The 144179-nt window shown below is 41.5% G+C and overlaps 1 long non-coding RNA gene across 1 annotated transcript; it reads left to right on the top strand.

The window, feature by feature from the left end:
- The first annotated feature begins 52513 nt into the window (after positions 1-52513).
- LOC128647170 (uncharacterized) lies at positions 52514-135058 on the top strand. The gene is made up of 3 exons (XR_008400361.1): positions 52514-52560; positions 101250-101372; positions 135019-135058. It is a non-coding gene; the product is annotated as an uncharacterized LOC128647170 (long non-coding RNA).
- Positions 135059-144179: the final 9121 nt, after the last annotated feature.

The raw sequence follows: 144179 nt of genomic DNA, 5'->3' as shown, positions 1-144179 counted from the left end.
CTAGTAACCTTCCCATTAGAAAACTGAAGATTGAGATCCAAGAAAACAATTGTTTCATTATTAACAGAGCTAGTAAATGTCAGGCCCCTATCATTGTTATTAAGATGCTCAACAAATGTATTGACAGATGACACGTCACCTCTCCACACGAAGATCAGATCATCGATATATATCGTCCATAGAATACCAGGTTCGCCCCGTGTCTGGAGTCATAAATGTATTGTTGTTCAAATGACCCCATATATAAGTTGGCATAACTCGGGGCGAACCTGGTACTCATGTCGGTCCCTCTAGTCTGAAGATACAATTATTTTGTTTTTCAGGACAAATTCTGTCTCAGGATAAATGATATCAACTGCAAGATAAATTGACTTTGGGTCTTGGGTAAATAAAAATCTTGCTCAAGATACCCAGACACTGCTGAAATCCCTAAATTATGGGGACATCGCAGGTGATCCATATCATATCTTGCGTGATCATCACCAAAGATTCCAGTTTTTTAAATTAAATCTGATGAATCACGAATATAAGATTCCAGGCCCAATACATATTTCTGTAAGAAATAGTCGACATAGGAAGACACATTGTCTGTTAACCTTCCTATGCCTGCTATTATGGGACGGCCTGGGGGACAGATGGAATTTTTATGCATCTTAGGTAGATGGTAATAGAAGGCATGATTAGGCTCATTGGGACCCGAAAATTCTTTCTATTTTTTAGATAACATGCCTTCCTTAAAAGCAAAGTCTACAAGGCATTTTATCTAAAAAAGAGAGAGAATTTTTGGTTCCCAATGAGCCTAATCATGCCTTCTAATACCATCTTCTGAAGATGCATACAAATTCCACCTGTCCCCCAGGCTGTCCCATAATAGCAGGCATAGGAAGTTTAACAGACAATGTGTCTTCCTATGTCGACTACTTGTTACAGAAATATGTATTGGGTCTGGAATCTTATATTCGTGATTTATCAGATTTAATTAAAAAACTGGAATCTTTGTTGATCACGCAAGATATGATATGGATCACCTGTGATGTCCAGGCATTGTATTAGAATAGTCCCCATAATTTAGGGATATCAGCAGTGTCTGGGTATCTTGAGGAAGATTTTTATTTACCCGAGACCCAAAGTTAATTTATCTTGCAGTTGATATAATTTATCCTGAGTCAGAATTTGTCCTGAAAAACAAAATAATTGTATCTTCAGACTAGAGGGACCGCCATGGGTACTAGGCTCGCCCCGAGTTATGCCAACTTATATGGGGTCACTTGAACAACAATACATTTATGACTCCAGACACGGGGCGAACCTGGTATTCTATGGACGCTGTATCGATGACCTGATCTTCGTGTGGAGAGGTGACGTGTCATCTGCCAATACATTTGCATCTTAATAACAAGGATAGGGGCCTGACATTTACTAGCTCTATTAATAATGAGACAATTCTTTTCTTGGATCTCAATCTTCGGTTTACTAATGGGAAGGTTACTAGTACAACCTATTTCAAGACAGTAGACTGTAATAGTTATCTGGATTTCACTAGTAATCATTACTATCCGTGGAAAAACGAATGTCCCTTATGGACAGTTTAAACGTGTACGCCGCATATGCAGTACTTTATCAGATTATAAGGCGCAAAGCATGATTTTCAAAACGATTTATGGAGAAAAAATATCCGTCCCATATTATAGATAATGACTATAGAAGAGCCAAATTGGATGATAGGGACAAATATTTTTCAAATCCTAAAAATGTGGAGTTAAAAGAAAATAAGGTTGGGAATTGTACAATGTTTATTACACAATACAACTGCAATCATAATCTGATTAAACAAATTATAACTAAACATTGGAATATCTTAACTAAGGATCCGATTTTAGAGAATCTAAACCCCGGATTGTTTTTATAAAGGCTCCTAATTTGAAGACCATTCTGGCACCGAGTAAAATAGTGAAACATAAGAGAAACACTATATCCAAAATTCCTACGACTGGGAAAAGGGTAACACATCAGGGAGGGACGACTTGCTGGATCCACAGATTGAGAAGTCTGCATCCATCTGGCCTCAATATGAATGTGGATCTGGCAGCCTTCCACTGACTGCTGTGGAGTCTCTTGTGGATCTGTTTTTGTTGCTTCTAATCTGATAGATTTGATTTTTTGTCTTTGATGTAATTTAGAGGTATCTAGACCTTATTATTCACTAATGCCCCTCTAGAAGTACTATCTAGAAGAGAGGTCTTTTTATTGGTGTTTCCTTCCACTCGTTTATCTCTGTGGGCCACAAGGTATAGAGGATTTCGACTGGTACCTAGTTTTGGATTTCTACCTTTAATAGGTGGATTTTCTATATGTGGGGCTTATCTTGCCCTCTGTGTTTGTGGGACACAGATGATATCTGCTGGGCTTTTGTTGGTATTTTTATCCATAATAATTTAATAGCAGACATTTTTATTGTTGCTTGCGATATTTTGTGACATGTGGAAACCTACACTCCATTTACCTTATGAACTCATTCTTTTTGTTTACACTTCTACATGTTTTGATGGTTGCATATGTATGGTATATGATTTATGTATTGAATGTTCACTTTTATTTTTTGACATCACTACATATTATTTCTTTCTAATGACACGTTGAGTCCACGGATCATCTAATTACTATTGGGAATATCACTCCTGCCCAGCAGGAGGCGGCAAAGAGCACCACAGCAAAGCTGTTAAATATCACCTCCCTTCCCTCCAACCCCAGCCATTCTCTTTGCCTACGTTAGAGCAAGAAAGTGGTAAATCTAGGTGTTTGGAAAGATTCTTCAATCAAGAGTTTATTTTAACATCGCAAGCTTGTGTTATTTGTTCTGCTAGGGTGTAACCATAGTCCACATCAGTCTCTTCAGTAGAGCAGTGGTGGCTTTCAAGCAATGGGAACTTGTGGGACATAATTCTCACTGCGCCTCCCATATATCTAATGCTGCCCTAATACTGAAAGTCTGAGTAAGATTACTCAGACTTTATCTTTGTTTCCACAGGTCCATGTGAGGGAGAGGACCTCTCAAACCTGGTGAGCTGTCTTACTGCCGGGCAGATTTCTAAGGTATGTGATAAGTTTATTTTCTGGGGTATGTACACAGGAAAATTTGGCACTTTAATATACAGTATATAAGGACACTTAAGATTACAATATCTTTAAGAGTGAGGATACGTTATAGGGCAGTTACGGCAGGCACTGGGGACGTAGAGATATGGCTCATGTTAGGTGCGATTTCACAACTCCCGACGGCTTCATTTTTACATTTCATTTGCCGACCGGGAGGTTTGCCTTTGATACGCCCACGATGGGCTTAGCTACACTACGCGGCAATGTTTGCGCGCCCTTTTGTTTGTATATCCTCATTTCCGGTGTTACGGAGAAGCGGTTAAGAAGTTTTCTTTGCTTCGTTATGGTGACGCAGCAGAATAGACTCTGATATGATATTAAAGTGTTTTAGATGAGTCCGGACGTCTAATAACTGTGAAATATACGATCTGGTGGCAGGTAGGCACCTCAGCAAAGCTTAGCTGAGGTGTGGAGATTGTCTTCTGTGGAGCCAATTTTTTGTTGTAAAGCAAAATAAAGATGTTAAATTTAACATTTAAAGACACAGTAACCTTCTTTTTGTGAGGTAATTTCTAGTTAAGATAAACAATTTTAATTGTTCAAATTGTGAATAAAGATGGACCAAGAGGCCCTACAAGATGTTACATGTACTTTATGTTTTGATGCTAATGTGGAACCACCAATCCCTTTCTGTTCCTCATGTATTGAGAGAACTTTACAGTTTAGGGATAGACATTTTTCTGAGCCAACATTGTCTGGGGCGGATGCTGTTCAGGAGCCTTCGGACAATGTGCAATATATGCCGTAGCTTTCTCCTCAAGTGTCCCAAAACTTATCATCCATTCAACCAGTGCCCTGCGCTTCCTCCACAACTCCACCTAGAGTTACCTTGCAAGACATCGCTTCCCTCATGTCCTCTGCGGTTTCGGATGCGTTGTCTGCTTTTCCCATGCTGCAGGGAAAGTGCAAGAGGAAAAGTAAACAATCAGTGAGCGAGGTTACTGACACAGTTGTTGCTATCTCAAAGGTCCCCTCCCAGAAGCCTGAGGAGGAGGATACTTCGGTAGCATCTGCTGATACTGAAGTAGTCTCTTTCAGGTTTAAGCTAGAACACCTCCGTCTGTTTTTTTGGTTTTAGCTACTCTGGATGACAGCGACACCACGGTCGTAGTTAAGCCTAAGAAATCCAGCAAGCTAAACAAATATTTTGATGTACCTTCCATGGTGGAGGTTTGTCCTGTACCAGATCGAGCTACTGAGATCATTGCTAAGGAATGGGAGAGACTGGGTATTCCTTTTTCTCCATCCCCTATATTTAAAAAGATGTTTCCCATAGCGGACTCTATCAATGAGTCTTGGCAAACAGTACCCAAGGTGGAAGGGGCAATTTCCACTCTGGCTAAGATGACTACTATCCCCATAGAGGATAGCTGTGCTTTTAAGGATCATATGGATAAAAAATTAGAGGGGTTACTCAAGAAGATGTATGTACACCAGGGTTTACAATGGCATTGCTACCGTCTCTAGTGCCGCGGCATACTGGTTTGATGCGTTGTCTGATTCTATTAGGACAGACACTCCGCTTGAAGAGATCCAGGATAGAATAAAGCCCCTTAAGTTGGCCAATTTCTTTATTACGGATGCTTCCCTACAGGTTATTAAACTGGGAGCAAAAATTTTGTGGGTTTTCTGTGCTAGCCCGCAGTGCTTTATGGTTAAAGTCTTGGTCTGCGGATGTGTCATCTAAGTCTAAACTTTTTGCGATTCCTTACAAGGGAAAGACCTTGTTTGGACCAGATTTGTCGGAAATAGTTTCTGACATTACGGGAGGAAAGGGTCATTTTCTTCCTCAGGATAAGAGAAACAAACAAAAGGGACGTCAGAGTAATTTTCGTTCCTTTCAAAATTTCAAGGGAAATCCTTCCACTTCCTCTTCCAAGCAGGAGCAGACCAAACCTTCCTGGAGACCCAATCAGTCTTGGAAAAAAGGGAAAACAATCCAAAAAGCCTGCTATTGAATCAAAAACAGCATGAAAGGCCTGCCCCCGATCCGGGACCTGATCTTGAAGGGGGCAGACTTTCCTTCTTCAGTCAAGCTTGGGTTCGAGATGTTCAGGATTCCTGGGCGGTGGACATCGTGTCCCAGGGATACAAACTAGAATTCAAGAACTTTCCTCCCATAGGCAGGTTTCTGCTTTGAAGATTATCTGTAGACCTGACAAAAAGAGAGGCGTTCTTACACTGTGTACGGGACCTCTCTGACCTGGAAGTGATAGTTCCTGTTCCAATCCAGGAATAGGGTCTAGGGTTCTATTCCAATCTGTTTGTGGTTCCCAAAAAGGAGGGAACCTTCAGATCAATTTTAGACCTCAAGAGTCTAAACCAATTTCTCAGAGTACCGTCCTTCAAGATGGAAACTATTTGTTCCATTCTTCCTTTGGTCCAAGAGGGTCAATTTATGACAACCGGGGATTTAAAGGATGCGTACCTGCATGTTCCCATCCACAGGGACCATCACAAGTTTCTAAGGTTTGTATTTCTAGACAAACGCTTCCAGTTCGTGGCTCTTCCATTCGGCCTTGCCACAGCTCCCAGAATTTGCTCAAAGGTTCTGGGATCCCTATTGGCGGTGCTCTGTTTGCGGGGCATTGCAGTGGCGCCTTATTTGGACGACATTCTGGTCCAGGCGCCATCCTTTCATCAAGCAAGATCCCACAAGGAAATGTTGTTGTCTTTCCTGCGATCTCACGGATGGAAGGTAAATTTGGAAAAGAGCTCCTTAGTTCCAAATACAAGGGTAATCTTCTTGGGAACCATAATAGATTCCTTATCAATGAAGATTTTGCTGACAGAAGTCAGAAAATCAAAGATTTTAAATTCTTGCCTAGCGCTTCAGTCCTCTCCTCGACCATCAGTGGTTCAGTGCATTGAAGTAATCGGGCTGATGGTGATCGCTTGTTTCCACCTCAGACCTCTGCAGTTAAACATGCTCAGTCAGTGGAACGGAAGTTATGTGGATTTGTCTCCACAAATACAGATGGAGCAGGAGACAAGGGATTATCATCTTTGGTGGTTGTCTCAGGATCATCTCTCCCAGGGAACCTGCTTTCGCAGATCCTCTTGGGTGATTGTGACAACAGACGTCATCCTTCTAGGATGGGGAGCAGTCTGGGAACTTGGACTCTGAGTCTGTTCTGCCCATAAACATTTTGGAGCTGAGAGCAATCTTCAATGCTCTTCTGGCCTGGCCCCAGTTAGCCTCGGCCCAGTTCATCAGGTTCCAGTCGGACAACATAACGTCAGTGACTTACATTCAACCATCAGGGAGTAACGTGGAGTTCCTTAGCCATGACAGAGGTAGCCAAGATAATTCGGTGGGCGGAGACCCACAATTGCTGTCTGTCGGCGATCCACATCCCAGGGGTGGACAACTGGGAGGCGGACTTCCTGAGCAGGCAGACCTTTCACCCGGGGGAGTGGGAACTTCATCCGGAAGTGTTTTCCAGCCTGATTCTTAAATAGGGTCAGCCGGAATTGGATCTCATGGCATCTCGGCAGAATGCCAAGCTTCCGAGGTACGGGTCGAGGTTCAGGGACTCCAAAGCGGAACTGATAGGCTGTACTGAGACGCCCTGGCGGTACCTTGGACCTTCAGTCTTGCATACCTATTTCATCTGTTTGCTCTTCTTCCTTGGGTCATTGCTCAAATCAAGCAGGAGAGGGCGTCTGTGATCCTGATTGCACCGGCGTGGCTTCGCAGGATTTGGTATGCAGACCTGGTGGACATGTCATCTCTTCCACCTTGGAGACTTCCGTTGAGGAAGGACCTTCTACTTCAAGGGCCCTTCCTTCATCCAAATCTAGTTTCTCTGAAGCGGACAGCTTGGAGATTGAATGCTTAATTTTATCCAAGCGGGGATTTTTTAAGAATCAGTCATAGAGACCATGATTCAGGCTCGTAAACCTGTGACTAGAAAGATTTACCACAAGATATGGCGTAAATATCTATATTGGTGTGAATACAAGTGTTACTTTTGGAGTAGAGTTAGGATTCCTAGAATTCTGTCCTTTCTCCAAAAGGTTTGGAGAAGGGATTGTCGGCAAGTACCCTAAAGGGTCAAATATCTGCCTTGTTTATTTTGTTGCATAAACGTCTGGCGGACATACCAGACGTGCAATACTTTTGTCAGGCCTTGGTAAGGATCAGGCCTGTGTTCAAACCAGTTACTCCTCCCTCGAGTCTTAAAGGGACACTGAACCCAAATTGTTGCAATTTTAAGCAACTTTCTAATTTACTCCTATTAACAATTTTTCTTCGTTCTCTTGTTATCTTTATTTGAAAAAGAAGGCATCTAAGCTTTTTTTTGGATTCAGGACACTGGACAGCACTTTTTTATTGGTGGATGAATATATCCACCAATCAGCAAGGACAACCCAGGTTGTTCACCTAAAATGGGCCGGCATCTAAACTTACATTCTTGCATTTCAAATAAAGATACCAAGAGAATGAAGGAAATTTGATAATAAGAGTAAATTAGAAAGTTGTTTAAAATTTCATGCTCTATCTGAATCACAAAAGAAAAAAATTTGAGTTCAGTGTCCCTTTAATTTAGTTCTTAAGGTTCTTCAAGGTGCTCCGTTTGAGCCTATGCATTCCTTAGATATTAAGTTGTTATCTTGGAAAGTTGTATTTCTTGTTGCTATTTCATCTGCTCGTAGAGTGTCAGAGCTCTCAGAATTACAGTATGAGTCTCCTTACCTTATTTTTCATTCGGATAAGGTAGATTTACGTACCAAATTAGGGTTTCTCCCTAAAGTAGTTTCTGACAGGAACATTAATCATGAGATTGTTGTTCCTTCCTTGTGTCCTAATCCATCTTCTCAGAAGGAACGACTTTTACACAATCTGGACGTGGTACATGCTCTAAAATTCTATTTACAGGCGACTAAGGATTTTCGTCAATCTTCTGCTTTGTTTGTGGTATTCTCTGGAAAACGTGAGGGACAGAAAGCTACAGCTACTTCTTTCTTTGTGGTTGAAGAATATTAATCGATTTGCTTATGAAACTGCTGGACAGCAACCTCCTGAGAGAGTTACGGCTCATTCTACAAGGGCTGTTTCCTGTTCCTGGGCATTCAATAATGAAGCTTCTGTGGAACAGATTTGCAAGGCTGCAACTTGGTCCTCTCTTCACCATTTTTCAAAATTCTACAAGTTTGCCACTTTTGCCTCGGCTGAGGCCGCTTTTGGGGGAAAGGTTCTTCAAGCAGTGGTGCCTTCCATTTAGGTTCCCTGTCTTGTCCCTCCCTTATCTGTGTACTCTAGCTTGGGTATTGATTCCCAATAGTAATTAGATGATCCGTGGACTCATCGTGTCATTAGAAAGAAAACAAAATTTAAGCTTACCTGATAAATTTATTTATTTCTTGACACGATGAGTCCACGGCCCGCCCTGTTTTTTAGACAGGTTGTTGGTATGTTATAAACTTCAGACACCTCTGCACCTTGTTGCTTCCTTTCTCTCCTTTACTTTGGTCAAATGACTGGGGTTGGAGGGAAGTGAGGTGATATTTAACAGCTTTGCTGTGGTGGTCTTTGCCACCTCCTGCTGGGCAGGAGTGATATTCCCAATAGTAATTAGATGATCCGTGGACTCATCGTGTCAAGAAATAAATAAATTTATCAGGTAAGCATTAATTTGTTGTTTTTATCTGTACCCCTTTCTATAAGGAATATGTATAAGGCCTGTAATACTATTATGGCATTATTGTTTAAGGTTTGTATTTGCGGCATCAATGTATGTATGTTCACTATTTTTCACATTGTATATATGATTTCTTATTTCCCAGTACACCTTGTATAATTTATATGTTAGTTATTAAGGGGGACTATTGTATATCTAATTGCCCTTATATAGGTATATATATATTTTATCATTTCATTGTTGTATCACTGTATATCCACTATTACACACGTAATGCCATAAGGTTTATTAGGTGTCTACACCCGCTCTAAATGCTGATTTTATGAGGGGTGGGAACATTTACTGCCCACTGATTGGCTGGAGTATCCTTTATGTAGAGCAAGGAGTTTTAAGTTCATTACAGCTTGATGAAACGGCACTATACGGTCGTGAAACGCGTTGCTGTTTTTATGTGTTTTTAATACAATAGACACTTTTTAATTACACTTGCTCTATGAAGTATTTCTTCTATCACTTTTGGGGATCGCCATTGGTACACGGAAGGAGAGCCTCCAGTCTCATACACCTCCTGCCACTTTTGTGGACTGCGGATTGGTGCTGGTACTAAGGACGTCTTGAGGCTTCTATCTCCGGATTGGCGAGACACCACCACATGACCTGTCCCGTGTTCTGGAAGTTAGTCTGTCGGGCGACTTTTGAGGTCCCGGCCTGTTGTGTTTGGCACCGCTCTGTGCCTTTTCCTATGCGAATAGCCACCCGCTTGGGTTTCTCTCGTGATCTGTGTTTTTGTGCAGACGATACCGCTCTATGTACCGCCTCTCCTTCTGTTTCCACAGGACTTCTTCTTTTGGGAGAAAGGTTCTTCAAGCGGTGGTGCCTTCTGTTTCGGTCCTCCTGCCTTGTTCTCCCTCCATGTTCATTCTGTGTTCTCTAGTTTGAGTATTGGTTCCCACTAGTAATTGGAGTGACGTTGTGGACTCTCCATGTCATAGGAAAGAAAACAAAATGTATGCTTACCTGATGAATTTCTTTCTTTCTGGACATGGAGAGTCCATGACCCCGCCCTCTCTTTAATCATAATTCAGCAGTTTTTTTTTAGTTAATCTCAGGCACCTTTTCACCCTTGTCTTTTTCTTCCTTTCCATTTCCTTCGGCTGAATGACTGGGGGTTGTGGTTAAGGTAGTTACATTTAACAGCTTTGCTGGGGTGCTCTTTGCCGCCTCCTGCTGGCCAGGAGTTGAATATCTTATTAGTACTTGGAATGATGTTGAGGACTCTCAATGTCCGGAAAGAAATTTATCAGGTAAGCATAAATTTTGTTTTTGGAATAATGCCAGGGTTTTGAGTTTCAGGACTATTCTGGATTTGAAAAATTTATAAAAAAACTTTATAAAAAAGATTTCAAGGCTCCTACTTTCAAAATGGAAACAAGCTTTGAATGGAAGTGTTAGGTCTGATGATTGCAGCATCAGATCCCATTCCATTTGCTTGGTTTCACATGAGATCTCTTCAACTTTGGGAAACCTGAACGTAGTCCTTGGATTATTGACTTAGCATGGAAAGGATCCGTTTAGATTCCACAATGAAGCAATCTCTGTCCTGGTGGATATATCTCAGCCCAGTTCTCTGGGGGCATACCCTGCCCGCCCAACATGGGCAGTAATCAAAACAGACGCCAGTCTCTCGAGTTGGTGTGCAGTATTGGGACCAGGAGAGCACAAGGAGTTTGAAACTGTGCTATCTTTTAGGGCCCTTCAGAGCTGGTGTCAATCATCAAGGGGGAACTCTGTACAAATGATCTGTTGTCAGTCCCTTCATCCAGGGTAATGGTATCTACATCTGGAAGTTTTCAACCAGATTATAGAACGATGAAGTCTTCCAGAAATAGACCTGATGGCTTCGTGTTTAAAGTGCCATAAAACACGTTGAGATCAGTGCATACCCTAAAAGAGCTAATTAAGTAAAAGTAGTCTGCATACTTTTTTTTTTTTTTTTTTTTTTTTTAATTGCTGGCAAGTATTTTAAAATTTTAAAAAATAAGCAAAATTAGTTACATAGCTAAGCTGTCATAAAAGGAATTGTGTGGGGGGAGTTAGAGCTGTACAATTCGGAAACTTAAAAGAAAGGGTTAATGCGAGGCACTGCAGTATAAATTTGCAGGTAAAGTAATTAAAGTACATATTATATTTTGTCTCTATCCCAACTTGTTTTCTGTCCCTTTAAACAAGCTTCCCAGATTGTTCGCAAGATCCAGGTATCCTCAGGCGAAGTTTGTAGATGCTCTAGCAGCTCCTTTATCATTTTGTCATGCTTACATCTTTCCCCCAACCATTCTGCTTCCTAGAGTGATAGCTTGGGTCAAGCAGGAGCTCTGTAATTCTGATTGCTCTAACTTGGCCATGCAGAACTTGGTTTACGAATCTAGTGCAGATGTCCAGCTTGCCTCCATGATCTCTTCAACTACGTTACAACCTACTGTCTCAAGGTCTTTTTTGTAATCAAGATCTTAAGTCTCTCAAAATAAAGGCTTGGAGATTGAACGCTTAAGTTTAAAACAAAAAAAAGCTTTTCAGATGCTGTAGTGTATACTTTAAAATTCAGGTCAGAAAACCTGTTATGGGAAAAATCTACCAGAAGATTTGGAAAGTTTTTCTTTCCTGGTGCGAAAAAAACATGGTTTCCATCTTAATATGAGGAGAGTCCACGGCCTCATTCCTTATTGTATTAACAGCTCCTAAGCAATCAGTGTTGACGAGTTTCACTGCTTGCTTCTTTCACTCAAGTCCATGTCAGGTGCGATGCTAGAAGACTGTCAAACTTGAGAGGCTGTGTGTCTGTTCCACAGTGATGATTCCGGTAAGATCGTTTTATTTTATCTTATGTGATAACGTAAGAAGACAGGGTCACAGTGTAACTCCTTTATCTGTATAAAGGGGGAATTTATACATGATTTATACATGATTTACTTTATTATGTTTTATGCTGCGACATGTGAGATCTGGCAGATGTGAGAACATTCAGCTTTTACTTTCATTTTGGATAACTGCGTAGCCTGTTAGTTTGGCGCGCTTTTCTTCCTGCAGCAGGGGCGGTCCTGCTTGGCACTCCATGTGACCGGGTGTGGCCTCATTAACTTCCTCTTTCCTGACCGTGCAGTTTACAGGAGATAAAGCGGTTTCTCTGTGGGGCCTGGGTCATAGGAGATGGTGAGTGCCCCGGTCATTAGGGGTATAAAGGTGCCATTTTATTTCCTGTAGTCCATCGTAAAAGCGCAGGCTATGGAGGACTCTGATTCGTTAGAGGGTACTCCCTATTTAACCAAATCTAATACAGGTATACCTCACTTTACAGCACTTCACTTTACAGCGCTTCGCTAATACAGCGCTTTGTGGTGCTGAAGTTCAACCTCCAAGGATTTTGAAACAGTGCTGTAATCTTCATGAGATTGCTAGAAAAGTAACTGGCAACATTTTGTTATGCACAGTTCACTCTGTTTACAGCATTACAGTGCAATCTGTGTCTCAGTTTTATAGTCTGGCACATTGTACTACAGTAATTGTCACTATTTTACAGGTACAGTATTTATTGAATACTGTGCTGTGCTAGTGTTAAACTAAATGTAGCACTATTGCACCCCTAATATATGTTAGTTCAAACATGTTTTCAAGTTTTTAAACACACTGGCAAGTGAAAAGAAAGCTAAAACTGCCTTGTTTCACTTTTTAAGGCGGTTTTCACTTTACAGCGGGGCTCTGGTCCCTAACCCGCTGTATGAGCGGGGTATACCTGCCTATTTTTATTGTGAGGAGGCTACAGTATAGCCGCCTGCTCAATTATGTTCCACATGCCTTGATAAAGTAGTTATATCTAAAAAGAACAAGATGTTTAGTACCACTGAGCCATCCACCTCTAAGGGGTCTCCGTGTGCGAGGTGCATTCCCTGCAATCATCTCCTATTACACATGCAGCTCCACATTGCACTACTAATCCTCCTTCGGGAGGGGCCCTGTTACCGCCAGACTTTACTGAACAGTTGCAAACGGCAGTGTCTGCAGCCTTTAGTGCTTTACCTCGCTCTGCTAAGTGAAAGGTTAAATACTGCTATCCTTCCCAGGGGTCATCTACCAACTTGTTTGATTTATCTGATACTAGATTATGCGCTGATGAAGACGCCTCTGATACTTCAGAGGAGGCTCTTTCTGGGTCGGAATCGGCTGCCTCTAGACCTCCGGCTGCAGAGTTTAGATTTAGGATAGAGCACTTACACTTTCTGTTAAAGGAAGTGTTGGCTACATTAGAGTTTCCGGAACCTAAGTTACCAGAGGAACCTTCTATTCCTAAGCTTGATAAGGTTTATGAGGACAGGGTGGTGCCACAAACTTTTCTCGTTCCCGTAAAGATGGTAAATATCATTAAGAATAAATGGAAAAGGCTTGGATCCTCTTTTTTCCCCTACTTCCTTTAAGAAATTGTTCCCGGTTCTTGACTCCCAATTAGACTTGTGGGGATCTGTCCCTAAGGTTGATGGAGCTATCTTCACGCTAGATAAGTGCACCACTTTCCCGCTTGAGGATATTTCGTTGTTTATGGAGCCCATGGATAAGAAGCTAGAAACTCTGTTAAGAAAGATGTTTCAACACACAGGATTTTTATTTCAGCCCTCAGCGGCGATTGCTGTGGTGGCTGGATCCTCTACCTATTGGTGTGATTCTCTGTTGGAGATGATCGAGGTGGAAACTCCCCTCGATGAAATCCAGGAAAGAGTTAAGGCTCTGAGGGTAACTAATTTGTTTATTTGTGATGCAAATATGCAGATTATCCGCTTGAATGCCAAGACATCAGACTTTTCTGTTCTAGCCCGTAGGGGACTATGGTTGGAATCTTTGTCTGCTGACATGACTTCGAAATCTAGATTACTTTCCCTTCCATTTAAGGGGAAGGTTCTTTTCAGTTCAGGACTGGACTCTATCATATCCACGGTTACTGGGGGCAAGGGCGCCTTTTTACAGCAGGATAAGAAGAATAAAGTTAAAGGACAGGGTCTTAATTTTCGTTCGGATAAGTCCCAACGCCAACAGCCTTCCGCGAAACCTGGTCAGTCCAAGGGATCTTGGAAACATCTCAATCTTGGACCAAATCCAAGCAGAACAAGAAGGCCCGCCGAGACAAAATCGGCATGAAGGGGTGGCCCCCAATCCATCACTGAATCGTGTTGGGGGCAGACTATCTCTCTTTGTGGAGGCTTGGCTGGGAGACGTGCAAGACCCTTGGGTTTTGGAGGTCATTGCCCATGGTTACAGGATAGGTTTTAAATCTCATCCACCCTGGGGCAGATTCCTCTTATCAAACCTGTCTTCAAGACCAGAAAAACTAGACACCTTTCTAGGGTGCATGAGGGATCTCTCCTCAGTAGGAGTCATTGTACCAGTACCTCTAGCAGAGAGAGGTCTGGGATACTACTCAAACTTTTTTGTGGTCCCAAAGAAGGAGGATACGTTTCGCACGATTCTGGACCTAAAGTGCTTAAACAAGTTTCTGTCGGTGCCATCGTTCCAGATGGAGACGATAAGGTCTATTCTGTTCAAGAGGGACAGTTCATGACCACAATAGACTTGAAGGATGCTCACTTTCATGTGCCAATACACAAGGATCACTTAAAGTTCTTAAGATTCGCTTTTCTGGATCAGCACTTCCAGTTTGTAGCTCTTCCCTTTGGTCTAGCTACTGCTCCAAGAGTCTGTACGAAGGTTCTAGGGGCTCTGCTCGTGGTGTTGAGATCCAGAGGTACTGCAGTAGCACCCTATTTGGACGACATTCTGGTCCAAGGTCCGTCCTGCCGGCTGGCAGAAGACCAATCGAGAGATCATCTTCTTCAATCGCATGAATGGAAGATAAACTTAGGAAAGAGTTCTCTGGTTCCCAGTACCAGAGTGGAATTCCTGGGCACGATAATAGATTCCGTATCCATGAAGAGATTACTTACAGACCAGAGACCTTGCAAAATTTCTTCCAGTTGTCTTGTCCTCCAGACCTCCTTAAGGCCATCTGTGGCCCAGTGTATGGAGGTGATTCGGCTCATGGTGTCCAGCATAGATATAATCCTATTTGCCAGGTTTGATCTTAGACCTCTGTAGTTGTGCATGCTGAGGCAATGGAACAGCGATCACTCGGATCTATACCAACAGATTTCTCTGGACAAAAGATTGAGAGAATTGCTCTCTTGGTGGCTCTGTCCAGATCGCCTGTCCCAGGGAACATCCTTCTTGAGACCATCCTGGAAGATTGTGACTACGGACACAAGTCTATCAGGATGGGGAGCTGTTTGGGGTGCCAGGAAGGCAGAGGGCCGGTGAACTTGAGAGTAATCTCTTCTCCCAATCAACATTCTGGAACTTCGAGCAATCTTCAACGCTCTGAAGGCTTGACCTCTTCTGGTTTCGTCCCAGTTTATCATATTCCATTCGAACAACATTACCTCGGTCGCTTACATCAACCATCAGGGGGGAACGAGAAGCTCCCTAGCCGTGAGGGAAGTATCTTGGATTCTGGATTGGGCAGAGGCCCACAACTGCTCGCTGTCAGCAAGGTAGAGGACTTTCTCAGCAGACAATTGTTTCATCCGGGGGAATGGTCTCTCCATTCCGAGGTATTTGCGGAGATTTGCAACAGATGGGGGATGCCGGAGATAGATCTTATGGCGTCTAGACTCAATACCAGGCTACCCAGATACGGGTCGCAGTCCAAAGATCCCCAGGCAGAGCTGATAGATGCCTTAGCAGTGCCCTAGGGGTTCAACCTAGTTTACATTTTTCCTCCGTTGCCACTTCTACCTTAGGTAGTGGCCCGCATCAAGCAGGAGCAAGCTTAGACTATTCTAATTTCTCCATTGTGGCCGCGAAGGATGTGGTTTGTGGACCTGGTGGGGATGTCGTCATCTCCTCGATGGAGGTTACCTTGTCGCAGGGATCTGCTGGTACAGGGTCCCTTTGTTAATCAACATCTAGATTCTCTGAGGCTGATTGCATGGAGATTGAACGCTTAGTCCTAGCCAAGAAAGGTTTTTCTGAGAGAGTGATTGATACTCTCATTCAAGCTAGAAAGCCAGTCACCCGTCGCATCTCTCATAAGGAGTGGAGGACCTACTTATTTTGGTGTGAAGAGCGTGGATTCCCCTGGCATAAGGTTAGGGTATCCAGGATTCTTGCCTTTCTCCAAGACGGTTTGGAGAAGGGACTTGCTGCTAGTTCCTTAAAGGGACAGATATCGGCTCTATCAGTGTTATTACACAAGAGGCTCGCTGAGCTTCCTGATATCCAGTCTTTTGTTTAGGCTCTGTCTGGAATCAGACCTGTGTTTAGACATTCCGCTCCTGCTTGGAGTTTGAATTTGGTTCTTAAGGTTTTGCAGAGGACTTTGTTTGAGCCCATGCATTCGGTTCTTTTTCTATTGGCTATTGCTTTGGCACGCAGAGTCTCTGAGTTGGCGGCCTTGCAATGTGAGCCTCCTTATTTAGTTTTTCATGCTGAAAAGTCTGTTCTTCGCACTGGGTTGAGTTTTCTCCCTAAGGTTATGTCTGATCGCAACATCAATCAGTAGATCCTGGTTCCTTCCTTGAGTCATAATCCTCCTCCTTTGAAGGAGTGATTACTTCATAATTTGGATGTGGTTCGGGCTTTGAAGTTCTATCTTCAGGCTACGAAAGATTTTAGACAGACCTCAGCATAGTTTGTGGTCTCTTCTGGAAAGCACAGAGGGCAGAAGGCTTCTTCCACTTCCCTATCTTTTTGGTTGAGGAGCATCATCCGCTTAGCATATGAAACAGCGGGTCATAAGCCTCCTCAGAGGATTACGGCTCATTCAACTAGAGCTGTGGTTCTTATTGTGCCTTCAAAAATTAGGCCTCTATGGAGCAGATTTGTAGGGCGGCTACCTGGTCCTCCTTACATACTTTTTCAAAGTTTTACAAATTTGACGTTTTTGCTGCGGCTGAAGCAGCTTTTGGGAGAAAAGTTTTGCAGGCTGTGGTGCCCTCAGAATAGGGTCCGCCTCTTTTTTACCCTCCCGTTTTCATTCAGTGTCCTCTAGAGCTTGGGTATATGTTTCTCATAAGTAAGGAATGAGGCCATGGACTCTGCTCATATTAAGATGGAAAACATAAATTATGCTTACCAGATAATTTCCTTTCCATCTGTATGAGGAGAGTCCACGTCCCCCGCCCGTTTTCTCCGTTGGGCGGACCTAAATTTTTGTTATTCTTGTGGCACATTTTTATACCCTGATATTTCTCCTACTGCTCCTTGCTCCCTTGGCAGAATGACTGGGGGATGAGGGGAGTGGGGAAGGTATTTAAGCCTTTGGCTGGGGTTTCTTTGCCTCCTCCTGGTGGCCAGGTTCTGTATTCCCACAAGTAACGAATGAGGCCGTGGACTCTTCTCATACAGATGGAAAGGAAATTATCTGGTAAGCATAATTTAAGCTTTTAGAAGTCTAAGAATTCTTCTAGGTCTGCAAGAAGATTTAGATAAGGGTTTCTGCTAGCTTTTTAAAAGGTCAGATTTCAGCTCTTTCGGTGTTATATAACATTAAAATTGCAAACCTTCTTGACGCTTTGTTCACATTTTATTTTTTAATGGAACCTTAAAGGGACAGTCTTCACCAGAATTGTTGTTGTTTTAAAAGATAGATAATCCCTTAATTACCCATTCCCCAGTTTTGCACAACCAACATAGTTATAATAATACACATTTTACCTCTGTAATTACCTTGTATCTAAGCCTCTGCAGACTGCCCCCTTATTTCAATTTTTTTGACAGAATTGCATTTTTGCCAATCAATACTCACTTCTCGGTAAATTCACGTGCATGAGCTCAATGTTATCTATATGAAACACATGAACTAAGCCCTCTAGTGGTGAAAAACTGTCAAAATGCATTTCTCCTCCTAGGTTTAGCTTTCAAGTAAGAATACCAAGAGAACAAAGCAAAATTGGTTATAAAAGTAAGTTGGAAAGTTGTTTAAATTTAGATGCCCTATCTGAATAATGAAAGTATATTTTGGACTAGACCTGTCCCTTTAAGATATTTTCCCCCATAGAAGTGAATGGAGTACCCTATTCATGCGCGCAAACCCAGTCGCATATTCTAAAGCACTTTAACAAGAAAATATTAATATTTCAGATTCCATTGTTCTTCACATAGCAGAAGATGTTCTATTTATTAATAAAGAGAGAGAAATACAGTAAACTCCCAGTGAACCAGCACCCATGGGGATTGGTTTAAAATGACATGCCCTATTTAAATCATGAACATTTTATTTGGACTTGACTGTCCCTTTAGTTTGGTTTTAAGAGTTTTGCAGGTTTCTCTTTTTGAGCCCATGTGTAGTTTAGACATTCAGCTTCTGTTCTGGAAGGCCTGTTTTTTTTTTTTATCAATTTGTTCTGCCAGAAGAGTTTCTGAATTATCTGCTCTTTATTGTGAACCTGCTTATCTTGTTTTTCACCAGCATAAGATGTTTTTTTTTTTTTTTTTTTTTTTTTTTTTTAAAAAAAGTTTTTTGTTCGGATAACATCAATCAAGAGATTGTGGATTTGGACAGAAAAGGAACTACAAACTTCAAAAGAGAGAATACTACCTAATTTAAATGTAGTGAGATCATTAAAATTGTAGCTTACAGAGGATTTTAGACAATCCTCACATTTTGATTATTTCTCGGGTCCACAGAAGGCCACAAATGTTTCTTTAGCTTCTTGTCTAAAAATCTTGATTCAACTTGGAGGCGGCACAGTCTTCCCCAAAACGTATTACAGCCCCATTATATTAGATCAGTTTCCATTTTATGGGCTTTCAAAAATGTTGTGTTTGAACAAATTTGCAAGGCAGCAACATGGTCAGCCTTACTTTTACAAAACGCTGCCACTTTGATGTGTTTTGCTTTTACTAAGGTAGGAAAGTCCTCTAAGCACCAGTGTTTGGGAATTCGGTGCCTCATTTTTTTTTGTCCCACTTAATTACTCGTGGACTCAACAACTTGGATTTTAGTTTCTAGGTGTAATGACTTGTGGACTCTCACCACCTTATGAGAGTCAACACAATTTATGCTTACTTGATAAACTAATTTCATTCATGGTAATGAGTCTGCAAGACCTGCTCATTTTCATAATATTTACTTTTTTTTTTTCTGGTAGCAGTTAGTTTGCACCTCCTTTTTCCTGCTTTGTCCTTCCTACCTTTCTACTGGAATACCAGACTGGTGGGAGGGATTAAGTGCTCTTGAAGTTTAGGGAATATTTACCACCTCCTAGTGGCATGGAGTTGAATACCAGAAGTAATGGCTCGTGGACTCTCACCACCATGAAATAATTGAATTGATCAGGTAAGCATAAATTTTGTTTTTATTGTGTGCATACTTTTTACCTGGTGTATATTTTTTAGTTACCAATGAAGTGCTATAATTTGTGCACTCTTTATGGTGCTTATCAGCATTATTGGCTATTTATATTCATTATAGTAGTGTGTTACAGATAGCTACAGCACAGCTCTGGGATTACATTTCTTCCTGCCTTTCATGTTTCCTGTCCTTTCTACATATAAATGAACTTTAGCCATTTTTACATTGCCTTTTTGTTTATAAAGAAAGGAATTGTCCTTGAATATTTAACAAGAAGCAGAGAGGCCTGGCATGCCTGCTACCTTTGTTTGTGATAGTTAAAGGGGCACTAACGTCAAAATAAACTTTTATGATTCAGAAAGACCATGCAGTTTTAAGACACTTTCCATTTTACTTTCATTATCAAGTTTTGCACAGTCTTTTTAAATACATACTGTCTAGGTACCAATATCCTACCGAGCATGTGCACAAGCTCACAGGATATATGTATACTAGTCTGATTGGCTGATGTCTGTCACATGATATAGGGGTCAAAAAATGGGAGAGAGAAAAATTTGTCAGGAAAAAAAAACTCCTGCTTACTGGAAATTCAGAGTAAGTTCTATAGCCTTATCTTTTCATTGTGCACTTGTTAGTTATGCAATTCTACTGCATTGAGTGGTCCTTTAAAGGGACATTGAATTCATAATGAAACTTTCAGCATGTAATAAACGTTTTTTTAATTAACATCTATAATCCACAAAAGTGTGTCTAGATAGCTTCCAGTAGTGCATTGCTGCTACTGAAATATACCTGGTGATTGGTGCTACGCAGATACTGTATGCCTCTTCTCATTGCATGCGTGCATTAAAGTTATGCAGATTATTTTAACTACTCTGAGTTTAAATGTGTAGTTAAATGCAAGCAATAACGCAATAATAAAAAGCTCTTACACATTAGAGCATTTCTTTTTGAGCTTTATTTGCCTTTTATGTACTATACGATAAAGGACTCTTAAAACAGTCTTAAGCAACTTCAAGAGATGGAGTTTTAAACCCTTGTTTGTTGGATAAATTCTAGCTCTGTGGTTGAATGACTGATTCCAGGAATGGTCTGGGCCTGTTCAGCAATCTCTAGGAAATTTTACACTGGTTCTACACAATTAAAACTGTACCTTGCTTAATTATGTATGAAATCACCAATATGTTTTGCAATGTGTTTCTTTTGTTCTGGCTTTGACTGTTACAACTGTACTGTTTGCTTGCAGGTCTTTAGTTGTATGGTCTAGTAATATCTCTACTCTTGACATACCTTTATACGGGTTATGTCCTATTGCCTTTATTTGGAGTCTTTCTGATAGTAAAAGCTCTCATCTTCCCAGGACTTATAAGAGCAAACCTAAGGCTCTGATAGATTCAGTAGAAATGAAGATTTATCTGACAGAGGTCAGGTTGTCAAAATTTCTAACTTCCTGCCTTGCTCTTTATTCCATTTCTCGTCCGTCTGTGGCTCAGTGTATGGAGGTAATCGGATTAATGGTAGCGGCAATGGACATAGTTCCTTTTGCCCGCCTACATCTCAGACCACTGCAACTTTGCATGCTCAATCAGTGGAATGGGGATTGCACAGATTTGTCCCCTCTACTAAATCTGGATCAAGAGACCAGGGATTCTCTTCTCTGGTGGCTATCTCGGGTCCATCTGTCCAAGGGAATGAGTTTCCGCAGGCCAGAATGGACTATAGTAACGACAGATGCCAGCCTTCTGGGCTGGGGTGCAGTCTGGAACTCCCTGAAGGCTCAGGGTTTGTGGACTCAGGAGGAGGCCCTCCTTCCGATAAACATTCTGGAACTAAGAGCGATATTCAATGCTCTTCAGGCTTGGCCTCAGCTAGCTGCGGTCAGGTTCATCAGATTTCAGTCGGACAACATCACGACTGTAGCCTATATCAACCATCAGGGGGGAACAAGGAGCCCCCTGGCAATGTTGGCGGTTTCAAAGATAATTCTATGGGCAGAGGTTCACTCTTGCCATCTCTCAGCTATCCATATCCCAGGAGTAGAGAACTGGGAGGCGGATTTTCTAAGTCGGCAGAGTTTTCATCCGGGGGAGTGGGAGCTCCATACGGAGGTATTTGCCCAGTTGATCCAACTTTGGGGCAAACCAGAACTGGATCTCATAGCGTCTCGTCAGAACGCCAAGCTTCCTTGTTACGGGTCCAGGGATCCCAAGGCAGCGCTGATAGATGCTCTAGCAGCGCCCTGGTCCTTCAGCCTGGCTTATGTGTTTCCACTGTTTCCTCTGCTCCCTCGTCTGATTGCCAAGATCAAGCAGGAGAGAGCTTCGGTGATCTTGATAGCCACTGCGTGGCCACGCAGCACTTGGTATGCAGATCTGGTGGACATGTCATCCTTTCCACCATGGACTCTGCCGCTAAGGCAGGACCTTCTACTTCAAGGTTCCTTTAAACATCCAAATCTAATTTCTCTATGTCTGACTGCTTGGAGATTGAACGCTTGATTCTATCAAAGCGTGGTTTTTCCGAATAAGTCATTGATACCTTAATTCAGGCTCGAAAGCCTGTCACCAGGAAAATCTATCATACGATATGGTGTAAATATCTTCATTGGTGTGAATCCAAGGGTTACTCATGGAGTAAGGTCAGGATTCCTAGGATATTATCTTTTCTCCAAGAAGGATTGGAGAAGGGATTGTCAGCTAGTTCCTTAAAGGGACAGATTTCTGCTCTGTCTATTCTTTTGCACAAACGTCTGGCTGAGGTTCCAGACGTTCAGGCGTTTTGTCAGGCTTTAGTTAGAATCAAGCCTGTGTTTAAACCTGTTGCTCCGCCATGGAGTTTAAATTTAGTTCTTAAAGTTCTTCAAGGGGTTCCGTTTGAACCTTTGCATTCCATAGATATTAAAGGGACACTGAACCCAATTTTTTTTTCATGATTCAGAAAGAGCATGCAATTTTAAGGAACTTTCTAATTTACTTCTATTATCAATTTTAATTCGTTCTGTTATCTTTATTTGAAAAAGAAGGCATCTCAGTTAAGGAGCCAGCAAATTTTTGCTTCAGTACCATGGACAGCACTTGTTTATTGGTGCTGACCAATCAGCAAGGACAACCCAGGTTGTTCACCAAAAATGGGCCGGCATCTAAACTTACATTCTTGCTTTTCAAATAAACATACCAAGAGAATGAAGAAAATTTGTGTAATAGGAGTAAATTATAAAGTTGCTTAAAAGTGCATGCTCTATGTGAATCACGAAAGAAAATTTGAGTACAGTGTCCCTTTAAGCTTTTATCTTGGAAAGTTCTATTTTCTCTTGTTAAGTGTATCCAGTCCACGGATCATCCATTACTTATGGAATATATTCTCCTTCCCAACAGGAAGTTGCAAGAGTCCACCCACAGCAAAGCTGCTATATAGCTCCTCCCCTAACTGCCATTATCAGTCATTCTCTTGCAAGTCTCAACATAGATAGGAGGTCGTGAGAGTCTGTGGTTTTTTATACTTAGTTTATTTCTTCAATCAAAAGTTTGTTATTTTTAAATGGCACCGGAGTGTGCTGTTTATCTCAGGCAGTATTTGGAAGAAGAATCTGCCTGCGTTTTTTCTATGATCTTAGCAGACGTAACTAAGATCCAGTTGCTGTTCTCACACATTCTGAGGAGTAAGGTACTTCAGAGGGGGAATGGCGTGCAGGTTTTCCTGCAAATAAGGTATGTGCAGTAAAATATTTTTCTAAGGAATGGAATTGACTAAGAAAATACTGCTGATACCGAAGTAATGTAAGTACAGCCTTTAAATGCAGTGAAAGCGACTGGTACCAGGCTGATTGATAGATATATGCTAAGGTATGTGCAGTAATATATTTTTCTAAGGAATGGAATTGACTAAGAAAATACTGCTGATACCGAAGTAATGTAAGTAAAGCCTTAAATGCAGTGATAGCGACTGGATCAGGCTTATTAATAGACATACATACTCTTATAAGAATGTGTTTTAAAACGTTTGCTGGCATGTTTAATCGTTTTTTAACATATGTTTGGTGATAAAACTTATTGGGGCCTAATTTTTCCACATAGCTGGCTTAAATTTTGCATAGAAACAGTTATAGGGAAGGTAATCCACAGCTCAGCTGTGGCAGTTTTGTTGTGTCTGTTTAAAAAAATGTCGTTTTTTTTTTTTTTTATCTGTTTTTTGCATTAAGGTGGTTAATCATCCATTTGCAAGTGGGTGCAATGCTCTGTTAACTTATTACATGTACTGTAAAAATTTCGTTTGATTTACTGCCTTTTTTTCACTGTTTTTCAAATTTTGACAAAATTTGTTTCTCTTAAAGGCACAGTAAAGTTAACTTGATTTAAAGTGTTTTCCAAGCTTACTAGTCTCTTTATTAGTTCTAACATGTCTAACATAGAGGAGGCTCTGTGTTTATTATGTTTAAAGCCATGGTGGAACCCCATTTTAGAATGTGTACCAGATGTACTGATTTCATGTTAAACAATAAAGATCATTTTTTGTATTTAAAAACATTATCACCAGAGGATTCTGTCGAGGGGGAAGTTATGCCGACTAACTCTCTCCACGTGTCAGACCCTTTGACTCCCGCTTTAGGGACTCACGCTCAAATGGCGCCAAGTACATCAAGGGCACCCATAGCGTTTATTTTACCAGAGGATTCTGTCGAGGGGGAAGTTATGCCGACTAACTCTCCCCACGTGTCAGACCCTTTGACTCCCGCTCCAGGGACTCACGCTCAAATGGCGCCAAGTATATCAATGGCGCCCATAGCGTTTATTTTACAAGACATGGCAAAGGTTGTGTATAATACACTGGCAGCAGTATTAGTCAGACTACCTGAAATTAAAGGAAAGCAAAACAGCTCTGGGGGTAGATACAGAGCATACAGACGCTTTAAGAACCATGTCTGATACTACCTCACAATATGCTTAGTCTGTGGGTGATATTTGTGACTCAGGGAAGATGATTTAACCTGATTCTGATATTTCTACATTTAAAATTTATGCTTGAGAACCTCCACTTGTTGCTCAGGGAGGCTTTAGCTGCTCTGAATGAATGTGTACAATCGCAGTGCCAGAGAAATTGTGTAGACTGGATAAATAATATGCAGTGCCGGTGTGTACTTATGTTTTTCCAATACCTAAAGAGGTTTACTAAAATTTTTCATAAGGAATGGGATAGACCAGGTGTGCCGTTCTCTTCCCCTCCTATTTTTTAGAAGAATGTTTTCTAATAGTTGCCACCACACGGGACTTATGGCAGACAGTTCCTAAGGTGGAGAGAAGAGTTTCTACTCTAGCTAAGCGTACCACTACCTCTGGCGAGGACTGTTGTGCTTTTTTAGATCCAATGGATAAAAAATGTTTATTCAACAAGGTTTTATCCTGCAGCCCCTTGCACGCATTGCTCCTGTCACTGCTGCTGCGGCGTTCTGGTTTGAGTCTCTTGATGAGGCTTTACAGGCTCCATTGGATGAATATATTTGACAAGCTTAGAGCACTTAAGCTAGCCAATTCCTTTGTTTTCTGATGCCTTTGTTCCTTTGACTAGACTAACGGCTAAGAATTCTGTTTTTTACTATACTGGCGCGCAGAGCGCTATGGCTTATATCATGGTCAGCTGTCGTGACTTTAATAAATAAGCTACTTAACTTCCCTTCAAGGGGCAGACCCTATTCAGGCCTAGTTTGAAGGAGATTATTACTTATATCACTGGAGGAAAAGATCATGCCCTTCTTCAGGACAGGTCCAAATCAAGGGACAAAAAAGGCCTAATTTTCGTGCCTTTCGAAAATTCAAGGCAGGTGTGGCATCAACTTCCTCTAAGGCAAAATAAGAGGGAACTTTTGCTCAGTCCAAGGCGGTCTGGAGACAACCGGACCTGGAACAAAGATAAGCAGGTCAAGGAGCCTGCTGCTGCCTCTAAAACAGCATGAGGAACGGACCCCTATCTGGTAACGGATCCTATAGGGGGCAGACTTCATTCTTCGCCCAGGCGTGGGCAAGAGATGCCCAGGATCCCTGGGCATTGGAAATTATACCCCAGAGATATCTTCTGGATTTCAAAGCTTTCCCCCCCAAAAAAGGGGAGTTTTTGCCTTTCACATTTATCTGCAAACCAGATAAAGAAAGAGACATTCTTGCATTGTGTACGTGACCCATTCAGTTCCAATAGAGGAACAGGGACACAGTTTTCCTCAAATCGGTTTGTGGTTCCCAAGGAAAGGAAACCTTCAGACCTATTTTGGATCTAAAAGATCTTAAACAAATTCTTTAGAATTCTATCATTTAAGATGGAAACTATTCGTACCATCTTAACTATGATCCAGGAGAGTCAATAGAGGACTACAATGGATTTGAAGGATGCTTATCCTCACATTACGATGCATAAAGATCACCATCGGTTTTTCAGGTTTGCCTTTCTAGACAGGCATTACCAGTTTGTAGCTCTTTCCTTTGGGTTAACTACAGCCCCTAGAATCTTTATGGAGGTTCTGGGGTCACTTTGGCGGTCCTTAGGCCGCGGGGCATAGAAGTGGCCCCTTATTTAGACGACATCCTGATACAGGCGTCAAACATCCAAGTTGCCAAGTCTCATACGGACGTAGTACTGGCATTTCTGAGATCGCATGGGTGGAAAGTGAACAAGGAAAGAGTTCTCTATCCCCAATATCAAGGGTTTCCCTCCTAGGGATTCTGATAGATTTTGTAGAAATTAAAATTTACCTGACGGAGTCCAGGTTGTCAAAGTTTCTAAATTTCTGCCGTGTTCTTCATTCCATCCGCGCCCTTTGGTGGCTCAGTACATGAATGTAATCGGCTTAATAGTAGCGGCAAGGGACATAGTACCGTTTGCACGCCTACATTTCAGACCACTGCAACTATGCATGCTCAGCCAGAGGAACGGGGATTACACAGATTTGTTCTCCTGTTAAATCCGGACCAAGAAACCAGAGATTCTCTTCTCTGGTGACTATCTCGGGTCCATCTGTCCAAGGGTATGACCTTCCGCAGGTCAGATGGGACAATTGTTACAATAGATGCCAGCCTTTTAGGTTGGGATACAGTCTGGAACTCCCTGAAGGCTCAGGGATAGTGGACTCAGGAGGAGACCCTCCTTCTAATGAATATTCTGGAACTGGGAGCGATATTCCATGCTCTTCAGACTTGGCCTCAGTTAGCAACTCTGAGGTATATCATATTTCAGTCGGACAATATCACGACTGTGGCTTACATCAACCATCAAGGGGGAACAGAAGTTCCCTAGCAATGTTAGAAGTCTTAAAATAATTCACTGGACAGAGACTCACTCTTGTCTAAAAGCTATCCCTATCCCAGGTGTTGAGAACTGGGAGGCAGATTTTCTAAGTCGTCAGACTTTTCATCCGGGGGAGTGGGAATTCCCTCCGGAGGGGTTTGCACAAGATCAAGCAGGAGAGTGCTTTGGTGCTTTTGACAGCGCCTGCGTGGCCACGCAGGACCTGGTATGCAGATCTGGTGGACATGTCATCCTTTCCACCACGGTCTCTGCTTCTGAGACAGGACCCTCTACCTCAGGGTCTTTTCAACCATCTAAATATAACTAATCTGAGATGGACTGCCTGGAGACAGAACGCTTGATGTTATCAAAGCATGGCTTCTCCGAGTCAGTAATTGATACCTTAATACAGGCATAAAAGCCTGTCTCTAGGAAAATTTAACATAAGATATGGTGTAAATATCTTATTGTTATGAATCCAAGGGTTACTCATGGAGTAAAGTCTGGATTCCCAGGATATTATCTTTTCTCCAAGATGATTTTGAGAAAAGGGTTGTCAGCTAGTTCTTTAAAAGGACAGATTTCTACTCTGTCTATTCTTTTGCACAAGCGTCTGGCAGGTATTCTAGACGTTCAGGCATTTGGTCAGGCTTTGGTTAGAACCAAGCCTGTGGTTAAAAATGTTGCTCCGCCATGGAGCTTAAAGCTGGTTCTTAAGGTTCTTCAAGGAGTTCCATTTGAACCTTTTCATTCCATAGATATCAAACTTCTATCTTGGAAAGTTCCTTTTTGGTAGCTATTTCCTCGGCTCATAGAGTCTCCGAGTTATCTGCGTTGCAATGTGATTCTCCTTATCTGGTTCTCCGTACGGATAAGGTAGTCCTGTGTACCAACCTGGGTTTTTACCTAAGGTGGTATCTAACAAGAATATCACTCAAGAGATTGTTGTTCCATTCTTGTATCCTAATCCTTCTTCAAAGAAGGAACGTCTATTACACAATTTGGACGTGGTTCGTGTTTTAAAGTTTTACTTACAAGCTACTACAGATTTTCATCAAACATTCACCTTGTTTGTTGTCTATTCTGGACAGAGGAGAGGTCAAAGGACTTCAGCAACCTCTCTGTCTTTTTGGTTAAAAAGCATAATTCATTTAGCTTATGAGACTGCTGGACAGCAGCCTCCTGAAGGGATTACAGCTCATTCTACTAGAGCTGTGGTTTTCACTTGGGCCTTTTTTAAATGTGGCTTCTGTTGAACAGATTACAAGACGGAGTCTTGGTCTGCGTTTCATACTTTTTCAAATTTAACAAATTTGATACCTTGCTTCTTCGGAGGCTATTTTTGGGAGAAAGGGTTTTTTACAGGCAGTGGTAACTTCCATTTAAGTACCTGCCTTGTCCCTCCCATCATCCGTGTACTTTAGCTTTGGTATTGGTATCCCATAAGTAATGGATGATCCGTGGACTGGATACACTTAACAAGAGAAAACATAATTTATGCTTACCTGATAAATTTATTTCTCTTGTAGTGTATCCAGTCCACGGCCCGCCCTGTCACTTTAAGGCAGGTAATTTTTCCATTAAACTACAGTCACCACTGCACCCTATGGTTTTCCTTTCTCTGCATGTTTTCGGTCGAATGACTGGTAATGGCAGTTAGGGGAGGAGCTATATAGCAGCTTTGATGTGGGTGAACTCTTGCAACTTCCTGTTGGGAAGGAGAATATATTCCATAAGTAATGGATGATCCGTGGACTGGATACACTACAAGAGAAATAAATTTATCAGGTAAGCATAAATTATGTTTTTAGTAGCTATCTCCTCGGCTCGAAGAGTTTCGGAGTTATCTGCTTTACAGTGTGATTCCCCTTATCTGATTTTCCATGCAGATAAGGTAGTGTTACGTACCAAACCTGGGTTTCTGCCTAAGGTGGTATCTAATAAGAATTTCAATCAGGAGATTGTTGTTCCTTCCCTATGTCTTAATCCTTTTTCAAAGAAGGAACGTCTATTACACAATCTTGATGTGGTTCGTGCTTTAAAGTTTTATTTACAAGCTACGAAAGATTTTCGTCAAACATCTGCTTTGTTTGTTGTCTACTCTGGACAGAGGAGAGGCCAAAAGGCTTCGGCAACTTCTCTTTCCTTTTGGCTAAGAAGCATAATTCGCTTAGCTTATGAGACTGCTGGCCAGCAGCCTCCTGAAAGAATTACAGCTCATTCTACTAGAGCAGTAGCTTCCACATGGGCTTTTAAACATGAGGCCTCTGTTGAACAGATTTGTAAGGCGGCGACTTGGTCTTCGCTTCATACCTTTTCTAAATTCTATAAATTTGATACTTTTGCTTCTTCGGAGGCTATTTTTGGGAGAAAGGTCTTACAGGCAGTGGTGCCTTCCGTTTAAGTTTCCTGCCTTGTCCCTCCCTTCATCCGTGCCCTTAAGCTTTGGTATTGGTATCCCACAAGTAATGGATGAACCTGTGGACTGGATACACCTTTACAAGAGAAAACAAAATTTATGCTTACCTGATAAATTTATTTCTCTTGTGGTGTATCCAGTCCACGGCCCGCCCTGTCATTTTAAGGCAGGTGTTTTTTATTTTTAAACTACAGTCACCACTGCACCCTATAGTTTCTCCTTTTTTTCTTGCTGGTCTTCGGTCGAATGACTGGGAGTGGCAGTTAGGGGAGGAGCTATATAGACAGCTCTGCTGTGGGTGTCCTCTTGCAGCTTCCTGTTGGGAAGGAGAATATCCCACAAGTAATGGATGAACCCGTGGACTGGATACACCACAAGAGAAATACATTTATCAGGTAAGCATAAATTTTGTTTTTAAAGATCCTTTAGATAGGAAACTTGAATCTTATCTAAGGAAAGCCTATTTATATTCGGGTCATCTTCTCAGGCCTGCAATTTCTTTGGCTGATGTTGCAGCTGCATCAACTTTTTGGTTGGAAAATTTAGCGCAACAAGAATTGGATTCTGATTTGTCTAGCATTGTTCGCTTGCTTCAACATGCTAATCATTTTATTTGTGATGCCATTTTTGATATCATCAAAACTGATGTTAATGCTATGTCTTTAGCTATTTTAGCTAGAAGAGCTTTGTGGCTTAAATCTTGGAATGCTGACATGACTTCTAAATCCAGATTGCTATCTCTTTCTTTCCAAGGTAATAAGTTATTTGGTTCTCAGTTGGATTCGATTATTTCAACTGTCACTGGGGGGAAGGGAGTTTTTTTGCCTCAGGATAAAAGACCTAAGGGTAAATCTAAAGCTTCTAACTGTTTTCATTCCTTTCGACAAAATAAGGAACAGAAACCTAATCCTTCCCCCAAGGAATCTGTTTCCAATTGGAAACCTTCAAATTGGAATAAATCCAAGCCATTTAAGAAACCAAAGCCAGCCCCCAAGTCCGCATGAAGGTGCAACCCTCATTCCAGCTCAGCTGGTAGGGGGCAGATTAAGATTTTTCAAGGATGTTTGGATAAATTCTGTCCAAAATCAATGGATTCTGAGTATTGTCTCTCAGGGGTACCGAATAGGATTCAGAGTAAGACCTCCTGTGAGAAGATATTTCTTTCATGTAATTAGCAAGAGTCCATGAGCTAGTGACGTATGGGATATACATTCCTACCAGGAGGGGCAAAGTTTCCCAAACCTCAAAATGCCTATAAATACACCCCTCACCACACCCACAAATAAGTTTTACAAACTTTGCCTCCCGTGGAGGTGGTAAAGTAAGTTTGTGCTAGATTCTACGTTGATATGCGCTCCGCAGCAGGTTGGAGCCCGGTTTTCCTCTCAGCGTGCAGTGAATGTCAGAGGGATGTGAAGAGAGTATTGCCTATTTGAATTCAATGATCTCCTTCTACGGGGTCTATTTCATAGGTTCTCTGTTATCGGTCGTAGAGATTCATCTCTTACCTCCCTTTTCAGATCGACGATATACTCTTATATACCATTACCTCTACTGATTCTCGTTTCAGTACTGGTTTGGCTTTCTACTACATGTAGATGAGTGTCCTGGGGTAAGTAAGTCTTATTTTTGTGACACTCTAAGCTATGGTTGGGCGCTTTTATATAAAGTTCTAAATATTTGTGTTTAAACATTTATTTGCCTTGATTCAGGATGTTCAATATTCCTAATTTCAGACAGTCAGTTTCATTATTTGGGATAATGCATTTGAATAATCAATTTTTTTCTTACCTTAAAATTTGACTTTTTTCTCTGTGGGCTGTTAGGCTCGCGGGGGCTGAAAATGTTTCATTTTATTGCGTAATTCTTGGCGCAGACTTTTTTGGCGCAAAAAAATTTCTAAGTTATTTCCGGCGTCGTACTTGTCACCGGAAGTTGCGTCATTTTTGACGTTTTTGCGCCAAAGGTGTCGGTGTTACCGGATGTGGCGTCATTTTTGGCGCTAAAAGATATGGGCGTCATTATTGTCTCCACATTATTTAAGTCTCATTGTTTATTGCTTCTGGTTGCTAGAAGCTTGTTCATTGGCATTTTTTTCCCATTCCTGAAACTGTCATTTAAGGAATTTGATCAATTTTGCTTTATATGTTGTTTTTTCTATTACATATTGCAAGATGTCTCAGATTGACCCTGGATCAAAAGCTACTTCTGGAAAAACGCTTAACTGAGTTCAGTTCTACCAAAGCTAAGTTCATTTATTTTAAATGTTATAAATGTTTATCTTTAGCTATGGTTTGTAATAAGTTATTATGATATACTTTTACATGCAGAATCCATTTAGTATTTATGCTTTATTGCCATTCTTACATCTTATGTACAAGAAATATTTAGAAGATTTATGAGAAATATTTCTCCAACATTGGTGTGTCCGGTCCACGGCGTCATCCTTACTTGTGGGAATATCTCTTCCCCAACAGGAAATGGCAAAGAGTCCCAGCAAAACTGGCCATATAGTCCCTCCTAGGCTCCGCCCACCCCAGTCATTCTCTTTGCCGTTGCACAGGCAACATCTCCACGGAGATGGTTAAGAGTTTTTTGGTGTTTAAATGTAGTTTTTTATTCTTCTATCAAGTGTTTGTTATTTTAAAATAGTGCTGGTATGTACTATTTACTCTGAAACAGAAAAGGATGAAGATTTCTGTTTGTGAGAGGAAGATGATTTTAGCAGACGGTAACTAAAATCGATTGCTGTTTCCACATGGGACTGTTGAGATGAAGTAACTTCAGTTGGGGGAAAAAATTGGCAGACTTTTCTACTTAAGGTATGACTAGCCATATTTCTAACAAGACTGTGTAATGCTGGAAGGCTGTCATTTCCCCTCATGGGGACCGGTAAGCCATTTTCTTAGTCTCAAACAGAATAAAGGGCTTTATATGGGCTATAAAACTGGTAGACACTTTTATGGGCTAAATCGATTGCTTTATTTGGACATTTTATACATGTTTATGCTGATATTTCACATTTATAAACTTGGGGAACGTTTTTTAACGGCAGGCACTATGTTAGACACCTTTTCCAGTCAGTGAGGGCCTTCCCAGTTGTGGGCTGAGCCTCATTTTCGCGCCATTACTGCGCAGTTTTTTTTGAGAGCAAGACATGCAGATGCATGTGTGAGGATCTGAAAGTGGCTGGAAAAGTTTCTAGAAGGCGTCATTTGGTATCGTATTCCCCTCTGGGTTTGACAAAGTCACTGCAAAGGCTGTAGCTGGGACTGTATAGGGGTTAAAATTGTAAACGGCTCCGGTTCCGTTATTTTAAGGGTTAAAGCTCTGAAAATTGGTGTGCAATACTTTTAATGCTTTAAGACACTGTGGTGAAAATTTGGTAAAATTTGAACAATTCCTTCATATTTTTTCGCATATTCAGTAATAAAGTGTGTTCTGTTTAAAATTTAAAGAGACAGTAACGGTTTTGATTTAAAACGGTTTTTGTGCTTTATTGACAAGTTTAAGCCTGTTTAACATGTCTGTGCCTTTGGATAAGCTATGTTCTATATGTATGAAAGCCAATGTGTCTCCCCATTCAAAATTGTGTGATAATTGTGTCATAGCGTCCAAACAAAGTAAGGACAGTACTGCCACAGATAATGAAATTGCCCAAGATGATTCCTCAGATGAGGGGAGTAGACATGATACTACATCATCCCCTACTGTGTCTACACCAGTTTTGCCCACGCAGGAGGCCCCTAGTACTTCTAGCGCGCCAATGCTTATTACCATGCAACAATTGACGGCTGTAATGGATAACTCCATAGCAAATATTTTATCCAAAATGCCGGCATATCAGAGAAAGCGCGATTGCTCTGTTTTAAACACTGAAGAGCAAGAGGGCGCTGATGATAATTGTTTTGTCATACCCTCATACCAATCTGAAGTGGCCATGAGGGAGGTTTTGTCAGATGGGGAAATTTCAGATTCAGGAAAAATTTCTCAACAAGCTGAACCTGATGTTGTGACGTTTAAATTTAAATTAGAACATCTCCGCGCACTGCTTAAGGAGGTGTTATCTACTCTGGATGATTGTGACAACTTGGTCATTCCAGAGAAATTATGCAAAATGGACAAGTTTCTAAAGGTTCCAGTGCACCCCGACGCTTTTCCTATACCCAAGCGGGTGGCGGACATAGGGAATAAGGAGTGGGAGAAGCCCGGCATTCCTTTTGTTCCCCCCCCCTATATTTAAGAAATTATTTCCTATGGTCGACCCCAGAAAGGACTTATGGCAGACAGTCCCTAAGGTCGAGGGGGCAGTTTCTACTCTAAACAAGCGCACTACTATTCCTATCAAGGATAGTTGTGCTTTTAAAGATCCTATGGATAAAAAATTGGAAGGTTTGCTTAAAGATTTTTGTACAGCAAGGTTACCTTCTACAACCCATTTCGTGCATTATCCCTGTCACTACAGCAGCGTGTTTCTGGTTCGAGGAACTGGAAAAGTCGCTCAGTAGAGAGACTCCATATGAGGAGGTTATGGACAGAGTTCACGCACTTAAGTTGGCTAACTCTTTTATTTTAGATGCCGCTTTGCAATTTGCCAGGTTAGCGGCGAAAAATTCAGGGTTTGCAATTGTGGCGCGCAGAGCGCTTTGGCTAAGGTCTTGGTCAGCGGATGTATCATCCAAGACAAAATTGCTTAATATCCCCTTCAAGGGTAAAACTATCTTTGGGCCAGAATTAAAAGAGATCATTTCAGACATCACTGGTGGGAAGGGCCACGCCCTTCCACAAGATAGGCCTTTCAAGGCCAAGAATAAGTCTAATTTTCGTTCCTTTCGCAATTTCAGGAACGGAACGACCTCTAATCCTGCATCCTCTAAGCAAGAGGGTAATGCCTCACAGACCAAACCAGCCTGGAAACCTATGCAAGGCTGGAACAAGGGTAAGCAGGCCAAGAAGCCTGCTGCTGCTAACAAAACAGCATGAAGGAGTAGCCCCCGATCCGGGACCGGATCTAGTGGGGGGCAGACTCTCTCTCTTCGCTCAGGCCTGGGCAAGAGATGCTCAGGATCCCTGGACGCTAGAAATAGTTTCTCAGGGTTATCTTCTGGAATTCAAGGAACTACCCCCAAGGGGAAGGTTCCACATGTCTCACTTATCCTCAAACCAAATAAAGAGACAGGCGTTTTTACATTGTGTAGAAGACCTGTTAAAAATGGGAGTGATACACCCAGTTCCAATGACGGAACAAGGAATGGGATTTTACTCAAATCTGTTCATAGTTCCCAAAAAAGAGGGAACTTTCAGACCAATTCTGGATTTAAAGATCCTAAACAAATTTCTCAGGGTACCATCGTTCAAAATGGAAACCATTCGAACGATTCTACCCACTATCCAGGAAGGTCAATTTATGACTACCGTGGATCTAAAGGATGCGTACCTACATATTCCTATCCACAAAGAACATCATCAGTTCCTAAGGTTCGCCTTTCTGGACAAACATTACCAGTTTGTGGCCCTCCCATTCGGGTTAGCCACTGCTCCAAGGATTTTCACAAAGGTACTCGGGTCCCTTCTAGCGGTTCTAAGACCGAGGGGCATTGCAGTAGTACCATACTTGGACGACATTCTAATACAAGCGTCGTCTCTGTCAAAAGCAAAGGCTCATACAGACATAGTTCTGGCCTTTCTCAGATCGCACGGATGGAAGGTGAACATAGAAAAAAGTTCTGTCTCCGTCAACAAGAGTTCCCGTCTTGGGAACAATAATAGATTCCTTAGAAATGAGGATTTTTCTGACAGAGGTCAGAAAGTCAAAACTTCTAAGCACTTGTCAAGTTCTTCATTCTGTTCCACGTCCTTCCATAGCTCAGTGCATGGAAGTAGTTGGGTTGATGGTTGCAGCAATGGACATAGTTCCTTTTGCACGGATTCATCTAAGACCATTACAACTGTGCATGCTCAAACAGTGGAATGGGGACTGTACAGACTTGTCTCCAGTGATTCAAGTAGATCAGAAGACCAGAGATTCACTCCGTTGGTGGCTGACCCTGGACCATCTATCCAAGGGAATAAGCTTCCGCAGACCAGAGTGGGTCATTGTTACGACCGACGCCAGTCTAGTGGGCTGGGGCGCGGTCTGGGAATCCCTGAAAGCTCAGGGACTATGGTCTCGGGAAGAGTCTCTTCTCCCGATAAACATTCTGGAACTAAGAGCGATATTCAATGCTCTCAGGGCTTGGCCTCAGCTTGCAAAGGCCAGATTCATAAGATTCCAATCAGACAACATGACGACCGTTGCGTATATCAATCATCAGGGGGAAACAAGGATTTCCCTGGCTATGAAAGAAGTGACCAAGATAATTCAATGGGCGGAGGATCACTCCTGCCATCTATCTGCGATCCACATCCCAGGTGTGGAAAACTGGGAAGCGGATTATCTGAGTCGTCAGACATTCCATCCGGGGGAGTGGGAACTCCACCCGGAGATCTTTGCCCAGTTGACTCAATTATGGGGCATTCCAGACATGGATCTGATGGCGTCTCGTCAGAACTTCAAGGTTCCTTGCTACGGGTCCAGATCCAGGGATCCCAAGGCGACTCTAGTAGATGCACTAGTAGCACCTTGGACCTTCAACCTAGCTTATGTGTTTCCACCGTTTCCTCTCATTCCCAGGCTGGTAGCCAGGATCAAACAGGAGAGGGCTCCGGTGATCTTGATAGCTCCTGCGTGGCCACGCAGGACTTGGTATGCAGACCTGGTGAATATGTCATCGGTTCCACCATAGAAGCTACCTTTGAGACAGGACCTTCTTGTTCAGGGTCCATTCGAACATCCAAATCTGGTCTCCCTCCAGCTGACGGCTTGGAGATTGAACGCTTGATTCTATCAAAGCGTGGGTTTTCAGATTCTGTGATAGATACTCTGGTTCAGGCCAGAAAACCGGTAACTAGAAAGATTTACCATAAAATATGGAAAAGATATATCTGTTGGTGTGAATCCAAGGGATTCCCATGGAATAAGATAAAAATTCCTAAGATTCTTTCCTTTCTGCAAGAAGGTTTGGAGAAAGGATTATCTGCGAGTTCTCTAAAGGGACAGATTTCTGCTTTATCTGTCTTACTACACAAACGACTGGCAGCTGTGCCAGATGTTCAAGCATTTGTTCAGGCTCTGGTTAGGATCAAGCCTGTTTACAGACCTTTGACTCCTCCCTGGAGTCTAAATCTAGTTCTTTCAGTTCTTCAAGGGGTTCCGTTTGAACCTCTACATTCCATAGATATTAAGTTATTATCTTGGAAAGTTTTGTTTTTGGTTGCTATTTCTTCTGCTAGAAGAGTTTCAGAGTTATCTGCTCTGCAGTGTTCTCCGCCCTATCTAGTGTTCCATGCAGATAAGGTGGTTTTGCGTACTAAGCCTGGTTTTCTTCCAAAGGTTGTTTCTAACAAAAATATTAACCAGGAGATAGTTGTACCTTCTTTGTGTCCGAACCCAGTTTCAAAGAAGGAACGTTTGTTACACAATTTGGACGTAGTCCGTGCTCTAAAATTCTATTTAGAGGCTACAAAAGATTTCAGACAAACATCTTCTCTGTTTGTCGTCTATTCTGGTAAAAGGAGAGGTCAAAAAGCGACTTCTACCTCTCTTTCCTTTTGGCTGAAAAGCATCATCCGATTGGTTTACGAGACTGCCTGACGGCAGCCTCCTGAAAGAATCACAGCTCACTCTACTAGGGCTGTGGCTTCCACATGGGCCTTCAAGAACGAGGCTTCTGTTGATCAGATATGTAAGGCAGCGACTTGGTCTTCACTGCACACTTTTGCCAAATTTTACAAATTTGATACTTTTGCTTCTTCGGAGGCTATTTTTGGGAGAAAGGTTTTGCAAGCCGTGGTGCCTTCCGTTTAGGTAACCTGATTTGCTCCCTCCCTTCATCCGTGTCCTAAAGCTTTGGTATTGGTTCCCACAAGTAAGGATGACGCCGTGGACCGGACACACCAATGTTGGAGAAAACAGAATTTATGCTTACCTGATAAATTACTTTCTCCAACGGTGTGTCCGGTCCACGGCCCGCCCTGGTTTTTTTAATCGGGTCTGATGAATTATTTTCTCTAACTACAGTCACCACGGTACCATATGGTTTCTCCTAATTTTTTCCTCCTGTCCGTCCGTCGGTCGAATGACTGGGGTGGGCGGAGCCTAGGAGGGACTATATGGCCAGCTTTGCTGGGACTCTTTGCCATTTCCTGTTGGGGAAGAGATATTCCCACAAGTAAGGATGACGCCGTGGACCGGACACATCGTTGGAGAAAGTAATTTATCAGGTAAGCATAAATTCTGTTTTTTCTGATTCTATTTTTAAGGCTTTGTCTGACTTCGTGCCTTCTAATAAATTTTTTAGGTCTCTTTCACTTCTTTTTTTATTATTGAAGTTTCAAATGACCAACAACATACTGTTTTATCCTTCTCTGATGATGTTTTTTCTCTTTCAGAATTTTCTTCATCAGATATTGACACTAACAAATCTACTTTTTTATTATTTTTTTATTAAAGTACATTTGTTCTTTGTTGAAAAGGTGTTGATTATTTTGGATATTAAGGTAACTAGTTCTTTAAGACTAGCTGACACTATTTCTGCTTATTTATTCTTCTGTGTTTTCAGAAGTTTTCTTTCCAATTCCTCATACTAGGGAATGGAATAGGCTGAGAATTTTCTTATTCCTTCTTCAAAGGTTTTAAACTATATTCTTTGCCAGCAGTTAAATTCAATTTGGAGGGTTCTCCAATTTATTGGGGCTATCTCTACTCCTACTAATTATGCTATTGTTTCTATAGCAAAATAGTATTTATTTTCCTTTAGATGGTTGTATCTTATTTATGGAAAATTATTTAGTTTCAGGTACTTTTCTTGGTCCTGTGATTTATTTGGATGTTGCAATTGCTTCATTTTTGTTCTGTTTACTTTAAGATCAAGTATCAGATTATGATTTATTTTAGCATTCTTAAGGGACATTTACTAGACTAGGTGCTGTTGCATTTGTCTTGTTGTTTTGCATTTATTGATTATGCAAGTCCACTGTATTGACTGTTCCTTTAACTGGTCTATCATGCTAATAATTTCATTTGTGTCTTCATTTTATTGAATTTTTTCGCAAATGAGGGTTAATCTATGTCTTTAGCTATTTTAGCTAGAAGAATTTTGTGATTTTTAAAAAAAAAATAAAAAAAAAATCCATATTTCTTTTGTTCTAAGATAATCAATTATTTGTATTATAATTGGATTCAATTCTTAACTGTTACTCTGGGCTTCAAGATTGAGTTCTAAGACTAAAACTTTAAGCTTATACTAGTTTGGTTGTTCTTATTAAGGAACGAGTTCCTGAATTCTTTCCCAAGTAACATGTTTATAATTGGAAATTTTTCAGTTAAAAATCAGCTCCCTATTATTGCGATGTACGTGCCGTATTCCATCTTGGCTGGCAAGGGGCAGGTTAAGACTTCTTTGAAATGTATTTGGTTCTATTCAGTCCAAATTTCTTTGATTTTATTCCAGTAAGGCTAACACTCTCTTTAAGTGTGTTTGGGTCCTATATATTTTGGGTTCTGTTGAAGCATGGCTGGGCACCCATGGGGTTCAAGCGCTGCTCAGACCTGGAATCTTCTGGGGTATTTCTTCCAGTTCCATTTTTAGGAAATGGGTTTTGGAGTTTTATTCAAACTATTCTGCCTTTTTTTGGTCAGTGATAGCATTATTTGTTTTCATTAGATACAATAAATGCATATTTCTCCAACATAGGTGTGTCCGGTCCACGGCGTCATCCTTACTTGTGGGATATTCTCTTCCCCAACAGGAAATGGCAAAGAGCCCAGCAAAGCTGGTCACATGATCCCTCCTAGGCTCCGCCTACCCCAGTCATTCTCTTTGCCGTTGTACAGGCAACATCTCCACGGAGATGGCTTAGAGTTTTTTAGTGTTTAACTGTAGTTTTTATTATTCAATCAAGAGTTTGTTATTTTGAAATAGTGCTGGTATGTACTATTTACTCAGAAACAGAAAAGAGATGAAGATTTCTGTTTGTATGAGGAAAATGATTTTAGCAACCGTCACTAAAATCCATGGCTGTTCCACACAGGACTGTTGAGAGCAATTAACTTCAGTTGGGGGAACAGTGTGCAGTCTCTTGCTGCTTGAGGTATGACACATTCTAACAAGACGATGTAATGCTGGAAGCTGTCATTTTCCCTATGGGATCCGGTAAGCCATGTTTATTCAGCAAGTAAATAAGGGCTTCACAAGGGCTTATTAAGACTGTAGACTTTTTCTGGGCTAAATCGATTCATTATTAACACATATTTAGCCTTGAGGAATCATTTTATCTGGGTATTTTGATATAATAATATCGGCAGGCACTGTATTAGACACCTTATTCTTTAGGGGCTTTCCCAAAGCATAAGCAGAGCCTCATTTTCGCGCCGGTGTTGCGCACTTGTTTTTGAGAGGCATGGCATGCAGTCGCATGTGAGAGGAGCTCTGATACTTAGAAAAGACTTTCTGAAGGCGTCATTTGGTATCGTATTCCCCTTTGGGCTTGGTTGGGTCTCAGCAAAGCAGATACCAGGGACTGTAAAGGGGTTAAAGTTCAAAACGGCTCCGGTTCCGTTATTTTAAGGGTTAAAGCTTCCAAATTTGGTGTGCAATACTTTTAAGGCTTTAAGACACTGTGGTGAAAATTTGGTGAATTTTGAACAATTCCTTCATGTTTTTTCGCAATTGCAGTAATAAAGTGTGTTCAGTTTAAAATTTAAAGTGACAGTAACGGTTTTATTTTAAAACGTTTTTTGTACTTTGTTATCAAGTTTATGCCTGTTTAACATGTCTGAACTACCAGATAGACTGTGTTCTGAATGTGGGGAAGCCAGAATTCCTATTCATTTAAGTAAATGTGATTTATGTGATAATGACAATGATGCCCAAGATGATTCCTCAAGTGAGGGGAGTAAGCATGGTACTGCATCATTCCCTCCTTCGTCTACACGAGTCTTGCCCACTCAGGAGGCCCCTAGTACATCTAGCGCGCCAATACTCCTTACTATGCAACAATTAACGGCTGTAATGGATAATTCTGTCAAAAACATTTTAGCCAAAATGAACACTTATCAGCGTAAGCGCGGCTGCTCTGTTTTAGATACTGAAGAGCATGACGACGCTGATAATAATATTTCCGAAGGGCCCCTAACCCAGTCTGATGGGGCCAGGGAGGTTTTGTCTGAGGGAGAAATTACTGATTCAGGGAACATTTCTCAACAGGCTGAACCTGATGTGATTGCATTTAAATTTAAGCTGGAACATCTCCGCATTCTGCTTAAGGAGGTATTATCCACTTTGGATGATTGTGACAAGTTGGTCATCCCAGAGAAACTATGTAAAATGGACAAGTTCCTAGAGGTGCCGGGGCTCCCAGAAGCTTTTCCTATACCCAAGCGGGTGGCGGACATTGTTAACAAGGAATGGGAAAGGCCCGGTATTCCTTTCGTCCCTCCCCCCATATTTAAAAAATTGTTTCCTATGGTCGACCCCAGAAAGGACTTATGGCAGACAGTCCCCAAGGTCGAGGGAGCGGTTTCCACTTTAAACAAACGCACCACTATACCCATAGAGGATAGTTGTGCTTTCAAAGATCCTATGGATAAAAAATTAGAAGGTTTGCTTAAAAAGATGTTTGTTCAGCAAGGTTACCTTCTACAACCAATTTCATGCATTGTCCCTGTCGCTACAGCCGCATGTTTCTGGTTCGATGATCTGATAAAGGCGGTCGATAGTGAGTCTCCTCCTTTTGAGGAGATTATGGACAGAATCAATGCTCTCAAATTGGCTAATTCTTTCACCCTAGACGCCACTTTGCAATTGGCTAGGTTAGCGGCTAAGAATTCTGGGTTTGCTATTGTGGCGCGCAGAGCGCTTTGGTTGAAATCTTGGTCGGCTGATGCGTCTTCCAAGAACAAGCTACTTAACATTCCTTTCAAGGGGAACACGCTGTTTGGCCCTGACTTGAAAGAGATTATCTCTGATATCACTGGGGGTAAGGGCCACGCCCTTCCTCAGGATCGGCCTTTCAAGGCAAAAAATAAACCTAATTTTCGTCCCTTTCGTAGAAACGGACCAGCCCAAGGTGCTACGTCCTCTAAGCAAGAGGGTAATACTTCTCAAGCCAAGCCAGCTTGGAGACCAATGCAAGGCTGGAACAAGGGAAAGCAGGCCAAGAAACCTGCCACTGCTACCAAGACAGCATGAAATGTTGGCCCCCGATCCGGGACCGGATCTGGTGGGGGGCAGACTCTCTCTCTTCGCTCAGGCTTGGGCAAGAGATGTTCTGGATCCTTGGGCGCTAGAAATAGTCTCCCAAGGTTATCTTCTGGAATTCAAGGGACTTCCCCCAAGGGGGAGGTTCCACAGGTCTCAGTTGTCTTCAGACCACATAAAAAGACAGGCATTCTTACATTGTGTAGAAGACCTGTTAAAAATGGGAGTGATTCATCCTGTTCCATTAAGAGAACAAGGGATGGGGTTCTACTCCAATCTGTTCATAGTTCCCAAAAAAGAGGGAACGTTCAGACCAATCTTAGATCTCAAGATCTTAAACAAGTTTCTCAAGGTTCCATCGTTCAAGATGGAAACCATTCAAACTATTCTTCCTTCCATCCAGGAAGGTCAATTCATGACCACGGTGGATTTAAAGGATGCGTATCTACATATTCCTATCCACAAGGAACATCATCGGTTCCTAAGGTTCGCATTCCTGGACAAACATTACCAGTTCGTGGCGCTTCCTTTCGGATTAGCCACTGCTCCAAGGATTTTCACAAAAGTACTAGGGTCCCTTCTAGCTGTGCTAAGACCAAGGGGCATTGCTGTAGTACCTTACTTGGACGACATTCTGATTCAAGCGTCGTCCCTTCCTCAAGCAAAGGCTCACACGGACATTGTCCTGGCCTTTCTCAGATCTCACGGATGGAAAGTGAACGTGGAAAAGAGTTCTCTATCCCCGTCAACAAGGGTTCCCTTCTTGGGAACAATAATAGACTCCTTAGAAATGAGGATTTTTCTGACAGAGGCCAGAAAAACAAAACTTCTAGACTCTTGTCGGATACTTCATTCCGTTCCTCTTCCTTCCATAGCTCAGTGCATGGAAGTGATCGGGTTGATGGTAGCGGCAATGGACATAGTTCCTTTTGCGCGCATTCATCTAAGACCATTACAACTGTGCATGCTCAGTCAGTGGAATGGGGACTATACAGACTTGTCTCCGAAGATACAAGTAAATCAGAGGACCAGAGACTCACTCCGTTGGTGGCTGTCCCTGGACAACCTGTCACAAGGGATGACATTCCGCAGACCAGAGTGGGTCATTGTCACGACCGACGCCAGTCTGATGGGCTGGGGCGCGGTCTGGGGATCCCTGAAAGCTCAGGGTCTTTGGTCTCGGGAAGAATCTCTTCTACCGATAAATATTCTGGAACTGAGAGCGATATTCAATGCTCTCAAGGCTTGGCCTCAGCTAGTGAGGGCCAAGTTCATACGGTTTCAATCAGACAACATGACAACTGTTGCGTACATCAACCATCAGGGGGGAACAAGGAGTTCCCTAGCGATGGAAGAAGTGACCAAAATCATTCTATGGGCGGAGTCTCACTCCTGCCACCTGTCTGCTATCCACATCCCAGGAGTGGAAAATTGGGAAGCGGATTTTCTGAGTCGTCAGACATTGCATCCGGGGGAGTGGGAACTCCATCCGGAAATCTTTGCCCAAGTCACTCGGCTGTGGGGCATTCCAGACATGGATCTGATGGCCTCTCGTCAGAACTTCAAAGTTCCTTGCTACGGGTCCAGATCCAGGGATCCCAAGGCGGCTCTAGTGGATGCACTAGTAGCACCTTGGACCTTCAAACTAGCTTATGTGTTCCCGCCGTTTCCTCTCATCCCCAGGCTGGTAGCCAGGATCAATCAGTAGAGGGCGTCGGTGATCTTGATAGCTCCTGCGTGGCCACGCAGGACTTGGTATGCAGATCTGGTGAATATGTCATCGGCTCCACCTTGGAAGCTACCTTTGAGACGAGACCTTCTTGTTCAGGGTCCGTTCGAACATCCGAATCTGGTTTCACTCCAGCTGACTGCTTGGAGATTGAACGCTTGATTTTATCGAAGCGAGGGTTCTCAGATTCTGTTATCGATACTCTTGTTCAGGCCAGAAAGCCTGTAACTAGAAAGATTTACCACAAAATTTGGAAAAAATATATCTGTTGGTGTGAATCTAAAGGATTCCCTTGGGACAAGGTTAAGATTCCTAGGATTCTATCCTTCCTTCAAGAAGGATTGGAAAAGGGATTATCTGCAAGTTCCCTGAAGGGACAGATTTCTGCCTTGTCGGTGTTACTTCACAAAAAACTGGCTGCTGTGCCAGATGTTCAAGCCTTTGTTCAGGCTCTGGTTAGAATTAAGCCTGTTTACAAACCTTTGACTCCTCCTTGGAGTCTCAATTTAGTTCTTTCAGTTCTTCAGGGGGTTCCGTTTGAACCCTTGCATTCCGTTGATATTAAGTTATTATCTTGGAAAGTTTTGTTTTTAGTTGCAATTTCTTCTGCCAGAAGAGTTTCAGAATTATCTGCTCTGCAGTGTTCTCCTCCTTATCTGGTGTTCCATGCAGATAAGGTGGTTTTACGTACTAAACCTGGTTTTCTTCCAAAAGTTGTTTCTAACAAAAACATTAACCAGGAGATTATCGTACCTTCTCTGTGTCCGAAACCAGTTTCAAAGAAGGAACGTTTGTTGCACAATTTGGATGTTGTTCGCGCTCTAAAATTCTATTTGGATGCTACAAAGGATTTTAGACAAACATCTTCCTTGTTTGTTGTTTATTCCGGTAAAAGGAGAGGTCAAAAAGCAACTTCTACCTCTCTCTCTTTTTGGATTAAAAGCATCATCAGATTGGCTTACGAGACTGCCGGACGGCAGCCTCCCGAAAGAATCACAGCTCATTCCACTAGGGCTGTGGCTTCCACTTGGGCCTTCAAGAACGAGGCTTCTGTTGATCAGATATGTAGGGCAGCGACTTGGTCTTCACTGCACACTTTTACCAAATTTTACAAGTTTGATACTTTTGCTTCTTCTGAGGCTATTTTTGGGAGAAAGGTTTTGCAAGCCGTGGTGCCTTCCATTTAGGTGACCTGATTTGCTCCCTCCCTTCATCCGTGTCCTAAAGCTTTGGTATTGGTTCCCACAAGTAAGGATGACGCCGTGGACCGGACACACCTATGTTGGAGAAAACAGAATTTATGTTTACCTGATAAATTACTTTCTCCAACGGTGTGTCCGGTCCACGGCCCGCCCTGGTTTTTTTAATCAGGTCTGATAATTTATTTTCTTTAACTACAGTCACCACGGTACCATATGGTTTCTCCTATGCAAATATTCCTCCTTAACGTCGGTCGAATGACTGGGGTAGGCGGAGCCTAGGAGGGATCATGTGACCAGCTTTGCTGGGCTCTTTGCCATTTCCTGTTGGGGAAGAGAATATCCCACAAGTAAGGATGACGCCGTGGACCGGACACACCGTTGGAGAAAGTAATTTATCAGGTAAACATAAATTCTGTTTTTCATTTTTCTGTTTTCATTCAGATTATTTTCTGAGGATGCGGAATCTCATATGATTCACTTGCTCTTCAGGACATAGTTAGAGGTTCTTTTTTTCAAAAGCTCTTGATTCCTCACACAAGGGTAACCTTTTTTTAGGTTTCCAGATAGTTTGTGTCACTGTCTTTGTCTCTATCAGACAAGGGACAATTTTATTGTGTTCCGTTTGTCGGTACCTTTAGTCTCTATTATTTCCTTCAGTTGCTATATATGCATAGACGTTTTAGGTCTTATGGCCACAGCATTGGATTTAATTCCCTTTGCTCATTTTCAATAGAAAGAACCTTTTCCAGTCTTTTATGCTGAATTATGGTGCAGGGATTCTAGGATTTCACATTTTAAATCTTCGAATCCTAATATTTATCTCTTGATTTGATGGTTAAGATCACCATCATTTAGTTCTACAGGTCTCTTCGTTTCTTTCAACCTGGACCATGATCTCTACAGATGCGAGTCTTTTTGGTTGGGAGGCTGTCTGAGGATCTCTGTCAGCACAAGGGGTTTGGAAATCTCAGGAGGCAAGATTACCATTTGATATTTTAGAACTCCGTGTTTTCACAGAATTTTTCAGTTAGTTTCTTTTTGAAGAAGAGACGTTTAATGTTTTTCAAACAATATCACTACTATGGTGTATGTCAATCATCAGAGTAGGACTATCAGTGCTTAGGTTGTGACAGAAGTGTCTCGGATATCAGCTTGGGCTAAATCCAGCTCCTATCTAAATTCTGTGTTTTTTTTCCCAGGTATAGATATTTGGGAAGCGGATTATCTCTGTTAAATCCAGCTTTTCCTCCGGGAGAATGGTCTCTCTTACCCAGATATGTTTTTTCATCTCATCTGAATAAAGAACTTCCCAGGGCCTATTAAGGTCCGGGAATCTTCAGGCGGAAGTAGTGTATGCATTGACATTTCTTTGGAATTATCTTTTTGCCTATTTTTTTCCGCCTCTAGTTCTTCTTCCAAAATTCTTATGGAGTATTTGTTTGTTATGCTGGTAGTTCCAGCATGGCCTCTCAGGTTTTGGTATACGAATCTCATTCGGATGGCCAGTTGCCAACGTTGGACACCTCCGTTTAAACCAGACCTTTTCTTTCTCAAGGCCATTTTTTTCCATCAGGATCTCAAATCATTAAATTTGAAGGGATGGAGATTGAACGCTTGGTTTTTAGTCATAGAGGTTTTTCTGACTCATTGATTAATACTATGTTTCAGGCTCATAAAACTGTCTCTAGAAAGATTTATATTGAGTCTGGAAGACCTACTTTTCTTGGCATTCTTTTAAAATTCATAGAATTTTATTATTTTTTCAGGTTGGTTTGGATAAGATTTTGTCTTCAGTTCTTTGTTAAGGACAAATCTCTACTCTTTCTGTTCTTTTTATTACAGAAAAGATTGCTAATCATCCTGATATTCATTGTGTTGTGCAGGCTTTGGTCCATATCACGCCTGTCATTAATTCAATCTCTCCTCTTTGGAGTCTCAATTTGGTACTGAGGGCTTTACAGGCTCCTCCGTTTGAAACTATGCATTTTCTGAACATTAAATTACTTTCTTGGAAAAGTATTGTTCCTTTTGGTTATTTCTTCTACTAGAAGAGTTTTTGAGTTATCTGCTCTTTTTTTGTGAATATCCTTTTCTGATTTTTTATCAGAATAAGGCAGTGTTACTTCCTGATATTTATCACTTTTTTCAGGTTTTGATTCGTATCAAACCTGTCATTAAGCCAATTTCTCCTCCTTGGAGTCTTAATTGGGTTCTGAAGGTTTTTCAGGTTCTTCTATTTTGAGCATATGCTTGCTCTGGACATTCATTACTTTCATGGAAAGTATTGTTCTTTTTGGACATCTCTTCAGCTAGAACAGTTTTTGAATTATCTGCTCTTTCTTGTGAGTCTCCTTTTCTGATTTTTCATCAGGATAAGGCGGTGTTGCGAACTTCTTTTAAATTTTTACTTAAGGTTGTGAATTCTAACAACATTAGTAGAGAAATTGTGGTTCCTTCCTTGTGTCCTAATCCTAAGAATTCTAAGGAAAGATCGTTGCATTCTTTGGATGTAGTTAGAGCTTTGAAATATTATGTTGAAACTACTAAAGATTTCCAAAAGACTTCTAGTCTATTTGTTATCTTTTCCGGTTCTAGGAAAGGTCAGAAGGCCTCTGCCATTTCTTTGGCGTCTTGGTTAAAGTCTTTGATTCATCATGCTTATGTCGAGTCGGGTAAAACTCCGCCTCAAAGGATTACAGCTCATTCTACTAGGTCAGTTTCTACTTCCTGGGCGTTTAGGAATGAAGCTTCGGTTGATCAGATTTGCAAAGCAGCAACTTGGTCTTCTTTGCATACTTTTACTAAATTCTACCATTTTGATGTGTTTTCTTCTGAAGCAGTTTTTGGTAGAAAAGTACTTCAGGCAGCTGTTTCAGTTTGATTCTTCTGCTTATAATTTCAGTTTTTTTTTCATTATAAGATTTAAACTTTGTTTTGGGTGTGGATTATTTTCAGCAGAATTGGCTGTCTTTATTTTATCCCTCCCTCTCTAGTGACTCTTGCGTGGAAGATCCACATCTTGGGTAGTCATTATCCCATACGTCACTAGCTCATGGACTCTTGCTAATTACATGAAAGAAAACATAATTTATGTAAGAACTTACCTGATAAATTCATTTCTTTCATATTAGCAAGAGTCCATGAGGCCCACCCTTTTTTTGTGGTGGTTATGATTTTTTTGTATAAAGCACAATTATTCCAATTCCTTATTTTTTATGCTTTCGCACTTTTTTCTTATCACCCCACTTCTTTGCTATGCGTTAAACTGATTTGTGGGTGTGGTGAGGGGTGTATTTATAGGCATTTTGAGGTTTGGGAAACTTTGCCCCTCCTGGTAGGAATGTATATCCCATACGTCACTAGCTCATGGACTCTTGCTAATATGAAAGAAATGAATTTATCAGGTAAGTTCTTACATAAATTATGTTTTTCTCTCACCCATCCCAGCAAATCCAGTAAAGGCTCAGGCTTTCCTGAAGTGTGTTTCAGACCTGGAGTTTTCAGGGGTAATCATGCCAGTTCTGTTTCAGGAACATGGTCTGGGGTTTTATTCAAATCTTCAAATCTATTCATTGTCCCAAAGAAAGAAAATTCATTCAGACCAGTTCTGGATCTAAAAATTTTGAATCCTTATGTAAGAGTGCCAACTTTCAAGATGGTGACTATAAGGACTATTCTGCCTTTTGTTCAGCAAGAACATTATATGTCCACAATAGACTTGCAGGATGCATATCTTCATATTCCAATTCATCCAGATCATTATCAGTTTCTGAGCTTCTCTTTTCTAGACCAGCATTACCAATTTGTCGCTTTTCCTTTTGGCCTAGCGACAGCTCCAAAAATCTTTTCAAAGGTTCTCGGTGCCCTACTCTCTGTAATCAGATTGCGGTGTTTCCTTATTTGGATGATATCTTGGTACTAGCTCAGTCTTTACGTTCTGCAGAATCTCACACAAATCAACTAGTGTTGTTTCTTCGAAAACATGGTTGGAGGATCAATTTACCAAAAAGTTTCTTGATTCCTCAGACAAGGGTCACCTTTTTAGGTTTCCAGATAGATTCAGTGTCCAAAACTCTGTCTCTAACAGACAAGAGACGTTTAAAATTGGCTGCTGCCTGTCGGAACCTTCAGTCTCAGTCATTCCCTTCAGTAGCTATGTGCATGGAAGTTTTAGTTCTTATGACTGCAGCATCGGACGCAATCCCCTTTGCTCATTTTCACATGAGACCTCTTCAGCTTTGTATGCTGAACCAATGGTGCAGGGATTATACAAGGATATCACAATAAATATCCTTAAATCCCAATGTTCGACTATCTCTGGACTGTGATCACAACAGATGTGAGTCTTTCAGGTTGGGGAGCTGTTTGGGGATCTCTGACAGCACAAGGGGTTTGGAAATTTCAAGAGGCGAGATTACCAATCAATATTTTGGAACTCTGTGCGATTTTCAGGGCTCTTCAGATTTGGCCTCTGTTGAAGAGAGAACCATTCATTTGTTTTCAGACAGACAATATCACAACTGGGGCATATGCCAATCATCAGGGTGGGACTCACAGTCCCCAAGCTATGAAAGAAGTATCTCGGATACTTGCTTGGGTGGGATCCAGCTCCTGTCTAATTTCTGCTGTTCATATCCCAGGTATAGGCAATTGGGAGGCGGATTATCTCAGCCGTCAGACTTTACATCCAGGGGAGTGGTCTCTCCATCCAGATGTGTTTTCTCAGATTGTTTAGATGTGGGGTCTTCCAGAAATAGATTTGATGGCTTCTTATCTAAATAAGAAACTTTCCAGGTACCTGTCCAGGGATCCGCAGGCGGAAGCAGTGGATTCATTGACACTTCCTTGGTGTTATCAACCTGCTTATATTTTCCCACCTCTAGTTCTTCTTCCAAGAGTGATCTCCAAAATCATAATGGAGCAATCGTTTGTGTTGCCTGTGGCTCCAGCATGGCCTCACAGGTTTTGGTATGTGGATCTTGTTCGGATGTCCAGTTGCCAACCTTGGCCACTTCCATTCTATTTTTCCATCAGGATCTCAAATCATTAAATTTGAAGGTATGGAAATAGAACGCCTAATGCTTAGTTATAGAGGTTTCTCTGGCTCATTGATTAATACTATGTTACAGGCTCATAAATCTGTTTCTAGAAAGATTTATTATCGAGTTTGGAAGATTTATATTTCATGGTGTTCTCATAAATTCTCTTGGCATTCTTTAAGAATTCCTAGAATTTTACAGTTTCTTTATGATGGTTTGGATAAGGGTTTGTCTGCAAGTTCCTTGAAGGGACAAATCTCTGCTCTTTTTGTTTTATTTCACAGAAAGATTGCTAAACTTCCTGATATTCACTGTTTTGTACAGGCTTTGGTTCGTATCAAGCCTGTCATTAAATCAATCTCTCCTCCTTGTAGTCTAAATTTGGGTTTGAAGACTTTACAGGCTACTCCATTTGAGCCTATGCATTCTTTGGACATTAAACTACTTTCTTGGAAAGTGTTGTTCCTTTTGGCCATCTCTTCTGCTAGAGGAGTTTCTGAATTATCTGCTCTTTCTTGTGTCTCCGTTTCTGATTTTTCATCAGGATAAGGCGGTTTTGCGGACTTCATTTAAATTCTTACCTAAGGTTGTGAATTCTAACAACATTAATAGAGAAATTGTTGTCCCTTCCTTGTGCCCTAATCCTAAGAATTCTTTAGATGTGGTAAGTGCTTTGGAATTTTATGTTGAAGCTACTAAAGATTTCAGGAAGACTTCTAGTCTATTTGTTATACTTTCTGGTTCTAGGAAAGGTCAGAAGGCTTCTGCTGTTTCCTTGGCTTCGTGGTTAAAGCTTTTGATTCATCAAGCTTATTTGGAGTCAAGTCAAGCCCCGCCTCAGAGAATTACAGCTCATTCTACTAGATCAGTCTCCACTTCATGGGCTTTTAAGAATGAAGCTTCAGTTGATCAGATTTGCAAAGCAGCAACTTGGTCTTCTTTGCATACATTTACTAAATTCTACCGTTTTTATGTATTTGCTTCTTCAGAAGCAGTTTTTGGTAGAAAAGTTCTTCATGCAGCTATTTCAGTTTGATTCTTCTGCTTATGTTTTAAGTTTTTCTTTTCATTTATGAGAATAAACTTATATTTTGGGTTGTGGATTAATTATTTTTCAGCAGAAAATGGCTGTTTTGATTTTATCCCTCCCTCTCTAGTGACTCTTGAGTGGAGTACTACATCTTGGGTATTGCTATTCCATATGTCACTAGCTCATGGACTCTTGCCAATTACATGAAAGAAAACATAATTTATGTAATAACTTACCTGATAAATCCATTTCTTTCATATTGGCAAGAGTCCATGAGGCCCACCCTTTTTATGGTGGTTATGATTTTTTTGTATAAAGCACAATTATTTCCAAATTCCTTTGTTGATGCTTTTTACTCCTTTATCACCCTACTACTTGGCTATTCGTTAAACTGAATTGTGGGTGTGGTTAGGGGTGTATTTATAGGCATTTTGAGGTTTGGGAAACTTTGCCCCTCCTGGTAGGATTGTATATCCCATACGTCACTAGCTCATGGACTCTTTGGACTCTTGCCAATATGAAAGAAATGTCCGTGCATTTTGAGTTTTTTTCACAGCTAGGCAGCGCTGGTTCATGTCTGTCATATTGATAACATTGTGCTCACTCCTGTAGAATTATTTATGAGTTAGCAATGCCAGGCTAAAATGGAAGTCTGTCGAGAGATCTGAGCTAAGGGGGCAGTCTGCAGAATCTTAGATACAAGGTAATCACAGATTTAAAAAGTATATTAATATAACAGTGTTGTTTTTGAAAAACTGGGGAATGTTTAATAAAGTGATTATCTATCTTTTTTTAAACAATAAACATTCTATAGTAGACTGTACCTTTAATAAAGTAACGATCCGGTTTTCCCTGCATATGTTTAGTAAGTTGTACCAAGTCGAGGTGTTTGCTGGTTTGCAACCAGCATTTGTTAGGAAGGTTTGCAGCCATGACTTAAAGGGACATGAAACTCACATTTTATCTTTCATGATTTAGAAAAAACATGCAATTTTAAGCAACTTTCTAATTCACTTCTATTATCTAATTTGCTTTATTCCCTTGATATCCTTTGCTGAAAAGCATATCTAGATAGGCTCAGTAGCTGCTGATTGGTTGCTGCACATAGATGCCTCGTGTGATTGGCTCACACGTGCACTGCTATTTCTTCAACAAAAGATATCTAAAGAATAAAGTAAATTTAGATAATAGAAGTAAATTGGAATGTTGCTTAAAATTGTGTGTTCTATCTTACTCATGAAATAATTTTTTGGTCTTTAATGTCCCATTTAATGGCTTAGGCGAGTAGTTTAATCTCTGCTCCTTTTTATTAATGAATGCTCCTGAGAATATGAGAGACAAAGACCTATAGTTATAACCTATAAAGACCTGCGCTGCTATTTGTCTCTTTTTCCTTTTGCCATTATACAATACTTTTTTTTTTCTACAAACCTGTCTCATACAGGACTATTTGTAAACTAAAGCTTGTAAAGGGGGGAAAATCTGTATGTTATCTGAATACTAAGAAATGTGTTTGTTGTGTGTGTAAGTATTTTCATTAACTATGGTATGTTTTTACCAAGACCATTGTTTCACCCCTAGAGCTATGGGTGATTACGTCTATTAGTGCTCTGGTACTTAGAGCCTGTGTAGACAAATTGGTCACAGCTGAGATTTGTCTGCGTGGTGTACTGTAGCAATCGTTATTCTTCCTTCTTCTGCGAGTAACTGATCCTTCTTCAGCAGCTGTTCTTGTGCTTCTGGCAACTGCTATTACACTTATTGGAAAGCTATAGAAAAAGTAGATGAGTGCATTTACCTGAGCTGCTCAGTAATTTTTACTTGAAGACAAACACTTGTTTCTTAAGATATAATTATTTTTTTAAATTGTATTAGCAACCGATTTGTTTTATTTTTACCAAGGCCACACCAGTATAAACTCAACAATATGTGCCCTCTGCTAATAATCATGCAGTGCTAATTATGGATTAGTGACATTTTATTGTTTTTACTGCATGACTAGCCTTGGGAATCCTTTTTGTTCAATGGTTATTTATAATTCATCTTTCACTGACTGTATCTATAAGCTATGCTATAATTATTGCTCAGTAATTAAATATCTTTGTTCATTGTATTACATGGATGTCCTGTATTGGTGTGTGTCTCATAAAAATAATTATTAAAATTAGTGTTGCTTCTAACTTGCAAAATTAGTTTTTTTTACTTTGCCTTCCAACTTTCATACCTATTTATTCAGACCAAATGTTGTTGGGCACCTATAATTTTAAGAGAAAATGCTACTTACTATGAAGAAGATATTGCAGCTGGCCCAGTAACTTGTTTTTTTCCAACACCAGTAGTCACACTGAAGAGGCCCTATTTGAAAATTGAGGACCAAAGCAGGTGAGTTAACTAATAAAACTTCAGCACCATTCCATGTATGTTCTCTCTCCATCATTTGTTCCTATCCTGTTTTGCTTAGATTACCTTTATCTCAATGTACAGGGAGTGCAGAATTATTAGGCAAGTGAGTATTTTGACCACATCATCCTCTTTATGCATGTTGTCTTACTCCAAGCTGTATAGGCTTGAAAGCCTACTACCAATTAAGCATATTAGGTGATGTGCATCTCTGTAATGAGAAGGGGTGTGGTCTAATGACATCAACACCCTATATCAGGTGTGCATAATTATTAGGCAACTTCATTTCCTTTGGCAAAATGGGTCAAGAGAAGGACTTGACAGGCTCAGAAAAGTCAAAAACAGTGAGATATCTTGCAGAGGGATGCAGCACTCTTAAAATTGCAAAGCTTCTGAAGCGTGATCATCGAACAATCAAGCGTTTCATTCAAAATAGTCAACAGGGTCGCAAGAAGCGTGTGGAAAAACCAAGGCGCAAAATAACTGCCCATGAACTGAGAAAAGTCAAGCGTGCAGCTGCCAAGATGCCACTTGCCACCAGTTTGGCCATATTTCAGAGCTGCAACATCACTGGAGTGCCCAAAAGCACAAGGTGTGCAATACTCAGAGACATGGCCAAGGTAAGAAAGGCTGAAAGACGACCACCACTGAACAAGACACACAAGCTGAAACGTCAAGACTGGGCCAAGAAATATCTCAAGACTGATTTTTCTAAGGTTTTATGGACTGATGAAATGAGAGTGAGTCTTGATGGGCCAGATGGATGGGCCCGTGGCTGGATTGGTAAAGGGCAGAGAGCTCCAGTCCGACTCAGACGCCAGCAAGGTGGAGGTGGAGTACTGGTCTGGGCTGGTATCATCAAAGATGAGCTTGTGGGGCCTTTTCGGGTTGAGGATGGAGTCAAGCTCAACTCCCAGTCCTACTGCCAGTTTCTGGAAGGCACCTTCTTCAAGCAGTGGTACAGGAAGAAGTCTGCATCCTTCAAGAAAAACATGATTTTCATGCAGGACAATGCTCCATCACACGCGTCCAAGTACTCCACAGCGTGGCTGGCAAGAAAGGGTATAAAAGAAGAAAATCTAATGACATGGCCTCCTTGTTCACCTGATCTGAACCCCATTGAGAACCTGTGGTCCATCATCAAATGTGAGATTTACAAGGAGGGAAAACAATACACCTCTCTGAGCAGTGTCTGGGAGGCTGTGGTTGCTGCTGCACGCAATGTTGATGGTGAACAGATCAAAACACTGACAGAATCCATGGATGGCAGGCTTTTGAGTGTCCTTGCAAAGAAAGGTGGCTATATTGGTCACTGATTTGTTTTTGTTTTGTTTTTGAATGTCAGAAATGTATATTTGTGAATGTTGAGATGTTATATTGGTTTCACTGGTAAAAATAAATAATTGAAATGGGTATATATTTGTTTTTTGTTAAGTTGCCTAATAATTATGCACAGTAATAGTCACCTGCACACACAGATATCCCCCTAAAATAGCTATAACTAAAAATAAACTAAAAACTACTTCCAAAACTATTCAGCTTTGATATTAATGAGTTTTTTGGGTTCATTGAGAACATGGTGGTTGTTCAATAATAAAATTAATCCTCAAAAATACAACTTGCCTAATAATTCTGCACTCCCTGTATGTTAAAGGGACATGAAACACTTTGAGGTGGTAATAGAAAATGGTTAAAAAAACAAAACTTTGCATTGTGTACTCCAGGTTCTCAAAAATGAAAAGCCAACAATTAAGAAAAAAAAGGAACAAAATAAATAAGGAATATATAGTGCAGATTTCCCAAGCTTTACTATTCTAAAATATCTATTTCTTTCCAATGGCATGGAGAGTCCATGATTCCATTTATTACTGTTGGGGAAATTCACCACCTGGCCACTAGGATGAGGCAAAGACGCCCTAGCCAGAGCTTAAGTATCCTCCCACTACCCATACTCCCCTAGTCATTCTTTGCCTCTGTAACTAGGAGGAGATGAAGATGGTGCTCTGAAGAAAATAGAGTCCTTAAATGGGTAGCTTCCCTTCAAGATAGGACTGGGGTTGATGCTGTGTCCATGTAAACCTCTTAGTAAGAGTATTGGTAGCTTTTAGCTGCTAGATGTCACAGGAAACTTCTCTGTCCTCCTAGCAATCTTTGCTAACACCCCCACCTGGCAACCAGCGTTAAGCTTACACTGCTTTCCTTCTACTTCAGGTTCCTGTCAGATGTCTGGATGAAGCTGTCAGACCTGGAAGTGCTTTGTTTGCCCCACAGCAAAGGCGCTAAGGTTAGTGCCTTTTCCTTCTATAGGGGATCCATAACGACACTACATGGAGAATTAAGTCTCCTTCAAACCTTTTCATGAACCTGGGGACTAAGAATTATCCATTATATCAGGGGATATATTTATTATGAGGGCAGTAAATTGCTGCAGGGCACTGTACTACGTGTTACTGATGGAGCTTTTAATCAGTAAGGGACTTAGGCATGTAAGGGAGCTCATATTTCTTTTACAAGATATGACGAGTCCACGGATTTCATCCTTACTTGTGGGATATCGCCTCCTGGTCAGCAGGAAGTGGCAAAGAGCTCCACAGCAGAGCTGCATATATAGCCCCTCCCTTCCCTCCCCCTCCAGTCATTCTCTTTGCCTGTGTTAGTGATAGGAAGAGGTAAAGTGAGGTGTTTAGTTTAGATTCTTCAATCAAGAGTTTTTTGTTTTTAAATGGTGCCAAAGTGTACTATTTTATTACAGAGCAGCCTCAAGTAGTCTTTTTAGACTGTGGGAACTGGTGGATTTTTGTCTCCACTGTGCCTCCCAGAATTGTGCTGCGTGATGTACAAAGTCTTAGACAATCTTAACTAAGACTTTTTCTGTTTCACAGGACCTCAGGAGGATATGGAGTACCTCTTGACACTGTGAAAATTCGGCATAAAGGTAAGTGCAGTTCTTTTATTCTGGGGAAAGAAGCTCTCAGATGGACTGTATTTTTCCTATGCTGGGGATTGGTATGTAAGTGCTACTCAGAACCAGACACTCTAGTGATTTTTTAACTAGAAGCGCTGGTATACATATGCAACATGACATACGGTACCAAGTTCTCTGTATAAGTTTATTAAAATGGGAGAAATTGGGGACTATTGTGTATGTACTTTCTGGACATTCAGGCGTGTGTGCCTTGAAGCGTTAGGGAGTATGTGGGGGCCATTGTTATGGAGCTGGGCAGTACTCAATGTTTTTGACACAAGATTTTCAGTTGATATGTTTATTCCGGAGTGTATACGAATACTATTATCTCCGGTTAATAGCGGTCATTGTTTTTTGCATAGAGCGTATAACGTTACGCCCACGAGGGGCAGAGCTAGATTTTGCGCTCTTTCATAGCGCAGTCCAGTTGGTGATAGCTCGATCAGCTTTCTAGCCTGTTCTTCCGCATACGTATGTGGTTATCATTGTCCGGTCACAGGTGCAGGTAGGAGCCGCAGCAGAGCTGCGGCGAGGGTGACGAAGTGTTTATTACTAAAAACAGTTTATGCCTTATAATTGTGGATGATTTCAAAGTTATAATGCACGGTGTAAGAAGGGAAGGTTTTTTATTAGAAACTTCTCCTTTGCAAAGATACGGTTTTTGTCATTTTAAAAAGAATAAAAAAGACGGACATATATGTGATTTGAGTCTTAAAGACAAAGTACTCAATATATTTATTTTTACAATAGATTTCTGTGAGTACTCATTTTTTTCACATTGTTAAGATGGATGAACATAGTACATGCATTATGTGTTTTACATGCCATTGTGGAACCCCCTGATACACTTTGTCACTCATGTATAACTAGGGCATTACAGTGTAAGGAACACATTTTCTTATCTGATGATTATGATTGTACTCAGGATGATGAGGTTCAGGATAAAACTCAATCCCAAGCATCTCAGCCCATAACGCCCACACAAGCGACGCCATGTTCTTCGTCAGTGTCTGCATCATTCACTCTGCAGGATATGGCTACAGTTATGTCCTCAACCCTTACAGAGTTGTTATCTAAGTTGCCAGTACTACAGGGTAAACGTAGTAGAATAGAGACCCGGGTAGTTCAGGCGACTTCTGACTCCTTGATGGCAATCTCCGATCTTCCCTCCCAGGACTGAAGGGGGGTTAGGGAGATTTTATCAGAAGGAGAACTGTCTGACTCAGGTAGTGAATTACCCAAAACTGATTCGGACGTGATGTCCTTCAGATTTAAGCTTGAACACCTTCGCCTGTTATTGCGGGAGGTTTTGTTAACTCTGGACGACTGACTCTATTGTAGTCCCTCCAGAAAAATTGTGTAAGATGGACAGATATTTGGAAGTTCCTACTTATGCTGATGTTTTTCCGATTCCCAAACGAATTTCAGAAATTATTAACAAGGAATGGGAAAGGCCAGGTTTACCTTTCTCTCCTTCCCCTATATTTAAGAAAATGTACCCTTTACCTGACACCGTTAGGGATGTTTGGCAAACGATTCCTAAGGTGGAGGGAGCTATTTCTACTCTAGCTAAGCGTACAACTATTCCTATTGAGGACAGTTGTGCTTTCAAGGACCCTATGGATAAGAAGTTGGAGGGTCTTCTAAAGAAGCTGTTTATTCACCAAGGGTTTCTGTTGCAACCAACGGCCTGCATTGTACCAGTTACAACTGCAGCTGCCTTTTGGTTTGATGCCCTAGAAGAGTCTCTTAAAACTGAGACTCCTTTGGAGGAAATATTGGATAGAATCAAGGCCCTTAAATTAGCCAATTCCTTTGTTACAGACGCCGCCTTTCAGATTACCAAGTTGGCATCTAAGAATGCAGGTTTGGCCATTGTAGCATGCAGAGCCCTATGCTTGAAATCCTGGTCTGCGGATGTATCCTCCTAAATTGAAAGAGATTATCTCTGACATTACGGGAGGTAAGGGTCATCTCCTTCCTCAGGACAAGATGTCCAAACAAAGGAGACAGAGTAATTTTCGTTCCTTTCGAAATTTCAAGGGTGTCTCTTCCTCCTCTTCCGCTAAACAGGAAGGGAGTTTCGTTCAGCCCAAGCCTGTCAGTCTTGGAACAAAAGTAAACAACCCAAAAAGCCCGCTGCTGCTCCCAAGACAGCATGAAGGGACGGCCCCCGGTCTGGGACCGGATCTAGTAGGGGGCAGACTTTCTCTCTTTGTCCAGGCTTGGATAAGAGATGTTCAGGATCCCTGGACACTAGAAATCGTGTCCCAGGGGTACCAACTGGAGTTCAAAAATTCCTTTCCAAGGGGAAGGTTTCTTCTTTCACGATTGTCTGTAGACCAGATAAAGAGAGGCGTTCTTACGTTGTGTAAAAGACCTCTCTACTATGGGAGTAATTTGTCTTGTTCCAATACAGGAACAGGGATTTTACTCAAATCTTTTCGTGGTTCCCAAAAAGGAGGGAACGTTCAGACACATTTTAGATCTCAAGAGTCTAAACAAATTTCCCATCCTTCAAGATGGAAACAATTCGGACAATTCTTCCATTGATCCAGGAGGGTCAATATATGACTACTGTGGACTTAAAGGATGCGTATCTACACATTCCTATCCACAGAGATCATCACCGGTTTCTAAGGTTTGCCTTCCTGGACAAACATTTTCAGTTTATGGCTCTTCCATTCGGGCTGGCCACGGCTCCCAGGATCTTCACGAAAGTTCTAGGGTCTTTGCTAGCGGTTCTCAGACCACAGGGCATTGCAGTGGCGCCTTATCTAGATGATATTCTAATCCAGGCATCCTCTTTTCAACTGACAGAGTCCCATACCAACATGGTTCTGTCCTTTCTAAGGACTCATGGGTGGAAGGTGAATCTAGAGAAGACTTCACTAATTCCACAGACAAAGGTTCCTTTTCTGGGAACTCTAATAGATTCCATATCCATGAAAATCTTTTTGACGGAAGTCAGAATGTTAAAGATTCTGGAGACATGCCGAACTCTTCAGGTCACTCCTCGGCCATCAGTGGCTCAGTGCATGGAGGTAATCGGATTGATGGTAGCGGCAATGGACATCATTCCGTTTACGCGGTTTCATATCAGACCTCTACAACTGAGCATGCTCAGACAGTGGAATGGAGATTATGCAAATTTGTCTCCTTAGATAGATCTGGATCAGGAGACAAGAGACTCTCTTCTTTGGTGGTTGTCGCCGGATCATCTGTCCCAAGGGACGTACTTCCGCAGACCTTCATGGGTGATAGTGACAACGGATGCCAGCCTCCTTGAATGGGGGGCAGTCTGGAATACCCTTTAGATTTAGGGAGTGTGGACTCGAGCAGAATCTCTACTTCCCGCATAGCAGGAGGAAGGTCAAGAGCGTAGGCCACAGGATTAACCCGTTGGAGTATTCGAAAAGGACCAACATAACGGGGATCCAATTTATTGGAAGGCACATGAAGGTTCACTATAACGAGCAAACTCTGCCCAAGGTAACAGTTCAGACCAATTATTGTGGTGATCTGAGACATAGCAACGGAGGAACTGTTCCAGAGCTTGATTAGACCGTTCCGCAGCCCCATTGGATTGAGGGTGATATGCCGAGGAGAAGGAAAGCTGGATCCCCATTTGAGCACAAAAGGAATGCCAAAATCTGGAGACAAACTGGCTACCCCGGTCCGACACTATCTCCTTGGGTAACCCATGTAAACGGAAGACCTCCCGGGCAAAAATTGAAGCAAGCTCCTGAGCGGTAGGCAGCTTCATCAAGGGAATGCAATGTGACATTTTAGAAAAACGGTCAACCACCATAAGGATAACAGTATTGCCATTGGAAACAGGGAGCTCGACAATGAAGTCCATGGAAAGATGTGTCCAAGGACGCTCACCATTCGCAATAGGTTGAAGAAGACCCACAGGAAGACGTCGAGGAGTCTTATTCTGTGCACAAACTGAGCAGGAGGCAACATACGCAGCAACATCAGAACGAAGACCTGGCCACCAGAATTGTCGAGTGACAGACCAAATCATTTGGTTCTTGCCTGGGTGACCTGCGGCTTTAGGATAGTGGTAAGTGTGCAAAAGTTTAGATTGAAGATTCTCAGGAACAAAACACTTACCACTAGGTTTCTCAGGAGGTGCATTGGTTTGTGCAGCCAGGGTATCCTCCCCCAAGGGAGAAGTCAAATTAGTACGTATGGTAGCCAAAATATGGTCAGGAGGTATAACAGGAGTAGGTACAGACTCCTCCTTGGACAGAGGCGAAAATTGTCGAGAGAGGGCATCAGCCCTAACATTCTTACTACCAGGCAGGTGGGAGACCACATAATTAAACCGAGAAAAAAATAGCGCCGATCTGGCCTGTCGGGGCGACAAACGTTTTGCTTCAGATAGATAAGTTAAATTCTTGTGGTCAGTAAGAATGAGTACCGGCACGCTAGTACCCTTGAGAAGATGCCTCCATTCCTTGAGTGCCAAAATTATGGCCAGTAATTCCCTGTCGCCAATTTCATAATTGCACTCCGCTGGAGACAATTTCTTAGAGAAGAAACCACACAGATGCAAGGAACCGTCAGGCGTAGGACGTTGAGACAAGAGGGCACCTACTCCAGTCTCAGATGCATCGACCTCAAGAACGAAAGGCAGGACAGGGTTAGGATGAGCCAGAACTGGAGCGGCAGCAAAGGCATTCTTAAGACTATCAAAGGCCTTAATGGCAGTAGGTGACCAATGGAGTGGATCATTCTCTTTTAAGGGTCATGTCTGTGATAGGTTTGACCAAGGAAGAAAAGTTTTTTTAATAAACTTTCTATAGTAATTGGCGAATCCCAAAAAACGTTGAATAGACCGAAGACCAACTGGGCCACTGCAGAACTGCAGATAACTTGTCAGGATCCATGGAGAACCCTGCAACGGAGATATCATAACCTAGGAAGGTTACTTGAGTCTGATGGAACTCACATTTCTCGAGTTTACAAAACAGGCCGTTCTCGCGTAGTCTCTGAAGAACCCGTGTAACATCAGAACGATGAGCCTCAAGTGTGGGTGAGTGTATGAGGATGTCGTCTAAGTACACCACAACACACTGTTGCAACATATCTCATAGGACATCATTAATACATTCCTGAAAAACAGTAGGAGCATTACATAGGCCAAAGGGCATTACAAGATACTCATAATGCCCGCTCCTGGTGTTAAATGCTGTTTTCCATTCGTGGCCCTCCTTAATCCTAACAAGATTGTACGCTCCTCTCAAATCAAGTTTAGTAAAGACCGTAGCTCCCTTGAGGCGGTCAAAGAGTTCCGTAATAAGCGAAATAGGGTAAGCATTCTTAATGGTAAGACGATTAAGACCCCTATAATCGATACATGGTCTTAACTCGCCACCCTTTTTCTTCACAAAGAAGAAGCCAGCCCCTGTAGGAGAGCAGGATTTGCGGATGATCCCCCGCGACAGAGCATCAACAACATACTCCTCCATAGCACAATTCTCTGCAACAGTCAGAGGGTACACCCGACCCCGAGGAGGAATGGCTCCGGGTTGCAGGTCTGTGGCACAATCGTAAGACCGGTGAGGAGGCAACGTACCGGCACGCACCTTGTCAAACACGTCTAGGAACTCTCGGTACTCCTCTGGCAATTGAGATACCGAAGAAGTGCACAAGACTTTAACTGGTTTCCGAAGACAAGTGGAAATAAATTTCGGGGACCACGACAAAATTTCGGACCTGCGCCAGTCGAGACTGGGATTGTGCTTTTGGAGCCAGGGATAACCCAGAACAACCGGAAAATGCACCAGAGTTTATCACCTGTAACTGGAGGGTTTCAAAATGGAGAGCTCCAAAAGCCATGGACAACGGAGCAGTTTCGTGAGTAACGAGTGTGGGCTGAAGGGGCCTGCCACCAATGGCCTCAATAGCAAGCGGAATAGACCGAGGCAAAACAGGAATTGAGTGCTTTGATACAAAAGCACTGTCAATGAAATAGCCCGCAGCACCTGAGTCAACAAGTGCCTGAGTGACTATGGAGGAGTCCACCCAGGAAAGGACAACCGTGACTAAAGGTTTCTTCTTAAGCAGTTCCGGGGATGAGGATAAACCACCCAAGGTCTGCCCCCCGACAGGACCTTAGGTGTGAGCGTTTCCCGGCCGTGTAGGACAAGACTTCAAAAGGTGGCCCTGTAACCCACAATAGAGGCAGAGCCCCTCCCTCCTCCTAAAGGCTCTCTCCGCAGCGGAGAGATGCGTGAATCCCAGCTGCATCGGCTCAGCAGTACCTGGTGACTCGGGACCAGGAGGCATGGGAGGAGAGGGAGGCATGGGTGGGAACAAACACGTAGGAGACAATGGAACAGGAGGCTTCCGCAAGCGCTCCTTGAAAGAGGGCCTCTCTCTGAGTCTGATGTCAATTAGGATAAAAAAAGACACCAATGTCTCGAGATCCTCTGGTAAATCTCTGGCAGCAACTTCGTCTTTAATCGCATCAGAGAGCCCATGAAAGAAGGCGGCAACAAGGGCTTCATTATTCCAACCTACCTCTGCGGCAAGCGTACGGAACTCAATAGCATACTGAGCAACAGATCTTGTACCTTGCTGAATGGACATGAGTCGTTTAGCAGCAGAGGAGGAGCGAGCCGGAACATCAAATACCCTTCGAAAGGAGGCCACAAATTCAGGGTAATTTGAAATCACAGGTTTTTTAGTCTCCCACAAGGGATTAGCCCAGGCAAGAGCTGTGTCAGAGAGTAACGAGATGAGAAATCCCACCTTAGCTCTTTCAGAGGGAAACGCCTGAGGTAACATCTCAAAGTAAATGCCCACCTGGTTCAAAAACCCTCTGCACTGAATAGGATCGCCTCCATATCGCTGAGGTAGATGTGCAGATCCGGACATGCTCCTGGTAGGCATAGGTGCAGCAGCGGAAACAGGAGCAGCCATAACTTGCGGGACACTTTGGTCCAAATGTGCAGTGCGAGTCAGCAGGGTTTGCAGGGCTAGTGCAAATTGATCCAAGCGGTGATCCTGTTCATCCATCCTGGAAATTATGGCAGGTAAAGGTGCATTATTAGCACCATCAGGATTCATGGCCCTTGCGTAATGTCAGGGTGCCAGGAATCAGACTGAGACGAGAAGTGCAAAAATAATCACACCTTTATTAATAGTAAAAAATAATAAAAAGTCCACAAGTCAAATAACAAGCCAAGAGTCAAAACCAGAGCTGGTAGTCAGACGAGCCGAGTCAGGAGTCAAAGCGAATAGTCAGACGAGCCGGAATCAGGAACAAGGAAACAGCAGAGTCAGGAACAAGCCAGAGATCAGTAACCAGGAAGGACGTCAGGCAGCAAGGTAATACACAGGAACTCTCACAAACAGGTCTGAGACAACGCAAAGGCAAAGCATACTGAACAGAGGCCCTTTAAATAATAAGTGATGATATCAATTCTGAGACTGCATCCTGTCTCACATGGATGATGCACACCAGTCTGGCCATAAAAGGAAGTGCAGTAAATGAGCAGCATCCCCCACAATGCACCATAGTCAGGAAGAGAGGTGAGTAAAATGGCTGCCAGCAGCACATGGCAAACACAACAGGGAGAAAACCCAGACACCCAGGAGTGGACAACTGGGAAGCAGATTTTTTCAGCAGAGGTTTTTGCTACCCTTATTCTCAGGTGGGGCAAACCGGAATTGGATCTGATGGCATCTCGACAGAATGCCAAGCTTCCAAGGTACGGATCCAGGTCCAGGGACCCTCAGGCCGAACTGATAGATGCCTTGGCAGTGCCTTGGTCGTTTAACCTAGCCTATGTGTTCCTGCCGTTTGCTCTTCTTTCCCGGGTGATTGCTTGGATCAAACAGGAGAGGGCATCAGTGATTCTCATCGCTCCTGCGTGGCCTCGCAGGACTTGGTATGCCGATCTGGTGGACATGTCCTCTGCCTCCGTGGAAACTTCCATTGAGGCAGGACCTTCTCATTCAGGGACCCTTCCATCATCCGAACTTAGTTTCTCTGCAGCTGACTGCTTGGAGATTGAACGCTTGATTTTATCTAAGCGAGGGTTCTCTGATTCGGTCATTGATTCAGGCACGTAAGCCTGTTACTAGAAAGATTTACCATAAGATATGGCGTAAATATCTCTATTGGTGCGAATCCAAGAACTACTCTTGGAGTAGAGTTAGAATTCCCAGAATTTTAGCATTTCTCCAAGAAGGTTTGGAGAAAGGGTTGTCAGCAAGTTCCTTAAAGGCACAGATTTCTGCCTTATTAATTTTGCTACATAAACGTCTGGCAGACGTTCCAGATGTTCAGTCTTTTTTGTCAGGCTCTGACTAGAATCAGACCTGTGTTTAGACCTATTGCTCCTCCGTGGAGTTTGAATTTAGTTCTTAAGGTTCTTCAAGGGGTTCCGTTTGAACCCATGCATTCCATAGATATTAAGTTATTATCTTGGAAAGTTTTATTTTGGTTGCTATTTCTTCCGCTCGCAGAGTTTCGGAGCTTTCGGCCTTACAATGTGATCCATCTTATCTTATTTTCCATGCTGATAAGGTGGTGTTATAAGGTGGTTTTACGTACCAAACTAGGTTTTCTTCCTAAGGTTGTTTCTAACAAGAATATTAATCAGGAGATTGTGGTTCCTTCATTATGTCCTAACCCTTCTTCTAAGAAGGAGCGTCTGCTACATAACCTGGATGTAGTTTGCGCCTTAAAATTTTATTTGCAGGCAACTAAGGATTTTCGTCAAACATCTTCTTTGTGGTTTTTGCTGGGAAACGTAGGGGTCAGAAAGTTACGGCTACCTCTTTCTTTTTGGCTGAAGAGTATCATCCGTTTGGCATATGAGACTGCTGGACAGCAACCTCCTGAACGAATTAAGACTCATTCTACTAGGGCTGTGGCTTTTTCATGGGCATTTAAAAATGATGCTTCTGTTAAACAGATTTGCAAGGCTGCTACTTGGTCGTCTCTTCATACTTTTTCCAAATTTGATACATTTGCTTCTTCTGAGGCTGTTTTTGGGGGAGAGGTTCTTCAAGCAGTGGTGCCTTCAGTTAAGGTTCCCTGTCTTGTCCCTCCCTTTTCATCCGTGTACTATAGCTTTGGTATTGTATCCCACAAGTAAGGATGAAATCTGTGCACTCGTCATATCTTGTAAAAGAAAAGGAAATTTATGCTTACCTGATAAATTTATTTCTTTTAAGATATGACGAGTCCACGGCCCACCCTGTTATTTTTTCTGAAGTCAGGTTTTTATTTTTATTTTTATTAAACTTCAGTCACCTCTGCTCCTTTGCCTTTCCCTTTCTCTTCCTAACTTCGGTCGAATGACTGGAGGGGGAGGGGCTATATATGCAGCTCTGCTGTGGAGCTCTTTGCCACTTCCTGCTGACCAGGAGGTGATATCCCACAAGTAAGGATGTAATCCGTGGACTCGTCATATCGTAAAAGAAATAAATTTAACAGGTAAGTATAAATTTCCTTTTTATTTGCTGTGAGCAGATAGATGAGTCGTTATGTAACATGTTTAATTCCGATAGTGACCGGTTTGTTTCCCACGTATATATTTGCTATGTGGGTTATTATCACATAGGGGAAGATACGGAGCGCCGCTGTCTTTTTTTACTTTTACGTGCAGACAGTGTTGTAATGGCACTGTTTCTGCCCCCTGTGACGTAGTTTAAAAAAAGTAGGGTTTTTTTCCATGCGCCGCTTTAGCCTTGCACCACTTCAGTGCTAACAGACCTGTCAGCTTCTCGGCTGGGTAGTATAGCAGGTGCCATCTTTTCTTTACTAAATCTAGAACGGTGAGCAGCCAAAGTCTGTAGATTGACTTACAAATTATTTATAATTGTTTATATAAGTTTGGGCATTTGTTCCATTATTTACTATGGGGACCGTTTTCCTTTCTGAAGGATCAGAATAAATTCGGATAAAAATTCTATTCCCTTGCCTCATAGAGACAAATGTCCATTATGCTCATTTTGTTTATCTAGCATGTTGCAATCAAGATCTAAAAAAAACTAGGTCGTTGTCAGTTTTTTTATAAAAGAAAGTTAACCCTTCAGAGCCATCTATCTCTCAGGACTCTGTGGCCCTTGAAAAGCCTCAACTTTCTCCTCGGTCCCCGTCCCTAGTAGTTGCACCGGCAGTGCCCTGCGGCTCAGCTCAGTCTTTTTCTGGGGGGAACATTTTTACCAGGAGACTTTGCAGCACAGCTTCAATTGGTCGTTTCTGCTGCGAGGAGCTCTTTACCTATGACAGGCAAGAGGAAGAGAAAGACTAAACATGTTTTCTCTGATGTGGAAATCTCGTCACACCAAGACTGCGTTAGTCAGTTTATCTCAGATATCTGATAATGACCATACCTCAGCAGCCTCTGAAGGTGAGATCTCTGATTCTGACTCTGCTTTGGACAGTCCAGTTGTGTCAGAGGAGGTTAATTTTAGATTTAAACTTGAACACCTCTGTTTATTACTTAACCCCTTAGTGACCACAACACTTCAAGTTTCTTACCATTTGGGACCAAGGCTATTTTTACATTTCTGCTGTGTTTGTTTAGCTGTAATTTTCCTTTTATTAATTTACTTTACCCACACATATTATATACCATTTTTCTTGCCATTAAATTGACTTTCTAAAGATACCATTATTTTCATCATATCTTATAATTTACTTTAAAATAATTATAAAATATGATGAAAAAAATGGAAAAAAAAACACTTTTTCTAACTTTGAACCCCAAAATCTGTTACACATCAACAACCACCAAAAAACACCAATGCTAAATAGTTTCTAAATTTTGTCCTGAGTTTAGAAATACCCAATGTTTACATGTTCTTTGCTTTTTTTGTAAGTTATAGGGCAATAAGTACAAGTAGCATTTTGCTATTTCCAAACTATTTTTTTTCTCCAAAATTAGCAATAGTTACAATGTAACACTGATATCTGGCAGGAATCCCTGAATATCCCGTCACATGTATATATATTTTTTTAGTAGATAACCCAAAGTATTGATCTAAGCCCATTTTGGTATATTTCATGCCACAATTTCACCTCCAAATGCGATTAAATTAAAAAAAATGTTCACTTTTTCACAAACTTTAGGTTTCTCACTAAAATTATTTACAAACGGCTTGTGCAATTATGGCACACATGGTTGTTAATGCTTCTTTGGGATCCCCTTAGTTCAGAAATAGCAGACATATATGGCTTTGGCATTACTTTTTGGTAATTAGAAGGCAGCTAAATGCCGCTGCGCACCACACATTCATATTATGCCCAGCAGTGAAGGGGTTAATTAGAGAGCTTGTAGGGTTAATTTTAGCTGTAGTGTAGTAGACAACCCAAAGTATTTATCTAGGCCCCCTTTTGGTATATTTCATGCCACCATTTCACCTCCAAATGCGATCAAATAAAAAAAAATGTTCCCTTTTTCACTAACTTTGGGTTTCTCACTGAAATTATTTACAAACAGCTTGCGCATTTATGGCACAAATGGTTGTAAATGCTTCTCTGGGATCCCCTTTGTTCAGAAATAGCAGACTTATATGGCTTTGGCATTGCTTTTTGGTAATTAGAAGGCTGCTAAATGCCGCTGCACACCACACTTGTATTATGCCCAGCAGTTAAGGGGTTAATTAAGTAGCTTGTAGGGTTAATTTTAGCTTTAGTGTAGAGATCAGCCTCCCACCTGACATATCCCACCCCCTGATTCCTCTTTGACCCCCCTCAAATAGCTCTCTTCCCTCCCCTACCTCACAATTGTCGCCGCCATCTTAAATACTGGCAGAAAGTCTGCCAGAATTAAAATAAAAAGCTTTTTTTTATACGTTATGTGTGTGTGTGTGTGTGTATATATATATATATCTCCCTACAGTGTGTGTATAAATGAAAACTAGCTATAAGACTAGAGCTAATACATTACAAACCAGCAGGAGCATGAAACTAACATGAATGAACCCAAAAGAAATGGATTTTGGGTTTATTCATGTTAGTTTCATGCTCCTGCTGGTTTGTAATGTATTAGCTCTAGTCTTATAGCTAGTTTTCATTTATACACACACTGTAGGGAGTTTATGTGGTTTATATAGTTAATAATAGTTTATATGTTTGGGACCGAGAATTTCCGTTGCAATTACCCCCTGGCTATTCTGCACCTATATCGATACACTCCGCCCTGTTAACCCTAACCTAGCAATCACTTTATGAGGTTACGTATAGTGACTAATTGTTACATGATTAGCATCCCCTAATTACGCCAGACTTTCTTTATACAGACCGTGTGCTCTAAGGTTTTATCCCTCTACTGCTATGGTAAAGACTAAACACTAGTATCGTGTTTGCAGTAGCACCTGTCACTTCTCTAGTACTTTGCCCAAAACGGGATGGACTCTCATTCGCCTGCGATTTGGTTATTAGGTGGTGGTTTGAGCTCTAGATACATTGCCCCCCACGGAGGTTTCTTCTAACCCTGTGTTGCTTGTATAACCCAGTTTTAACCCAGATTGTACTCCACATCTGTTGTATTGCGGGCTTTGGTATGTTTTACGTTGCTATGACAACGTGCCTGTTAGTTGCAATTTGAATCTAAACGCTCCCTTCCCGGTCTTTAACACACCATCGATCCCCTGTCAGTATCTAACAAACACATAGGAGAGGCGGTCTGCCTTTGGGTACGTTTTAGTTGCTATAACATTAACCTTTTAACTGTATGGCTTTTGTGTTGGACTATGATGAGCTAGGCTGACATTTTGCGCTTCATTTTTACATTATTTATATATGTGTTTCTTGCGCTAAAATATATATACATAGGGACTTTGTCTTCTGTGCTAACTGCAATATATAAGCAATTTATAAGTTTTATGTCTAATTGATGATGTACTCTGCTTGCTTGTCTGTTATTTGTTTTCTCAAGACATGCCTACGATACTTTATATATGATGAGATATGTTTATATGCGTTTAACCATGCAACTTGATCTTTCTTTTATTGATCCTGCAATCCTGCTGTATTTCATATTGTATGTACTTTACTTGTTTACACTTGGGCCATTAACACTCGTTGCTAGGGTGGGTGTTGTCTCTATGTGGGTGGCACCTTACCCTGGAGAGCGTGTGATTGGCTGGCCTATCTAACTTAAGGGTGTCTGGTGTGGGTTTTTTGCACATTGGTATTTTGTATGTCTGAGGAAGGGGCTAAACCCCCGAAAACATTCACATATTTGGAATAAATCTTTAAAAAGTCCTGGTGAGTGCACTCTTCTTTGCTTCTACATTTATCTCTGTTGCACCCCAGGCATTTGTGACTTGTTATCTGGAGTGCTTGAGATTATATATATATATATATATATATATATATATATATATATATATATATATATATATATATATATATATATATATATATATATATATATATATATATATATATATATATATATATATATATACACACACAAAGAAGAGTGCATATATATATATATATATATATATATACACAAAGAAGTGTGCATATATATATATATATATATATATATATATATATATATATATATATATATATACACAAAGAAGAGTGCATATATATATATATATATATATATATATATATATCTCAAAATAACAAGAGAATTGCATTGAGCAATGATACTTTTTTTTTCTTCTGTTATGTGTGATCAGTCCACGGGTCATCATTACTTCTGGGATATAACTCCTCCCCAACAGGAAATGCAAGAGGATTCACCCAGCAGAGCTGCATATAGCTCCTCCCCTCTACGTCAGTCCCAGTCATTCTCTTGCACCCAACGACTAGATAGGATGTGTGAGAGGACTATGGTGATTATACTTAGTTTTTATGACTTCAATCAAAAGTTTGTTATTTTACAATAGCACCGGAGCGTGTTATTACTTCTCTGGCAGAGTTTGAAGAAGAATCTACCAGAGTTTTTTTACTATGATTTTAACCGGAGTCGTTAAGATCATATTGCTGTTCTCGGCCATCTGAGGGAGGTAAAAGCTTCAGATCAGGGGACAGCGGGCAGTTGAATCTGCATTGAGGTATGTAGCAGTTTTTATTTTCTGAATGGAATTGATGAGAAAATCCTGCCATACCGTTATAATGACATGTATGTATACACTTCAGTATTCTGGGGATGGTATTTCACCGGAACTACTCTGTTAAAGGTCTCTAATCCTTTTAATAAGTATTTATCATGTTAAACGTTTTTGCTGGAATGTAGAATCGTTTACATTGCTGAGGTACTGAGTGAATAAATATTTGGGCATTAATTTCCACTTGGCAGTTGTTTGCTTTTAATTGTGACAGTTTCGTTTCTCTTCACTGCTGTGTATGAGAGGGAGGGGCCGTTTTTGGCGCTCTTTGCTACGCATCAAAAATTTCCAGTCAGCTACTCTTATATTTCCTGCATGATCCGGTTCATCTCTGACAGATCTCAGGGGGTCTTCAAACTTCTTTGGAGGGAGGTATATTCTCTCAGCAGAGCTGTGAGAATTTCATATTGACTGTGAATAAAAACGTTGCTCTGTAATTTTTATGTCAAATTTAATTATTGTTATTTTACTAATGGGAACAAACCTTTGCTAAAAGTTGTGTTGTTTTAAAGTTTGATGCTATAACTGTTTTTCAGTTCATTATCTCAACTGTCATTTAATCGTTTAGTACCTCTTTGAGGCACAGTACGTTTTTGCTAAAAAAGATTATAACCAGGTTGCTAGTTATTGCTAGTGTGTTAAACATGTCTGACTCAGAGGAAGATATCTGTGTCATTTGTTCCAATGCCAAGGTGGAGCCCAATAGAAATTTATGTACTAACTGTATTGATGCTACTTTAAATAAAAGTCAATCTGTACAATGTGAACAAATTTCACCAAACTGCGAGGGGAGAGTTATGCCGACTAACTCGCCTCACGCGGCAGTACCTGCATCTCCCGCCCGGGAGGTGCGTGATATTTTGGCGCCTAATACATCTGGGCGGCCATTACAGATAACATTACATGATATGGCTACTGTTATGACTGAAGTTTTGTCTAAATTACCAGAACTAAGAGGCAAGCGTGATCACTCTGGGGTGAGAACAGAGTGCGCTGACAATACTAGGGCCATGTCTGATACTGCGTCACAGCTTGCAGAGCATGAGGACGGAGAGCTTCATTCTGTGGGTGACGGTTCTGATCCAAACAGATTGGATTCAGATATTTCAAATTTTAAATTTAAATTGGAGAACCTCCGTGTATTACTAGGGGAGGTCTTAGCAGCTCTCAATGATTGTAACACCGTTGCAATACCAGAGAAACTGTGCAGGTTGGATAAATACTTTGCGGTACCGGCGAGTACTGACGTTTTTCCTATACCTAAGAGATTAACTGAAATTGTTACTAAGGAGTGGGATAGACCCGGTGTGCCGTTCTCACCCCCTCCAATATTTAGAAAGATGTTTCCAATAGACGCCACCACTCGGGACTTATGGCAAACGGTCCCTAAGGTGGAGGGAGCAGTTTCTACTTTAGCTAAGCGTACCACTATCCCGGTGGAGGATAGCTGTGCTTTCTCAGATCCAATGGATAAAAAATTAGAGGGTTACCTTAAGAAAATGTTTGTTCAACAAGGTTTTATATTGCAACCCCTTGCATGTATCGCGCCGATTACGGCTGCGGCAGCATTTTGGATTGAGTCTCTGGAAGAGAACCTTAGTTCATCTACGCTAGACGACATTATGGACAGGCTTAGAGTCCTTAAACTAGCTAATTCATTCATTTCGGAGGCCGTAGTACATTTAACCAAACTTACGGCTAAGAACTCAGGATTCGCCATACAGGCACGTAGGGCGCTGTGGCTAAAATCCTGGTCAGCTGATGTTACTTCTAAGTCCAAATTACTTAATATACCTTTCAAGGGGCAGTCTTTATTTGGGCCCGGTTTGAAAGAAATTATCGCTGACATTACAGGAGGTAAGGGCCACGCCCTACCTCAAGACAAAGCCAAAGCTAAGGCTAGACAGTCTAATTTTCGTCCCTTTCGGAATTTCAAAACAGGAGCAGCATCAACCTCCACTGCACCAAAACAGGAAGGAGCTGTTGCTCGTTACAGGCAAGGCTGGAAGCCTAACCAGTCCTGGAACAAGGGCAAACAGGCCAGGAAACCTGCTGCCGCCCCAAAGACAGCATGAACCGAGAGCCCCCGATCCGGGACCGGATCTAGTGGGGGGCAGACTTTCTCTCTTCGCCCAGGCCTGGGCAAGAGATGTTCAGGATCCCTGGGCGCTAGAGATCATATCTCAGGGATACCTTCTAGACTTCAAATTATCTCCCCCAAGAGGGAGATTTCATCTGTCAAGGTTGTCAACAAACCAGATAAAGAAAGAAGCGTTTCTACGCTGTGTACAAGATCTGTTATTAATGGGAGTGATCCATCCGGTTCCGCGGTCGGAACAAGGACAAGGGTTCTACTCAAACCTGTTTGTGGTTCCCAAAAAAGAGGGAACTTTCAGGCCAATCTTAGATTTAAAGATTCTAAACAAATTCCTAAGAGTTCCATCGTTCAAAATGGAAACTATTCGGACAATCTTACCCATGATCCAAAAGGGTCAGTACATGACCACAGTGGATTTAAAAGATGCTTACCTTCACATACCGATTCACAAAGATCATCACCGGTATCTACGGTTTGCCTTCCTAGACAGGCACTACCAGTTTGTAGCTCTTCCATTCGGATTGGCTACGGCCCCAAGAATCTTCACAAAGGTTCTGGGTGCCCTTCTGGCGGTACTAAGACCGCGAGGGATTTCGGTAGCTCCGTACCTAGACGACATTCTAATACAAGCTTCAAGCTTTCAAACTGCCAAGTCTCATACAGAGTTAGTTCTGGCATTTCTAAGGTCGCATGGATGGAAAGTGAACGAAAAGAAGAGTTCTCTTTTTCCTCTCACAAGAGTTCCATTCTTGGGGACTCTTATAGATTCTGTAGAAATGAAGATTTACCTGACAGAAGACAGGTTAACAAAGCTTCAAGATGCATGCCGTGTCCTTCATTCCATTCAACACCCGTCAGTAGCTCAATGCATGGAGGTGATCGGCTTAATGGTAGCGGCAATGGACATAGTACCTTTTGCACGCCTACACCTCAGACCGCTGCAATTGTGCATGCTAAGTCAGTGGAATGGGGATTACTCAGATTTGTCCCCTACTCTGAATCTGAATCAAGAGACCAGAAATTCTCTTCTATGGTGGCTTTATCGGCCACACCTGTCCAGGGGGATGCCATTCAGCAGGCCAGACTGGACAATTGTAACAACAGACGCCAGCCTACTAGGTTGGGGCGCTGTCTGGAATTCTCTGAAGGCTCAGGGATTATGGAATCAGGAGGAGAGTCTCCTTCCAATAAACATTCTGGAATTGAGAGCAGTTCTCAATGCCCTTCTGGCTTGGCCCCAATTAACAACTCGGGGGTTCATCAGGTTTCAGTCGGACAATATCACGACTGTAGCTTACATCAACCATCAGGGAGGGACAAGAAGCTCCCTAGCAATGATGGAAGTATCAAAGATAATTCGCTGGGCAGAGTCTCACTCTTGCCACCTGTCAGCAATCCACATCCCGGGAGTGGAGAACTGGGAGGCGGATTTCTTGAGTCGCCAGACTTTTCATCCGGGAGAGTGGGAACTTCATCCGGAGGTCTTTGCCCAAATACTTCGACGTTGGGGCAAACCAGAGATAGATCTCATGGCGTCTCGCCAGAACGCCAAACTTCCTCACTACGGGTCCAGATCCAGGGATCCGGGAGCGGTTCTGATAGATGCTTTGACAGCACCTTGGAACTTCGGGATGGCTTATGTGTTTCCACCCTTCCCGCTGCTTCCTCGATTGATTGCCAAAATCAAACAGGAGAGAGCATCAGTGATTCTAATAGCGCCTGCATGGCCACGCAGGACTTGGTATGCAGATCTAGTGGACATGTCATCCTGTCCGCCTTGGTCTCTACCTCTAAGACAGGACCTTCTGATACAGGGTCCATTCAAACATCAAAATCTAACTTCTCTGAAACTGACTGCTTGGAAATTGAACGCTTGATTTTATCAAAACGTGGTTTTTCTGAGTCGGTTATTGATACCCTGATACAGGCTAGGAAGCCTGTTACCAGAAAGATTTACCATAAAATATGGCGTAAATACCTATACTGGTGCGAATCCAAACGTTACTCCTGGAGTAAGGTTAGGATCCCTAGGATATTGTCCTTTCTACAAGAAGGTTTAGAAAAGGGTTTATCAGCTAGTTCATTAAAGGGACAGATTTCAGCTCTGTCCATCTTGTTACACAGGCGTCTGTCAGAAAATCCAGACGTCCAGGCCTTTTGTCAGGCTTTAACTAGGATCAAGCCTGTGTTTAAAGCTGTTGCTCCGCCATGGAGTTTAAACTTAGTTCTTAACGTTTTACAGGGTGTTCCGTTTGAACCCCTTCATTCCATTGATATAAAATTGTTATCTTGGAAAGTTCTATTTTTAATGGCTATTTCCTCGGCTCGAAGAGTCTCTGAGTTATCAGCCCTACATTGTGATTCTCCTTATCTGATCTTTCACTCAGACAAGGTAGTTCTACGTACTAAACCTGGGTTCTTACCTAAGGTAGTCACTAACAGGAACATCAATCAAGAGATTGTTGTTCCATCCTTGTGTCCAAATCCTTCTTCAAAGAAGGAACGTCTTCTACACAATCTGGATGTAGTTCGTGCCCTCAAGTTCTACTTGCAGGCAACTAAAGATTTTCGCCAAACTTCTTCCCTGTTTGTCGTTTATTCTGGACAGAGGAGAGGTCAAAAAGCTTCTGCTACCTCTCTCTCTTTTTGGCTTCGTAGCATAATACGTTTAGCCTATGAGACTGCTGGACAGCAGCCTCCTGAAAGAATTACAGCTCACTCCACTAGAGCTGTGGCTTCCACTTGGGCCTTTAAGAATGAGGCCTCTGTTGAACAGATTTGCAAGGCTGCAACTTGGTCTTCGCTTCATACTTTTTCCAAATTTTACAAATTTGACACTTTTGCTTCTTCGGAGGCTATTTTTGGGAGAAAGGTTCTTCAGGCAGTGGTTCCTTCTGTATAATGAGCCTGTCTATCCCTCCCGTCATCCGTGTACTTTTGCTTTGGTATTGGTATCCCAGAAGTAATGATGACCCGTGGACTGATCACACATAACAGAAGAAAACATAATTTATGCTTACCTGATAAATTCCTTTCTTCTGTTGTGTGATCAGTCCACGGCCCGCCCTGTTTTTAAGGCAGGTAAATATCTTTTAAATTATACTCCAGTCACCACTTCACCCTTGGTTACTCCTTTCTCGTTGATTCTTGGTCGAATGACTGGGACTGACGTAGAGGGGAGGAGCTATATGCAGCTCTGCTGGGTGAATCCTCTTGCATTTCCTGTTGGGGAGGAGTTATATCCCAGAAGTAATGATGACCCGTGGACTGATCACACAACAGAAGAAAGGAATTTATCAGGTAAGCATAAATTATGTTTTTTATTGGACTAACTATACATTTATAAGTTGACAAGCTTTCGGAAGAGTTCCTTCCTTTGTCAAGTCTGAAGCAATACGTATATATATATATATATATATATATATATATAAATTTTATTTTTTTCTGCAGTGTTGTATCCCCTCCCCAAACAGCTCTCTAAACCTCCCCCTCTACCTATTTGCCGCCATCTTGGGTACTGTCTGCCAGTACCGTGTTTGCTGTACAAAACAAACCTTTTAAATAAATTTTTTGGCAAAAAAGCCAATTTTCTGTAGTGGAGCTGCCCTCCCCCCCTCAATAGCCTACCCCCTCCCAGATCCCTTTCTTAACATTTATTAACCCCCCCCTTTCCCTCTCCCTCCATCCCATCACCTTCAATGTATTTTATTTTAAAGTACTGGCGCACGCGCACGCTCCCTCCCGCACACTCCCAAACACTAGCGCGCACCGGATCAGGAAGTGATCCAGTGATGGGCTGCCCACCCACCTCCCTGCTATGGCTCCCATCCACCAACAATCGGCACCATCGGTGGCCGAGGCATCGGTTGGTAAAAAAAGGGTATTTCAGTGATGCCTCAATATCGAGGCATCACTGCAATATCTTGAAACCCCAGAGGACGTACAGGGTACGTCCTTGGTCATTAAGTGACCGTTTTCTCTTGCAAGGTGTATCCAGTCCACGGATTCATCCTTTACTTGTGGGATATTCTCATTCCCTACAGGAAGTAGCAAAGAGAGCACACAGCAAAGCTGTCCATATAGCTCCCCCTCTAGCTCCACCCCCCAGTCATTCTCTTTGCTGGCTCTAAGCACTAGGGTCTCTCTCGGGAGTGTAAAGTGAATGTGGTGTTAGAATTGTAGCTTTATTATCTTCAATCAAAAGTTTGTTATTTTAAATGGTACCGGTTTGTACTATTTACTCTCTAGCAGAAAAGTGATGAAGATTTCTGCTGAGAGGAAAATGATTTTAGCATGTTGTAACTAAAATCCACTGCTGTTCCCACACAGGACTGAGGAGTACCAGAAAACTTCAGTTGGGGGGAACAGTTTGCAGGGTGATCTGCAATAAGGTATGTTCAGTCATTTATTTCTAGACAAGACTGAGATAATGCTAGAAGAGACTGACAATATCCCCATGAGGGGAGGGTAAGCTATGTTCAGACATAGTAAGGAATTGAATGCTTACATAATAGGGCTAATGTACTGGTTGACACTTATTCAGGGCAATCGATTGTTTGGCTAAGGAAAAATCATTTTGCAAGACACTTTGAAAGCCCTTTTGGTTTTTTTCTGGGGTTATTACCACATGGCTGTTTTTTAGTCACTTAGGAGTGATTTACTAGGCCTCACAGCTCCGGAGTAGAGTGGGAGGGCACTTAGAATTGCAGATAAGTTCATGCTGTTTCACATGGAGGGTCCTGCTGATGTTTGAGGGCCTAAAAGAAGCTATATTCCCCCAAATCTGATCCCTAAGGGAAGGTAGGGCCACAGCAAGGCTGTGGCAAGGTGCTGTAGGGATTTAACCAGGTGTTGGGTTTAGGCTGCTCCGGTTTGGGCATTAAGGGGTTAATCGTTTTGAAACTTGGGGTGCAATCTTATTAAGGCTTTAGCTACATACTGTGAAAATTTCAGAAAGATTGCTGCATTTTTCACCGTTTTGTAAAATTGTGTGCTCTTTTTATCTCTTAAAGGCACAGTAACGTTTTTTTTCAAATTGTGTTTTTTATTTGATTAAAGTGATTCCAAGCCTGTTTGTGTACTCTACTAGTCTGTTAAACATGTCTGACACTAAGGAAAATCCTTGTTCAATGTGTTTAGAAGCCATGGTGGAACCCCCTCTCAGAATGTGTCCCACTTGTACTGATATGTCTATACACTTTAAAGATCATATTGTTGCACTTAAGAATGTGGCCCAAGATGATTCTCAGACTGAAGGTAATGAGGGTAGCCCGTCTGCCTCTCCCCAAGTGTCACAACCAGTTACGCCCGCGCAAGCGACGCCTAGTACCTCTAGTGCGTCTAACCCTTTTATATTACAAGACTTAGTGGCAGTCCATGGATAATTCTCTTACAGCCTTCTTATCTAAACTGCCCGTGTTACCTGCAAAGCGTGATAGCTCCGTTTTAAGAACAGATTATGAGCATTCTGACGCTTTGGTAGCCGTATCAGATATACCCTCACAACGCTCTGAAGTGGGAGCGAGGGATTTGATGTCTGAGGGAGAAGTCTCTGATTCAGGAAGGGTTCCTCCCCAGACAGATTCAGATACATTGGCTTTTAAATTTAAACTAGAACACCTCCGTGTTTTACTTAGGGAGGTATTAGCTACTCTGGATGACTGTGACCCTTTGGTGATCCCAGAGAAATTGTGTAAAATGGACAAGTACCTAGAGGTCCCTGTTTACACAGATGCGTTTCCGGTCCCTAAGAGGATTGCGGATATCGTTACTAGGGAGTGGGATAGGCCAGGTGTCCCTTTTGTCCCCCCTCCTGTTTTTAAGAAAATGTTCCCCATATCTGACCCCATGCGGGACTCGTGGCAGACGGTCCCTAAGGTGGAGGGGGCTGTTTCTACACTAGCTAAACGCACAACCATACCAATTGAAGACAGTTGTGCTTTTAAAGACCCTATGGATAAAAAATTAGAGGGTTTACTTAAGAAAATTTTTGTTCAACAAGGTTTTCTTCTCCAACCTATTGCCTGCATTATTCCTGTAACTACTGCAGCTGCTTTCTGGTTTGAGGCGCTGGAAGACTCGCTCCAGACGGAGACCTCATATGAGGAAATTATGGATAGAATTAAGGCTCTAAAGCTAGCTAATTCTTTTATCACTGACGCCGCTTTCCAAATAGCTAAGTTAGCGGCGAAAAATTCAGGTTTTGCCATTTTGGCGCGCAGGGCGCTATGGCTAAAGTCCTGGTCGGCCGTGTCTTCTAAATCCAAGCTTTTGAACATTCCTTTCAAAGGGAAGACCCTATTCTGACCTGAATTGAAAGAGATTATTTCAGATATCACCGGGGGAAAAGGCCATGCTCTCCCTCAGGACAAAGCCTTTAAAACAAAGAACAAAGCTAATTTTCGTTCCTTTCGCAATTTCAGGAACGGCCCGCTTCATCCTCTCCGGCTGCAAAGCAAGAGGGTAACGCTTCACAGCCCAAGGCAAACTGGAAACCTTAATAGGGCTGGAATAAGGGTAAACAGGCCAAAAAGCCTGCAGCTGCCACCAAGACAGCATGAAGGGGTAGCCCCCGATCCGGGACCGGATCTAGTAGGGGGCAGACTCTCTCTCTTCGCTCAGGCCTGGGCATTAGAGATTGTAGCCCAGGGATACCTTCTAGAATTCAAGGACTCTCCTCCAAGGGGAAGGTTCCACATTTCTCGTCTGTCTACAGATCAGACAAAGAAAGAGGCGTTTTTACGCTGTGTAGAAGATCTACATACAATGGGAGTGATCCACCCAGTTCCAATTGCAGAACAAGGACTGGGGTTTTACTCAAACCTGTTTGTGGTTCCCAAAAAAGAAGGAACTTTCAGACCAATCCTGGATCTCAAAATTCTAAACAAATTCCTCAGAGTCCCATCATTCAAGATGGAGACCATTCGGACAATCTTACCAATGATCCAGGAGGGTCAATATATGACTACCATGGATCTAAAGGATGCGTATCTGCACATTCCTATCCACAAAGATCATCACCAGTTTCTCAGGTTCGCCTTTCTGGACAAGCATTTTCAGTTTGTGGCTCTTCCTTTCGGGTTGGCCACTGCTCCCAGAATTTTCACAAAGGTGCTAGGGTCCCTCCTGGCGGTTTTAAGACCGCGGGGCATAGCAGTGGCGCCTTACCAAGACGACATCTTAATTCAGGCGTCAACTTTCCAAAGAACGAAGTCTCACACGGAGATTGTATTGGCCTTTCTGAGGTCTCACGGGTGGAAGGTGAACGTCAAAAAGAGTTATCTCTCCCCCCTCACAAGAGTTCCATTCCTAGGAACACTGATAGACTCGGTAGAAATGAAAATATTTCTGATGGAGGTCAGAAAGCTAAATCTCTTAACTACTTGCCGAGCTCTTTATTCCATTCCTCGGCCATCTGTGGCTCAGTGCATGGAGACAATCGGACTAATGGTTGCGGCAATGGACATAGTCCCTTTTGCTCGGATACACCTCAGACCACTGCAACTATGCATGCTCAAACAGTGGAATGGGGATTATGCAGATTTGTCTCCTCAAATTCAGTTGGACCAGGAGACCAGAGATTCTCTTCTCTGGTGGTTGTCTCAGGATCACCTGTCTCAAGGAATATGTTTCCGCAGGTCAGAGTGGATCATCGTAACGACCGACGCCAGTCTGTTAGGCTGGGGTGCGGTCTGGGACTCCCTGAAAGCTCAGGGCTTATGGTCTCGGGAAGAAACTCTTCTCCCGATAAACATTCTGGAACTGAGGGCGATATTCAACGCTCTTCAGGCATGGCCTCAGCTAGCGGCGGCCAAATTCATCAGATTTCAGTCGGACAACATCACGACTGTAGCTTACGTCAATCATCAGGGGGGAACAAAGAGTTCCCTAGCGATGACAGAAGTAACCAAAATAATCAGGTGGGCGGAGGATCACTCCTGCCATCTCTCAGCAATTCACATCCCAGGAGTAGACAACTGGGAGGCGGATTTCTTTCATGTAATTAGCAAGAGTCCATGAGCTAGTGACGTATGGGATATACATTCCTACCAGGAGGGGCAAAGTTTCCCAAACCTTAAAATGCCTATAAATACACCCCTCACCACACCCACAATTCAGTTTTACAAACTTTGCCTCCGATGGAGGTGGTGAAGTAAGTTTGTGCTAGATTCTACGTTGATATGCGCTCCGCAGCAAGTTGGAGCCCGGTTTTCCTCTCAGCGTGCAGTGAATGTCAGAGGGATGTGAGGAGAGTATTGCCTATTTGAATGCAGTGATCTCCTTCTACGGGGTCTATTTCATAGGTTCTCTGTTATCGGTCGTAGAGATTCATCTCTTACCTCCCTTTTCAGATCGACGATATACTCTTATATATACCATTACCTCTGCTGATTCTCGTTTCAGTACTGGTTTGGCTTTCTACGAACATGTAGATGAGTGTCCTGGGGTAAGTAAATCTTATTTTCTGTGACACTCTAAGCTATGGTTGGGCACTTTATTTATAAAGTTCTAAATATATGTATTCAAACATTTATTTGCCTTGACTCAGAATGTTCAACATTCCTTATTTTTCAGACAGTCAGTTTCATATTTGGGATAAATGCATTTGTTTCAATCATTTTTTCTTACCTTAAAAAATTTGACTTTTTCCCTGTGGGCTGTTAGGCTCGCGGGGGCAGAAAATGCTTCATTTTATTGCGTCATTCTTGGCGCGGACTTTTTTGGCGCAAATTTTTTTTTCTTTCTGTTTCCGGCGTCATACGTGTCGTCGGAAGTTGCGTCATTTTTTGACGTTTTTTTTGCATCAAAAATGTCGGCGTTCCGGATGTGGCGTCATTTTTGGCGCCAAAAGCATTTAGGCGCCAAATAATGTGGGCGTCTTTTTTGGCGCTAAAAAATATGGGCGTCATTTTTGTCTCCACATTATTTAAGTCTCATTATTTATTGCTTCTGGTTGCTAGAAGCTTGTTCACTGGCATTTTTTTCCCATTCCTGAAACTGTCATTTAAGGAATTTGATCAATTTTGCTTTATATGTTGTTTTTTTCTTTTACATATTGCAAGATGTTCCACGTTGCAACTGAGTCAGAAGATACTTCAGGAAAATCACTGCACAGTGCTGGAGCTACCAAGCTAAGTGTATCTGCTATAAACTTTTGGTATCTGTTTCTCCAGCTGTTGTTTGTATTGCATGTCATGTCAAACTTATTAATGCAGATAAAATTTCCTTTAGTACTGTTACATTACCTGTTGCTGTTCCGTCAACATCTAATTTTCAGAGTGTTCCTGATAACATAAGAGATTTTATTTTTTAAATCCATTAAGAAGGCTATGTCTGTTATTTCTCCTTCTAGTATACATAAAAGTCTTTTAAAACTTCTCTTTTTTCAGATGAATTTTTAAATGAACATCATCATTCTGATACTGATAATGGTTCTTCTGGTTCAGAGGTTTCTGTCTCAGAGGTTGATGCTGATAAATCTTTGTATTTGTTCAAGATGGAATTTATTCGTTCTTTACTTAAAGAAGTGTTATTTGCATTAGAAATAGAGGATTCTGGTCCTCTTGATACTAAATGTAAACGTTTAAATAAGGTTTTTAAATCTCCTGTAGTTATTCCAGAAGTGTTTTATCTCCCTGATGCTATTTCTGAAGTAATTTCCAGGGAATGGAATAATTTGGGTAATTTATTTACTCCTTCTAGACGTTTAAGCAAATTATATCCTGTGCCATCTGACAGATTAGAGTTTTTTGGGACAAAAATCCCTAAGGTTATGGGGCTGTCTCTACTCCTGCTAATGTACTACTATTCCTACGGCAGATAGTACTTCATTTAAGGATCCTTTAGATAGGAAAATTGAATCCTTTCTAAGAAAAGCTTACTTATGTTCAGGTAATCTTCTTAGACCTGCTATATTTTTAGCGGATGTTGCTGCAGCTTCAACTTTTTGGTTAGAAGCTTTAGCGCAACAAGTAACAGATCATAATTTTATAGCATTATTATTATTCTATAACATGCTTATAATTTTATTGGTGATACCATCTTTTGATATCATTAGAGTTGATGTCAGGTATATGTCTCTAGCTATTTTAGCTAGAAAAGCTTTATGGATTAAACTTGGAATGCTGATATGTCTTCTAAGTCAACTTTGCTTTCCCTTTCTTTCCAGGGTAAATAATCATTTTCGTTCCTTTCCTCACAACAAGGAACAAAAGCCTGATCCTTCATCCTCAGGAGCGGTATCAGTTTGGAAACTATTTCCAGTTTGGAATATATCCAAGCCTTATAGAAACCTATAGCCAGCTCCTAAGTACCTATGAAGGTGCGGCCCTTATTCCAGCTCAGCTGGTATGGGGCAGATTACGTTTTCTTCAAAGAAATTTGGATCAATTCCGTTCTTAATCTCTGGTTTCAGAAACATTGTTTCAGAAAGGTACAGAATTGGCTTCAAGTTAAGGCCTCCTGCTAAGAGATTTTTTTCTTTCCCGTGTCCCAGTTAACACAGCAAAGGCTCAGCATTTCTGAAATGTGTTTCAGATCTTGAGTTGGCTGGAGTATTTATGCCAGTTCCAGTTCTGGAACAGGGGCTGGGGTTTTATTTTATCTCTTCATTGTACCAAAGAAGGTTAATTCCTTCAGACCAGTTCCGGATCTATCATTATTGAATCGTTATGTTAGGATACCAACATTCAAGATGGTTACTGTAGGACTATCCTGCCTTTTGTTTAGCAAGGGCATTATATGTCTACAATAGATTTACAGGATGTGTATCTGCATATTCCGATTCATCCAGATCACTTTTAGTGTCTGAGATTCTCTTTTTAGACAAGCATTACCAGTTTTGTGGCTCTACCGTTTGGCCTAGCCTCAGTTCCAAGAATTTTTTTCAAAGGTTCTCGGTGCCCTTCTTTCTGTAATCAGAGAACAGGGTTTTGGTATTTCCTTATCTGGACGATATCTTGGTACTTGCTCAGTCTTCTCATTTTCGAAGAATCTCATACGAATCGACTTGTGTTGTTTTTTCAAGTTCATGGTTGGAGGATCAATTTACCAATCAGTTCATTGATTCCTCAGACAAGGGTAACCTTTTTAGGTTTCTAGATAGATTCAGTGTCTATGACTCTGTCCTTGTCAGACAAGAGAAGTTTAACATTGATATCAGCTTGTCAAAACCTTCAGTCACAATCATTCCCTTTGGTAGCCTTATGCATGGAAATGTTGGGTCTTAGGACTGCCGCATCAGATGCGATCTCCTTTGCTCGTTTTCACATGCGACCTCTTCAGCTCTGTATGCTGAACCAATGGTGCAGGGATTACTCAAAGATATCTCAATTAATATCTTTAAACCGATTTTACGACACTCTCTGACATGGTGGACAGATCACAATCGTTTAGTTCAGGGGCCTTCTTTGTTCTTCCGACCTGGACTATAATCTCAACAGATGCAAGTCTTACAGGTTGGGGAGCTGTGTGGGGGTATCTGACGGCACAAGGGGTTTGGGAATCTCAGGAGGTGAGATTTCCGATCAATATTTTGGAACTCCGTGCAATTTTCAGAGCTCTTCAGTCTTGGCCTCTTCTGAAGAGAGAGTTGTTCATTTGTTTTCAGATAGACAATGTCACAACTGTGGCATACATCAATCATCAAGGAGGGACTCACAGTCCTCTGGCTATGAAAGAAGTATCTCGAATTTTGGTTTGGGCGGAATCCAGCTCCTGTCTAATCTCTGCGGTTCATATCCCAGGTATGGACAATTGGAAAGCGGATTATCTCAGTCGCCAAACGTTGCATCCGGGCGAATGGTCTCTTCACCCAGAGGTATTTCTTCAGATTGTTCAAATGTGGGAACTTCCAGAAATAGATCTGATGGCTTCTCATCTAAACAAGAAACTTCCCAGGTATCTATCCAGATCCCGGGATCCTCAGGCGGAGGCAGTGGATGCATTATCACTTCCTTGGAAGTATCATCCTGCCTATATCTTTCCGCCTCTAGTTCTTCTTCCAAGAGTAATCTCCAAGATTCTGAAGGAATGCTCGTTTGTTCTGCTGGTAGATCCGGCATGGTCTCACAGGTTTTGGTATGCGGATCTTGTCCGGATGGCCTCTTGCCAACCGTGGACTCTTCCGTTAAGACCAGACCTTCTGTCTCAAGGTCCTTTTTTCCATCAGGATCTGAAATCCTTAAATTTAAAGGTATGGAGATTGAACGCTTGATTCTTGGTCAAAGAGGTTTCTCTGACTCTGTGATTAATACTATGTTACAGGCTCGTAAATCTGTATCCAGAGAGATATATTATAGAGTCTGGAAGACTTATATTTCTTGGTGTCTTTCTCATCATTTTTCGTGGCATTCTTTTAGAATACCGAGAATATTACAGTTTCTTCAGGATGGTTTAGATAAGGGTTTGTCCGCAAGTTCCTTGAAAGGTCAAATCTCTGCTCTTTCTGTTCTTTTTCACAGAAAGATTGCTATTCTTCCTGATATTCATTGTTTTGTACAAGCTTTGGTTCGTATAAAGTCAATTTCTCCTCCTTGGAGTTTGAATTTGGTTCTGGGGGCTCTTCAAGCTCCTCCATTTGAACCTATGCATTCATTGGATATTAAATTACTTTCTTGGAAAGTTTTGTTCCTTTTTGGCCATCTCTTCTGCCAGAAGAGTTTCTGAATTATCTGCTCTTTCTTGTGAGTCTCCTTTTCTGATTTTTCATCAGGATAAGGCGGTGTTGCGAACTTCTTTTGAATTTTTACCTAAGTTGTGAATTCCAACAACATTAGTAGAGACATTGTGGTTCCTTCATTATGTCCTAATCCTAAGAATTCTAAGGAGAAATCGTTGCATTCTTTTGATGTTATTAGAGCTTTGAAATATTATGTTGAAGCTACTAAGTCTTTCCGAAAGACTTCTAGTTTATTTGTTATCTTTTCCGGTTTTAGAAAGGCCAGAAAACTTCTGCCATTTCTTTGGCATCTTGGTTGAAATCTTTAATTCATCTTGCCTATGTTGAGTCGGGTAAAACTCCGCCTCATAGGATTACAGCTCATTCTACTAGGTCAGTTTCTACTTCCTGGGCGTTTAGGAATGAAGCTTCGGTTGATCAGATTTGCAAAGCGGCAACTTGGTCCTCTTTGCATACTTTTACCAAATTCTACCATTTTGATGTTTTTTCTTCTTCTGAAGCAGTTTTTGGTAGAAAAGTACTTCAGGCAGCGGTTTCAGTTTGAATCTTCTGCTTATGTTTTTCATTAAACTTTATTTTGGGTGTGGATTATTTTCAGCAGGAATTGGCTGTCTTTATTTTATCCCTCCCTCTCTAGTGACTCTTGTGTGGAAAGATCCACATCTTGGGTAGTCATTATCCCATACGTCACTAGCTCATGGACTCTTGCTAATTACATGAAAGAAAACATAATTTATGTAAGAACTTACCTGATAAATTCATTTCTTTCATATTAGCAAGAGTCCATGAGGCCCGCCCTTTTTTGTGGTGGTTATGATTTTTTTGTATAAAGCACAATTATTCCAATTCCTTATTTTATATGCTTTCGCACTTTTTTCTTATCACCCCACTTCTTGGCTATTCGTTAAACTGAATTGTGGGTGTGGTGAGGGGTGTATTTATAGGCATTTTAAGGTTTGGGAAACTTTGCCCCTCCTGGTAGGAATGTATATCCCATACGTCACTAGCTCATGGACTCTTGCTAATATGAAAGAAATGAATTTATCAGGTAAGTTCTTACATAAATTATGTTTTTCTAAGTCGTCAGACTTTTCACCCGGGGGAGTGGGAACTCCACCCGGAGGTATTTGCGCAGCTGACTCGGCTATGGGGCCCCCCAGAGTTGGATCTGATGGCGTCCCGTCAGAACACCAAACTTCCTCTCTACAGGTCCAGGTCCCGGGATCCCAAGGCGGTATTGATAGATGCTTTAGCAGCGCCTTGGTCCTTCAACCTGGCTTATGTTTTTTCCACCGTTTCCTCTCCTCCCGCGTCTGGTTGCCAGAATCAAGCAGGAGAAGGCTTCGGTGATTCTGATAGCGCCTGCGTGGCCACGCAGGACTTGGTATGCAGACCTAGTGGACATGTCATCTGTCCCACCATGGACACTGCCAATGAGGCAGGATCTTCTAATACAGGGTCCGTTCAAGCATCCAAATTTAGTTTTTCTACGTCTGACTGCTTAGATTAGGATTTCCAGGATATTGTCCTTTCTCCAAGAAGGACTGGAGAAAGGATTGTCAGCTAGTTCCTTAAAAGGACAAATATCTGCTTTGCCTATCCTGTTACACAAGCGTCTGGCAGAGGTACCAGACGTTCAAGCTTTTGCTCAGGCTTTAGTCAGAATCAAGCCTGTCTATAAACCTGTGGCTCCGCCATGGAGTTTGAATCTAGTTCTTTCAGTTCTTCAAGGGGTTCCGTTTGAACCTTTACATTCCATAGACATTAAGTTGTTATCTTGGAAAGTTTTGTTTTTGATAGCTATCTCTTCTGCTCGAAGAGTTTCAGAATTATCTGCCTTACAGTGTGATTCACCTTATCAGGTGTTCCACGCAGATAAGGTAGTTTTGCGTACTGTGTATTATTACTCTCATATTTAATCCCAAATATAGCATTAGCTTGGACATCAAGAGCTCTGACTCATTTTGTATGACTAACCTTAGCCTAATAAATACTAGGTTGCCATTACTATCTAACTGGGTTCTATACATGGGTATCCTTTCCATGTTAGTAATATAATAGGTTGATATCCATATATCCATTGCCTGATACTGAGGCACTAATCCTCTTTATTTACTACCTATTTGGACAATGAGAAGGTTCACATAGTGGTCTCAGACGTAGTATCCCGCCTATACACTTCCCTTTAATTACTTTTGACATTTCAAAGGCTTATTTATAATTTAGGGAAAGGCCTCCAGTCCTTTGGTTGTTTTTAACTTGAGACTTTCATTTTAAATTATAGTAATAAAAGTTATATTTTAATATTCCCAATCACTTCACCTTTAGTCCAGGCTTAGAGTGCTATACGTGCAGTCTTTTGTGAGGTTTCTTCCTCTAATTCTGTTTAGTATGTTACATACTGCACAGCACCACCTTTTGGTTATAACAATTACTTATGACATGAACAAGGTTTTGTGTCAGCGTACAGAAAAATAAAAAAGGTTGCCGGTGTGGTGCCACTGTATTTGTGTTGTGGTTAGTTTTGCGTACCAAGCCTGGTTTTCTTCCTAAAGTTGTTTCTAACAAGAATATTAACCTGGAAATAGTTGTTCCTTCTCTGAGTCCTAATCCATCTTCGAAGAAGGAACGTCTATTACACAATCTTGATGTAGTTCGTGCTTTAAAGTTCTATTTACAAGCAACTAAGGATTTCAGACAAACATCTTCCTTGTTTGTTATCTATTCAGGTAAGAGGAGAGGTCAGAAAGCGACTGCTACCTCTCTTTCCTTTTGGCTGAAAAGCATCATCCGTTTGGCCTATGAGACTGCTGGCCAGCAGCCTCCTGAAAGAATTACTGCTCATTCTACCAGAGCAGTGGCTGTTGAACAGATTTGTAAGGCAGCGACTTGGTCTTCACTGCATACTTTGGCCAAATTTTACAAATTCGATACTTTTGCTTCTTCGGAGGCTATTTTTGGGAGAAAGGTTTTGCAAGCAGTGGTGCCTTCCGTTTAAGGTACCTGTCTTGTTCCCTCCCTTCATCCGTGTCCTAAAGCTTTGGTATTGGTATCCCACAAGTAAAGGATGAATCCGTGGACTGGATACACCTTGCAAGAGAAAACAGAATTTATGCTTACCTGATAAATTACTTTCTCTTGCGGTGTATCCAGTCCACGGCCCGCCCTGGCAGGTAAAAAATTTTTTTGTTTAAGCTACAGTCACCACTGCACCCTATGGTTTCTCCTTTTTCTTCCTAACCTTTGGTCGAAGGACTGGGGGGTGGAGCTAGAGGGGGAGCTATATGGACAGCTTTGCTGTGTGCTCTCTTTGCTACTTCCTGTAGGGAATGAGAATATCCCACCAGCAGGAGGCGGCAAAGAGCACCACAGCAAAGCTGTTAAATATCACCTCACTTCCCTCTAACCCCAGTCATTCTCTTTGCCTACGTAAGAGCAAGGAAGTGGTAAAGTTTAGGTGTTTGAAAGAAGATTCTTCTAGCAAGATTTTGTTTTTAAGCAGTGCAAGATTGTTCTGATTTGTCCTAGGGTGTAGCCGTAGTCCATATCAGTCTCTTCAGTAGAGCAGTGGTGGCTTTTAAGCAATGGGAACTTGTGGGGTACAATCCTCACTGCGCCTCCCATGTATTTAATGCTGCCCTAACTTTGCAAGCCTGCGTAAGATTACTCAGTCTTTGGAAATGGCCTCTCAAACCTAGTGAGCTGCCTTGCTGCCTGGCAGAAGTCTAAGGTAAGTGCTGACTTTATTTTTTCTGGAAACGCATATACAGAAAGAAAGATGGCACTTTAAAATATGTTCATGGACAAGATATATTCTCCTATTGCTAGGGGGATCATTTTATTGTTGGCAGTATTAGCAGGCACTGGGGACGAGGAGTCTTATGGCTCAATAGGTGGTGTTTTTTATTGTTTTTTTTTTTTTAATTCCGGCGGCTTTAGAATACATTTAGCCAACCGGGAGGTTAATTTTGTAGCGCCCACAATGGGCGGGGTTAGTTAGGGCGGCAATTTGTTGTTCGCCTTTTTCCTTATACTATTCCTGTGTTCCAGAGTGGAGATAGCTTTGTTGCAGTTGAGAGACAGTGCTACGGTTACCGGACTGCATTTTTAGTATAGAGAGGTTGAGTCCGGATTATCTATTAGAACTTTAACTCTGTTATCAGTAAGGCAGGTAAAGACCTCAGCAAGGCTAAAGCTGAGGTGTAGAGGTTGTCTGGAGTGTTTTGCATTACAGTTTATTTTATTGCAGAAAAATAAAGAACTTTCATTTTTAAATGTAAAGGAACAGGAACGTTTTTTTTTTTTGTGGAGTAATTTCTAAATAATATATCAGTTTATCTATTTGGTTTATTTGTGAATAAAGATGGACCAAGAGGCCCTGCAGGGTGTTACATGTTCTTTATGTTTTGATGCTAATGTGGAACCACCAATCCCTTTCTGTTCCTCATGTATTGAGAGAACTTTACATTACAGGGATAGACTTTTTTTCTGAGCCAACATTGTCTAAGGCGGATGTTGTTCAGGAGTCTTCTGACAATGCTCAAGATATTCCGCAGCTTTCTTCTCAAGTGTCCCAAAATTTATTGTCCACACATGCAGTGCCCTGCGCTTCCTCTCTTACTCCTCCTGGAGTTACGTTGCAAGACATTGCTTCCCTTATGTCCTCTGCGGTGTCTGATACGTTTTCTGCTTTTCCCATGCTGCAGGGAAAACGCAAGAGGAAATGTAAAAAATCAGTGAGTAAGGTTTCTGACAGTCGTGGCTATCTCGAATGTTCCCCCCCCGGAAATCTGAGGAGGAGGATACTTCGGTAGCATCTGAGGGTGAAATCTCAGACTCAGACAGTGTAATTCCTTCTTCTGATACTGAAGTTGTATCCTCAAGGTTTAAGCTGGAACACCTCCGTTTATTACTTAAGGAGGTTTTGGCTACCTTGGATGACTCCGAAACTACTGTTGTAGTTAATCCTAAGAAGTCTAGTAAGCTTAACAAATATTTTGATGTGCCTTCCATGGTGGAGGTTTTTCCTGTACCAGACCGGGCTACAGAGATTATTGCTAGGGAATTGGAGAGACCGGTATCCCTTTTTCTCCATCCCCTATTATTATTAAGAAGATGTTTCCTATAGCAGACTCTATTAAGGAATCTTGGCAGACAGTCCCTAAGATAGAAGGGGCAATCTCCACTTTAGCTAAGAAGACCACTATTACCATAGAGGATAGTTGTTCCTTTTAAGATCCGATGGATAAGAAGTTGGAGGGCTTGGTCAAAAATTTGTATGTACACCAGGGTTTACAATGGCAACCTGCGGTGTGTATTGCTACCGTCACTAGGGCGGCGGCATACTGGTTTTATGCGTTGTCTGATTCTATTCAGACAAACACTCCCCTTGAAGAGATCCAGGATAGGATCAAGGTCCTTAGTCGGCCAATTCCTTTATTACGGATGCTTCCCTACAAGTTATTAAGCTGGGAGCAAAGATTTCTGGGTTTGCCGTACTGGCTCGCAGAGCTTTATGGTTAAAATCCTGGTCTACGTATGTGTCATCTAAGTCTAAGCTTCTGGCGATTCCTTACAAGGGTAAGACCTTGTTTGGGCCAGGATTGTCGGAAATTATTTCTGACATTACGGGAGGAAAGGGTCATTTCCTCCCTCAGGATAAGAGGAATAAGCAGAAGGGACGTCAGAGTAATTTTCGTTCCTTTCGAAACTTCAAGGATAAGCCCTCCTCTCCCTCTACCAAGCAGGAACAGTCCAAGTCTTCCTGGAGACCTAGCCATTCTTGGAACAAGGGAAAGCAATCTAAGAAGCCCGCAATTGACTCAGTCAACATGAAGGGACTTCCCCCGATCCAGGACCGGATCTTGTGGGGTGCAGACTTTTCTTCGCTTGGGTTCAGGATGTTCCGCATCCGTGGTCGGTGGACATCGTGTCCCAGGGATACAAACTAGAGTTCAAGACCTTTCCTCCCAGGGGCAGGTTTCTGCTCTCAAGATTATCTGTAGACCAGATAAAAAGAGAGGCGTTCTTACACTGTGTTCGGGACCTTTCCGACATGGGGGTTATAGTTCCTGTTCCAATGCAGGAACAGGGTCTAGGATTTTACTCCAATCTGTTCGTGATTTCTAAGCAAGAGGGAACTTTCAGACCAATTTTAGATCTCAAAAGTCTAAACAAATTCCTCAGAGTACCGTTCTTCAAGACGGAAACTATTCATTCCATTCTTCCCTTGGTTCAAGAGGGTCAATTTATGACAACGGTAGATTTAAAGAATGCGTACTTGCATGTTCCCATCCACAGAGATCATCACAAGTTTCTGAGGTTTGCATTGCTCTTGTAAGGTGTATCCAGTCCACGGATCATCCATTACTTGTGGGATATTCTCATTCCCAACAGGAAGTTGCAAGAGGACACCCACAGCAGAGCTGTCTATATAGCTCCTCCCCTAACTGCCATATCCAGTCATTCTCTTGCAACTCTCAACAAACATGGAGGTAGTAAGAGAAAAGTGGTGAAATGTAGCTGTTATTTTACTTCAATCAAAAGTTTTATTTTTAAATGGTACCGGAGTTGTACTATTTTGTTCCAGGCAGAAAAATAGAAGAATCTGCCTGTGATTTCTATGATCTTAGCAGGTTGTAACTAAGATCCATTGCTGTTCTCACACATGATTGCTGTTCTCACACATGACTGAAGAGAGAGATAACTTCAGCGGGGGAATGGCGTGCAGGTTATCCTGCTATGAGGTATGTGCAGTTAAGATTTTTCTAGAAGATGTGAATGCTAGAAAATGCTGCTGATGCCAAATTTATGTAAGATAAGCCTGAATGCAGTGATTTAATAGCGACTGGTATTATGCTTACTTTCTGAGGTAATACTCTTTTATATTTACAATATAAAACGTTTGCTGGCATGTTTAAACGTTTTTATATATACTTTGGTGATAAAACTTTATTGGGGCCTAGTTTTTTCCACATGGCTGGCTTAAATTTGCCTAGAAACAGTTTCCTGAGGCTTTCCACTGTGTTACTATGAGTGGGAGGGGCCTAATTTAGCGCTTTTTTTGTGCAGTAACTTTTACAGACTGAGACATCCAGCTTCCTCCAGGAGTCCCCTGAATGCTATAGGACATCTCTAAAGGGCTCTTAGGCTTTCCAAAATCCTTTGTTGGGGAAGGTAGGCCCACAGCAAGGCTGTGGCAGTTGGTGTGACTGTTAAAAAACGTCTATCGTTTTTTTGATCCATTTTTTGAACTAAGGGGTTAATCATCCATTTGCAAGTGGGTGCAATGCTCTGTTAGCTTATTATACACACTGTAAAAATGTTGTTTGATTTACTGCCTTTTTTCACTGTTTTTCAAATTCTGACAAAATTTGTTTCTCTTAAAGGCACAGTACCGTTTCTTATATTTGCTTGTTAACTTGATTTAAAGTGTTTTCCAAGCTTGCTAGTCTCATTGCTAGTCTGTACAAACATGTCTGACATAGAGGAAACTCCTTGTTCATTATGTTTAAAAGCCATTGTGGAACCCCCTCTTAGAATGTGTACCAAATGTACTGATTTCACTTTAAGCAATAAAGATCATATTCTGTCTTTAAAAAAATGTATCACCAGAGGAATCTGACGAGGGGGAAGTTATGCCGACTAACTCGCCCCACTTGTCAGACCCTTTGACTCACTCAAGGGACTCACGCTCAAATGGCGGCAAGTACATCTAGGGTGCCCATAGCGTTTACTTTACAAGAAATGGCGGCAGTCATGGATAATACACTGTAAGCGGTATTAGCCAGACTACCTGAATTTAGAGGAAAGCGAGATAGCTCTGGAGTTAGACGAAATACAGAGCATACTGACGCTTTAAGAGCTATGTCTGATACTGCCTCACAATATGCAGAAGCTGAAGAAGAGCTTCTTTCTGTGGGTGATGTTTCTGACTCAGGGAAGATGATGCAACCTGATTCTGATATCTCTACATTAAATTTAAGCTTGAACACCTCCGCGTGTTACGCAGGGAGGTTTTAGCTGCTCTGAATGACTGTGATACAATTGCAGTGCCAGAGAAATTGTGTAGACTGGATAAATACTATGCAGTGCCGGTGTGCACTGATTTCAACTGTTACTGGGGGGAAAGGAACTTTTTTACCACAGGATTAAAAATCTAAAGGTAAATTTAGGTCTGCTAATCGTTTTCGTTCCTTTCGTCACAATAAGGAACAAAAACCTGATCCTTCCCCTACAGGAGCGGTATCAGTTTGGAAACCATCTCCAGTCTGGAATAAATCCAAGCCTTTTAGAAAGCCAAAGCCAGCTCCCAAGTCCACATGAAGGTGCGTCCCTCATTCCAGCCCAGCTGGTAAGGGGCAGATTATGATTTTTCAAAGAAATTTGGATCAATTCGATTCACAATCTTTGGATTCAGAATATTGTTTCACAAGGGTACAGAATAGGCTTCAAGATAAGGCCTCCTGCAAGAAGATTTTTTCTTTCCCGTGTCCCAATAAATCCAGTGAAGGCTCAAGCATTTCTGAAATGTGTTTCAGATCTAGAGTATGCTGGAGTAATTGTGCCAGTTCCAGTTTTGGAACAGGGGCTGGGGTTTTACTCAAATCTCTTCATTGTACCAAAGAAGTATAATTCCTTCAGACCAGTTCTGGATTTAAAAATATTGAATCGTTATGTAAGGATACCAACATTCAAAATGGTAACTATAAGGACTATTCTGCCTTTTGTTCAGCAAGGGCATTATATGTCCACAATAGATTTACAAGATGCATATCTGCATATTCCGATTCATCCAGATCACTATCAGTTTCTGAGATTCTCTTTTCTAGACAAGCATTACCAGTTTGTGGCTCTGCCATTTGGCCTAGCAACAGCTCCAAGGATTTTTTCAAAGGTTCTCGGTGCCCTTCTATCTGTAATCAGAGAAAAGGGTATTGTGGTATTTCCTTATTTGGACGATATCTTGGTACTTGCTCAGTCTTCACATTTAGCAGAATCTCATACGAATCGACTTGTATCGTTTCTTCGAGAACATGGTTGGAGGATCAATTTACCAAAGAGTTTGTTGATTCCTCAGACAAGGGTAACCTTTTTAGGTTTCCAGATAGATTCAGTGTCCATGACTCTGTCGCTGACGGACAAGAGACGTCTGAAATTGGTTTCAGCTTGTCGAAACCTTCAGTCTCAATCATTCCCTTCCGTAGCCTTATGCATGGAAATTCTAGGTCTTATGACTGCTGCATCGGACGCGATCCCCTTTGCTCATTTTCACATGCGACCTCTTCAGCTATGTATGCTGAACCAGTGGTGCAGAGATTATACAAGGATATCATCACAATTAATATCTTTAAAACCGATTGTACGACACTCTCTGACGTGGTGGACAGACCACCATCGTTTAGTTCAGGGGGCTTCTTTTGTTCTTCCGACCTGGACTGTGATCTCAACAGATGCAAGTCTGACAGGTTGGGGAGCTGTATGGGGGTCTCTGACAGCACAAGGGGTTTGGGAATCTCAGGAGGCGAGATTACCAATCAACATTTTGGAACTCCGTGCGATTTTCAGAGCTCTTCAGTCGTGGCCTCTTCTAAAGAGAGAGTCGTTCATTTGTTTTCAGACGGACAATGTCACAACCGTGGCATATGTCAATCATCAAGGAGGGACTCACAGTCCTCTGGCTATGAAAGAAGTATCTCGAATACTTGTATGGGCGGAATCCAGCTTCTGTCTAATTTCTGCGGTTCATATCCCAGGTATAGACAATTGGGAAGCGGATTATCTCAGTCGCCAAACATTACATCCGGGCGAATGGTCTCTTCACCCAGAGGTATTTCGTCAGATTGTTCAAATGTGGGGACTTCCAGAAATAGATCTGATGGCTTCTCATCTAAACAAGAAGCTTCCCAGGTATCTGTCCAGATCCAGGGATCCTCAGGCGGAAGCAGTGGATGCATTGTCACTTCCTTGGAAGTATCATCCTGCCTATATCTTTCCGCCTCTAGTTCTTCTTCCAAGAGTGATTTCCAAGATTCTAAAGGAGCGTTCGTTTGTTCTGCTGGTGGCTCCAGCATGGCCTCACAGGTTTTGGTATGCGGATCTTGTCCGGATGGCTACTTGCCAACCGTGGACTCTTCCGTTAAGACCAGACCTTCTATCGCAAGGTCCTTTTTTCCATCAGGATCTCAAATCCTTAAATTTGAAGGTATGGAGATTGAACGCTTGATTCTCAGTCATAGAGGTTTCTGTGACTCCGTAATTAATACTATGTTACAGGCTCGTAAATCTGTATCTAGGAAGATATATTATCAAGTCTGGAAGGCTTACATTTCTTGGTGTTCTTCTCATAATTTTTCTTGGCATTCTTTTAGAATTCCTAGAATTTTACAGTTTCTTCAGGATGGTTTGGATAAAGGTTTGTCTGCAAGTTCCCTGAAAGGACAAATCTCTGCTCTTTCTGTTCTTTTTCACAGAAAGATTGCTAATCTTCCTGATATTCATTGTTTTGTACAGGCTTTGGTTCGCATAAAACCTGTCATTAAGTCAATTTCTCCTCCTTGGAGTTTGAATTTGGTTCTGGGGGCTCTTCAAGCTCCTCCGTTTGAACCTATGCATTTGCTGGATATTTATTTACTTTCTTGGAAAGTTTTGTTTCTTTTGGCCATCTCTTCTGCTAGAAGAGTTTCTGAATTATCTGCTCTTTCTTGTGAGTCTCCTTTTCTGATTTTTCATCAGGATAAGGCGGTGTTGCGAACTTCATTTAAATTTTTACCTAAGGTTGTGAATTCTAACAACATTAGTAGAGAAATTGTGGTTCCTTCATTGTGTCCTAATCCTAAGAACTCTAAGGAAAGATCGTTGCATTCTTTGGATGTAGTTAGAGCTTTGAAATATTATGTTGAAGCTACTAAAGATTTCCGAAAGACTTCTAGTCTATTTGTTATCTTTTCTGGTTTTAGGAAAGGTCAGAAGGCTTCTGCCATTTCTTTGGCATCTTGGTTAAAGTCTTTGATTCATCATGCTTATGTTGAGTCGGGTAGAACTCCGCCTCAAAGGATTACAGCTCATTCGACTAGGTCAGTCTCTACTTCCTGGGCATTTAGGAATGAAGCTTCGGTTGATCAGATTTGCAAAGCAGCAACTTGGTCTTCTTTGCATACTTTTACTAAATTCTACCATTTTGATGTGTTTTCTTCTTCTGAAGCAGTCTTTGGTAGAAAAGTACTTCAGGCAGCTGTTTCAGTTTGATTCTTCTGCTTTTAATTTCAGTTTTTTTCATTATAAGATTTAAACTTTGTTTTGGGGTGTGGATTATTTTTCAGCGGAATTGGCTGTTTTTATTTTATCCCTCCCTCTCTAGTGACTCTTGCGTGGAAGATCCACATCTTGGGTATTCATTATCCCATACATCACTAGCTCATGGACTCTTGCTAATTACATGAAAGAAAACATAATTTATGTAAGAACTTACCTGATAAATTCATTTCTTTCATATTAGCAAGAGTCCATGAGGCCCACCCTTTTTTGAGGTGGTTATGATTTTTTTGTATAAAGCACAATTATTCCAATTCCTTATTTTTTATGCTTTCGCACTTTTTTCTTATCACCCCACTTCTTGGCTATTCGTTAAACTGATTTGTGGGTGTGGTGAGGGGTGTATTTATAGGCATTTTGAGGTTTGGGAAACTTTGCCCCTCCTGGTAGGAATGTATATCCCATACGTCACTAGCTCATGGACTCTTGCTAATATGAAAGAAATGAATTTATCAGGTAAGTTCTTACATAAATTATGTTTTTAACTAAATTTAAATGATTAAGAAAAGCATTTTAATACTCATACTACATAAATAATGTTCCCTATACTTTCAATGGGAAGCAGTAGTAGCGCTCTGATTTCTCTCGTATTGCAAGCATAAGTGGACCGATAAAGCCTTATTCGACTGTAAATCTCTCATATCCTTCTGCTGCCGTTCACCATACAACATAAAAAAATGTAAATTTATTAGTACTTTTATTTATTTATTTTTTAGCATCAGCTGTCCTTACTAATCCAATACATTACTTTTTCTCTGCATTTTGTTAAATATTGATTTACTGTTTTGTATTACACTGACCTTGGTAGAGTCACGGTTACAATGTTTACAGATTACTTATTTCCTAATTGTTAATACTTATATTGCTACTTTGACTAATCCTATTTTATACAAAAAAATTATCTTATTATCTTCCAAAATCTTTCATTCATTATTTCATTTCCCAAGCACAATTTAACTTTCCTAACACACTACCTTACGGCTAGATTTAGAGTTCTGCGGCCAAAGGGGTGCGTTAGCTACGCGTGCTTTTTTCCCCCCGCACCTTTTAAATACCGCTGGTATTTAGAGTTCACAGAATGGCTGCGTTAGGCTCCAAAAAGGGAGCGTAGAGCATATTTGCCGCCACTGCAACTCTAAATACCAGCGTTGCTTACGGATGCGGCCAGCTTCAAAAATGTGCTCGTGCACGATTCCCCCATAGAAAACAATGGGGCAGTTTGAGCTGAAAAAAAACCTGCAAAAAAGCAGCGTTCAGCTCCTAACGCAGCTCCATTGTTTTCTATGGGGAAACACTTCCTACGTCTGCACCTAACACCCTAACATGTACCCCGAGTCTAAACACCCCTAACCTTACACTTATTAACCCCTAATCTGCCGCCCCCGCTATCGCTGACACCTGCATATTTTTTTTAACCCCTAATCTGCCGCTCCGTACACCGCCGCAACCTACATTATACCTATGTACCCCTAATCTGCTGTCCCTAACACCGCCTACCCCTATATTATATGTATTAACCCCTAATCTGCCACCCCTGCTATCGCTGACACCTGCATATTTTTTTTAACCCCTAATCTGCCGCTCCGTACACCGCCGCAACCTACATTATACCTATGTACCCCTAAACTGCTGCCCCTAACACCGCCGACCCCTATATTATATTTATTAACCCCTAATCTGCCCCCCACAACGTCGCCACCAGCTACCTACAATAATTAACCCCTAATCTGCCGACCGGATCTCGCCGCTACTCTAATAAATGGATTAACCCCTAAAGCTAAGTCTAACCCTAACACTAACACACCCCTAAGTTAAATATAATTTAAATCTAACGAAATAAATGAACTCTTATTAAATAAATTATTCCTATTTAAAGCTAAATACTTACCTGTAAAATAAACCCTAATATAGCTACAATATAAATAATAATTATATTGTAGCTATTTTAGGATTAATATTTATTTTACAGGCAACTTTGTAATTATTTTAACCAGGTACAATAGCTATTAAATAGTTAATAACTATTTAATAGCTAAAATAGTTAAAATAATTACAAAATTACCTGTAAAATAAATCCTAACCTAAGTTACAATTAAACCTAACACTAGACTATCAATAAATAAATTAAACTACCTACAATTAAACCTAACACTACACTATCAATAAATTAATTAAATACAATACCTACAAATAACTACAATTAAATAAACTAACTAAAGTACAAAAAATAAAAAAGAACCAAGTTACAAAAAATAAAAAAATATTTACAAACATTAGAAAAATATTACAACAATTTTAAACTAATTACACCTACTCTAAGCCCCCTAATAAAATAACAAAGACCCCCAAAATAAAAAAAAGCCCTTCCCTATTCTAAATTAAAAAAGTCCAAAGCTCTTTTACCTTACCAGCCCTGAAAAGGGCCATTTGCGGGGCATGCCCCAAATAATTCAGCTCTTTTGCCTGTAAAAAAAACATACAATACCCCCCCAACATTACAACCCACCACCCACATACCCCTAATCTAACCCAAACCCCCCTTAAATAAACCTAACACTAAGCCCCTGAAGATCTTCCTACCTTATCTTCACCATGCCAGGTTCACCGATCCGTCCTCCGAAGTCTTGATCCAAGCCCAAGCGGGGGCTGGTGATCCATAATCCGGCTGAAGTCTTCTATCAAGCCGCGGCTGAAGAGGTCCAGAAGAGGCTCCAAAGTCTTCATCCTATCCGGGAAGAAGAGGAGATCCGGACCGGCAACCATCTTGATCCAAGCGGCATCTTCTATCTTCTATCTTCATCCGATGACGAACGGCTCCATCTTGAAGACCTCCAGCGCGGATCCATCTTCTTCTTCTTCTTCCGACGTCCAACTGAAGAATGAAGGTTCCTTTAAGGGACGTCATCCAAGATGGCGTCCCTCGAATTCCGATTGGCTGATAGGATTCTATCAGCCAATCGCAATTAAGGTAGGAAAATTCTGATTGGCTGATAGAATCAGCCAATCAGATTCAAGTTCAATCCGATTGGCTGATTGGATCAGCCAATCAGATTGAGCTCGCATTCTATTGGCTGTTCCGATCAGCCAATAGAATGCAAGCTCAATCTGATTGACTGATGGAATCAGCCAATCAGATTCAAGTTCAATCCGATTGGCTGATTGGATCAGCCAATCAGATTGAGCTCGCATTCTATTGGCTGTTCCGATCAGCCAATAGAATGCGAGCTCAATCTGATTGGCTGATCCAATCAGCCAATTGGATTGAACTTGAATCTGATTGGCTGATTCCATCAGCCAATCAGAATGTTCCTACCTTAATTCCGATTGGCTGATAGAATCCTATCAGCCAATCGGAATTCGAGGGACGCCATCTTGGATGACGTCCCTTAAAGGAACCTTCATTCTTCAGTTGGATGTCGGAAGAAGAAGATGGATCCGCGCTGAAGGTCTTCAAGATGGAGCCGTTCGTCATCAGATGAAGATAGAAGATGCCGCTTGGATCAAGATGGTTGCCGGTCCGGATCTCCTCTTCTTCCCAGATAGGATGAAGACTTTGGAGCCTCTTCTGGACCTCTTCAGCCGCGGCTTGATAGAAGACTTCAGCCGGATTATGGATCGCCAGCCCCCGCTTGGGCTTGGATGAAGACTTCGGAGGACGGATCGGTGAACCTGGCATGGTGAAGACAAGGTAGGAAGATCTTCAGGGGCTTAGTGTTAGGTTTATTTAAGGGGGGTTTGGGTTAGATTAGGGGTATGTGGGTGGTGAGTTGTAATGTTGGGGGGGGGTATTGTATGTTTTTTTTTTACAGGCAAAAGAGCTGAATTATTTGGGGCATGCCCCGCAAATGGCGCTTTTCAGGGCTGGTAAGGTTAAAAGAGCTTTGAACTTTTTTAATTTAGAATAGGGTAGGGCATTTTTTTATTTTGGGGGTCTTTGTTATTTTATTAGGGGGCTTAGAGTAGGTGTAATTAGTTTAAAATTGTTGTAATATTTTTCTAATGTTTGTAAATATTTTTTTATTTTTTGTAACTTAGTTCTTTTTTATTTTTTGTACTTTAGTTAGTTTATTTAATTGTAGTTATTTGTAGGTATTGTATTTAATTAATTTATTGATAGTGTAGTGTTAGGTTTAATTGTAGGTAGTTTATTTAATTTATTTATTGATAGTGTAGTGTTAGGTTTAATTGTAACTTAGGTTAGGATTTATTTTACAGGTAATTTTGTAATTATTTTAACTATTTTAGCTATTAAATAGTTATTAACTATTTAATAGCTATTGTACCTGGTTAAAATAATTACAAAGTTGCCTGTAAAATAAATATTAATCCTAAAATAGATACAATATAATTATTATTTATATTGTAGCTATATTAGGGTTTATTTTACAGGTAAGTATTTAGCTTTAAATAGGAATAATTTATTTAATAAGAGTTCATTTATTTCGTTAGATTTAAATTATATTTAACTTAGGGGGGTGTTAGTGTTAGGGTTAGACTTAGCTTTAGGGGTTAATCCATTTATTAGAGTAGCGGCGAGATCCGGTCGGCAGATTAGGGGTTAATTATTGTAGGTAGCTGGCGGCGACGTTGTGGGGGGCAGATTAGGGGTTAATAAATATAATATAGGGGTCGGCGGTGTTAGGGGCAGCAGATTAGGGGTACATAGGTATAATGTAGGTTGCGGCGGTGTACGGAGCGGCAGATTAGGGGTTAATAATAATATGCAGGGGTCAGCGATAGCAGGGGTGGCAGATTAGGGGTTAATACATATAATATAGGGGTCGGCGGTGTTAGGGGCAGCAGATTAGGGGTACATAGGTATAATGTAGGTTGCGGCGGTGTACGGAGCGGCAGATTAGGGGTTAAAAAAAATATGCAGGTGTCAGCGATAGCGGGGGCGGCAGATTAGGGGTTAATAAATATTATGTAGGGTTCGGCGGTATTAGGGGCAGCAGATTAGGGGTACATAGGGATAACGTAAATGGCGGCGGTGTACGGAGTGGCAGATTAGGGGTTAAAAATTTTTATTAGAGTGGCGGCGATGTGGGGGGACCTCGGTTTAGGGGTACATAGGTAGTTTATGGGTGTTAGTGTACTTTAGAGCACAGTAGTTAAGAGCTTTATAAACCGGCGTTAGCCCAGAAAGCTCTTAACTACTGACTTTTTTCTGCGGCTGGAGTTTTGTCGTTAGATTTCTAATGCTCACTTCAGCCACGACTCTAAATACCAGCGTTAGAAAGATCCCATTGAAAAGATAGGATACGCAAATGGCGTAGGGGGATCTGCGGTATGGAAAAGTCGCGGCTGGAAAGTGAGCGTTAGACCCTTTCCTGACTGACTCCAAATACCAGCGGGCGGTAAAAACCAGCGTTAGGAGCCTCTAACGCTGGTTTTGACGGCTACCGCCCAACTCTAAATCTAGCCGTTAGTTTCTCTTTCCTAACTACAGCATTGTCCTTTCCTGTATTTTTATAACTCATCCCTCTCTTGGTTTCTGTCTCCCTCAGAAAGTTTCGTCCTATCAAGTATACCTTTCTAAACTTCCCAGAATTTTCGTTCACGTCTCCAAATAAGAGCCTTTTCACATTGGACCAACCACAGTGCAACCCTCACAAGGATGGTAACCCAGGGTAAGTAATGCTTCTAATACTTACAATCATAGAGGTGCTATTCTTTCCTACAGGTTACAAATTATAGAAGCAAGCATACCGTACTTGGTTTGACATAACAAAAATACCTCCTACATAACTAGTCCTGTGCAGGTTCTCATACCCACTCCATGTTACTCATTACAGGTATTGCTAGGGATGTAGTAGGGAGGATTGCACTGCTTGCCCCACCAGCTAACTGCAGCCTAAATCTTTGCAAGAGAGTGTCTGCCCAATGTGTGGCAGCGCCAAAGTTGCAAGCTAGGCTGGAATATATAATTATTTGCAATATTAGTTTAACACTTTCCTGACGGTATTGATTTTGTGTTCATCGGAACAAATAATTAAAAATTTAATTCATGAGATTGCATGATTTCAATGATGGGATTGTTTCAGGGAGGAGTGCCTATGACGCTAGTGACCCCCTCCAGCCTGCGATCCTATTCAGGAGGCGCCTATGGTTTCAGTACAGCCAAAAGGCTAGGAAATTCCATGCCGTCCTAACGGAGCTAAAGCTCAGCGCAGTTAGGACGGCATGGAACATCCTAATGGCAGGAAGGGGATATTAGTTTTAGATCTGCTTAGAAATACAACCCAGATTTGATTCCCTTTGTTTGTCTTGTCACATAGATACACTTCTTTCTTTTACAATAAAATATGAGAATCCATGATCTATCACTTGTGGGGATATGTCACTGCCAACAGTAGAAAAACACCTCTAACAAGTCTAGAGCTTTGCTCCACACCACACGATACCCTCAAAAAGGTTTTGCCCCCGATATTCCGACCTTTGATTAGACTCTAATCAGTACTCAGCTATTGATTCAACCTGTCACTCCACTTTGGAGTGAGACTCTTAATTTAGTGTTGTGTTTTTTCAATCCCCACCTTTTTGAGCTTCTGCATTTTTTTGAGCAACAATTTCCCCAGTGGGTTCTGTTTTGTTAGCCATCTATTTGGACTCTCATTATTAAGACACTAATGTATTTATCAGGTAAGCATACATTTGTTTTTCTTTTGTTACATTTGTAGACTCAAAATCCTGCACTATAAATAATAATTTAATTGTTCTAGCTACTAAATCTACTAATTTAGATTTATGGGAAACAGTTCCCAAGGTGGATGGGTCCATTTCCTCTCTGGCTAAAAGTACTACTATTGGTTTTGAAGACAGTACTTTTGAAGACCCTTTAGACAGAAAGTTAGAATCCTTTCATAGAAGGGCCTTTTTACATGTAGGTTATATTCTCAGACCAGCTATTTATATTGCTGATGTAGCTGCTGCTTCTACTTATTGGTTGTCTAGTCTTTCAAAGGAGTATTCTGATGACTATTAATGCAAATCTATTGGGGTTTGCTTCAGAGTGCCAATTCTAGTATTTGTGATCCTGTTTTTGATCTTATGAAGATTACTGTCAAAAGCATCTATTTAGCAATTCTTGCCAGGAGGGCCTTGTAGCTTAAATCCAGGCCTGCTGATATGGTGTCTAAATCTCTAGATTATTGTCTTTTTCCTTTCAGGCAAATAAATTATTTGGTTTTGGATTTAGATTCTATTATTTCCACTGTTACTGTAGGTATAGCTTTTCTTCCTCAAGACAGAAAGTCTAGAGGGAAATCCAAAGCTTCTAATTGTTTTCGTTCCTTTTGTCAGAATAAGGAAAATACAACTGACTTCCTCAGCTCAAAAGCAAGGTTCCTCTGGCTAAGTCAAAGCATGGTAAGAAATCTATCTCTACTACCAAAACTGTATGAATGTGTGGCCCCAGTCCAGAAGTTCTGGTAGTAGGCAGATTAAGCCTCTTTCAGGTGGCTTAATTTTATCCTGCTCCAGATCCCTGGGTTTGGATTATTGTTTCTCAGCGATATTGAATAGGGTTCAGAACAAGACCTCCCAGAGGAAGTTTTTTTTTATGTCCAATGTTCCAAGGTATTGGGGAAAAACTAAAGCTTTTCTTCAATCTGTCTCAGATCTGGAAGTGATTGTTCCAGTTCTTTTGCAGGAACATGGGATATGATTTTATTCAAATCTTTTTATTGTTCCAAAGAAGGAAGATACTTTCAGACCAGTTGTGAGTCGAGTATATAGGCTCTGAACAGGTTTGTAAGGATTCCATCTTTCAGAATGGAAGCTTTTCAGACTATTCTGCCTTTCATTCAGCAAGATCCGTTCATGTCCACAGTAGATTTAAAGAATGCGCATACCTTCATGTTCCTATTTCCTTAAAACAATGCCAAAGAGGAAAGACATCAGCAATGATCTTAGACAAGCAATTGTTGCTGCTCATCAATCTGGGAAGGGTTTTAAGGCCATTTCCAAACTATTTAAAGTCCATCATTCTACAGTGAGAGAGGTTTCTTCACAAGTGGAAAACATTCAAGACATTTGCCAATCTTCCCAGGTGTGGATGTCCCAGTAAATTTACCACAAGGTCAGACAGTGCAATGCTTAGAGAAACTGCAAAAAAAACAAGAGTTATATTTTAGATTCTAAAGGCCTCAGCTAGCATGTTAAAGTTCATGACAGTACAATTAGAAAGACTGAACATGTATGTTTTGTATGGAAGGGTTGCCAGGAGAAAGCCTCTTCTCTCTAAAAAGAACATGGCGGCACGGCTTAGGTTTGCAAAGAATATTCAGCACCTGGGTAGCGCTTGCTGATTGGTGGCTAAATGTAGCCACCAATCGGCAAGCGCTATCCAGGGTGCTGAACCAAAAATAGTCTGGCTCCTATGCTTACATTCCTGCTTTTTCAAATAAAGATACCAAGAGAACAAAGTAAAATTGATATAGGAGTAAATTAGAAAGTTCCTTAAAATTGCATGCTCTATCTGAATCATGAAATTATAAATTTGGGTTCAGTATCCCTTTAGTTCGGTAGTTGTATACAAAAGGCTAATTTATCCACTATATATTTGATATGTTCCTTCCAAAAAATGCAAGTATTGCCTGTGGATTTTTCTATTATTAGGTTTGTATTTATATTAATAATAATTGTTACAGCATCTTTTTCTATCCTTTTGCTTTCTTTGTGAGAATCATACATCTGTTGCTAAACACTCATTAGTGACAGCCCCTAGGCTGAGGAATACGACATTCCCAACAGAAAATAAAAAAAATCCTCTTCTTCCTTGTTTTCTGAAGAGCATCCTCAGGGAGTCAACAACCTTCATACTGATTCTTTCCATTTGGCCTCACAGACAATGGTTTTTGCTGGTTCACAGATTTGCAATTTTTCCTCAATGTTACCTTCCAGTCTCTTGGGACATCTTGAGTCTGAGTGGTTCATCCAAGTCTGGAGATTTCGGCAGCTATGCCGTTAGTCTGAAAACGTTGCAGACATCAGAAAATGAATATTTCAGCTCCTGTGATTCAGACCATTTTACAGGCCCGGAAGGGTTCAACTTCTAAAAACCTTTTATAAAATTTGTGACACCTTTTTCCTCTTGGATTTTTCTGCATAACATCTCTACAGCATCTTTTTAGCTTTCACATCTGCTTGATGTTCTCCAGGATTTTAGTTTCAGAACCCTTAAGGTGCAAGTTTCTGCAATTTCTGGAGTTAAATTGGCTCAGGAGCCTTTGATAAACTATTTTTTCTTTTTAAAGACACGATGAGTCCACGGATTTCATCCTTGTGGGATTACGCCTCCTGGTCAGCAGGTGGAGGCAAAGAGCACCACAGCAGAGCTGTATATATAGCTCCTCCCTTCCCTCCCACTCCAGTCATTCTCTTTGCCTATGTTAGTGATAGGAAGAGGTAAAATGAGGTGTTAGATTAGATTCTTCAATCAAGAGTTTTTTATTTTATAAGTAGGGCCAGAGAGTGCTGCTTTATCCAGGGCGTAGCCGTAGTCCATATCAGTCTCTAGAGTAGAGCTATTGGTGGCTTTAGAGCAATGGGAACTGGTGGGACATAATTCTCACTGCGCCTCCCATACTGTGATGCTGCCCTCTTTTTGTGATGGCCTAAGCAAAAACTAACTCAGGTCCTATCTTTGTCCACAGGGCTATAGGAGGAAAGAACTCCTTGAACCTGTTGAGGCTGTCCTGCTTTCTGACAGCATAGAGGTAAGTGCAGTTTTTAGTATTCTGGGACATATTTAACTCAGAAGGGACTCTGCACTTAAATATACTTATTTTTCTTGGGAACATGGGCCCTTTAAGTATAGGGCTCCCTTGCCAGACAGCATTTATTGAGCTTGGCAGACAGCATCTATTAGGGGCCACGCTTGGGGCTATTTTTAATGGAGACATGGTTTCCTTAAGTAGGGGACTCTCCTACAAAACACATTCAGAAATGGGCTCAGCTTGGGATTATTCTTAGGGAACATGGGCTTCTTTGTTAGAGGGCTTCCCTATCAGGCATTGTTATACAGACACTGATATATGCTATAAGCAGCGTTATACAGGCACGTAATTCTCCGATTATGACTTGGCCGAGAAGCAGCATTAGGTTTGGACGCCCACGAAGGGCGGGGCTAATTTTCGCACGCTTCAGTCGGATAGAGAAGCCGCGCAGTTGTTTTTCTGTTCCGGAGCTTTCCGACATCAGGCTATCAGTTGGGTGTTACGCTAGATCCGCATGGTCATATAAAGCAAGCGGTTGCTAGCGTTTCTGAGACCCGATCGTATTCTTGCTGGAAAGGGTTATCTGAAATCTGGGTGGCAGGTAGGCGCCTCAGCGGAGCTGTTGAGGCACAGAGGTATTAGTCATTTCTTTCCTATAAGTCAAAGTCATTATTAATGTGTTTATATACAGTAAATTGTTGGGGGTTTTTTATTAAAAGGCAATACAACTTAAGGCATAGTATCCGGTTCTTTTTCAAACCTTACCCAAGGGCCAGCTTTCTTTTTTATTAGTTCTTACACACTCTTGTTTTTCTAAACTGTAAGAGAGTGGTAGATTACAAATTTTAGGAGCTAATACAATTTAAAGGGACAGTATGTATGTATGTATGTATGTATATATATATATATATATATATATATATATATATATATATATATATATAAATTTATTTTACTGTTTTTTCTCTTCAATATCATGGATTTAGAAGATATCCAGAATGTTACTTGTGCCATGTGTCTGAATGCCAATGTGGAACCTCCTGTTCCTTTTTGTCCCTCATGCATTGAGAGGGCTTTAAGCTATAGAGAAAATATTTTTTCTGATAAAAACTTGTCTAATGCGGATGCTTCTCAGGAGTCTAATGACGAGATGCAGAGTATGCTGCAGCTTTCTCCCCAAGCATCACATCCCTTAATGCCTGCTAAAGCAGTGCCCTGTACTTATCCACAAGTTTCTGCTGCAGTCACATTAAAGGGCATAGCTGCTGTTATGTCTTCTACACTTTCTGATGCGTTAGCTGCCTTTCCTATTCTTCAAGGCAAACGTAAAGGAAGGAAAACTATGTGGTCAATGAAGTTTCTGATGCTATGACAATCTCGGATGTACCCTCTCAGAGTTCTGAGTTGGAGGGTATAGAGGTTTTATCAGAAGGAGAAATTTCTGATTCAGGAAGTTCCTTACCTCTGACTGATTCTGAAGTGGTTTCTTTCAGGTTTAAACTAGAACAACTCCGTCTGTTACTCAGGGAGGTTTTGGTGACTCTGGACGACTGCGACTCAATAGTGATTGCGCCTGAGAAGTTGAGTAAGTTGGACAGATACTTAGAAGTTCCTTCTTCCTCTGATGTTTTTCCAGTTCCCAAGCGAACTTTGGAGATTATTTCTAAGGAATGGGAGAGACCCGCTATTCCCTTCTCTCCTTCTCCCATTTTCAAGAAGATGTTTCCTATAGCTGACGCTGTCAGGGAATCTTGGCAGTCGGTACCCAAGGTGGAGGGAGCTATTTCCACCTTGGCTAAACGAACTACTATCCCTATTGAGGATAGTTGTGCTTTTAAAGATCCTATGGATAAGAAGTTGGAGGGCCTGCTGAAAAAGTTCTTTGTTCACCAGGGTTTGCTATTGCAACCGGCTGCTTGTATTGTCACGGTCACTAGTGCGGCAGCTTATTGGTTCAATGCTCTTGCAGAGTCTCTTAAGATTGAAACTTCCTTGGAAGACATACAGGATCGACTTAAGGCTCTTAAATTAGCTAATTCATTTATTACTGATGCTTCTCTACAGATTACTAAATTAGCTGCTAAGACTTCAGGTTTTTCTATCCTAGCCCGCAGGGCCTTATGGTTGAAACCTTGGTCTGCGGACGTGTCATTCAAGTCTAAGCTTCTGGCTATTCCTTACAAGGGGAAGACCCTGTTTGGACCTGGCTTGAAGGAAATTAACTCTGACATCACGGGAGGCAAGGGTCATCTACTCCCTCAGGATAAGAGATCCAAGCAGAAAGGTCGACAAAGTAATTTTCGTTCCTCTCGAAATTTCAAGGGAAAGTTTTTCTCATCTTCCGCTAAACAGGAAGGAAACTATCCGCAATCCAAGACTACCTGGAGACCCACCCAGTCGTGGAACAAGAGTAAACAATCCAAGAAACCTGCTGCTGCTTCCAAGTCAGCATGAAGGGTTTGCCCCCGATCCGGGACCGGATCTGGTAGGGGGCAGACTTTCCTTCTTCATTCAGGCTTGGGTGCAAGATGTTCAGGATCCCTGGGCTATAGATATAGTGTCTCGGGGATACAAACTGGAGTTCAGAAATTCTTCCCCTCGAGGAAGATTTCTTCTTTCAAGATTATCTGCAGACCAGATAAAGAGAGTTGTTCTTACATTGTGTAAGAGACCTCTCTTCCATGGGAGTAATTTGTCCTGTTCCCATACAGGAACAGGGACAGGGGTTCTATTCTATTTGTAGTTCCCAAAAAGGAGGGAACTTTCAGACCTATCTTAGACCTCAAGAGTCTAAACAAGTTTCTCAGAGTTCCATCTTTCAAGATGCAAACTATTCGTACCATTCTTCCATTGATCCAGGAAGGTCAATTTATGACGACAGTGGATCTAAAGGATGCATATCTTCATGTGCCTATCCACAGAGATCATCACAAGTTCCTGAGGTTTGCCTTTCTGGACAAACATTTTCAATTTGTGGCTCTCTCCTTTAGTCTGGCCACGGCACCCAGAATTTTCACAAAAGTTCTGGGGTCTCTACTGGCGGTTCTAAGACCGGGGGGCATTGCGGTGGCGCCTTATCTGGACGATATTCTAATCCAGATGTCATCTTATCAGCTAACAATACAGACATTGTGCTATCCTTCCTGAGGACTCACGTTGGAAGGTAAATCTGGGAAAGAGTTTAATTCCTTAGAGATGACCAAAGTAGCCAAGATAATCCAGTGGGCGGAGGCCCATTCTTGCCATCTGTCAGTGATTCACATCCCAGGGGTGGACAACTGGGAGGCAGATTTTCTGAGCAGGCAGACATTTCATCCGGGAGAGTGGGAACTCCATCCGGAAATATTCTCCAACCTGATTCTCAAATGGGGTCGTCCGGAGTTGGATCTTATGGCATCTCGTCAGAATGCCAAGCTCCCAAGATACGGATCCAGGTCCAGGGACCCCCAGGTCGAGCTGATAGATGCCTTGGCAGTTCCTTGGTCCTTCAGCCTAGCATACCTATTTCCCCCGTTTGCTCTTCTTCCTCGGGTTATTGCTCGAATCAAACAGGAGAAGGCATCAGTGATCCTCATCGCTCCTGCGTGGCCTTGCAGGATCTGGTATGCCGATCTGGTGGACATGTCATCTCTGCAACCTTGGAAACTTCCATTGAGGATGGACCTTCTCATTCAGGGGCCCTTCCTTCACCCGAATCTAGCTTCTCTGAAACTGACTGCTTGGAGATTGAACACTTGATTCTATCCAAGCGAGGGTTCTCTGAGTCGGTCATAGATAACTTAATTCAGGCGCGTAAGCCGGTAACTAGGAAGATTTACCATAAGATATGGCGCAAATATCTTTATTGGTGTGAATCCAAGGGCTACTCCATGGATTTAAGTTAGGATTCCCAGGATTTTGTCTTTTCTCCAAGAAGGATTGGAGAAGGGGTTATTGGCGAGTTCCCTAAAGGGTCAGATCTCTGCCTTGTCTATTTTGTTGCACAAGAGTCTGGCAGATGTCCCAGATATTCAATCTTTTTGTCAGGCTTTGATTAGAATCAGGCCTGTGTTTAAACCAATTGCTTCTCCATGGAGTTTGAATTTAGTTCTTAAAGTTCTTCAAGGGGTTCCGTTTGAACCTATGCATTCCATCGATAATAAGTTATTATCTTGGAAAGTTTTGTTTCTTGTTGCCATTTCTTCTGCTCGAAGAGTGTCTGAGCTTTCGGCATTACAATATAATTCTCCTTACCTTATTTTTCATTCGGATAAGGTAGTTTTACGTACTAAACTTGGTTTTCTTCCTAAAGTTGTTTCAGACAAGAACATTAATCAGGAGATTGTTGTTCCTTCCTTATGTCCTAATCCTCCTTCTCAGAAGGAATGCTTGCTACACAATTTGGACGTAGTCTGTGCTTTAAAAGTTTTACTTACAAGCGACTAAGGACTTTCGTCAATCGTCTTCTTTATTTGTAATTTTTTCGGGAAAACGTAAGAGTCAGAATGCTACGGCTACCTCTCTTTTTGGCTGAAGAGTATCATCCGTTTTGCATATGAGACTGCTGGACAGCAGCCTCCTGAAAAAATTACGGCTCATTCCACTAGGGCTGTTGCTTCCTCATTGGCATTCAAAAATGATACTTCTGTTGAACAGATTTGCAAGGCTGCAACTTGGTCCTCTCTTCATACTTTTTCTAAATTTTACAAATTTGATACTTTTGCCTCGGCTGAGGCTCTTTTTTGTGAGACAGGTTCTTCAAGCAGTGGTGTCTTCCGTTAAGGTTCACTGTCTTGTCCCTCCCTTTTCATCCCTGTACTATAGCTTTGGTATTGTATCCCACAAGTAAGGATGAAATCCGTGGACTCATCGTGTCTTTTAAAAAGAAAAGAAAATTTATGCTTACCTGATGATAAATGTGTTTCTTTTTAGACACAATGAGTCCACGGCCCGCCCTGTTCTATGAGACAGGTTATTATTTTTTTGTTAAAGTTCAGACACCTCTGCAATTGGCTTTTCCTTTCTATTCCTAACTTCGGTCGAATGACTGGAGTGGGAGGGAAGGGAGGAGCTATATATACTTCTCTTCTGTGGTGCTCTTTGCCACCTCCTGCTGACCAGGAGGCGTAATCCCACAAGTAAGGATGAAATCCGTGGTCTCATTGTGTCTAAAAAGAAACAAATTTATCAGGTAAGCATACATTTTCTTTTTTCTTTCATGTAATTAGCAAGAGTCCATGAGCTAGTGACGTATGGGATATACATTCCTACCAGGAGGGGCAAAGTTTCCCAAACCTCAAAATGCCTATAAATACACCCCTCACCACACCCACAAATCAGTTTTTACAAACTTTGCCTCCTATTGAGGTGGTGAAGTAAGTTTGTGCTAGATTCTACGTTGATATGCGCTCCGCAGCAGGTTGGAGCCCGGTTTTCCTCTCAGCGTGCAGTGAATGTCAGAGGGATGTGGAGAGAGTATTGCCTGTTTGAATTCAATGATCTCCTTCTACGGGGTCTATTTCATAGGTTCTCTGTTATCGGTCGTAGAGATTCATCTCTTACCTCCCTTTTCAGATCGACGATATACTCTTATATATATATATACCATTACCTCTGCTGATTTTCGTTTCAGTACTGGTTTGGCTTTCTACAAACATGTAGATGAGTGTCCTGGGGTAAGTAAGTCTTATTTTCTGTGACACTCTAAAGCTATGGTTGGGCACTTTTTTATAAAGTTCTAAATATATGTATTCAAACATTTATTTGCCTTGACTCAGGATGTTCAACATTCCTTTTTTCAGACAGTCAGTTTCATATTTGGGATAATGCATTTGAATCAATCATTTTTTCTTACCTTAAAATTTGACTTTTTCCCTGTGGGCTGTTAGGCTCGCGGGGGCTGAAAATGCTTCATTTTATTGCGTCATTCTTGGCGCGGACTTTTTTGGCGCAAAAAATCTTTTCCGTTTCCGGCGTCATACGTGTCCCCGGAAGTTGCGTCATTTTTTGATGTTCTTTTGCGCCAAAAATGTCGGCGTTCCTGATGTGGCGTCATTTTTGGCGTCAAAAGCATTTAGGCGCCAAATAATGTGGGCGTCTTATTTGGCGCTAAAAAAATTTGGGCGTCGCTTTTGTCTCCACATTATTTAAGTCTCATTTTTCATTGCTTCTGGTTGCTAGAAGCTTGTTCTTTGGCATTTTTTCCCATTCCTGAAACTGTCATTTAAGGAATTTGATCAATTTTGCTTTATATGTTGTTTTTTTCTCTTACATATTGCAAGATGTCTCACGTTGCATCTGAGTCAGAAGAAACTTCAGGAAAATCGCTGCCTGGTGCTGGAACTACCAAAGCTAAGTGTATCTGCTGTAAACTTTTGGTAGTTGTTCCTCCAGCTGTTGTTTGTATTAAATGTCATGACAAACTTGTTAATGCAGAAAATATTTCCTTTAGTAAAGTACCATTACCTGTTGCAGTTCCCTCAACATCTAATGTTCAGAGTGTTCCTGATAACATAAGAGATTTTGTTTCTGAATCCATTAAGAAGGCTATGTCTGTTATTCCTCCTTCTAGTAAATATAAAAAATCTTTTAAAACTTCTCTTTATCCAGATGAATTTTTAAATGAACATCATCATTCTGATTCTAATGATTCTTCTGGTTCAGAGGACACTGTCTCAGAGGTTGATGCTGATAAATCTTCATATTTATTTAAAATGGAATTTATTCGTTCTTTACTTAAAGAAGTCCTAATTGCATTAGAAATTGAGGATTCTGGTCCTCTTGATACTAAATCTAAACGTTTAGACAAGGTCTTTAAATCTCCTGTAGTTATTCCAGAAGTTTTTCCTGTTCCAGGTGCTATTTCTGAAGTAATTTCCAGAGAATGGAATAATTTGGGTAATTCATTTACTCCTTCTAAACGTTTTAAGCAATTATATCCTGTGCCGTCCGACAGATTTCTACCCTTGCTAAACGTACTACTATTCCTACGGCAGATGGTACTTCCTTTATGGATCCTCTAGATAGGAAAATTGAATCCTTTCTAAGAAAAGATTATTTGTGTTCAGGTAATCTTCTTAGACCTGCTATATCTTTGGCGGATGTTGCTGCAGCTTCAACTTTTTGGTTGGAAACTTTAGCGCAACAAGTAACAGATCATGATTCTCATAACATTGTTATTCTGCTTCAACATGCTAATAATTTTATCTGTGATGCCATTTTTGATATTATCAGAGTTGATGTCAGGTTTATGTCTCTAGCTATTTTAGCTAGAAGAGCTTTATGGCTTAAAACTTGGAATGCTGATATGTCTTCTAAATCGACTCTACTTTCCCTTTCTTTCCAGGGTAATAAATTATTTGGTTCTCAGTTGGATTCTATTATCTCAACTGTTACTGGTGGGAAAGGAACTTTTTTACCGCAGGATAAAAAATCTAGGGGTAAAAACAGGGCTAATAATCGTTTTCGTTCCTTTCGTTTCAACAAAGAATAAAAGCCTGATCCTTCATCCTCAGGAGCAGTTTCAGTTTGGAAACCATCTCCAGTCTGGAATAAATCCAAGCCTTCTAGAAAAGCAAAGCCAGCTTCTAAGTCCACATGAAGGTGCGGCCCTCATTCCAGCTCAGCTGGTAGGGGGCAGATTACGTTTTTTCAAAGAAATTTGGATCGATTCTGTTCACAATCTTTGGATTCAGAACATTGTTTCAGAAGGGTACAGAATTGGTTTCAAGATAAGACCTCCTGCAAAGAGATTTTTTCTTTCCCGTGTCCCAGTAAAGCCAGCGAAAGCTCAAGCATTTCTGAAATGTGTTTCAGATCTAGAGTTGGCTGGAGTAATTATGCCAGTTCCAGTTCTGGAACAGGGGCTGGGGTTTTATTCGAATCTCTTCATTGTACCAAAGAAGGAGAATTCCTTCAGACCAGTTCTGGATCTAAAAATATTGAATCGTTATGTAAGGATACCAACATTCAAAATGGTAACTATAAGGACTATCCTGCCTTTTGTTCAGCAAGGGCATTATATGTCTACAATAGATTTACAGGATGCATATCTGCATATTCCGATTCATCCAGCTCACTATCAGTTCCTGAGATTCTCTTTCCTGGACAAGCATTACCAGTTTGTGGCTCTGCCGTTTGGCCTAGCAACAGCTCCAAGAATTTTTACAAAGGTTCTCGGTGCCCTTCTGTCTGTAATCAGAGAACAGGGTATTGTGGTATTTCCTTATTTGGACGATATCTTGGTACTTGCTCAGTCTTCACATTTAGCAGAATCTCATACGAATCGACTTGTGTTGTTTCTTCAAGATCATGGTTGGAGGATCAATTCACTAAAAAGTTCATTGATTCCTCAGACAAGGGTAACCTTTTTGGGTTTCCAGATAGATTCAGTGTCCATGACTCTGTCTTTGACAGACAAGAGACGTCTTAAATTGTTTTCAGCTTGTCGAAACCTTCAGTCACAATCATTCCCTTCGGTAGCCTTTTGCATGGAAATTTTAGGTCTTATGACTGCTGCATCGGACGCGATCCCCTTTGCTCGTTTTCACATGCGACCTCTTCAGCTCTGTATGCTGAACCAATGGTGCAGGGATTACACAAAGATATCTCAATTAATATCTTTAAAACCGATTGTACGACACTCTCTAACGTGGTGGACAGATCACCATCGTTTAGTTCAGGGGGCTTCTTTTGTTCTTCCGACCTGGACTGTAATTTCAACAGATGCAAGTCTTACAGGTTGGGGAGCTGTGTGGGGGTATCTGACGGCACAAGGGGTTTGGGAATCTCAGGAGGTGAGATTACCGATCAATATTTTGGAACTCCGTGCAATTTTCAGAGCTCTTCAGTCTTGGCCTCTTCTGAAGAGAGAATCGTTCATTTGTTTTCAGACAGACAATGTCACAACTGTGGCATACATCAATCATCAGGGGGGGACTCACAGTCCTCTGGCTATGAAAGAAGTATCTCGAATTCTGGTTTGGGCGGAAACCAGCTCCTGTCTAATCTCTGCAGTTCATATCCCAGGTATAGACAATTGGGAAGCGGATTATCTCAGTCGCCTCTAGTTCTTCTTCCAAGAGTAATCTCCAAGATTCTGAAGGAATGCTCGTTTGTCCTGCTGGTAGCTCCAGCATGGCCTCACAGGTTTTGGTATGCAGATCTTGTCCGGATGGCCTCTTGCCAACCGTGGACTCTTCCGTTAAGACCAGACCTTCTGTCGCAAGGTCCTTTTTTCCATCAGGATCTCAAATCCTTAAATTTAAAGGTATGGAGATTGAACGCTTGATTCTTGGTCAAAGAGGTTTCTCTGACTCTGTGATTAATACTATGTTGCAGGCTCGTAAATCTGTATCTAGAGAGATATATTATAGAGTCTGGAAGACTTATATTTCTTGGTGTCTTTCTCATCATTTTTCCTGGCATTCTTTTAGAATTCCGAGAATTTTACAGTTTCTTCAGTATGGTTTAGATAAAGGTTTGTCCGCAAGTTCCTTGAAAGGACAAATCTCTGCTCTTTCTGTTCTTTTTCACAGAAAGATTGCTAATATTCCTGATATTCATTGTTTTGTAAGAGCTTTGGTTCGTATAAAACATGTCATTAAGTCAATTTCTCCTCCTTGGAGTTTTAATCTGGTTCTGGGGGCTCTTCAAGTTCCTCCTTTTGAACCCATGCATTCATTGGACATTAAATTACTTTCTTGGAAAGTTTTGTTCCTTTTGGCGATCTCTTCTGCCAGAAGAGTCTCTGAATTATCTGCTCTTTCTTGTGAGTCTCCTTTTCTGATTTTTCATCAGCATAAGGCGGTGTTGCGAACTTCTTTTGAATTTTTACCTAAGGTTGTGAATTCCAACAACATTAGTAGAGAAATTGTGGTTCCTTCATTGTGTCCTAATCCTAAGAATTCTAAGGAGAAATCATTGCATTCTTTGGAAGTTGTTAGAGCTTTGAAATATTATGTTGAAGCTACTAAGTCTTTCCGAAAGACTTCTAGTCTATTTGTTATCTTTTCCGGTTCTTGAAAAGGCCAGAAAGCTTCTGCCATTTCTTTGGCATCTTGGTTGAAATCTTTAATTCATCATGCCTATGTTGAGTCGGGTAAAACTCCGCCTCAAAGGATTACAGCTCATTCTACTAGGTCAGTTTCTACTTCCTGGGCGTTTAGGAATGAAGCTTCGGTTGATCAGATTTGCAAAGCAGCAACTTGGTCCTCTTTGCATACTTTTACTAAATTCTACCATTTTGATGTGTTTTCTTCTTCTGAAGCAGTTTTTGGTAGAAAAGTACTTCAGGCAGCGGTTTCAGTTTGAATCTTCTGCTTATGTTTTTCATTAAACTTTATTTTGGGTGTGGATTATTTTCAGCAGGAACTGGCTGTCTTTATTTTATCCCTCCCTCTCTAGTGACTCTTGCGTGGAAAGATCCACATCTTGGGTAGTCATTATCCCATACGTCACTAGCTCATGGACTCTTGCTAATTACATGAAAGAAAACATAATTTATGTAAGAACTTACCTAATAAATTCATTTCTTTCATATTAGCAAGAGTCCATGAGGCCCACCCTTTTTGAGGTGGTTATGATTTTTTTGTATAAAGCACAATTATTCCAATTCCTTATTTTATATGCTTTCGCACTTTTTTTCTTATCACCCCACTTCTTGGCTATTCGTTAAACTGATTTGTGGGTGTGGTGAGGGGTGTATTTATAGGCATTTTGAGGTTTGGGAAACTTTGCCCCTCCTGGTAGGAATGTATATCCCATACGTCACTAGCTCATGGACTCTTGCTAATATGAAAGAAATGAAATTATCAGGTAAGTTCTTACATAAATTATGTTTTTCAAGCTTTGGCCCATATCCTTCATTAATTCATATCATCTGTGCCATCCTGGGATCTTCCTTTGGCTTTGAATGCCCTACTAGATTCTCCATTTGAATGGACACGTGTGGTTTCTGTGGTTTCCTTATGGTTTCTTACGTTTAAGACTGTCTTTCTTGTGACTATCACATCAGCAAGGCGTGTTTCTGAATAGCAGGCCCTCTCCGTCAAAGATCCTTTCTCTTGTAAGGTGTATCCAGTCCAACAGGAAGCTGCAAGAGGATCACCCACAGCAGAGCTGTCTATATAGCTCCTCCCCTAACTGCCACTACCAGTCATTCTCTTGCAGCTCTCGACAATATAGGAAGTAGCTAGAGAGATGTGATGAATTTATGTAGTTTATCTTCAATCAAAAGTTTATTATTTTCAAATGGTACCGGAGTTGTACTGTTTTAGCCTCAGGCAGAAAGTTGAAGAAGAGTCTGCCTGTGGTTTTTGATGATCTTAGCAGGTTGTAACTAAGATCCATTGCTGTTCTCACACATAACTGAAGAGATGAGGTAACTTCAGCTGGGGGAATGGCGTGCAGGGTCTCCTGCTATGAGGTATGTGCAGTTTAAATTTTTCTAGAGAAATGAATATGCTAGAAAATGCTGTTAATACCAGATTTATTTAAGGTAAGCCTGATTACAGTGATTTAATAACGACTAGTATCATGCTTGCTGTAAAAGGTAATATTCTTATTACTTTCTCACATTACTGAAAATAACGTTTGCTGGAAGTGTTTAAACGTTTTTTTCTACATATTGGTGATAAAACTTTATTGGGGCCCAGTTTTTTCCACATGGCTGGCTAGATTTTGCCTAGGGATAGTTTTTTATGGCCCTCTCACTGTGAGTACAGGTTGGGAGGGGCCTAATTTCAGGCCTAAATCGTGCAGTAGTTTTTGCAGCTTGAGACTTCCAGCTTCCCTGAAGGAGTCCCCTGAACACTTAGGACCTCTACAAAGGGTTTTTATGCCTTCAAAAGTCGTTGTATGGGCAGGTAGGGCCACAGCAGAGCTGTGGCAGTTTGTTGTGACTGTTAAAAAAACGTTTATATTGTTTTTTTTATCCGGTTTTGAAACGAAGGGGTTAATCATCCATTTGCAAGTGGGTGCAATGCTCTGTTAGTCTATTATACACACTGTAAAAATTTCGTAAGATTTACTGCTTTTTAATCACTGTTTTTCAATTTCTGACAAAATTTGTTTCTCTTAAAGGCACAGTACCGGTTTTATTTCTCTTGTTAAGTGTGTTCAGTCCACGGGTCATCCATTACTTATGGGATATATTCTCCTTCCCAACAGGAAGTTGCAAGAGGATCACCCAAGCAGAGCTGCTATATAGCTCCTCCCCTCACATGTCATATCCAGTCATTCTCTTGCAACCCTCAACAAAGAAGGAGGTCGCGAGAGGAGCTGGAGTTTTTACTTAACTATTCTTCAATCAAAAGTTTGTTATTTTAAATGGCACCGGAGTGTGCTGTTTTTCTATCTCAGGCAGTATTTGGAAGAAGAAACTGCCTGCGTTTTTTTTCTATGATCTTAGCAGGCGTAACTAAGATCCACTGGCTGTTCTCGACATTCTGAGGAGTGGGGTAACTTCAGAAACTGGGAATAGCATGTGGGGTCCTCCGCAAATGAGGTATGTGCAGTACATTATTTTCTGGGAATGGAATTGACTAAGAAAATACTGCTGTTACCGTATGATGTAAGTACAGCCTTAAATGCAGTAGTGGCGACTGGTATCAGGCTGATAAATGTATGCGCAGTCGAGTTATTTTCTAGGGACTAGAATTTGACTGAGAAAATACTGTTAAAACTGAAATAATTCTTAAGCCTTATCTGCAGTGGTAGCGACTGGTAGCAGGCTTAGTGATAAATTTGCATGACATTGGAAAATGTTGTTTTTTAATAAAACGTTTACTGGCATGTTATTCGTTTTGTGAGGTACTTTAGTGATAAATCTCTTTGGGCATGATTTTTTTCCACATGGCTAACATATATTTTCTGCATGGAAACCGTTATATCAGGGCTCCCACTCTTGTAATAGGAGTGGGAGGGACCTTGTTTTAGCGCCTTGTTGCGCAGTTAAAATTCTAGCACAGTCTTCCTGCTTCTTCCTCCTTGACCCAGGACGTCTCTAGAGAGCTCAGGGGTCTGCAAAATTCATTTTTGAGGGAGGTAATCAGTCACAGCAGATCTGTGACAGTGTGTTTGACTGTGATTAAAAGCGTTAAATCTTAATTGATATCCGTTTTATCCGTTTTGGGTATTGAGGGGTTAATCATCCTTTTTGCTAATGGGTGCAATCCTCTGCTAATAATACACTTCTTGTTAAGAATTGTTTAACTATATCTGTATTTTTTAAAGCGCTGCAGCGTTTTTTATATTGCTTGTAAACTTATTGAAAGTGATTTCCAAGCTTGCTAGTTTCATTGCTAAGTCTGTTTAAACATGTCTGATTCAGAGGAAACTGTTTGTTCATCATGTTCAAAAGCCAATGTGGAGCCCAATAGAACGATGTGTACCAATTGTATTGATATTGCTTTGAATATAAAACAATCTGTACCGATAGAGAAACTATAACCAGACAACGAGGGGGAAGTTATGCCGCCAAGTACATCTAGGCCCTTACAAATCACTTTACATGATATGGCTAATGTTATGAAAGAAGTATTATATAATATGCCCGAATTAAGAGGCAAGCGCGATAGCTCTGGGTTAAGGACAGAGCGCGCTGATGACACGAGAGCCATGTCTGATACTGCGTCACAATTTGCAGAATATGAGGACGGTGAGCTTCATTCTGTCGGTGACGGTTCTGATCCGGGGAGACCGGATTCAGAAATTTCAAATTTTAAATTTAAGCTTGAGAACCTCCGTGTGTTACTAGGGGAGGTGTTAGCGGCTCTGAATGATTGCGACACGGTGGCAATTCCAGAGAAAATGTCTAGGTTGGATAGATACTATGCGGTACCGGTGTGTACTGACGTCTTTCCTATACCAAAAAGACTTACAGAAATTATTAGCAAGGAGTGGGATAGACCCGGTGTGCCTTTTTCCCCTCCTCCGATATTTAGAAAAATGTTTCCTATAGACGCCACCACACGAGACTTATGGCAGACGGTCCCTAAGGTGGAGGGAGCAGTTTCTACTTTAGCCAAACGTACCACTATCCCGGTGGAGGATAGCTGTGCTTTCTCAGATCCAATGGATAAAAAATTAGAGGGTTATCTTAAGAAAATGTTTGTTCAACAGGGTTTTATATTGCAGCCTCTTGCATGCATTGCGCCTGTCATGGCTGCAGCGGCATTCTGGTTTGAGTCTCTGGAAGAGGCGATTCGCACAGCGCCATTGGATGAGGCTTTGAGCAAAGTTAGAACCCTTAAACAAGCTAATGCGTTTGTTTCAGATGCCGTAGTGCATTTAACCAAACTTACGGCTAAAAATTCCGGATTCGCCATACAGGCGCGCAGGGCGCTCTGGCTTAAATCCTGGTCAGCGGATGTAACTTCCAAATCTAAACTACTTAACATTCCTTTCAAAGGGCAGACCTTATTCGGGCCCGGCTTGAAGGAAATTATTGCTGACATTACGGGAGGTAAGGGCCACGCCCTTCCTCAGGACAGGGCCAAACCAAAGGCCAAACAGTCTAATTTTCGTGCCTTTCGTAACTTCAAGGCAGGAGCAGCTTCAACTTCCTCCGCTCCAAAACAGGAAGGAACTACTGCTCGTTACAGACAGGGTTGGAAAGGCAACCAGTCATGGAACAAGGGCAAGCAGGCCAGAAAGCCTACTCCTGCCCCTAAGACAGCATGAAGACAGGGCCCCCTATCCGGAGACGGATTTAGTGGGGGGCAGACTTTCTCTCTTCGCCCAGGCTTGGGCAAGAGATGTGCAGGATCCCTGGACGTTGAAGATTATATCTCAGGGATACCTTCTGGATTTCAAAACCTCTCCTCCACAAGGGAGGTTCCATCTGTCGAGGTTATCAACAAACCTAGTAAAGAAAGAGGCATTTCTACAATGTGTACAAGACCTCTTAGTCATGGGAGTGATCCACTCAGTTCCGCGAACGGAACAGGGACAAGGATTTTACTCAAATCTATTTGTGGTTCCCAAAAAAGAGGGAACCTTCAGACCAATCTTGGACTTAAAGGGACACTAAACCCAAATTTTTTCTTTCATGATTCAGATAGAGCATGCAATTTTAAGCAACTTTCTAATTTACTCCTATTATCAAATTTTTTTCCTTCTCTTGGTATCTTTATTTGAAATGCAAGAATGTAAGTTTAGATGCCGGCCCATTTTTGGTGAATAACCTGGGTTATTCTTGCTGATTGGTGGATAAATTCATCCACCAATAAAAAAAGAGCTGTCCAGAGTCCTGAAACAAAAAAGAAGCTTAGATGCCTTCTTTTTCAAATAAAAATAGCAAGTGAATGAAGAAAAATTGATAATAGGAGTAAATTAGAAAGTTGCTTAAAATTGCATGCTCTATCTGAATCATGAAACAAAAATTTGAGTTCAGTGTCCCTTTAAAGATCTTAAACAAATTCCTAAGGGTACCATCATTCAAGATGGAAACCATTCGAACCATCCTACCCATGATCCAAGAGGGTCAATATATGACCACAGTGGACTTAAAGGATGCTTACCTTCACATACCGATTCACAAAGATCATTATCGGTACCTAAGGTTTGCCTTTCTAGACAGGCATTACCAGTTTGTAGCTCTTCCCTTCGGGTTAGCTACGGCCCCGAGAATTTTTACAAAGGTTCTGGGCTCACTTCTGGCGGTACTAAGACCACGAGGCATAGCGGTGGCTCCGTACCTAGACGACATTCTGATACAAGCGTCAAGTTTTCAAAATGCAAAGTCTCATACAGAGATAGTTCTAGCATTTCTGAGGTCGCATGGGTGGAAAGTGAACGTGGAAAAGAGTTCTCTGTTACCACTCACAAGGGTTCCTTTTCTAGGGACTCTTATAGATTCTGTAGAGATGAAGATTTACCTGACGGAGTCCAGGTTATCAAAGATTCTCAATGCTTGCCGTGTCCTTCATTCCATTCCAAGCCCATCAGTAGCTCAGTGCATGGAGGCAATCGGCTTAATGGTCGCAGCAATGGACATAGTGCCATTTGCGCGCCTGCATCTCAGACCGCTGCAACTATGCATGCTAAGTCAATGGAACGGGGATTACTCAGATCTGTCCCCTTTGCTAAATCTGGACCAGGAGACCAGTGATTCTCTTCTCTGGTGGTTGTCACCGGTTAATCTTCCAAAGGAATGACCTTTCGCAGACCAGATTGGACGATTGTAACAACGGATGCCAGCCTTCTAGGCTGGGGAGCAGTCTGGAATTCCCTGAAGGCTCAGGGATCGTGGACTCAGGAGGAGAAACTCCTTCCAATAAACATTCTAGAATTAAGAGCAATATTCAATGCTCTTCTAGCTTGGCCTCAGTTAGCAAAACTGAGGTTCATCAGATTTCAGTCGGACAACATCACGACTGTGGCTTACATCAATCATCAAGGGGGAACCAGGAGTTCCCTAGCGATGTTGGAAGTCTCGAAGATAATTCGCTGGGCAGAGTCTCACTCTTGCCACCTGTCAGCGATTTACATCCCAGGCGTGGAGAACTGGGAGGCGGATTTCCTAAGTCGCCAGACTTTTCATCCGGGAGAGTGGGAACTTCAACCGGAGGTATTTGCTCAACTGATTCGTCGTTGGGGCAAACCGGATCTGGATCTCATGGCATCTCGCCAGAACGCGAAGCTTCCTTGTTACGGATCCAGGTCCAGGGACCCGGGAGCGGTGCTGGTAGATGCATTAGCAGCCCCTTGGGTTCTCAACATAGCTTATGTGTTTCCACCATTTCCGTTGCTACCTCGACTGATTGCCAGGATCAAACAGGAGAGGGCATCGGTAATTCTGATAGCGCCTGCGTGGCCACGCAGGACCTGGTATGCAGACCTAGTGGACATGTCGTCCTGTCCACCATGGTCTCTACCTCTGAGGCAGGACCTTCTAATTCAGGGTCCTTTCAACCATCCAAACCTAATTTCTCTGAGGCTGACTGCCTGGAAATTGAACGCTTGATTCTATCAAAGCGTGGGTTTTCGGATTCGGGTATTGATACATTAATACAGGCTCGGAAGCCTGTGACCAGAAAAATTTACCATAAGATATGGCGTAAATATTTATATTGGTGCGAATCCAAGAGTTACTCATGGAGTAAGGTTAGGATTCCTAGGATATTGGCTTTTCTACAAGAGGGGTTAGAAAAGGGTTTATCCTCTAGTTCGCTAAAGGGACAGATTTCCGCTCTGTCTATTCATTTACACAAACGTCTGGCAGAGAATCCAGACGTCCAGGCTTTTTGTCAGGCTTTGGCTAGAATTAAGCCTGTGTTTAAAGCTGTTGCTCCTCCGTGGAGCTTAAACTTGGTTCTTAAAGTTCTTCAGGGTGTTCCGTTTGAACCCCTTCATTCCATTGATATTAAGCTTTTATCTTGGAAAGTTTTGTTTTTGATGGCTATTTCCTCGGCTCGAAGAGTCTCTGAGTTATCTGCCTTACATTGTGATTCTCCTTATCTGATCTTTCATTCAGACAAGGTAGTCCTGCGTACTAAACCTGGGTTTTTACCTAAGGTTGTTTCTAACAGGAATATCAATCAAGAGATTGTTGTTCCATCATTATGTCCTAATCCTTCTTCAAAGAAGGAACGTCTTTTGCATAATCTAGACGTGGTCCATGCTCTGAAGTTCTACTTACAGGCAACTAAAGATTTTCGACAAACTTCTTCTCTGTTTGTCGTTTACTCTGGACAGAGGAGAGGTCAAAAGGCTTCGGCTACCTCTCTCTCTTTTTGGCTTCGTAGCATAATACGTTTAGCCTATGAGACTGCTGGACAGCAGCCTCCTGAAAGAATTACAGCTCATTCCACTAGAGCTGTGGCTTCCACCTGGGCCTTTAAGAACAAGGCCTCTGTTGAACAGATTTGCAAGGCTGCAACTTGGTCTTCACTTCATACTTTTTCCAAATTTTCCAAATTTGACACTTTTGCTTCTTCGGAGGCTGGTTTTGGGAGAAAGGTTCTACAGGCAGTGGTTCCTTCTGTTTAATGTTCCTGCCTTGTCCCTCCCATCATCCGTGTACTTAGCTTTGGTATTGGTATCCCATAAGTAATGGATGACCCGTGGACTGAACACACTTAACAAGAGAAAACATAATTTATGCTTACCTGATAAATTTATTACTCTTGTAGTGTGTTCAGTCCACGGCCCGCCCTGTCTTTTTGAGGCAGGTTCTAAATTTTAAAATTATAACTCCAGTCACCACTGCACCCTATAGTTTCTCCTTTCTCGTCTTGTTTCGGTCGAATGACTGGATATGACATGTGAGGGGAGGAGCTATATAGCAGCTCTGCTTGGGTGATCCTCTTGCAACTTCCTGTTGGGAAGGAGAATATATCCCATAAGTAATGGATGACCCGTGGACTGAACACACTACAAGAGAAATAAATTTATCAGGTAAGCATAAATTATGTTTTTTTGCTTGTTTACATTTATCAAAGTGTTTTCCAAGCTTGCTGGTCTCATTGCTAGTCTGTTTAAACATGTCTGACATAGAGGAAACTCCTTGTTCATTATGTTTAGAAGCCATTGTGGAACCCCCTCTTAGAATGTGTACCAAATGTACTGATTTTACTTTAAGTTATAAAGATCATATTCTGTCTTTAAAAGATTTATCACCAGAGGAAATTGACAAGGGGGAAGTTATGCCGACTAACTCGCCCCACGTGTCAGAACCTTTGACTCCTGCTCAAGGGACTCCCGCTCAAGTGGTGCATCTAGCGCGCCCATGGCGTTTACTTTACAAGACATGCTGGCAGTTATGGATCATACCCTTACAGCGGTATTGTCCAAACTACCAGGGTTCAAGGAAAGCGAGACAGCTCTGGGACTAGAAAAAATACAGAGCTCTCTGATGCTTTAGTAGCTATGTCTGATATCCCCTCACAATATGCAGAAGCTGAGGCAGGAGTGCTTCTTTCTGTGGGTGATTTTTCTGACTCAGGGAAGATGCTTCAACCTGATTCTGATATGTCTACATTTAAATTTAAGTTTGAAACCTCCGCGTGTTGCTCAGGGAGGTTTTAGCTACTCTGGATGACTGTGACACCATTATAGTGCCAGAGAAATTGTGTAGATTGTATAAATACTATGCAGTGCCTGTTTACACTGAAGTTTTTTCTAATACCTAAAAGGTTTTCAGAAATTATTACTAAGGAATGGGATAGACCAGGTGTACCGTTCTCTCCCCCTCCTATTTTTAAGAAAATGTTTCCAATAGATGCCGCTACACGGGACTTATGGCAAACGGTCCCTAAGGTGGAGGGAGCAGTTTCTACCCTAGCTAAGCGTACAACTATTCCCATCGAGGACAGTTGTGCTTTCCTAGATCCAATGGATAAAAAGTTAGAGGGTTACCTTAAGAAAATGTTTATTCAACAAGGTTTTATTCTCCAGCCTCTTGCATGCATTGCCCCGGTCACTGCTGCTGCGGCCTTCTGGTTTGAGTCTCTGGAAGAGGCCTTACAGGTAGAAACTCTCTGGTTTGAGTCTCTGGAAGAGGCCTTACAGGTAGAAACTCCATTGGATGATATACTTGACAAGCTTAAAGCGCTTAAGCTAGCCAATTCATTTGTTTCTGACGCCGTTGTTCATTTAACCAAACTAACGGCTAAGAACTCAGGTTTTGCTATACAGGCGTGTAGGGCGCTATGGCTTAAATCCTGGTCAGCTGACGTTACTTCAAAGTCTAAGCTTCTCAACATTCCCTTCAAGGGGCAGACCCTATTCGGGCCTGGACTGAAGGAGATAATTTCTGATATTACTGGCAGAAAAGGTCATGCCCTTCCTCAGGATAGGTCTAATAAATTAAGGACCAAACAAACTAATTTTCGTGCCTTTCGAAACTTTAAGACGAGCGCGGCATCAACTCCCTCTAATGCAAAACAAGAGGGAAATTTTGCCCAGTCCAAGCCGGTCTGGAGACCTAACCAGGCCTGGAACAAAAGTAAGCAGGCCAAGAAGCCTACTGCTGCCTCTAAGACAGCATGAAAGATCAGCCCCCGATCCGGTAACGGATCTAGTAGGGGGCAGACTTTCTCTCTTCGCCCAGGCTTGGGCAAGAGATGTCCAGGATCCCTGGGCGTTGGAAATTGTGTCCCAGGGATATCTTCTGGACTTCAAAGCTTCTTTCCCAAAAGGAAGATTTCACCTCTCACAATTATCTGCAGACCAGTTAAAGAGAGAGGCATTCTTACATTGTGTTCAAGACCTCCTAGTTATGGGAGTGATCCACCCAGTTCCAAAGGAGGAACAGGGGCAAGGCTTCTATTCAAATCTCTTTTTGTGGTTCCCAAGAAAGAGGGAACCTTCAGACCAATCTTAGATATCAAGATCCTAAACAAATTTCTCAGGGTCCCATCTTTCAAGATGGAGACTATTCGAACCATCCTACCTATGATCCAGGAGGGTCAATACATGACTACCGTGGACTTAAAGGTTGCTTATCTTCACATTCCGATACACAAAGATCATCATCGGTTTCTCAGGTTCGCCTTCCTAGACAGGCATTACCAGTTTGTGGCTCTTCCCTTTGGGTTAGCTACGGCACCAGGAATCTTTACAAAGGTTCTGGGGTCACTTCTGGCGGTCCTAAGGCCGCAGGGCATAGTAGTAGCCCCTTACTTAGATGAAATTCTGATACAGGTGTCGAATTTCCAAATTGCCAAGTCCCATACGGACATTGTTCTGGCATTCCTGAGATCTCATGGGTGGAAAGTGAACGAAAAGAAGAGTTCTCTATCCCCTCTCACAAGAGTTTCCTTCCTGGGAACTCTGATAGATTCTGTAGAAATGAGGATTTACCTGACAGAGGACAGGTTGTCAAAACTTCTAAATTCCTGCCGTGTTCTTTATTATACTTCTCACCCTTCAGTGGCTCATTGTATGGAAGTAATCGGCTTAATGGTAGCGGCAATGGACATAGTTCCGTTTGCCCGCCTACATCTCAGACCGCTGCAACTCTGCATGCTCAGTCAGTGGAATGGGGATTACACAGATGTGTCTCCTCTACTAAATCTGGATCAAGAGACCAGGGATTCTCTTCTCTGGTGGCTATCTCGGGTCCATCTGTCCAAAGTTATGACCTTCCGCAGGCCAGATTGGACAGATGCCAGCCTTCTGGGCTGGGGTGCAGTCTGGAACTCTCTGAAGGCTCAGGGGTCGTGGACTTAAACATTCTTAAACATTCTGGAACTAAGAGCGATAGTCAATGCTCTTCAGGCTCTTCAGGCTTGGCCTCAGCTAGCGGCAGTGAGGTTCATCAGATTTCAGTCGGACAACATCACGACTGTAGCTTACATCAACCATCAAGGGGGAACAAGGAGTTCCCTAGCGATGTTGGAGGTTTCAAATATAATTCATTGGGCAGAGATTCACTCTTGCCATCTATCAGCTATCCATATCCCAGGAGTAGAGAACTGGGAGGCAGATTTTCTAAGTCGACAGACTTTTCATCCGGGGGAGTGGGAGCTCCATCCGGAGGTGTTTGCACAGTTGATTCAACGTTTGGGCAAACCAGAACTGGATCTCATGGCGTCTCGCCAGAACGCCAAGCTTCCTTGTTACGGATCCAGGTCCAGGGATCCCAAGGCAGCGCTGATAGATGCTCTAGCAGAACCTTGGTCCTTCAACCTGGCTTATGTGTTTCCACCGTTTCCTCTGCTCCCTCGTCTGATTGCCAAGATCAAACAGGAGAGAGCATTGGTAATTTTGATATAACCTGCGTGGCCACGCAGGACTTGGTATACAGATCTGGTGGACATATCATCCTTTCCACCATGGACTCTGCCTCTGTGGCAGGACCTTCTACTTCAGGGTCCTTTCAACCATCCAAATCTAATTTCTCTGCGGCTGACTGCTTGGAGATTGAACGCTTGATTTTATCAAAGCGTGGTTTCTCCGAGTCGGTCATTGCTACCTTAATACAGGCGCGAGAGCCTGTCACCAGGAAAATCTATCATAAGATATGGTGTAAAAATCTTCATTGGTGTGAATCCAAGGGTTACTCATGGAGTAAGGTCAGGATTCCTAGGATATTATCTTTTCTCCAAGAAGGATTGGAGAAGGGTTTGTCAGCTAGTTCCTTAAAAGGACAGATTTCTGCTCTGTCTATTCTTTTGCACAAACGTCTGGCTGAGGTTCCAGACGTGCAGGCGTTTTGTCAGGCTTTAGTCAGAATCAAGCCTGTGTTTAAACCTGTTGCTCCACCTTGGAGTTTAAATTTAGTTCAAGGGGTTCCGTTTGAACCTTTGCATTCCATAGATATTAAGCTCTTATCCTGGAAGGTTCTGTTTTTAGTAGCTATCTCCTCGGCTCAAAGAGTTTCGGAGTTATCTGCTTTACAATGTGATTCCCCTTATCTCATTTTTCATGCAGATAAGGTAGTGTTACGTACCAAACCTGGTTTTTTTACCTAAGGTGGTATCTAATAAAAATATCAATCAGGAGATTGTTGTACCGTCACTGTGTCCTAATCCTTCTTCAAAGAAGGAACGTCTTTTACACAATCTTGACGTGGTTCGTGCTTTAAAGTTTTATTTACAAGCTACTAAAGATTTTCGTCAAACATCTGCATTGTTTGTTGTCTACTCTGGACAGAGGAGAGGCCAAAAGGCTTCAGCAACCTCTCTTTCTTTTGGCTAAGGAGTATAATACGCTTATCTTATGAGACTGCTGGCCAGCAGCCTCCTGAAAGGATTACAGCTCATTCTACTAGAGCGGTAGCTTCCACATGGGCTTTTAAAAATGAGACTTCTGTTGAACAGATTTGTAAGGCGGCGACTTGGTCTTCGCTTCATACTTTTCCAAAGTTCTATAAATTTGATACTTTTGCTTCTTCGGAGGCTATTTTGGGAGAAAGGTCTTGCAGGCAGTGGTGCCTTCCGTTTAAGCGCCTGCCTTGTCCCTCCCTTCATCCGTGTCCTATAGCTTTGGTATTGGTATCCCGCAAGTAATGGATGATCCGTGGACTGGATACACCTTACAAGAGAAAACATAATTTATGCTTACCTGATAAATTTATTTCTCTTGTGGTGTATCCAGTCCACGGCCCGCCCTGTCATTTTAAGGCAGGTGTTTTTTATTTTTAAACTACAGTCACCACTGCACCCTATAGTTTCTCCTTTCTCTTGCTTGTCTTCGGTCGAATGACTGGTAGTGGCAGTTAGGGGAGGAGCTATATAGACAGCTCTGCTGTGGGTGATCCTCTTGCAGCTTCCTGTTGGGAAGGAGAATATCCCACAAGTAATGGATGATCCGTGGACTGGATACACCACAAGAGAAATTTATCAGGTAAGCATAAATTATGTTTTTATTGTTTTACAAGACAAGGTTGTTCTTAGAATAATATCGGATTTTTGTTTTCCTAAAGTGGGTTCCGATTTTCACAAGGACCAGGACATTGTATTTCCTTTTTATCCAGGAAGAAAGACTCTTAGGGTAAACAATGACATTGATTTGGATGTAGTCTGATGTCTACATATCTATGTCAAGAAACTGAAAATTTTCACAAGACAGATAATTTATTTGTACTTTCAAAAGGTCCTTGTCAAGGCCAAGCTCCCTTGAGATCTACCATTTCAGGCTGGATCATGGAGACAATCTCTAGAGCTTATAGACAAAAAGGGGATCAGGTACCGGATGGTTTAAAGGCACATTCTACTAGGGTAGTTTCAACTTACTGGGCACTTGAGGCAGATGCTACACCAGAAGAGATTTGTCAGACTGCAGTTTGGCAGTCTTATCATACATTTTTATTTCTTACTAGAAATTTAGCTTCTGCTAGGTTTGTTCTGAAGATTCAGTCTTTGGTTTTGTCAAATTTAAACTCTTGTCCCTTTCCCTGGTTAATAGTTACCAGGCTCCCTCCCCTTTTTGTCTGTTTTTTATTTTAGGCTGCATATCACTAGGAGAAGGAAAGGGTGAGGCTTCTGAGCTACCTATGTACAGGTAACTGTAATGCTCATGGGATATTTCCCTATCAGACCAAACTTGGCCAGTAGTCTTCTTATCCCGGCATCAAGTGGAAGGATAAGGAAATATCCCAGAACAAAGTGAGTTCAAGAAATAAGGTAAGCAGTACTCACGGTAGACAGGGCAGTCATTTACGGAAACAAGAGAAAGGCAATCCAGCAGATTAGCAGTACAGGGGTAATCTGAAGTCAGAATAGTCAGGAACAGGCAGAGGTCAGCAACAAAGGTAATCCAGCAGCTTAGGGGTAAACCAGAAGGATGGTCAGGAACAGACATAGGTCGGCAACAAAGGTAATCCAGCAGTTTAGCAATTCAGGTAAAGCAGTAAAATAGTCAGGCAGAGTTCAGCAATGGTAAGGCAGTCAAGCAATTCAGGGGTTAAACAGGCAGAGTGGCCAGAAAGGCAGAGTTCAGCAATGGATAGGCAATCAAGCAATTCAGGGGTTAAACAGCTAGAGTGGTTAGACAAGCAGAATTCAGCAATGATAAGGCAATCCAGCAATATTAGCAGTACAAGCACCCAGGAAAACACAATGTGAATACCTATACTTAGGCAGTGAAGAGAAGTGAAGGAGGTACTTACATAGGCGCCTGTTCGCAGCAAGGAGACCTCCCAGGTGAATCTAGAGCGGCATCGTATACTACAGAGTGCGTCAATGACATCATCACTGTGAGCCCACAACAACCACCGTGACAATGGCAACGACCATGCTCACGGAGCTGCGAGTCACGCTGAGATCATAGCAATGGCTATGATCACAGAGGAGTGGCGTGACATAGCCCCCCACTCAAGGGTTCCCTCCAGGAACAAAGAGTCGGTTTCAAATGATAGCGCTGCGGAATCTGTTGGCGCTCTACAAATAACCGATAATAATAATAATAAAAAAAGAATGAGCCGCATGGAATTTGGAGACCAAAGATGGAGCATGCACATCACGGGCAGGGACCCAGGAATGATCCGCCACAGAGTAACCCTTCCAGTAGATGAGGTATTGGAGCTGCCTGCGTTTAATTTTGGAGTCCATGATCCTAGCAACCTCATACTCCGGTTCTCCTTGAATCATGAGTAGAGAAGGAGAACATCTGAGTCGAGTATATTTACTCGTGATGTAGGGTTTGAGCAGGGAGATGTGAAAGACCGGGTGAATGTGCAAGGTCTTAGGCCACTCTGTAGGCAACAGGAGAAAGTCTTTTGAGGACTTTATAAGGACCAATGTACCGAGTTCCTAATTTGTGACAAGGTTGACGTAAGCAGATATGTCGTGTAGGGACCCAGACACGATCACCCTCGGAAAAGGCTTGATGATGATCTGCAAACCTCTTGTATCTGGAGATGGTATACCGTAACTGAGAGCGTATTTGTTGCCAATGGGTGGTGAGGTCAGTGAAGCGATACTCTGCAGCAGGGACTCCTGTGGAATGAGCAGAAAGAGGAAAAACACGAGGTTGATAACCAGCTGCGACCTGGAAAGAAGAGCACCGTAGAGAAGAATCCCAATGAGTGTTCTTTGCCAGTTCAGCTAGGGGTTACAAGCCAGACCAATTGGTATGCTGTGAATTGACATAAGCTCTGATATAAGCTTCAAGATCCTGATTGGTCCTTTCCGTCTGCCTGTTAGTCTGGGGCTTATAACCAGAGGACAAAGAAACAGTGGTTCCAAGCAATTTTGCGAAAGCTTCTCCAAAAGGACGATGTTCACAGGTATACCATGGAGCCTTAATACGTGTAACAGAAAAAGAGTGGACAATTCTTGGGCTGTAGGTAACTTTGGTAATGAGCAAGTTTGGAGAATCGATCCACCACAACCCAGATAAATGTATGATGGTCAGAAGGAGGGAGATCTACAACAAAATCCTTGACACTGTGTCCATGGTTGTTTAGGTATGGACAATGGTTGAAGTAGGCCATGAGGTAGGGAACGGGGGTCTTATTAACCCCACAAGTCTGACAAGCCTTGACATAATCCTGAGAATCCGACTTCATGGTAGGCCACCACATGTGTTGAGGAAGGAGTTTAAAGGTTCTTGTGAAACCAGGATGACCTGACAGCTTGCTATCATGAGCATAGGAGAGCGAAGATTTGGGGGAACATAAAGGATCTCAGGAGCCGCATGGGCTTCAGAAGGTTTTCTTGACTGGGCATGTTGCAGTCTTTGAAGAAGAGAAGTGTTAAGCTGAGCAACTACACATGAGGGAGGTATGATGTGTTTGATAGGAGCTTCAGAGGAGTCACTAGTCTGAGGAAACTGACGGGAAAGGGCATCAGCCTTTTTTATTCTTAGTCCCAGGAAGGTAAGAGACTAAAGTTTAAAAGGGGAAAAGAATAGGGCCCACCTGGCCTGTCAAGGATTGAGACAGTGAGCAGTCTCTAGGTACATCAGATTCTTGTGGTCAGTAAGAATTTGAATGGGGGTGGTGGTACCCTCTAGCCCATGACTCCATTCAGTCAGGGCCATCTTAATGGCTAAGAGTTCACGATCACCCACATCGTAATTCCTCTCTGCAGGAGTAAACTGCAGGTCAGGATCAGGATGGTGGAGCACAGGAGCAGTACAAAAAACTTTTTTCAGATGAGAGAAAGCATCCACAGCTACAGGAGGCCAATTTTTTGCAGTCTCTGTTTCGTTTAGTCAGCTCAGCGAGTGGAGCAATGATTTGGGAGACGTTTTTTTTTTTATAAACTTGCAATAATAATTGGAGTACCCCAAGAATCTCTGTAGGTCCTTTTAATGAAGTGGGCTGAGGCCATTCCAGAACTGCGGTTAGCTTTGTCGGATCCATGTCAAAACCTTCCTTCGAGAAGACATAGCCAAGGAACTGGATTTGAACTTGATGAAACTCACATTTCTACAGTTTGGCTACCAGAGAATTATTTCTGAGGCGAGCAGTACCTGTTTTACATGCTCATGATGTTTCTCAAGGGTGGATGAGAATATGAGGATGTCATCCAAATAGACGATGACGGTGCAATTAAGGAGGTCACGGAAGACATTGTTGACGAATGCTTAGAAGACAGCAGGGGCATTACACAGCCCAAAAGGCATTGTGAGGTATTTCATTTAAAATTAGATTTTTTGGGGGGTAAACTGTCCCTTTAACATTTTTATACCAAATAGATATTCTTTTTATTGCAATTGTTTTTCAGTAGCCATTTGTCACCCACCATTTGCCTTATTTGGAGAAGCCAACCCAGGCTTGAGTCTGCAGACAAACAGGCTAGCTATGACATGAATATAAAGTGGATCGTTTTGCAGTTGTTTTCAGCTAAAGCCAATTTGTGAAGTTCTTTATGGTTCTTTTTAGGATGCCTGATGTTCTCGCCATTCTTGTGTAGTGCTCTAGAAAGCACGTTCGTAGTTTTCCAAAGCTTTCAAAGAAGTTTGCGCAAGACCTCTTGGCTCTTAGGGTGCTTGCTCTTATTGCTTCCTGGAAACAGTCCCGGGATGTTTTTTTCTATATTTTAATTTGTTCCAAAGGATAAATAAATGTTTTGCTCAGTTCTGGATTATCTGAAAGTGTTTATGGTTCTTTGATAGAGTTGAAAATTGCATTTTGTTATTTTTACTGTGAAAATTGTGTGGATTCAGGGTTACATTGAAGGATCTTAAAGGGACACTATACCCAAAAAAAATTATTTCGTGATTCAGATTGAGCATGAAATTTTACTCCTATTATCAAATTTTCTTCATTCTCTTGGTATCTTTATTTGAAATGCAAGAATGTAAGTTTAGATGCCGGCCCATTTTTGGTGAACAACCTGGGTTGTCCTTGCTGATTGGTGGATAAATTCATCCACCAATAAAAAAGTGCTGTCCAGAGTACTGAAACCAAAAAAAAGCTTAGATGCCTTCTTTTTCAAATAATGATAGCAAGAGAACGAAGAAAAAATGATAATAGGAGTAAATTAGAAAGTTGCTTAAAATTGCATGCTCTTTCTGAATTACAAAAGAAAAAATTTGGGTTCAGTGTCCCTTTAAGTTTACCTTGTTGTTCCCTTTCATCCAAATATTTTAATGCCCTAAATTTTGTAGTAGCTCTTCCTTTTGGGCTTACAATAATTCCATGATTTTTCACTATTCTACTTATTTTCTAGCAGTTCTAGCAAATGTTCAGAGCTTGAGGAATCGCTGACTTGTTAAATTTTAATATATGTTCAACCCGGAGAAAAGCGCTATATAGGTGATTGTTATTGTTGAGGATGATGGATGATGATGATATCCTGGTGGAATCTGTATCTAGAGAGGAATCTATTTGCTATGCTTGTTTATAAATACATTTCTTCTGAGCTCACAATAATGGGTTAGTATAACCAAAAACACTCTAATGCTATTAAGTTTGAGGCTACTTGAAGTATGTTATCTCTGAGGAAGCGCATGTGCGAAACTAATCAGTACTTGGGAGTGTACTTCTTACTTGTATGCTCCACATTGAATAAACCGTTGTTTTTTTACTGGCTGACAAGGACTCAGTTTTCTTTTTTATTGGATTATACTTTAAGAATGTTTCCTAGAACAATGTCATTTTATGAATCTGTTGAATTCCAAGTGATTCCAAACACCCCAGACTCTGACATGGACATCTGGCAATAACAGTATCCAACTGTGATGCTGAAAACTTTTTTTTTTATATAATAACCTTTTTAATAAACCAATTCCAGTTAAACAGATGCACTTGTCTTTTCCTTATTTATTCCATGTAGCCTACAGAGACATTAACTTATTTGTCTTCATTTATATCTGCTTTAGCTGAAGGAGAATTTTACTATAAAAACTGACCTGCTTTTGAAACAAAACTGTATAACGCATATATGCTCTTGTGGGCATGAATCCTAGGGGAATGCTGGTGCTTTTTACCACAACTCACCACTTAAGCACTTCTGGAAGATGTTTTAAAGGGACACCTTTTTATAGGAAGCTTCCTTCAAAAGCAGCCATATTTTAAAATGGTTTTCCTGTAGAGTTTTGCTAGAAAACTCATTTTGCTTGTACACCATTAATGCATTAATTTCATGCATTTGTTCCCTGTCTTGGGTCCGTTTTCTTTACACTCTTCTACAGTTCATTCATTGTCTCCTAGAAGTTGGCTGTATGTTGAATCTGTACAGGATAAAAATTATGCTGCAGGAATAATTATGCCTAGAGCATTTAAATTCTTATTATACAAGTAGGTAATTTTATAATGAGCAAATTCTAAGTGTGGTCGCTATTCTTTTGAAGGAACTTTGAGTAAACATAAGGTGTGTTTTTTGTTTTTTTTATTATTAAATAGCATCATACAAAAGGATACAATAGAGCATACAAAAAGTTGTACTGAAAGAGATGGAGATGAAAGTACTAATATAAAGAATGTGAAATCTAAAGCAGGAGGGTCACTGTGAACATGAGGTCTTCTGGGAGAATAGGTTATAGTTAAAGTAGAGGTAGTCCCACATATAAAAGGAGATCATGGGCTGAGTTAAGTAGAGTGTACCCACTCTTCTCTCAGTCACTGTAAAATAAATTCATACATGTTGTTGCAGTCATTGTAAATTTCTATGTAATCTTTGCATTTAGTGGATGCCATTCACTTGTATTTGAGTTTATCTTTCTGTGTATCCGTCCACAGAGAACAAGAGGAAGAGCACAACCAGAAACCAATAATGAGGCGTAGGAGGAGGGGGTACTGTGAGTGCTGTCTGGAGATGTATTCTGAATTTAGTGAGGTGAGAGGGAGTGCACAAGCATTTATGGAGTAATGGTGAAACAAAGCACCAAAGTTAAACTAAGTGTGTGTGTGTGTATATATATATATATATATATATATATATATAATTTTTTTTTCCCCCACAGTGACGAATGCTAAAAATGTGATATATAATATAACCATTTATTCTAGCACCTGGTCAGTGAGAGGCATCAACGGTTTGCTCTTGATCCTTCACATTATCTCCTCATCAATGATCTTGCTACCCCACTAATTTGTGATCTCTTGGAGTGGCCTTGTGGGTATGTGTTATAAATCTATTTGTCTATTGCTGATCCTATGCTCTTCTTTTAATTTTGTAAATACTGTACACAGGCCTGTGTGTGCATGTGATGCATATTTCATATACTTATATACATAATATATGCATAATATACATTCTATATAATGCACAGATTATATACATCTATGCAGATTGTATACATATGTGTGTGTGTGTGTATGTATATATAGAGAAATGTGTATGTATATATTTAAATGTACACACACAATCTAATATACATGTGTGCAGAATACATTTTAGACATTTAGTATAGATATTATATATAAACACACATATATGTATCAATAATAAAAAAATATTACAACACATCTACTGTAATGGAATTCTTTAATGTATTGTGGAACAGCCCCATTAAGTCTGACCACTCACTCTGTCTCCCACGAGGCCTGAATGTCTTTAAATCACTCACTCTATGCACCCTCCCTACTTTTCAGCCAGACTGATCCATCAATCTAATTGCTTATTTGGATGTGGTCCATCTCCTTTGGCTATAAGCCCAGACCCTAAAAGTTTTTGTGCTCTTATACACTGTGTTTATAGTGCATGTTTCTGCTCTGTTTGATGCTACTAGTAGTGACCTTAAAACCAGCAGGGGAGTAAGGGTGCTTTGGTTCAACTAGCAATGCTCACAGTTGTTTGTTTGTTTTTTTGTTTTTTAAGCCTCCACTCTGCAGTGTTTTAAACGCATTCAGCCTTTGTTCATTTAGCATTGCAATTTTTAAAGGCACGTTATCTCTGTTTTGTAAATATAAAAGAAAACTAAATTTTTGTTTGGAAGGATGGTTTTTGTAATCTGGTTAGTTTAGGCACACTCCTTTCAGAGATTGTTTTTATCATTCAGTAACTGTTTTCTGCTTGAAGGTATGGATTGTCCACTTCCTGGAACACAGAGCAAGGAGTTGGTATGGAGCAGCGCATGGTATGTTCAGAGAATGCTGTCAAAGTGCCAGGATCCCTGCAGACTATTGCTAACTGTGAAGTTGCAGAGAAAATATGTGTAAAAAGTGAAGAAGTTGGCTGGACCAAAGAACTACTTGCCTGTGGGAGAGAGCAGCTAAATGCAAAAAGCAAACTTGATAGGGGAGACACTGCATCTCAAAGTTTATGCTCTTTAGACCAAATTTTGTCTGTTGAGGAGCTTTCTGGTGCAGTATATCGGGTTCCAACTGTGCAACCTACTGCAGACCGTTCAGACCCTCCATTATTGAAACTACCAGCAGTGGGAATTTCAGACACTAAGTACCAGGTATCAATAGAAAACCCAGGTACAATGAATCAGGCACTACCTGTAAATGAACCATTGGGACGTGTGGATTCAAAGCAACCAGTGCAAGAGATGTCCCATCATGTAGATCAGTTGGAACTGCTAGAAAAGACTGCCAACCCTCTGGAAATGGTGCCTCCAGTGCATGGGATTTTGGGATCTGGAGATCATTTACTACATAAAGAGAAGGTCATGGGCTCTGAAAGTTGTGTACATTTTGATGAACATGTATATCATGTGCTTCCTATGGAAGACACTGTTTGTCAGATACACAATGACCTGCTTTGGAAGGATGGTCTTGGAAATTGTAACAAGTCTCCTATGGCAGATGTTCAGCTACACAAGAACTTGCCATTGTATGCTATAGATACAATTAATAGTCTTTTGCCATTAAGGCAAGTGCCTGTCAAATCACAGCCATCTCTTTGTTTTGAAGGTGTCAGTGAAGGTAAAGAAAATGTACCTATAATACATAAATTAAGTGACAAAACTGCAAATATTCTTTTAGGCAATGTCTCAGGAACTCAACTAGGGTCACTGGCATCAGTTGTTACTTGTGATAACTTTAGCTTCACTGATACCACTGCTAAAAATCCATCTTTGTGCAATTCTTTCACCAAACCTACATATGCCGCATCATCACCCAAGTCCAACTCCCTTGTATTTCCAAGCTATTCTGGAACAGACAACCACTTGTCTCTAGGAACAAACCAGGTCTGTGCCAGTGGAAAACAGAACAGCAATAAACGGAAACCTTGTGAATCTCCAAAACACCCGCCTGCAAAGAAACAACTAGGCATAAGCAGGCATCCACTTTATACACCTTTAACCTTATCATCATGGTTCCTCTGTAAGTTCCCTGATTATAAACAACAACCAATTGTACCTGTATTGGCAGATTGGGGTAGCTGGGACTTGAAAATGGCGACTTCTGCCCAAAACCCATCTCCACCAAAAATATCCCTAGACATTGTTTCCTCCGAGTCAGATTGGGATGCTCATCTACCATCACAACCCCAAGAGAATCCTAAATGTTTGCAAGATTACAGAGACCTTAAGACTGTACAGGTCCATTTTGAAGAGAGCTGGTATGGGAAACACCTGTGCTCTGTGCTGGCACATGACCTGTAACTAGTCTGAGAATTTCTTTAGGAGCAGTCACTGGGATTTATTTTTTCTCACCCACATGTAGGACAATCTGAACTAAGCTGTTTGTATTACTCCAGGAATTTAGCCTTTGTTGCATTATTTCGCTGGAACCTATTTTGTATGTGTGTAACTTATTTTTAGCAACCTCTCTATTGTTCATCTCTATTTTTGTTTGCTGTACAACTTATATAACTGTGTTTTTATTCTCTGCTCCTCCTTCTTCCGGGATGGATCATTTAAAGCTTTTATCTGGTTTCTAATGACTCTTAATGGATTGAAGAACTCCAAGATGGAATTTGCACATCTGCCAGGAGTGCAAGACTGTGACAGCATCCTGTTCCGAAACTGATCCAAAGCTGGTGCATTAATAAGTCAGTCCCAGAGGGGAGCAGCTTGATCAACTGTTTTATTAAATAGGGTAAAACCTTCAGCTGTGTTGCAGACTTTACTTCACTTAAGCTACCTGTAGAAATGACCAAGCAAGTTAGTCAGGCTGACATAATGGTTGTGCCTGGTTAGTCAGACTCCAGTTACTAAGCTTTCTTGTATTAACCATGTCTTAAGGTCACCTTATAAAGGGTTGGGGGATCAGTTGGCAGGCACTATGTTTACCCTACAAATATATATGTATGTATATATTGATCTAAATGTTTAAACGTTTAAAATAAAATTGATTTTAAGTTTTATTTATATCACTGTGTTGAACGTCAGTGATACATTATTTGTCTCCTGAAACTATTGACAAATCCCATCCTGTTAATAACATGACGTTATTTTGTTAATGTAACTACTAAAATTTAGACTCATACTTTACATTTCCGTGTTTACTCAAATGAATTGTATTTTGTATTTCAGCATGTGATGTGCATGTTGACACTTTCTCTGCTAGCTTAAAGGGCCATGATACCCAAATGTTGAAACACTTGAAAGTGATGCAGCATAGCTGTAAAAAGCCGACTAGAAAATATCACCTGAGCATCTCTATGTAAAAAAGAAAGATATTTTACCTTAAAATGTCATAAGTATTCAAACCTCATTGCAGAGGTCTTTAAGCAGCAAATCAGTATGTCTGTCCCTGGACAGGCAAAGGGAGTGAGCTTTGTGCACGCTCATGTTATTTCTATTTTCAGTTTAAGGATGTTTACTATGAAATCTCATGAGTTAAAGGGACACTGAACCCAAAAAATTTCTTTTGTGATTCAGATAGAGCATGAAATTTTAAGCAACTTTCTAATTTTTTCCTATTATCAATTTTTCTTCATTCTCTTGGTATCTTTATTTGAAATGCAAGAATTTAAGTTTAGATGTCGGTCCATTTTTGGTGAACAACCTGGGTTGTTCTTGCTGATTGGTGGATAAATGAATCCACCAATAAAAAAGTGCTGTCCAGAGTACTGAATCAAAAAAGAAGCTTAGATGCCTTCTTTTTCAAATAAAGATAGCAAGTGAACGAAGAAAATTGATAATAGGAGTAAATTAGAAATTTGCTTAAAATTGCATGTTCTATCTAAATCACGAAAGAAAAAATTTGGGCTCAGTGTCACTTTAAGTCAAATCTCATGAGATCACAGTAAAAGAGTTCATGACCTCAGCACTGCTGATGCTGATTGGCTGCTGTTTATTTCTTTATTATTATTTTTTTACCTGCAGCTGGACAGTTACTGACAGATACATGTTTACACAGAACTTACTCTGCTGAGCTGAGGAGATTGTGAGGTAAAATATCTTCCTTTTTTACATAGAGATGGTCAGGTGATGTTTTCCGGTCAGCTTTTTACAATTATACTGCATCAATTTCATGTGATTTAGCATAAGAGTATTATGTCCCTTTAACCTCTTTAACTGCATACCAGACTGCTTTCATCAGTACACCCACTGGTCTAGGCAATACCAGCCCCATTATTAGGAGATGATTGGGGTGGGAGATGGCATTACAAAAAGTCTACTGTGCTGTGAACTAGGGATTTGCTTCTCATCCTACATCACCCCCTTCCTAAATATTTGAGTTCAAGGACAGAGGTTGCCTTTCACTTTAACTCCTCACCACAATGGAAGCTTTATGTATCATACATTTTTAATACATCCCTATTTAATGCAACACAAAATCAGAGGGCCCATTTAATACACATTTCTATTAGACATTAGGTACTGCACTTGACATTGAATTAATGTTATTTAGCAACAACCTAACTGTCTCTTATTTTCTCTATATTTGCTTATTAAACGCTCTCTTATAAAATAGCCTTTCTTTACCCATGTTAAATTGCTTCCTGTCCCCAGATCAGGCAGCCTGCTTCATGCTTACTGTATGCTTAAAATCTGTTCCTTCTGCATCTCCAATTTAAAGGTCATGAAACACAAAAATGTTCTTTTATGATTAAGGTAAAGCATACAATTGTAAACCTTTTTTTCTAATTTTACTTCTATTATCAATTTTGCTTTATTCTCTTGGTATCCTTTCATGAAGGAGTAGCAATGTACTACTGGGAACTATATGAACACATCTATAAGCCAATCAAGAGGCATATATGTGCAGACACCAATCCCAGCTCCTGAGCCTATCTAGATATGCTTTTAAACAAAGGATGCAAAGAGAATGAAGCAAATTAGATACAATAATACAAATTGGAAAGTTGTTTAAACATCTATGCTCTATCTAAATCATGAAATAAAAAATTTAGGTTTCATGTCCCTTTAAGCATTATATTGTAATGTCAGTGTCTCTCCTCCACACCCAGAACCCTGCATAGCTAGATAAACCACTCTCAAGCTAAAATGTGCCTTTATGAAATGATTGAGGGACCTTTCAGTAGATAATCTCACCAGAATAGAGAGCTTTAGAGAATCAGACCCTATGATTAACATACCTGTGCTAAAGCTGGATGCAAAAGAGCATTACCTCTTGTTCAAATTATATCCTGTAATAGGATTTTTGTATTGTGAAATTATCCTCATTTTGTAGCCCACAAGTTACTTGCCAGTCAGCTCTTTCATATATTATGGTAGCTCAGAGGTTACTGGACACCTTCCCCCATCACACATGCTTACATTGCGTTCTCCCTATGTATTAACACAGTGATCAAAGCATTTCAATTATTTATTCGTATCCCACAGGTAGAAATCATTCTGCCAGGATATTCATTATTTATTCTCACTGTGCATTAAATCTAAACCTTCACTGCTGGCAGTTATAGGGCCAGTTAAGCAGTGTAGTTATATGGGGCTTTTATAGGGCTAGGTTATATGGATTGGTTGAGCCATAGCAGGATTGTCCAACATGAGGCCCTAGGCCACAAAATAGCTCACCAAAAAAATATTGTGTGTCTGATACGAGGGAAAGAATTTTTGTTTTGTTATTACTTTAGTCTTATAATAACAACACTGCTCTTTATAATATCAACTGCCCTAAGAGATAAAAAGTCCTACGTGGCTCCTTGTGAAATGGTTGTGCATTTTTATATTGTAGGAATATTTCTCTTGTAAGGTGTATCCAGTCCACGGATCATCCATTACTTGTGGGATATTCTCCTTCCCAACAGGAAGGTGCAAGAGGATCACCCACAGCAGAGCTGTCTATATAGCTCCTCCCCTAACTGCCACTACCAGTCATTCTCTTGCAGCTCTCGACAAGATAGGAAGTAGCTAGAGAGATGTGGTGAATTTATGTAGTTTATCTTCAATCAAAAGTTTATTTCTCCAACATTGGTGTGTCCGGTCCACGGCGTCATCCTTACTTGTGGGATATTCTCTTCCCCAACAGGAAATGGCAAAGAGTCCCAGCAAAGCTGGTCACATGATCCCTCCTAGGACCGCCCACCCCAGTCATTCTCTTTGCCGTTGCACAGGCAACATCTCCACGGAGATGGTTAAGAGTTTTTTGGCGACTGTTGCATATATCAATCATCAGGGGGGAACAAGGAGTTCCCTGGCGATGAAAGAAGTGACCAAGATAATTCAATGGGCGGAGGATCACTCCTGCCACTTGTCTGCGATCCACATCCCAGGAGTGGAAAATTGGGAAGCGGATTTTCTGAGTCGTCAGACATTCCATCCGGGGGAGTGGGAACTCCATCCGGAAATCTTTGCCCAAATAACTCAATTATGGGGCATTCCAGACATGGATCTGATGGCGTCTCGTCAGAACTTCAAGGTTCCTTGCTACGGGTCCAGATCCAGGGATCCCAAGGCGACTCTAGTAGATGCACTAGTAGCACCTTGGACCTTCAACCTAGCTTATGTATTCCCACCGTTTCCTCTCATTCCCAGGCTGGTAGCCAGGATCAATCAGGAGAGGGCTTCGGTGATCTTGATAGCTCCTGCGTGGCCACACAGGACTTGGTATGCAGACCTGGTGAATATGTCATTGGCTCCACCATGGAAGCTACCTTTGAGACAGGACCTTCTTGTTCAAGGTCCATTCGAACATCCGAATCTGGTTTCCCTCCAGCTGACGGCTTGGAGATTGAACGCTTGATTTTATCAAAGCGTGGGTTTTCAGATTCTGTAATAGATACTCTGATTCAGGCTAGAAAGCCTGTAACTAGAAAAATTTACCATAAAATATGGAAAAAATATATTTGTTGGTGTGAATCCAAAGGATTGCCATGGAACAAGATAAAGATTCCTAAGATTCTATCCTTTCTACAAGAAGGTTTGGAGAAAGGATTATCTGCAAGTTCTCTAAAGGGACAGATTTCTGCTTTATCTGTCTTACTACACAAACGACTGGCAGCTATGCCAGATGTTCAAGCATTTGTTCAGGCTCTGGTTAGGATCAAGCCTGTTTACAGACCTTTGACTCCTTCCTGGAGTTTAAATCTAGTTCTTTCAGTTCTTCAAGGGGTTCCGTTTGAACCCTTACATTCCGTAGATATTAAGTTACTATCTTGGAAAGTTTTGTTTTTGGTTGCAATCTCTTCTGCTAGAAGAGTTTCAGAGTTATCTGCTCTGCAGTGTTCTCCTCCTTATCTGGTGTTCCATGCAGATAAGGTGGTTTTGCGTACTAAGCCTGGTTTTCTTCCTAAAGTTGTTTCTAACAAAAATATTAACCAGGAGATAGTTGTACCTTCTTTGTGTCCGAATCCAGTTTCAAAGAAGGAGTGTTTATTACACAATTTGGACGTTGTCCGTGCTCTAAAATTCTATTTAGAGGCTACTAAAGATTTCAGACAAACATCATCCTTGTTTGTTGTTTATTCTGGTAAAAGGAGAGGTCAAAAAGAGACTTCTACCTCTCTTTCCTTTTGGCTTAAAAGCATTATCCGTTTGGCTTATGAGACTGCCGGACGGCAGCCTCCTGAAAGAATCACAGCTCACTCCACTAGGGCTGTGGCTTCCACATGGGCCTTCAAGAACGAGGCTTCTGTTGACCAGATATGTAAGGCAGCGACTTGGTCTTCACTGCACACTTTTGCCAAATTTTACAAATTTGATACTTTTGCTTCTTCGGAGGCTATTTTTGGGAGAAAGGTTTTGCAAGCTGTGGTGCCTTCCGTTTAGGTGACCTGATTTGCTCCCTCCCTTCATCCGTGTCCTAAAGCTTTGGTATTGGTTCCCACAAGTAAGGATGACGCCGTGGACCGGACACACCAATGTTGGAGAAAACAGAATTTATGCTTACCTGATAAATTACTTTCTCCAACGGTGTGTCCGGTCCACGGCCCGCCCTGGTTTTTTTAATCAGGTCTGATGAATTATTTTCTCTAACTACAGTCACCACGGTATCATATGATTTCTCCTATATATATTTCCTCCTGTTCGTCGGTCGAATGACTGGGGTGGGCGGAGCCTAGGAGGGATCATGTGACCAGCTTTGCTGGGACTCTTTGCCATTTCCTGTTGGGGAAGAGAATATCCCACAAGTAAGGATGACGCCGTGGACCGGACACACCGTTGGAGAAAGTAATTTATCAGGTAAGCATAAATTCTGTTTTTCAAATGGTAACGGAGTTGTACTGTTTTAGCCTCAGGCAGAAAGTTGAAGAAGAGTCTGCCTGTGGTTTTTGATGATCTTAGCAGGTTGTAACTAAGATCCATTGCTGTTCTCACACATAACTGAAGAGATGAGGTAACTTCAGCTGGGGGAATGGCGTGCAGGGTCTCCTGCTATGAGGTATGTGCAGTTTAAATTTTTTAGAGAAATGAATATGCTAGAAAATGCTGTTAATACCGGATTTATTTAAGGTAAGCCTGATTACAGTGATTTAATAACGACTAGTATCATGCTTGCTGTAAAAGGTAATATTCTTATTACTTTCTCACATTACTGAAAATAAGATAATGTTTGCTGGAAGTGTTTAAACGTTTTTTTCTACATATTGGTGATAA

This window comes from Bombina bombina, chromosome 1 (assembly GCF_027579735.1).
Source record: "Bombina bombina isolate aBomBom1 chromosome 1, aBomBom1.pri, whole genome shotgun sequence".
NCBI lineage: Eukaryota > Metazoa > Chordata > Amphibia > Anura > Bombinatoridae > Bombina > Bombina bombina.
The sequence above is the reverse complement of the archived record's forward strand: the minus strand, read 5'-3'. Positions and strand labels throughout refer to the sequence as shown.